Consider the following 144,179-nt stretch of genomic DNA (forward strand, 5'->3'; position numbering starts at 1 on the left):
TAAAACATCCTTCGGGGCCCCCGAAATGCCGGGGCCCCGGGCTGCAGCCCCGGTAAGCCCCTGCTAAAATCCGGCCCAGGCTGTGAATATTAAACTTTTAAAATAATTCTGGCAGCATAACCTCTTGTTTTATTCAGGCTAACAAAATCCTTGTTACTTCATGAAGTTACGTTGGAGTCTCCAGCCTACAATAAGCTCCAAGCTTTCTCGTTCCCACAGCCTTCAGTCACTTTGTGATGTTATTTATTTCTTTCAACAAGCTCACAGAGATATGACCTGTTTTGTTACTCTTAAGATAACCGTTACCAATGGCAACTTAAAAAAAAGAAAATCTTCCACTTAAGAAAAGCTCATTCAGCTGCTTCACTCGTTGAGATTTTTTTTTTTGATTGCTGTTACAACAGCTGATAGTTTACATGTGCAAATTTATCAAATCTAGGCATTTCACTGCTTTTAGTTTTATTCTGCCTCGTCCTCTCGCTGAAGCACAGTGTGTCTTTTTGTTTTTAAACGAAAAACCTCATAGCAAAACACAGATATAAAACTGAACAGAACATATTCTGCCTGTGCGTATGTGATTAATAATCAGAAGAATATCACAGTGACAGTAAGGCAAAGCAGAACGATCCTGTTGGCTTCATCTTCGACATATACTCCTTTTAAAAAATATTTAATACATTCCTAACAAAATGGTTAATAATAATCGTAACGCATTTTCACTCAAAGTATAATGATTGGAATTTTATAATTTTCATTGCATTTCTAGTTTTGTCATTCGTTGCTGTACTTTTACCTTTTTGGAGCACTGCAGCTCATAAGAGCCTGATACCCAAAGACAGTATGGAAAAAGAAAATTAAAAAAAGCAATTGGGTGCCTACAACTGCACTTTTTTTCATGCGAGGGATTAAAACGGAGCAGGTATTTGAGTAACTTGGGACATCACCTCATAGGTTCTTCCACAAAGAAACCAGAGCAGCCAAGACATATAAATCCAGGTCAGGGTGTCTTGGCAGCAAGGCTAACAATGTTTGTCACAACTGCCCTCTTTCCATCTCAAGCTCAAATGAGAGAAGTCAGAGAAATATGGGATTACCATGAGTTATTTATGAAGCTGAAACCCAAGAGCCCTCTTTATGAAATCATCTCCGCTGATTGGGGCGGGTTTTTTTTGTTTCTTTTTTTCTTTTTCTTTCTTTCTTCTCCCCCCGTCCCTCTCAGCATCTGATATGATTTTAAACGGGTTGACATCAAAGTCGCTTGTGTAAAGTATGAGTGGTTTTGCACGCGTTCAATCAAAATACAGATCTTTATCGGCATCACGCTGATCGACGCCAGCGGCCTGTTTTGAAACAGACACTGGGGCTTTCGTACTTGGAATGGATTTTTTTGGGGGGGAGGGAGAGGAATCCGAAAGTCCTCAAGAACCTGGAACCGATGCACTTCTTTAACCTGGTGAAGCAGGTTTATTCTCAGGCAAAACCAACTTTTTGCCTGAGAATTTTTAAATGATACCAAAAATTTTAATTTAGCTTTCAGCAAAAAACACCAAGTATACGTTTAGTTTTACTGAACAAAAGAAGAGCGCGTTGCTTTAACAGTTACATATCCTCAGTTGTAAGCCTACACCGGGCAGAGAAATGCACAAGGACACAATCAATGGCAGCTCATAGTTAATGAACTTTCTGACCTTTAGGAAAATGTACACTGCTTAACCAGATTCTGGGTGATTAATAATTCAGGTACACCCTAAGAGAGATGAAGAGAGGAGCATCCTTCACCCACGTTCGGTCTTCAATATTATTTTGCCCAGACGCGAGGCGTGATATTTTACTTTGGACAACCGGACATAGTAACAGAAAAGCTCATTATGGGGACTTTAATTTGGTGTCGGTTTTAATAAGGAGGCAGAATGAATCTCGGTTGCCTGACGAATGGTGGGATCCAAGCAGAGCAACAACTCGCTTTATAAACGTCCGGGACATTTTAGGCCGTCGCTGGAGACATTTTTGTTGAAGCTGCGGCAGAGGGTGGTGACGAATTACAGCAGTAGCTTGAGCTGCCATTGAGAGCTTCTAAATAGGAGATCATGGGTGCATTATTGATGAGTTTCAGTTTAAGTTTCAGCTCTAGAGGAAATGATAAGATGTAATGCAATGGTCTGCTGTGATCATGTACAGCTTTGTCCTACATACTGTGTTGTCAGAGGCTAAAATGGCAGCCCGCCCCTCCACTATGTGACTTTTTCTTACCTTGCTGTAGACAGAGTTCTGTTTGAACGGTAAAAAAAAAAAAAAAGAAAAAAATTGGTATTTCCAAGTTCCCACCCAGAAAAATGAACTTAAGCATCATTTTAAGTTCTGGTTTGGAAAGTCAGAGGTCCCCAACTAAAAGTCCAACATGGCTGCCATTGAACAGGACTTAGTGTTTATTCCAGTAATGAACTGTTCATCTGGGTTACTAAAGGAGAGTTAAGGTAAAAGGTATGAAACAACCATACAAAATATAAGTCAAATAATTAAGACACATAGATATAGATTTAGGGAGTTTGGTTGATAGCTGAGCAGTTTTAAAACTAAATGGTGCCTTGCCTTATTTAGTTCAGATCCTGGGAACATAGAAGTGGATGGGAGGGGTCGGTTGTTGAAATGTATTTAGGCCCAAGACTACTCAGAGTTTTATAGACCAACAACATCTTTCTAAGGACCAGTGTGAAATGGTTGAATGTCTGAATGGGTTGCTGCTGCCTGATTGGTTCCTTGTACAGAAACCAGTAAACACACATTACCATAATGCAACCTACTGAAAGTAAAAAAACGTGGGCACTGTTTCGCTCTATCCAGTTTTTACAGCAAATCCTCTTTCTTAGATAATATTTTCAAGATGGCACTAGGATGAGTAATGCCAATAGACTTTATTGGGATGTTAAAATTTAGGGCCGACTCCATGACGACAGCTTGGTTTCTCGTATCACTTTGGCCTTTACTATTTTTGGAACCAAAAGCACAACCGTCAGCCTTTTCCGCGTTAAGTTGGAGGAAATTCTATCCCATCCACTTTGATATTATGAACACACTGGCTCGGGGACTATGAGGGACGGCAGACGGGCGGTAAGAGAGGCTTATAAAATTGTGTGACATCAGCATAAGCATAACGGAAGATGTTGTACTCCATAATCAAGGGGCAAATTATAGATAAAGCAGAACGGAGCTTTGAGGAACCCCACATGTGATCTGTGGGTATTCCAGCTTCCTCCCGCACTGAGTAAACATTGGCTTGGCTGATTTGTATGTCTAAGTTACTTTTATGTAAGAATGTGTATAAATGGTCGCCTGCCCTGTGTGTCTCTGTGTTTCCCCGTGACCCGCCTCTCGTCCAGTGAAAGCTAGAGACGGGCAGTAGGCGTACTGAATAGATAAACGGAGGATCTGACAGCATAAATGGTCCTGATATGCAGATCAAGCAAAACTTTACATCTGAGGAAAAGCAGTTAGCTTGTTCAATTCTGATTTTGGCATTGTTGGCAGAATGGACCAAGAAACAGCAGCTTTAACTTATGATGTAAACTGAATATCCTTCCATTAATTCATAGCATGCCACATAATGAAAATGAAACGGACAAGCAACTCATAATAACAGGGACAAAATCTTCTTCCTAGGCCAACTTGGTTATTATTGCTGTGCGTATGGTGTTTTCTGGGCCTGGACATATAATCAATCCCCCCAGGCAATTTCCAACGTGATCACTTTGGATGGATTATTGCTTCGAAGCAAGGCTTTTCCATTGATCCCCTCATCATGTCAATCACCCGCACTGACAACTCCGAACTCTTCAGATTCCACACATCAGCAAGCCCTGTTCCCAGTCAGGCCGCATCAAAAGCAGCATGAGTGAAGATGTTGTTGCGGGATGTGCTGAGGTCGGCTTTCTTTCTTCGTTTTTATGTACACCGTAATGTACTTGAAGGAGCCATCCAATTTCAGTGCTCTGCATCATTCTGCTTTCTGTTGTGCTTCTCTGTCACTTTTTCCTTTTTTTTTCTTTTTCTTTCTGGGTTTATAATGCAAATGCTCCACAGCTGTCACCGCTTTTTCACAAAAATGGCAATGCTGATCTGTCGCATGATATGTGGATTTCTAAGTTTGATCCAAAATCTGCTGTAAGTCGCAACGAGAACTGACTGTGCAACGTTTGCAGACTGCTACCGCTACGTCTAGCTGTTCCTTTTTTATTTATTTTTCTTAAAAGGCTTTTTATTCATTCCTGCAGTTGCATCAGAGGCTGAGATCTCATCTAATGAACAACAGATAGCAGAAGCTGTTTCAAATCAGTGTTGGGAAACTAGGGCTGGCTGGTGAAACACAGAGTGAGTTGTAATATCCTCATTTTCTCCCAGCTGGAGCAGACTAGAAGCATGTAACCGATAGTGTCTGCATGCATATTTTACCACCACAGACCAGGTGTAGCATTTCAGCCCATCGTACAGGAACTGAACTGATTTGGCCAAGGTAGAGCACAAAGAACGAGCATCTCCAGAATGAGGCCGCATGCAGATTTGGTTTGAAATCACTCCGGCAGTTTATGCTGACGACACGTTTACGATATGCTTATCGGTTGTTCTCCTTGCAGAAGCCCCACGGAGTCGTTCAAACAGCCAATACGGTCTCAAAACAGGAAAGGGACTTTAAGAAATGTGACACAATAATAACTTCATATGGTAATGAATTAATTTACAGCTTTTTCCTTTCGGTTTTTTTAAGCTGATCATCATTCATTTCGAGGGCAATTTGATAAATTACCATAAAACTATATTTCCCTATTCTGCTAGTTGTGGCTCCATAAGCGTGAAAAGACAGATATTTATGCTCCAGCAGGCAAACCAATTGATTTTGTCACAGATTCACGACGGTTGTTTGACAATTGAAATTGTTTGCCCTCCGACACGAGGTGTTTCGAATGCATTGTGCCAACAGGAATAAATCTGGTCAGTTCTCCATTTACTCCACTTTGAAGCACGCTTTGTTTTGTTTTTTTTTTTGCTTGTATGTGGTTAGATAGACGCATTCACAACGTTTGCAGCTGAGTGTGAAGGGGGCGATGCGGGTCAGTTTCTTAATTTCTGGTCAGGGGGAGTCTCTGAAGATGATAAAGATTAAAAGTTTTTCAATGCAGCGTCCATTTTGAGCTACTTGAAATGAACTGGAGAATGTCGGTAAGAAGAGGGATGTCTGATCTGCTTTCCAGACTTGTTTCGCCAATGACCCGATCTCAGATAGGCGAAATGTACAGGATGGATCAAAAATTCAACATGTCGGTTGGTTTAATGTTAGTTTTCACTTTCAAAAAGGACGAAAACTGTTCATTGATTGATGGTGAAAATGTCAGTAGACCGAGAAACACTCAACAGACTTTCACAAATCAAACGTTAAACTAGAAATTGAGTTTGGTTTTTATGAAAAAAGAAAAAGTCAAATAATTGTCCTAGGATAAACATAACACCACATTGACAGTGGGCTGTCCATACATTAGGAGCACGGTCAGCCGAGCCGATAAAAAGATGAAATGAGCCGTTGTTAATCATTGAATAACTCAATTGTAAATCTCATAATGGCCTCTGATAATGAGGAAGCTCCTCTCAGTCATATGACTGAGTTGGAGCCCTAATCATTGAATTGTTACAGTAAGTCACGACAGTTTATTGGCATGGAATTCCATAATGGCTCGGATCAATAGGAACCCAGGAGGGATTCCTCACAGCCGGATTTGACGTATCTGAATAAATGCCACTAAGGGAAAGTAGGCGATGTCCTTACCCAGCAATTATATTAGCAAGAGTGTTCTCAACTTGCTTCGATTTTTTATTCATGTATTTGTTTTTTACAAAATGAAGGCACACTGCTTGTGAAGTTATAACTCATGAACAAAAAAAAAAAGGCTCTCATATCTTCTGGTCAGTGAGGCCATCAAAAGTCAATTGTTTGGACAAATAATGCCATGAAACTTCTGCGAACAAAAGACTAAATCAGCCTGGTGCCCTTCTCACCCTTTCCCCCCCTTTGAGATATATCTGCGGCTGGAATAATATAAGGCTTAAGGAAGCAGGTTCTGAGATAAAAGATCCACATCACAATGATGATCTCCATCGATCCGCAACCTTGGGAACACAGAGGAGGTCTGGCATTTGTCACGTCGAAGCTGAACCCAATAGCTGATCCGCAACGCGCTCTGATGAATTGGCCCTGTTCGCCAAGTTTGTTTAATTGATGACATGTTCCCTTTCAGGTGGACCACCGCTATGTTTCATGCATTCATTGATTTTCCAAAAGACCCCCACCTTCTCCTGCACTTATTTTCCTGGCCTTCCTTAGACACCTCAGCGCATGTTACAAACCCGCCACCACCTTGATTGGACCTCGACGGAAGAGGAAAGCAGCGTGCCTCGAGTTGGCGTCTCCACCACTTGTCAAGCTTTTAGAGAGGATTAGACGCTTGCACAGGAACTGAGCAAAAGTTAAATTTATTTCCTTCACAGAAAACACTACAGATGAAACCGATTTGACCTTGTTGACGTACAACATTCCCCAAAGGGGTTGAGGTACCTAAATTGCTGTAATGATGGAAGAAGGAAGGCCTGACTGGCTCTTCAAACATAGATTTTTTTTATTTTTTTAGTCAAATTGTATATATATATATATATTCTTTTTTTTTTTTTACTATTTCACTCAAATAGTTCTGCTGTTGCCATTTTAAAGTAAATCAAAATTGTAAGATTACCCCCCCAGATAAAGGTTTTCACAGTCCTACAAATCATTATCACATTCACCTTGATGGTCTTCAGCCTTTAGGACTATAATTATTAATCTTTAGTTGAATCCCATTTCACAACTTCTCCCTATTTTGCACACCTACTCCCTAACTTTCAATGGAAGTTTCCTAATTACCTTATTGATGAACAGGAGCTAAAACAATCAGACTTTTTGAGGTCATAAAACGATGAAATGTCAACATTCACAAATCTAAGCATTTGGTTTGCTAATAAAATGACAAAAATGTCTGCAATGCCACATTTCACATCAAAAATGTTTTAGGCCTGATCTAATATTTACACTGTAGTTGTTGAGCATTTGAAATTTGGATCTTCAAGCTATGCAGTAAAGGTAAAGTTCAACACTAGTTGTGAGGGTAGGAGTGGGGACGACATCAGGAAAAGGTGTTTGGAAAACAACACGCCAAAATACCAAGAGGTGCTGGAAAAAAGAGTTTTGAATTTAAGGTAAAAACAGTGAGTGAGATCCTACTCGTAGCGTTAGACGACGCTCCTGACATTTTCATGTAGGTAAGTTTGTCCTGGAGTCTTAAGACAAGATTTACCCTGAAAGACCACAAAAGCAACTTCTGCCGTTTCAGCTCCACTCTCAATAAACCGTCGTAGGTGTCTGTGCAAACATCGTTTCATGAACCTCCAAACCGCTGTCATGTTGGCATTTGGAGGTTATTTATGTCAAAACTAATCACTGTTTACACAGAAAAAGGAGGTAGGAGGCTGTGTACCACCCATGATTTTCCTGTGTAAAACACACGCTGAGAACGGACCATGTAAATTGTTTCTGGTTAGAGTAACTATCTAATAGAAAAGAAAGGCAGGATAAAAAAAATAAGAAAATGGTCTCTTGCAGAGCAAATAAAACATAATAGGCAAACATATAACATGTGGGGACATCAGTTTTTACACTTTAGCTGCCTACTGCAGTCATAGTAGCAACGTCGTCTTAGCTGCAAAAATGTGAGGGTAAAATATAACTTCATTTGTTTATTTTGTATTTGACGATTTTTAAAGTGGAAATTACTTGTTGTACTTTGAGAATACAACTCTGAAAGGACAGGTCAGAATATCATGCAATGATGTAAATATAAAAAAAGATGCACCAGTCCTACCTGACTGGCTCCCAGCAGTGCTGACAAGGTTTTCCTCCATGTTTTCTCTCTGGCTGGTGGTCTGAGACGGGTCGGGTACGCCATGCTCCGTAGTCTCCGTGTTGAAGAAGTGAAATGAACAAGCTTTTAATCCTGTGATCTTTTTCAGTTTATTCATCTTGGTTTTCTCACCTGTCGAAAACTTAGGGACAGCCGAGCCACCGATCGCAGGAACAATCCTGTTTCACTTTGGGTGCACGTTGACAACACGCTCCTAGGTAAAACTGCAAACAACACAGGAAGTGCCGAAGCTTCAGAACAACAAAACTGACAAAAATAAGGATGAAATGGTGCTTAAGCTACCTGAAAAACTCCTACCTGCAGGAACAATTTGACAATAAAACCAATCACTCTACTTTTGTCTTAGTGGAGAACCTTCAGTCAGTTCTACGGCCACTCGACTAGGAATATGGTGGAAATGATGACTACTGTAGATAACATGATGGCTTCCTGTAAGTCTGCAGTGACACACTTTTTATCATTTGAGTTATTGACGATGTTTTCTTTCTTGGCTTCCCGTCTTCCTCCTTCCTAATGGCCTCCAACGTCTCCAGTGCCGTTCAGGACCGCGATCGCTAACTATTAGTGATTGCCTTCAGGAAAACATGTAAAATGTGAAGCGCAACCGCAGGCAGCCTTCTGACGTGCCACACTGAATTGCTTATCACTTGCTATAGTGAACGGTTAATGTTTCAAATGCCAGCTAGGCTAAAGTGTACTACGCCTCGGCAACTCTTAACAACCCATACAGGAAAGAGTTTGAAATGGTAACCACACAATGCTTCTTCTTTTTTTTTTTTTTTCTCTCCAGGGAATCTGGAGTGCATAACTTTGTCATCTTGAAAGCCTCGCATGAAAACTTACACTTGCCAGAGCAGCAGAGCGAGCAGCCAGTCGAGCGCTAGCCGGGGCAGATTTTGACCATCAAAGGGGGAAATTCCGGCCTTAATGGGGTTTTAGAATTTCCGGTGTATCTTTACCGTCCACAGAAAACACTGATTACCAGAGGACTGTTATCATACAGACACACACACACACACACACACACACGCACACGCCTACACCTTTCACACTCTCTTAACTTTTAGTTTGCACTTCAGATGGATGCCCATGCTTTAGACAAGCGAAAGTGGGAGATGTGTGTGGGAGGGAATTTGACAGCCGAATGACCAAGAGTCCAAATTTGTGGCGTCCGTCATTAAGGCAACTCGGACTTTGAGCAAATATAAAGGGAAGCCAGCGGAGCACCTCGGCGCGTTGCGGATTGACTTCACGGCCGAGACGTGGAAGTGAAAGAACAAGAAACGCCGAAGCAACAAAAGCAGAAGAGCGGTGCAAAACGAAGGTAAAGAAGAAAAAAACAAAAAAAAAAACAAAACAAGGCACACTTTTGGATTTAAAGCACCTATCTCCAATCCCACAGCCTTGAGAATGGGATTGGATTACTGTCGGTTAGATTTACTCCCGAGGCTCTTCACCACTACATCATCGCAGGGCCCCCTGCCTCTGGATCAATGGGGATATTTACTGCGCCTGTTTCAGGGAGACTTTCACAGTGGGCAGGGCATTAAACAAACAGCCGACAGGCCCCGTCCCAATGATGGCCTGTCTGTTCACACTGCGCTGTGCCCAAGTGTCACACACGTTCACTTGGAACAGGCAGGCAACACAAACAAGTGCAGCTGAAAGAAGAAAAGGTTGAGAGATACGCTCTGTGAGGAATTAGCGAGAAAGCTAACACTTTCTTTCTTTTTTTTTTTATAAAACGTAAAAAAAAAAAAAAAGGCAGAGAAATGCAAAAGCATGTTTATTCAGATAATTAGCCTTGTAACCTACTCTTAAACTATACTTGTTAAAGTCCTCCTAAATGGACATAGCTCAACTGATCCTTTGTCTGGTTTCTATTAAAAAGTTCTTCACTAGTAAAACAAAATTGCAGGGCTAAATTACATTGTATTCTATTGCCTAATGGAAAAATAATAAAATTCTGAAAGGAAAATCTGGATAACAGTGTTTTTCTATAGAAATAACATTCATACATAGTCACCGCCGGGTCTAACCTCACGTAACCCCATGTTGAGGAGGCAGGCCAACATGGCTGAAATCACCCAAGCAGCTGGACAAGCAAATAAAAAAAAAAAAAAAAAAAAAAAAAAAAAATAAAAAAAAAAAAAAGAGGCATTTGAAAATATCATACAAATGTGAGGAGAATCACCATTTAGTGTCCCAGACAACAGCCTCCTCATACGCGGATGTGCCGGCCGTCTGCGAAATCATTTGCTAAATGCGAGCGCATGAGTGAAAGCATGAGTGGAATGTGTTCTGCTTCCAGACAAATATCAGCAAAAAACAACAAAAAAAAACCATAGTCTCAACAGAGGAAAAACAGTCAGCATGAGATTTCTTCATTACTCGGCTATTTCTCTGACTAAGCTCCCGGTGATCAGCTGACAGTGCGCTGTCAGACAATGGGCCCTACACGCGGGGAGCATCGAGCATTACCGGATCAGCCCCAAAGAGCTCTCCAGGGCTCTCGAGGAGTTAACTCACATCCATCAACATGAAAAGTAATATGTGTGTAAAAGTGAAATGGGAAGAAGGGGGTGGGGGGGATAACAGAAAAATAAACACTCCTGGCTCAGTGGTGAAAGCCCATATAAGCTGGACTTTGATAGACCAGTCATTGCCTGGCAGCAGTAGTTTATGTCCGGGGTGACTGACTGGCTTTTTGCAACAGGAGTCATAAATGGTATTTTATGGAGGGGATATATTTGTCTTTATTTCACATTTTGACTGTATTTTGGCTCTCCATGTTATACATTAGAGTGTCGCTGATTTAACATTTACATGCAGTTGTTTTCAGGTGTGTCCCTGCAGAAGGAATTGGACCGATTCAGTGTGAAGGGCCTGGAGTGTTTCACTCTGACCTCGATGGATGACTCTTCTTGGCAGGAGTGGGCGTAAGGACAAGCTAATTTGACTTTGCATTGTGAGGAATTCAGGATAAGCCCCTTACATTAAAGTCCTCCACGAAGTCGTTAGACACAGATAAGCATTCAAACGCTCTTTTGATCTCAGCGATTGCATGATTGCAGAGCTTTCATCTTTGCAGCTGATGTGGATGCAGTTTGTTTGTGGTGGAGATATTGCTTTATCCTGTCTTTCTAAGAATCTATATATAGACTTTTTTGTGAGAGCAGGAGGATTTGTGTCAAGAGTCTGAAGTTGTGCAGACGTGCGTGTGCGTTATGTGTCATCACGGAGTCCCCTGTAATGTTATTGCGCGGCATTACTCAGACACATCGCTGTCTCACACTTTGGCTCCGGTGCCACAGCTTTGGCAGACGTCTTACCTTGGAAAGGAAAACCGTGTTTAACAAAGTCACAACATGATACTCCAGCCTGATTTGTTTCTATAATGTTCTCCTGTATTAAACCCAACAGCAGTGACTTTTAAAGTCCGGCTTGATTGCAACACGTTTCATTGGGGCTGCTACAAATTCATTTCAATCATGTGCTGTTTCGGATAATGAATGGAAATACTGAGAAAGAAATGGGTTAGGAAGTTAATTTTGCACTCTGTGTGATGTTAGAATTGAGGTTAATAAAACATGTCCAATTTTATTTTATTTTATTTTTTCAGATTTTAAAGAAAGCTAATTTAACAATATCACGAGTAACGTCTCATATTAGCACATTCTTTCACATTTCAGGAAGGTCTGAACAGCTTTCGAATGTGTGCACGTTTTCTCAATCCTGGCAATGAAACGAGCCGATGTTAAAAAGCACTGATGCATAAAAATAAAGTGAAATAAATAGCAATTTGTCTTTTCTTTCTTTTAATCTCCAACTCTTAAAAACTGATCAATAGAAATAATTAAGCTCACTTTCAATAGGCTTTTTTTTTTTATCCTTTTAGAAATGTAAAACATAAAAACATAACTGAATTTATTATCATTCAGTTATTTATTTTTGAACCTTCTTTATTATAATGACGCAGTTAGCGCTGAATTTATAAGAAAATTGAACTGGACTGAATCATGTAATAATATAATCTAATCAAATGACAAAACAAGCTGCTCATTGGTAATAACAGGTATAAAAAATGTATTTCAATTTTGTGATCAGAAATATTTTACATTTTGTGTTTTAATTTCTAATAGGAACAACAAAAAATAAATAAGACGTGTAAAAGAGAAAGAAAAATTCCCAGAGAGATAAAGAGACCGTTCAGACGCACACACACACACACACGCCCACACACCTGTTTTCCTTTTTTATTTGAGGGGAGTAGAGGGGGGGGGGGTTGATTGGGCGATGAGTTTTGCACTCTTGACGAGTTGCAACAGATGCAATAACACAGAACCGACTCAGTCAGCTGGAGCAGTGGTTTGCTGAAAACAATGAAAACAGCACGTGATAGATAGCTCAGTCAAAAGGTTAACGGTAACTCACAGACAAAAACGTCTTGTTTTTAAAAAGTGCATTCACAAACATGACAAATAACTCTCAACTCATGATGTCTATTTTATGTGATACAAAATATGCATACCTGTTTTAGATTTGTCTGTATTTCTATACATAGATATTTCTTCAAAAGGTTCACCTCTTTTTTTTGTTTTCCTTCTTATTTTTATTTTTTTATTTATTTATTTTTTTTTACAAAGGTTAAAAGCAGGGTTGTGGTCATAGCAGCTTTGGATATCTCTTGCCTCCTTGTCATGTGAGAAGATACACATGGTGTCAACAGATATCCAAATAAAACCTACAATTTTATCTCTGTTGGTCAACTCAAGTGACATACTGCCTTTATTAACAGAGATACTCATCAGTGAAGCCTGCCGTTTATAAAAAAAAAAAACAACCAAACAAAACAAAACAAAAAAAACAATAAAATGCTTGGGCTGTTAAATATATTTTTGAATACCCGCTTTTTTTTTTTGTCAATATCATAAATACTAAAGACACGGGACAACATTATAAGACAATGCTGAGAGACTAAATGTAAAGATTAAAATAGTTCAAACATTATTTTTTCAAGTTTTCTAGTTCATGAGAAAAAAAAAACAAAATTTATAAAAACAAAGGTTGTATCAAGCGAGCACGAAAACACTAAACTTCAGTCTCTTCTTCAGTCTCGTCTCGGCCCTTGCGTTCAAAAGAGCTACCGCTAACGGGGCTGCTGGACAAATGTCAGACTGTCGTTAAACAAAACTGTTCCTGTGTGAACTTTGTCCTGTCCGTTAAAAGATGCTTGCCCATTGTCGCTTAGGCAGGATCCTGGTTTTCAAAGGAATTCATAAAAGCAGTCAAACATACCAATAAAAACAAAGAAGTACCATGCATATCTTGCAAGACGACATATTCTCAAACAAGAGACAAAGTTTTCTTTGTATAGACGAAATATCAAGTGAGAAGGGAGTGGGTGAAAGGCAAAGGCCTCTAATCAATACTAAATACCATAATTCCAAAACCAAACGAAAAATAATCTGTACACACAGAAGTATGCATGAGTTTAGACTGGATCAGCAGTTTTTTTTTTTTTTTTTTTTTCCTCAGTAATTTTCTCATCATACTTTAAGTCTTTGCCAAACTGCTACAATACAGACAAGTTTTCAGTTGATCCCAATCTCTTTGTTCTCCTCCATATATCTGGAAAAGGGTCGACTGGCTGGAACCTCCAGGCCAGACTTCTCCATACCCGTGATGGGGGAGCTTCTGCCAGTGTGAACACGGTCCATGCCTCCTCCAGGCATGGCTCCCAAGGAAGTGATTCCCGTCCCGCCGAGTCTGACGGGTAGCTGGGTGATGCCTCCGTTCTGAATCACAGAAATCTCATTGTTCTTCATGGCCAGGCCGTTGGTGATGGCGGCGGCGTACTGGTTCCAGAAGCCCGGGTCGACGTTCATGGCCCGGGCCGCCAGATCCTTCTGAAACATCTCGCTGAACTTCATGGCGTCGCCGCCCAGGAGGGCCATGGGGTTCTCCACCGACAGGCGTCGGCCCCGACGAGCGGGGGCGTTGTTCCACATATGTGTTCCCATGTGAACCTAACGGATGCAACAAAATGAGCAAAACAAGGTCAACCACGGCTGGGCATTTCCTGTACGTCAAAACTCTAAATACCACATGAATAACATGCTGCGGTCTAAAATGAAATAGAAATTGCAAAAAATTTTACATTAAAGAAACTAACCGAGATCAACCCCCCAAAAAATAATGCAACAGTAGTGTCCAACTATCATGCTCAAAGGACAATACTTTTGCATGTTTCTACTCCAGTACAGCTGATTTAGGTGACTGAATCACCTAACAGTCAAGTTGTCACATGCCTATTTATGAGCCATCGATTTTAATAAGGTTTGTTGAACTGTCAAAACACTTAAAATACGTAGGATGCTGACTTTGAGGGCTAACGCCAGCCTCCACTGTCTTACATCAAGCAAAATTACAGAACAGTTTAGTCGCCAGTAACTTTGACTACATGTTGGTGGTTTGATCCTGGAATTAACAACCAACTCTCCTCCAGAGTAATACGATAAACAGTTTCACCAAGAACATTTCCATGAAGCTAACTTTCCTGCAACCAGAATGACCCAGTGTGTCCAGAGTTTGTTCTGGGTCTCACCTTCAGATTGCCCTTTGTGGTGAAGGCCCTTCCACAAATGGAGCAGGCGAAAGGTTTCTCTCCCGTGTGTGTGCGCTCGTGGATTTGAAGCGCGCTGGCCGAGGAAAAATTCTTCCCACACGAATGGCAGTTGTGCTGCTTAGGGGTGCGACGTGGAGGCGGCGGTGCCAACATAGGATTGATGCTGGGGCTCATTGTGGTCGGGGGTGCGGCGGCTGGAACCTGAATGCCCACGGGCAGGTGAGCGCTGTCGCTCAGAGACTTGCCGTGTCCGTTAATTTCCATCTTGATCATATTTGTTGCCGTACTGGCTAAATTAGGAGTACTTAGTCCTGAGAAACAAACCCAAAGGTAGTATTTTAGGTGTTGATTTAATAAATTATAGTAAATATAGTAATTTAGCAAAGTAGGAGGCTGATAATTCTCTCAAACATGCATATTTTCATAAGCCAATATTCTGACAACTGGTATAATGAGAAAATTGACAACATACACATAAAATTTGATCAGGTTTTGCTCAGACTCACCTCGATCTCTGTTTAGAAACAGCATGTTGAAGTGGCTCTCCTCCTTGATGAAGTGCCTGCCAGGTTGAGTGGCAGTCAGGTCAAGGGCCCCGGTCCCTTCAGTAGCAGAATGGGGAGACGGGGTCTCTGATTTTTCTGACTTCACTGTTGGTAGGCCAGCTGCATTGTTCTCCTGGCCCTCCTCTGCTGTCATTGCACTGCTGCTGTTGTTATTATTGAATGTAGCTGGGGACTTGGACCGCTGGCTCTCAGAATGGCTGTGAGCTGGGGACAAATGCTGCATAGAGCCAGAGGACTCTGACAAAGCGGGGCTTCCCAAGCTCTGACCTTCAGCATCCCCCACAGCAGTCAGGGAGTCAGTTGTAAAGCAGTCAGTCTCCCCAGGAAAGCTGCTGCCATTCTGTGCAGTCTTCAGGCCAAATGTGCGACTTATGTTGGCAGTAGAGTCAATCATCTTCATCTGGTTTTCCATTGCAGCAATGCTAGAAATGATAGAAGTTGGAGGTGAGCTCCCAGGTGAATAGGGCTTAGAAGGGTCTACTTCTCCGTCTTTTAAGTCCATGTCATCATCCATAGCCTGCTCCATTTCATCCAGCAGGTCGTCATCGTAGTTACTCATTGCGTCTAGGCTCTTTTCATCAAAGGACACATCCGCGTCCATCTCCTGCAGATTTTCAGGAACAGGGGTGTTGGGAATCTGCCCTCCCATGTGCATGCGGATGTGTTGCTGCAGCACAACAGCGTTGGTGAACTTTTTCTGACATATAGGGCAGGAGTGCTGGACTCGAAGTGGTGGTTTCGACCTGTGCACGCCAAAGTGAGTCTTTAGATTTCCCTTAGTAGTGAATGCTCGTCCACATATCTTGCATTTGAAAGGCCTCTCGCCAGTGTGGATACGGTAGTGCATCTTCAGAGCACTCTGGCAGCTTAGAACACGATGGCAGATGACACACTGGTTGGGATCGGTCATCTTCTTATCAATGTTCTCGACAAGCTGCTGCAACTTTGACGTCTCTGAGGTTTGCATAGAGTCTAGGAGTCCTCCAAAGGGAAACTTTGCCTTAAACTGGTCAGAAAGCATTGGAAGGACGGGATGGGAGACAGAATTTGAAGCGGAGTTGGGACTGCTGATAGGCTCAGTGATTTGGCTACTGCCTGACAATATCGTAGAGGTGACAGTGGTGGGAAGAAGTGCTTGACTTACTGTGGTTGTGGTGGCTGTGCTCTCTCCTGGCCTTATAGGGCAACTTGGTGACAAGAGAATGCCTTCAGGTTTCAGGAGCGGAGGTGCATCACTCCCAATGCTAGGTTTTGGGGAGAGTGAAGTAGTGGTCATGCCAGAATCATTGGCGATACTTGGGGACAAAGATGCACACTCACTTGTGGGCGGTGAAGGCCTCTGAGGGGACCTATTAAGTGGAGTGAGGCTAGGAGAATCTGTAAAACCTCCAATCATACTGGGAAGCGTTGGAGGCAGCTGGAGGCCAATGGATGTGGAGACAGTGGAGAGGACCGGTTTACTGTCGAGCCAGGTGGTTACAGGTTTTTCGGGGGGCAGCGACATGCCGTATGGAATACCGGAGCTTGTGGGCACATTGTCCAGATACTCTGGCACAGGGTAAGGGTTCATTTGAATGTGTGGGTATTTTTCTTTGTGCCTCTGAAAGTGGACTTTAAGATTCCCCTTGGTGGAGAAACGATTGCCACATATATTGCATTTGTAGGGCCTCTCTCCAGTGTGAGAGCGCAGGTGGATCTGCAGGGCGCTGTCACTGCCAAACACCTTGGCACAGAACCGACACTTATGCTTAAAGAAGGGGTCTTCAGAGCTGGGCTTGGTGTCAAACACAGACACATTGGGGGGTTTTCCCTTGCGGTGTTTCATTAGAGCAGAAAGGGGGTCAAGTGCATTGGCTGTGGCTGCTATGCTAGCCAGTGGATTGGGGAAGATGACGCTGCTCGAAGAACTGTGAGGTATCAGTGGTAGACTGGAGGCAGAGTTCAGGAGGCTGCTGTGACTTAGCGAGGGAGGGGTGGTAGAGTTCCTGGGAAGAGCTGAAGTGCTGCTGACGCCACCGCCGCCTCCTGTTATGCTACTACTAGTGCTACTGTTGTTATTTGAGACAGTGGATGAGCAAGTGGGATGTAGGGCTGGCAAGCCAGAACCACTTGGTGGTGGAAACACTGAGTTGTTTGACGATGTGTTTGGAACTGAGGAGTTAGACTGTGAAGTACTGCTCTGCGGTGTTTGAGAGAGAGGCCCTTCTATTGCTGAGGTCAGAGGTGAAGGTCCTTGAGCACTAAGGGTGGCAGGCAACCTGACAGGTAGCTGATGGACAGGGGGTGTGATGAAGTTATGTAAATGAAGTTGGTTTGCAACGGGAGGGACACAGGAAGAGACAGAGCCCTGGTTTCCCGCAGCACTGTTGTGATGGTGGCTGAGAGCAGGTTGTGGGGCAGACTGTCTGTTCATGAGGGCCACTTGACTCCGTATTTGTTCTATAAGCTGCAGCTGATGAATCTGTTGCTGCTGGAGAGCCATAAGCTGGTCCAGGATCATAGGGATAGCCATAGTGGACACCCCACTGCCTGCCGCCGCCGCCGCCGCTGCCCTTACACTCTGCGAAAACTGGGCAACTGCAACCCGAGTACCGTGCAGGGTCTCCAAGGTAACATTGGTGCTTGGCATGGTGTAGCTCGTAATTGCAGAGGGGACAACATCGCTTAGCTGAGGTAGGGAGCCATCTGGCTCGGGTGATGTCACGTCTCTCTCTTCGGAGTCTATATTTTTGTCAGGAGAAAGCTCCAGCTCCATCTGCTCATCCTCCTTTTCCAGGACACCGACCCCGTTTAAAGGATCCGTCTCTGGGATGTCATCGCCCTCTCCGGCAGGACTCTGGTTCCCCTCCCTGGCGTCCTCGCTGTCGTCTTGCTCGCTGTTGCAGCTCGGGATGGGTGAGGGCTCTGAAGGGTACTCCTGGGAAGGGTTCGGCGTGTCCTCATTGTCGTTCACGATGAGCACAAGGGGGTTCTTTGTACAGCTCTTTAAATGTTCACAGAAGTCTGACCACTTGAAGAACTCGGCACAACACTTCTCGCACACGTGGGTTTCTTCACTGCCGCTGCGGCTCTCGTTCCCGCTGTCGGCATCTTCCAGCACATCACCTTGGGCTGCAGGGAGGGGAGAGGGTGGAGAGGAAGGGAGGAGGGGGATGAAAGAAGAATTAATGAATAAATAATCAATAAAGAATTCACACATATTTTGCAGTAGAGAGCAGCAAAAGATTTAACCTTTGATTTTTTTCCCCCCTCTCTTTTAACATAACCAAAATCAATATTCTTTCTCTTTTTCTTTTTTTTTTGCTTTTTACGCTGAACAAATTACCCTAGTCCACCAACTCTCAAGACCCACATTTGTGCATTCACACCCTCTCCATAGAGCCAGCTAATAATTTTCTTTGTGCAATCCATCAAATTATGAGGGCCTATCAATTGTGGATACTGCCGCTTAATGAAATTCCATAGAACCCATTGATTTCCAATATTTCATACAATTCACAGCTGCCTCATCTGTTGGGTACAAATAAGGACTTTGATGGCCCCATTAGGATTCCCCTCTGCTATCAAGCTCAGTCATTTCCACCTGAATTTCAAATGCTCCAGCCTTTCCCTTTAGTCCTTTATAGCACTGCAAAGGTAATCCGCGAGCTCCGGAAAGCACGGCAGTCTGAGCTTTCAGCTTAAATGTTATTACAAATCGGCTCCTATTTTAACTAAAAATGGAAGAACATGAAGGAAATTGGGCATTTCAAATGAGCGCAGCCAAAGGAATTTAAATTCTGCGCAACAAAATGTTCCTCTAAAATATTCAGAATGCTGCAGAGTTCCTTTCAGCTACTCACTTTTTCTTCCCAACACTCGACTCTACAAATTACATACTTGTGCCATGGCAGCAAAGTCACTGATTAGTTACACATGTTTAATCACAGTTGTTGGAAGCCACTTCCTCTTCCACATGCAGTCCTCGAGAGTCAAACAAGCCGGCACAAGCTCTGAACATGGATCCAGTTCACACTTGATCAAAACCGAGGCAAACGTCCTCTTGTGTACGTTTATTTATTTTTTCTTTCTCCTTTAAGTGCAGTTATACAGCATGTCTGTGTCTCTGTGTGTATAATGTGCGCGAATAAGTCAAATTAAGCAAGGCGAAGGGGAGGAATTATCACCATCAGAACCACACCAAGACATCAAAACAACAGAAAGGGATACTTTAGATGGAAACCTAGAGACATATTTTTGCAGGTGAAAGTCCTTTTGATGAAAGAGCAGGACGTGATGGATGTAATCTCCTCCTGTGTGGAGCATAAAGTCCCTCCCAGCTCTACCTGTTGCTCCACTCTCTCAAACATATCTCGAAATAAGTGCACAACACCTTTACAAGTGTGACCAAGATTGAAAAGATTTTAGTTTCTTCAGAAACACACAAAATTGTGGCGTAAAAACGGGAGGAGAAAACACCCATCACTCCTATTAGAGAGACTTTGTTTCAAAACTACAGCTTTACCTGCTGAGCAGCAGATAACTTCACTAAATAAGCAGCTAATTATTCTTTTTTTTTTTCTTTAGCAAAACAGCAACAACAACAACAACAAAAATATTCAGCACAATAAGCAGCTGAAAGCCACCACTAGAGTCAGCAGGTGTTTATTCAAAATATTTTGCTCAGTTTTAGGAATAAAACAGAGCAGATATTATTATCATCGTAGGTAGAAATTGTTATATTGGCAGCAGTAGGAATAGTTTAAAAGAAACATGATGTTATGGCATGCAGTTTTGTTCTAAACAAATCTGAAAATCAAATCTGAAGAGATCGTGACATCACCGTGGTGTTTTTACGCTTTGAGGATCTCATGCAGCCCTTCGGTCTCAGTAAGACGTGTGTTCACTCAGTTATCCTGATCCAAGCTTTTTCATTGTCATTGATACAAACTGAAGCCCACAGATTGTTCAAGCGTCAAATGCAAATCGGCTTAATTTTTTCTTTTCTTTTTTTCTTTGCCATTTTGACCACTGCTACCCTGGATGTGACCTATCCAAGGAAAAATATTAAAATAAAATAAAAAATTTAAAAAAATTACAAATAAAGCAAGGTTCCAATTACAGGGCCTTGTTTGTGTTGAAGTGACAGTCATTTTTTTTTTCTTATTAAGGTAAAAACAAAAACCAGCAGAAGAAAAATAGAAAACTGACACTAAGCCCTCTTTAAATGTGCATGATTATTTTATAATTCCCACCATGTACTGTACTACACAGTACATTTAAGCAAGATTTGAATGTCATAATTTCCCTTAAAAAATAATGTATATATATGTATATGTGCAGTTTTAAAAGAAAAACAAAAAGCGAGAAGAGGTAAAGAAAGGACCCAAGCGCCTGGAAATGCAGTCGACACGTGACAGCGGGTTAAAAAGCTCCTTAACCCGGCAGCGGACAGCACAACTCATTTCCATAATTGAGGGTTGAAAGGTCAACACAAATGAGCAGGCATTGTGTTGAGCTGATTAGTTATTAGAATGGTATTACTGTCAATCTCTTTTATTCATTCATACAATCACAAGTGGGGGCCTTTGTGTGCCTCTGACCTCACACACTCACACACACTGGCACGTTTTCCAAAGACAAAGAGTGCACTCAGACCCAGCGCATATGCATGGAGATCAGCACGTTAAAAAATTAGATACGTATACGCTGAGAATTTTTATTTTTATTTATCGATTTATTTTTTTTGCACAGACTTGACAAACTAAAACTGACTCATGTTAAAGTTGGTCCAAAAACAAAAAGACAAACAAACAGACAAAAAAAGACTTCCACTGTTGTGAATTTACAAGTTCCTACATTAGAAGAAGAATGTATAATTAACAAGATTTAAAAAAAAAAAAAATTAAAAAAAAAAAAAAATTAAAAAGCTCAGCTAAATTAAATGATAAAACTCGGCCGGACGTGTGTGTGTGAGTTCGCCGTTTAAAATTTCAGGGAAACAGGACAAAATAATAACAATGAAAAAAGCGATCAGGAAACAGAGGGGTGCTGCTGAGTGTGTGAGTTCGAACGTTGCAACAATTAGTCAGTGTTAATTACAGCGATGCCATCCGCCGCCATAAACCACCTGAACACTTCCGAACCTCCAGTGGAAACATCACAACGTGTTGGAGGCTCAGGAAAACAAAAAAAACCAAAACAAAACAAAACAAAAAACACTTTGGAGTGCAGCTGTCAGAATTGTTGCATCTTTGCAGCTCGAAGGTGTGTGTCTGCAGACACGTGCGCGCGTGTCTGCGTGCGTGGAAGAGTGTATTGATTTTCTAAGGACTATAGGATGAGAAAGAGTGCGGGGTGGGGGGAGGAAAAAAGAAATCCAATCTGTTGTTCCATTCCTTTAAAAGTCTTCATTTACGCAGATGTAAATATTTAGCTGAACGCAGTCGATGGAGGGATTGTTGGGACTGAATCTGTGTGTCCACTTTTGTTTATTTATTTTATTTTATTTTTTATTTTTTTACTGGAATCACTAATTTGACATAAAACCTCAGAGATTTTTTATGCTAATTCTGTAAAGGACATACAGGAAGGGGATTGACAAAGAGAAAATAAAAAAATAAAAAAATAAAAAACACAAGTGCCGACTATGCTCCCGTTCCTTCGTTTTACAGATTCAATTAATAAGACCCAGAAACGACGGGCGGCGCTTTTCACATCCGAAGTGTGTCTTTTTTTAGAAAGGAAAAAAAAACAAAAAAAACAGGTATTGTCATTAATTCGCCAGCTTGTTTTCTACATAAACCGTCGATGATCAGCATCTGTGCTCTAATTATTCCCACATCATCCATTTCTTTCAAGAATCCGAGGACAACCTCACACTCTGAGAGAGAGAACGAGAGAGAGAGAGAGAGAGATGATTCACTGTGAGTTCGCTCTCCAGCTGGGAGAAAAAAAAAAACAACAACAGAAAAAAGAAAGACCTTAATGCTTCCAACAATGCTGGAATTCTGTGATTATGTTTCTTTCTGGTAAATGTTCTTTTTAAGGCGAAAAAATAAATAAATTCTTCTCCCAGAACTCTAATCATCCAGATAATCGATTTTCAAAAATAAATGTATGCTATAGATTCCACTCAGAAAAGTATGAAAAGCGCTCCGCTTTGAGACGTCCACAATACCACTTCAAACTAATTATGTGAATCTCTCTAGTTGACGTTTTTCTCAGAGTCAAAGCTTGTCCATTAATTATTTTCCTGACATATTTTTTTGTTTTCTATAATGTGTGCGTGTGTGTGTGTGCGTGTGTGCGTGTGTGTGTGTGTGTGCTTTGGCTATTGTACAATTCCTGGAGACTGGTGTCTGCGAGGCAACACCCCGGTGAATCCCCCAGACCTGCTGGAGGCCCGGCCTGCTCCGAGGCCGGATGTGCGCATGCCATCGAGTGGTACAGTCATATCTGCAAAAACAGCCACACACACACACAACACACACACACACACACACACACAGAGGCCTTTTGTCATCCCCCTGCAGATGTGGCGCAGCCAAAACATTAACGATTTGTTTGTGCAAGCGTTCGCAATACAGTATTCAGTGACGGCGCTCCGTCCGGACGGCCGCGCCGCACGGCACGATGGCTCTCCTGCGCCTGGGGGGAGGGGCGGGGGGGGGGGGGGTCAGGAGGTCCTACACGTGAGCACACGTCAATTTATGTTCTTTCTAAACTCAATATTCACGGCAAGCTTCAACTGCTGAGCAAAATTGGTTTGGAGTTTGCTCTTCGTTTGCATTGAAAGTCTGCATCTCTTATAGCGGTTAGGGATAGGGTTTGGTTCTGTGAAGCACAAGAGGAAGGAGAGTTAAGGCAGGAGAGTGTGTGTGTGTGTGTGTGTGGGGGGGGAGATAGTGTACATTTGACCTGACACTGCAGGGCAACCAGACCCACCACACTGTTGGCCATGCAGGACAGGGAGGTGGGGGAGGGGGTGGGAAGAAAATGCAACATCTTCAGCAGGTGATCCGTAAGCCTCCCAAACAAACTCCAGTCAAGTCAAACAGCGCCTTCCGTCTTCCTGCCTCGGCCCTTCCTCTCGAGCCGGATCGCGCTTGCTCGTGCGCCGTTTTCAAGATCCGGGTAGTAATTAAGACACAGCCATCTTTATTTATTTCTTCTTCTTTTTTTTTTTTCTTTTTTTTTTGTTTGAGTGCCTTCTCAAAAAGACATCCTTGGCACATCCACGTGGGTGGTCCGCAGGCCTGCACCCAGTGGTGAGAAGGGATTAAAACAAAAGGCAAACAAAAGCCCCACTGCAGGGGAAGTGGGCAACAACTATGTTGTCACTGTCAGCAGGGGTTTTAGCACTCGCTCCATAATTTCTCTCTCTCTCTCTCTTTCGTTTTTTTTTTTTAACTCTTCAACAAAGCACACAAGAAGAAGGTTCTGACTGAATCATTTATCTCTCTCTGAAGATGTCAGCCTTGAATTAATACAAACACCGGTTTCGGGAATGTTGCGGCTAAATAAATAGAAAGATAAATAAATAAATAAAAGGTAAAAGAGCAACCGAGTTATGCTTGCTCATCCATGCCCTGCATTTTCCCCTGAACTCTCTCACCACTGCGCACAGGTTGAACGTAAAAGTGCAGACGGAGTGACGGTGTGCTGCTGCTGCTGCTTCCCACTCAGACACGAGTGAGCTGTGCTGCCAAGGTCAGCAGCACGCATGTTCTAATTGTACAAAGAGCTTGACATCTAGCGGCAGGATCTGCCCGGCCAGGGGACTACACAAAGGTTAAGTCAGCAAGCTTTGTAAAAGCACTCCTAAGCTGACAACCCCTCCCTCCTTCCTCTCCACCCTGCTAGCACACATACACAACCCCCCCACCCCAACCCCCAACCTCCCAATCACCGAGCCCCCAGGCGAGGAGGTAGGATGGTGGGGGTAAGAGTCCGGAAGGCCTTAAAGATGGCAGCAGACATGATCTCTGGTACTTTATTTCAGTTTTTCATGTTTTTTTTTTTTTTTATTGTTTCTGTTGCAGTGATGCAAGACAATAACCGTGTTTGAGCTGAAGAAAGGGGGAGGCTTTGTCTGAAACACATCAGATCGATTTGAAGGTTTACGGAGAAAACACAACGGTTTTATTCAACTTTTGTTTTTTCTGTTATTTAACAAAATGAACGCCTTGCTTTTTTTTTTTTGATTTGTTTCGTTTTCTTTTTATATGAATATGAATTTCAACTTTGAATTGGAACTTTCGAGCTACTTCGGGGAGCAGGTTTCGAAAGGCCAGCATACGGATCGCCGTGGCGACGGGTGGTAAGAAGGAGTAAGAGCGGAGAAAGCCGGTCACGACGACGGTGTGGCGTTATTAGGTTTGGTTAAGTGACTGTGTGGGGATTTGACACGCCGTGCCAAAAAAAAAAAAGGTCGGGATTGTTTCCATCCCCCCCCCACCCACCTCAACACACACACATGCATACACACACACCCATGAGGACAAGCCAGCCAGTGTGGTGCAACAATGAGAAGAGGACATTCCACGGCCACTTCCAGGCTCAGGCACAATGGCATTGTCGGGATACAGTAAAAAAAATTAAATAAAAAAAATTGCAAGTTGAGTTGAGAAAAATCAAGTAGTAAAGTCTACATTTGCGTCATCTACTCCCGTTTCTAGATCCATCTCCTTGCAGATTTTCAACAGGAACAAGAAGTCCCCCCCCCCTCCTCTTTTTTTTTTTTCCACATTATAAATCCAACAGGAGAGAAACCTGATGGATGTTCTGTATCTCTGCCCAAAATTCAAGGGGCTGAAAGAAGGGAACAGGGAGGAGGGGTAAAACGGGGCGATCTGAGCCCCCAAACACTGACGGTGTTTGTGTTTTTTGTGACTGTGAGCAGCCCATAAATTACCCCCCAAAAAACACAACAAAAAAAACAATGAGCAAATTGGACAAAAGGGCCAGGAGTCATTAATGTGAACCCCCTCTGTCTCCGTACACACACACACACACACACCTCCCTACACAGCCACAATTCAACATGCAAAGACAGCCGCTCCCCCGAGATTACATCACGCATTTCTTTCCTAAAGAAGCCCAGAGAGGTGTGTGTGTGTGCTGGCGTGTGTACGAGCGAAACAAGTGTGTGTGTTTGTCAGTGGAAACGCAGACATTACCAGGTTTTTCTCTATTTTTCAAAAAAAATTCTACCTACAAAGCCGTAACTTTGTGGCAGATTTGCATTTCGACAGTGTAATACGAAAGGCCTGGACCGAAAACGCTGCATCCAATGTCAGCATTTTCTCAAATAGCTGCCACACGTTCCAACATCATTTCAGCACTCCAAAGTTGTTTTTTTTGTTTTGTTTTTTTAAATTGTTAATTTTCTTCTTTTTAATACCCCCCCTCCTCCCACTTGTTTGCACAATTCCTACAGCTGCCTCCAGACTTGACTTTAACTCTAATATAGTGATGCTCTTGCGGCGCAGGCTGAAGGATAAATAATCCCCTCTCTCCATATGGCGAGGACAAGCTCTGTCAAGCGATGTTGTTGAGATTGTGAGCAAGAAAAAAAAAAGGGGGTGGTGGTGGTGGGAGGGGGGGGGACAAATCAAGTGTGGTAAATTTATGTGGATGGGCTGTGAGGGGTGTTTGGGGTTTGGGGGAGGGGGGGTAAACAAAAAACATTTCCATGACAAAAAACAAACAAAAAAAAAAGAAAACAAGGCTTCGACCTGAAACAGACTCCCGCATTTTGACCCCTTCTTACAAAGCATATAAATTTAAAAAAATAAAATAAAATAAACAAAATCAAAACCCCTCCAAAAAACAAAACAAAAAAAACGCTCTTGGAAGGATATTTAACACAAATTATATTTGAGGCCTCACATGAAGGGTGATTCCACATTTTCAAAGACAGACAGGAAGAAATAAAATTGCCAACTCTCCCACCGTGTGTTTGACGAGTGGTAGACCTACCGACATAATCAAGTGGAAAACGACGTAGATGTACGAGTTCATACAGCTCCGGATGATTAAATTTGCCGAATTTATTAGTTTTTTTAAAAAAATAGGGCCTTTTTTATTTTTATTTTTAAGAAGTAAGGCCTCCTGCAAAGAAAAGCCAAGACTGCAAATATGTGAAGCGCCACTGCGTCCAGGTCGCTTTAATGCGCGCGTCTGTTCCGTTAATCCTAAAGGTCATCTGTCAGCCAACAGCCGATCATGATGCAATCTGTGCGACAATCAAAAGGCAAAAACTTTCCCGCAGAATAAAACGAGGAACTCCTGCGTCGCCAAGTGGATTATTGAACTTATATGCAATTATTATTATTATTATTATTATTATTATTATTATTATTATTATTATTATTATTATTATTATTATTATTGTCATAAATAACCTAAACCAGACCCTTAAGAATAACGCAAATTCATCCAGAAATAATAACAGCAATAATACCAAGTGTTTCTACTCTGAGAAAAGTTAAAAGAAAGATCGCGTCTAAGGTCGGAAGCTGACCGGGTCCCACTCACCGTGCTCGGAGATCACCCCGGTCAGTGCGGGATCCTCGTCCGACTTGAGGTGCTGCGGCTTGGCTTGCTTGCGTCGGGACATGCTGCTGCTGCTGCTGCTGCTGCGGCTTCGGCTGCAGGCGCGAGTGCTGGCGGTGCTGCTTGCGCTGATTTGACGCTGATGTGTCCGCGCTGTGCAGATGCATCAGCGAAGATCGGCTTAAAGAATTATTATGTTTTTAAATGATATATATTTATATATATGTAGAAAAAATAAAAGTTTAAAAAAAAAATAAATACAAATAAAAAATAAAAGTTCACAAACAGTCTGCGGCGCTTTGGAAAGTGTGTGTTGTGCTGTTTGTGTGTGTGTGAGAGAGAGAAAGAGGGGGGTTGCAATCTGGGGAAATTAGCCAGTGTTGCCGCTCCTGTCGCCTCTGTCGCTGTGCGTCGGATTGCGCATGTCGGGATAATAATTATGATAGTGAATAATGCCTCGCGATTAATGGCACCGTGTGAAGGTGGGGAGGATTGGCTGGGGTCCAGCGGCCGCGCATTGGATATGGTAATGAGGGACGGACTGAGCAATTAGAGTTTTTTTCTCCTCTTTTTTCCTTCTCCCCCACTCTTCCTCCTCCTCCGTCCGTCCGTCCGTCCGTCCGTTTCCCCCCCCTCCCCACACACACCCCCTGTCACACCTCCAGCAACACAACACAGCAAAATCTCTCCTGTTCTGCCCCGTTCACAGGGAGCTCTCCACAGAGGAGCGCAGGGCTCAGACTCCGCTGTTTCTGGTGCGCATCGCTCAGCCTTGATGGAGCTGGAAAAAAAAAAAAAAAAAAAAAAAAAAAAACGAAAGAAAGAAAGAACTTCTCAAAGTCTCTTCTGGAACAGTCTGTCTTCCAATCTTGGCTCACTTCTTGCACTCTCTCTCTCTCTCTTTTTGTCTGCTCGCACCTCCTCCTGCCCCCCCTCAAAGGAAGCGACTTGACGTGTGGTCTCTCTCTTTAAACTTTTCTCTTGGAGCGCATCTTTGGATGCTTTGGGGTTTTTTTTGGTTTTTTTTTGTGTTTTGTTTTTTTGGAAATTGCAGTTCAAATCATCACCGCTTTAAACAAATTCCGTTGTTGCTTCGTTTTTTGTTTTGACGCAGATCGGTTCTTCCAAAATATATATATATAAATATATATATATATATATATATATAAAGAAAATAAAAGAAACGAAAAACAGTAAACCAACAACAAGAAAAACTTTGATGCGCGTCTTCCGAGAGAACAGCACGGTTTTTCTTTTCTTTTTCTTTTTTTTAAATGTCTTTTTCTCTTTTTGTTTTGGCTCAGCAACACCACACGCTGATGCGGGAGCCTGAACTGAACTGTCCCCCGACAGAAAAGAAGTCTCTTCAGTCTTCTCGATCGCTGTGAAGTTGCTGCTTCGCTCCTCCTGCAGCCGTGCTTCAGCTCCCGGTTGCGCCCCTTTGCAGTCGGCGCGCTCTGCGAAAGTGACCAAAAAAAAAATGTAAGGACAAAACGAAAACAAAACTGTTTCCCAGACGAAAAATGAAAAAAAAAAAAGAAACTTCGGTCACCGCGTCGATTCCCCCCCCTCTCTTTCTCTCTCTCTCTCTCTTCGGGAAGCGAAGCCAACTTTGAAATTATCTTCTGGCTGCCCGCTCGCAGCGTCGCTGCCTCTCGTTGCTGGGCATGGCTCTCTGTGTGTGCGGAGGGGGGGACTGCGCTCTCTCCGTGTGTGTGCGCGAGTGTCAACCCCCAAGCAAGGGTTCAGCCCATTGCTCTCAGCCGCCACTAGGATGTACCACCACGTTGCTGTTCAGTGGCTCGTCCCCTCAGTCCTCCGCCGGCGCGAACCACCCAGAGTCGACCTCCCATCATATCATCATACGGCGGGGGGGCGAGATGCATCGATACCGGATTCAGACGGATTGTAGTGGAAAGTTCTGCGCGTTCTCTTAAATTTTATGACGCATTTACGCAGCTGCGGGAGACACAGCTGGTCTTGTTTGAGGGTTGAAATAAAAGATAAGAATTATACATATCAAATCAAATCTGGTGAATCGACCTGCGTGTGGCCTTCAATTGTGCAGTCAAATATTAAAAGACATCAAGACCGGCATTAAGAAAGAAAAAAAACATAAAAATGATATATATATATATATATATATATATATATTACTTTCATATTACCTTCAGTTACATCCATATGTTTGGACGTTTAATAAAAAGCAAATGAACAAGATATGATTTGATTTGATTCACTTTTACTGCTCTATTTTGAATTTTGCAAACAGTATTCCACATTACTGCAACACAAGAAAAGACAAAATATAGGGTTGTCTCCAGTTTATGGATTTCTTTCACTGACGCAAAAATATTTCTCCTCCTCAGAGCAATCTAATTCCTCTAGAATCCCTTCAAACAATTGATGTTAATGGAAGTTTCTTTTGTGGTAAACTTGTGAGTAAACCTACGTCGAGCAGGACTAGGAGATGCGGCGTTCTCTTTGACTCAAGCAACGTGAAAATGCAGCTTAAAGTGCAAAAGGTGTCTGCTGGTGGATTAATGTGGCAGAAAAGTTGTTACGGTTGATCAAATGTAACCAAGGGATGTTATATTCTTCCCATGGTTGATAACTCAAAGTTCACCGCAGGGTTCTGTTCCTTTATCTGGATTCTGACCACAAAATTTAAGCTAAATTTGGAACAATCACATGACCTGGAAAGATCTGGAATTATTATTATTGCTTTCTATGTCAGGTCAGCCAATTATATGTAACCCAAAAAGACAGCTGGAAGCATGTGGCTGAAAACTGAACAGTGGAAAAGATCACAACAAAGATGCATTTGTCTCCTGGTCATATTTGAGTCTGTCTTTTACTCCCAAACTCCAAAAGTTCCACATTCAGACCCAAACACTGGACTTCCTGAATGTCTTTCCTGTGGCTATTTCAGGTGGTGGTCAGTTCCTTTATTCAGCACAGAAACATGCACTGAAAATGCAACTCTTTAACTTGCATATCTTGTCTAAATTTAGTCTAAACAAATACTTTGAAGGTCAGACTATCAAGCTGAAGAATAGACAATGACAAACAAAGGTATTCCAGAAGATGCCTACGGGTCTACATATCAAGGTCGACCAAATAACTCAATTGTGACTTCTTAAATCAAAATGCATCTCTTTATCATGATTTTGTCCAAATTTTAGCCTCAGAACCTCCAAGATTCCTTCTTAAAATTAGAGCAAAGGCTCCAAACAAAGGACATCTACTGTAAGATGCATAAAGATGTCTAAAAGTAAAAGAAGTTGTTGATGCGATTGACGTAATGGCCTAACCAGCAGTCGACAAGTCCTTATCTTTATACAGCTGTAATCAGCCTATAAAAGCTGAGACGACATCATTATTCCCCCAAAGACAACATTACCTCCCATGTTTATGTTGCTAAAAAGGCGAATAGATGTGTTTTGAAGTCTAAATGTGGCTAAGAAGTTGTAAGCCTTGATAAGCTGGGAGCAGAGTCTAACCTTGTGTATGTCATGAACATGTTAACGTCTGACTTTCACCTTCAAAAGCTGAAGATTTTACAAGAAACATGAAACACTTCCTCCTAGAACTCCCATCAAAACATTTCTGTGGAGTGATTGTTTGAGAAACTCGCTGATCAAACTTAGTCCACACACACTGAGATCGAAACTTATGCTGTGAGCATAGAATAGACAACACTGCCTTGTGTTTAAACACTAAAAAAATGAAATCCGGACATCTTTTCACCTTTTCAGACGGAAGGCAACGTTCTTTTTTTAACGTCTTTTCAACCTAAGGCTTCCCTCCATCCTCTCCGTCCCTCTTGTCCGTTTGACGTCTACTCCCCCGTGTTTGAGACAAATCTGTTGACAACAAGGTCGGCCTGCAGACCAAACTTTACTCCTACTTTCCCCCCCCTCTCCGTCCCGCATCATCCCCTCGGAAGGATATGTCCATGAGGGTGTTATTATCTGGTATTAATAGATGCAGCCCCGGGAAGACAAAATCAGCTATTGATAATTGCAAGGAGTCCACGGCAGCCATACTGTATCGATCGGCATGTCCTCCACTCCCCCTGGTACCGGGAGATAAGGAGACACACTCTTTAGAGCAATATAATTTCTTTTGACCTATCTGCTTGCTACAGACTTATGATGAATAGCCGCAGTGGCCGGAGTCTTTTATCACCAAAGTTACCCCCCTTGATATAATATTGATTCTTTATAACTAGCTCACCGCACAAAAATCAAACTGTCCACTTGGCCATCATCATCATCAATATCATCACAAAGGCAGCAGAATGAAGATCCCCCCCCCCACTACCCATCTCCACCCCGTGCCTCAGAGAGGGAGAGCCCTTACAATCCCCTCCGTATAGGCTTAATCTTTTATTTTGCTCATGATGAAAGGGAACATGGGGGAAAGGAAGGAAGGTGCCATTTAAGTCCAGGTGCCGCTTTAATTCGGGGTGGACATAGGAGGAGGGGCTTAGAGGGGGAGATCCGAAAAGTCCAGGGAAAATCATTAGGACAGGGTCTTATCCTGTTTGGGAGGTAATGAACTCACAGACGCTATAAAAATGATTTCACAGGCTCTGTAAGTTTAGGTGGGAAAATTCCGGAAGTTTTAATAACATCTTCAAACATTAGCTACTTTATATGAGTAAGAATCTTAACCCTCGAATGTTGATTGGAAATTAACTAAAAATGTTGCATCAGTCCACTGTTATTATTACACCGCCGGCAACAGAAACACGTTTTGTTTTGTATTGAATGAATTGATCAAGTTGTAAAAAAGAAAAACTACTAATAAAGTTGTTGTTGAAAAAGTTCGCATTTAGCAACAATGCTAATGGTATTAGAAGGTCGAGGTTTTTAATTACTGTGAACGGACGGCACATGTTCACACAGCTTATATAAAAAAAGAAAACATTCACATTCCACCTTAACAAGGCCACAATATTTTTTGTCAAAGCTGATTTGTCCGACAAAATAACATTACGGTGTTATTTCCAAAAAGGCTCTTATTTTGAAGTGGAAGAGGAAGTGGTTATTGAAGTGTTTTGCTATGTTGACTAAGTGGAGCTGGCAGACAACACTTGCTTAGACGTTGAAGACGCCATCGTCTCTCTGAATGAATTTACCTGCCAGCATTTTGGGAACAAGACAGGATGAGGAAACACTAACAGGCAGGACACAAAAGATCTGTAAGCACTCTAAATAAACACATGGACGGCTAACTATTAGCCGCTAAGCGCAAATAGGTAGCGATTAGCTTAGCCTATTTTTCTTAAGGGGCTGTGAAAAATGTGCAACTATTGCCCCTCCTCCCCCACCATCAGTGATACACTAAATGGCTGTTTCACAATTTTTATAGTGTCTGTGTTACATTTACCAATATTTATCTAGAAGGATAATTCTACATTGAACAGTCAATCTTTAAAAGAGTTGGAGAATTTTAAAACCCGTGTTCCCTGTGTGAAGATGCAAAAAAACCCAAAAAACAATTATATTTCAACCATTACGACGACAACCAGCAGCAGACATTCAACTACCCTGAGATCAGTCTAACCAGAACCGGAGTTCTTTAAACAATTGATTGATTGAGCCCTGTACTAATGAAAACAAATAAAACATTTTTTTTTTATTATTTTGCCTCTAAATATTGGAAAAAGTATGTTGTTTTTATGGACCCAGAGTTATGCCTCTATTTAACCAACGATTCATAACTTTATCAAATATCATGTTTTACATTTGCTGTTTCTGTTGAACATAGGATTATAAAATGATCCAAAAAAATCTTATCAGTTAGAATTTAAGTAATTGTATTAACTAACTGCCTCTTAAAAGTTAGTTAGAATCTTCTTTGTTTAATTTGAACATGTTTATTTCCCCCCAAAATATTATTGAGATCTAATCCAAATAAAAATCGTAAAATATTAACTTTTTTTTTTGTTTTGCTTTCAGCCGGTGTATGAAGGGAAAATCTGTCGCCGCTAATGATGAATTACCATTAGACTCGCGCATTTCCGACGCCGACAGCAGAGGGGAAAGCAAAAACTAAAACCTTGTTTAATGATGCTGTCGGTACCGGATGCGGCTCACTGTTTTGGCTGCCCCACCGAGGCCACTCACTCTTCCAACGAGAGAGTCACCAAACGCTGCTGCTGCTGGAGGAGAAGGGAAGAGGAGGAGGAGGAGGAGGAAGAAGAAGAAGAGGTGCTGAAGAGGGTGCGGGGGCGGTGGGGGGAGTAGGAAGGGAGGGTGGAAGAGAAGAGGAACGCGTAATCTCCCAAACATCCGTTGTTAACCACTTCACCCCCTCTGGATCCGTGCGGCAAGGTAAGAAAAAAGCCTGCGCGGCTTGGCCCTCTCTGCATCGTAAAGTGCACAGGCAGGCGGGTGTAGCAGCTCCTCTCCTCTCCTCTGCTCTCCGGGGCTGAGGCTGAGGCTGAGGCTGTCTTCCACTGCGGATAGAGAGCGGATGGAGGCCGGGCACGGAGCAGGACACCAAGAGGGTAATTTAACTTTTACATTCGTTACTTTTCTTCTTTTTTTTTTTTGTTCTCCCGCTCTCTCTCTTTCTTGTCTCTCTCTCTCTCTCTCTCTCTCTCTGTGTGTCGCTGTGTACAGTCAGGGGAGTTGGCATGGGGGGGGGGGGGGGGGTGTTCAATATTTACCACACGGAGCCATCCATCGCTGGGACATGATATTACACGCGTGTTCCGGGGAGTGGGGAAGCATTTCATATGCCCGCTGAAGTTGCGCAGCATGGGAGAAAAAAAAAAGAAAAAAAAAAGTGAGGATTGCGTAAGCGACCAATCAGGGGTCTTTGCGGCGCCGCAACTGACGCGCTTACAGACACAACCGTGCGCTTGCGCGCACACGCAAACACACGCCGCGCGGGCTACTGTAGCAGCCGACGGCGCACACCCCGGAGCACCATCTGCACCAATCAGACAGCTGGGGACCCCCCCTCCCTCCCTTATTAATATGAACATCTCTGAAGACAAATTTTGTCATCATATAGTTATTAGTTATTAGGCGTTTATCGTCACATTGCTTCTTAACGCCAACTCTGAACTATTTCTAGTAACACATGAACTACTCAGACTTGCAGATTATAATATATATCAGGTCCTATAACTTGTAGGGTTGTCATTTTCTGTTAGGGTCAATTAACATAAATGTGCTTTTATTAAAATTATTTAATAAAAGCACATTTATGTTAGTTCATAAAATGTTTATATTATTTGCATTTTGAAACAAGTCTAGGTGGTTTCGGTGTGTGAAGATATTACAACTGCCCCAGCTGATACACACGCTCGGGTATTAAAATTACTTTAATTGGTTGAAGTATTTACTGAAAAATGTCCAGATATTTTACAGTTATCGTGCACAAACGGACTGACAAATATTTAATGGAAAAACTTGAGAAGTCCTGAGAAAATCAGAAAAATTGATTTGTTACGTGTGTCAGCCTTTAATTTTAAGAGAGTTGGATTTTAGTCAAATGTTGTGGCTCGCTTCGAAATAACATTAGGGGGGCGGGGGGTAACTTTAAAGAACTGTACAGTTTCAGCATTTCATTTGAAGTCAAGGTAGCCCAAGGAGAGTTTGTGGATTTTCATTTTCACACTGATAAACTTTAACAGTTGAACTGTGGGAATGTGCGAGGGAAATTGCAAACTGTAGTGTGTGCTAAGCTATCACTTTAACATGACAGCGTTGGGTTTTGGGTGTAACCCAGCACAATCCTTTGGGTTTTTAACTAAAAAAAAAAAAAAAAAGTAATAAAGTGTTAAAGTTTGTAACTTTCAGTATAAGGAAAGGGGTTATTAATAATAATAATAATAATAATAATAATAATAATAATAATAATAATAATAATAATAATAATAATAATAACAGGCAAAGACATATATTAAAAATGATAAAATAAAAAAAAATTGAACAACCTGACAGTGTTAAAATGTACAACTTTACTGACAAGGAACAGAGTTTATGTTCATGTAGAAAATAATGTCTGAGATCCCTGTACTTTTCAGGTGAAGGGTTAAAAATGCAAAAGCAAAACTTCTTCCTCTGGTATTCAACAAAAGCGTTTTTCATTGTGTTTTTTATTTTTTTATTTTTTTTTTATTCAGGACTCAGATTTTTGTCAAAGTGTCAAAAACTTTGCTTTACAAAATGCTGTATAAATAAAGTTGAGATGACTGATCAGCACTGCTTGGTAGCAAGGTTACCAAAGAAAGTCAAAAATATTGTTGCCAGAAGTAATTTTTGGGTCAAACTAAATGAGTTTGGATCACACTCCATGTTTAATTGCATTTTTACACAGGCTTTATGAACACATTTTTGGTCAAAGTATGATTTTGTTTTTAAATTATGGTAATATATTCTTTATTAGTCTGACCTTTTTTTCATTTTTACCCAATAATAATAACAATAACAATAATAATAATAATAATAATAATAATAATAATAATAATAATAATAATAATGATAATAATATATTTTTTAATAAAAGAAGCAAAGTAGTTTAATTTCTTAATCTTTGGAGTTGTGGTTAAGGACGTCACAAAATCATTCCTCTGGAACATAAATGGCCCAAGAGCCACACTTTGGACCTCTCTGGCATGTAGCTTGTGCTAGCTAACCTTGGTAGCTTCTCCTAATTGAAAAAAAGAAAGAAAAAAAAAATCCCATTTTCATTTTAGAAGAAATGACTCTTACATTACACACATTTCCATTACTAAAAGTATAGTTTTAATTTAAATGGCTTCTATTCCTCTATCTAAACAACAAATCGGGCCACATTTTTTGACTCATTATTTGGGTAAATAATAGAGTAATTAACATTTTGGATAACAAAAAAAAAAAAAAAAAAGAACAAACAAGGCAGTGTGCATCTTTTTATTTCCAGACGGTTTGTAGCTTTGCACTCTGCCACACATCTCTTAGTTTAACTATGTAAGACGGACACAATCTGATACATAATTGTGGACATCATGAATTAGTAATGACTATTGTAGCTGGGGCTCCGCTAAGTGGCAAGTGGCTGTGAGCCTGCACTGAGCGTGGAGTGTTTTCACTCTCCCTCAGATCACAGACTCAGCATCTACTGGGGGCCATTCTGAGAGCCGAACCAGAAATTATATTATTTACCATATCAGGCCCCCTTGCTTATCTCGCCTCGGCCGAGACGCCCGGAGATAAAAAGCGACAGGCGGGGCTGTACCTGAGATGAGTCAAATTTGATCCGACTGGCCCGATCGGGAATAAGCGAAATGAATTGAATCAAGGCATTTCTGCTGCTGCTGTGATTAAATTAGTCGCCGTGGCGTAATTGGACATCGAGTTGGCACTTCAGACGGAGATGACACAACGCTCACTCCTGCCACCGAACGACGATGTGTCAAATTTAGTGAGAGAGGCAGAGCGGTAGACGATGGCTGACACAGCCATGAGTCTGCCGCCTCAGTGGAGGGTTTCTGAAAATGAACCGGATTCACATATGATTTAGGAATGAATGCACAAAAAACCCCCAAAAAAAACCTCTATACAATAAACAGTTGAATTTTGTACCCGAATAATATTTAGCAATTCATTGTACAATCTCTTTTAAATGTGAACAGTCTTAGATGGATTGCTTTAAGATTCACTGGCTGATTACTTTATTAGGAAGTGCAGAAAAATATGTATTGTTTACCTTTCCTTAAGTCTCGATAGTTGGTGTTTATGTTTAGTCAATAATGTGTTTCAATAACACGTCATTACCTTGTGATGTTTTAAAATTTCTCGTCAATCTTTTACATTTTTGACGGAAAAATGTAAAAAAAAATTTTGGAACGCTGGTGAACTTCCCTACCAGCCCTACCACCAGGTCTAGCTAATTATATGTATATATATATATATATATATATATATATATATATATATATATATATATATATATATATATATATATATATATATATATATCATAAAATGTGTTAGAGGTATGCCTTTAATTTCTGTATCAAACCCTACAACTTGTACAGTTTGGTGATTTTAAACCCAAAGTAATCTCCACGAGGCCACAATTCTCCTAAAGTGAAAGCAGAATCAAAGTTGCCTGAGTTGAAACTTGTTGGACGCGCAGTACTGTAGGAACGTCATCACTCTGACATTTTTCAGCTGCAGGCCCTGCATCAAACATCCCTGGTGTGAACCAGACCAGACACTCAGGGTTTTACGGCACCGAGACGTTGGCCATTTCAGCCTCTAATGCCGCTTCCACGAACAATGAGCAGAAAGGAGCTAAAGCCGCAATGATGACACTTAATCTCATTGGAATTCCTCGTCAGGTTTGACCTTGGGAAGATATTAGCCACTCGACAAGTGACTAATAATAAGTGCGTGTGTGTGGGGGTGTGTTTGCTTGAGGGGAGAAGGCGTCTCAATCTACAGTGTTGTGAACGAAACATGGTGGGGGTTTTTTTTTTTTTTTTTACAAGTTTAACTGCACAAAATGTTATTTTATTTTATTTTTTTTTACAAGTTTAACTGCACAAAATGATAGAAAAAAAAATAAAATTCAATAACAACACATTCCTAGGACGGGTTTTAAAACAGCAGCCGTCGCAACGTTTCCACTGCCAGGCCGGAGGAGCTGGAGTTGTGCACCCAGATGTGCTGCTGGAAGTGGAGGTGGAGGAGGAGAAGGAGGCAGCAGCCAGTCGAACCGGTCTGTGGCGCAGGGATGTGTGTGTGTGTGTGTGTGTGTGTGCTACAGTGTCTGCTCAGTAGAGGCCCCTTGAATTTTTAAACAGCATCGGTTTCCTCATACCGTCACTGTTTTGGCACCGTTTGCCATGCTTAATCCTGGCGAGTGCACATCTACCCTGTCTGACAGTGTGGACGTACAGCTGTGTGCTGGTGGCTGTGTGCGCCACGCTGCAACACGACCTCATGCTGACGAGGGCAACTGTAAATGAAAAATATGGAGCAACGGTTTCGCTTCCTTTTCAGTCAGACACTTGCTTATCGACACTGTGTGTGGGTGTGTGTGTGTTTACCTAAGGGGAATTTAAATGCAATTTTGAGAGAAATTTTGATGAAATGAAATTAATTTGACGTCACGTTATGAGTAACTCGCAGTGAAATCTGATGTTTCTCTGGAATTGTTTGTCAAATGAGTGGAAGTGATTCCATCGATAGAGCAGAAAGCCGGGGAGAGCGCCACGGGATATAAATTTCAATGCAGCTTTCGATGGAAATAGATGTTAAAGTTCACAGAAACGGTGTGAAGAGCCTCTGACAATGTAGGGTAAAAAAAAGAAAAAGATTCTCCGCTCTTTAATGACCTTCCAGCTCCCCTCACTGTCCTCCGCAGGGCCTTCTCATCTCCTGCTTTTCATTCTGCAAACTGGGAGACAGTGTTCAAGCTATCCCAGAAAGTGGGGTCTATTCTGACCCCGTTTGAGAATTAAAAGTTAACTGGAGTCAGAAAAAGCAGACCAAAGACAAAAAAAATATATATAGACACAAAAATATTAAAGTCCTGTTAGTTTTCCATGGCATGCTGTTTAAGTAGCCAAGTTAAAATGTGTTTGCATTTCTCTCCTGAGATGTCTTTTGCGGGTGTGTGTGTGTGTGTGTGTTTAGTTCAGCTGTTCATACTAGTTCCAGGAATACAGTCCAACCAATGAAAGGTCTGCTGTAAAAGGCCTGCAAGCTGTAAAACCAGAAATTAGAGTTACAGCTTCACCTGACTGTAAAAACAAAAAAGAAAAACAAAATAGAAAAAACACACACAGCGAAAGTAGGGGACATATGAGAACTATGTTTTTGTTTTGTAATAAATGTATTTTTTTTAATATAAATACTGATTTAATACAGGTTTATTCGCAGGTGTATCATTGTTGACCTGTAAGGATATTTTTCGATGAAGAAGCTATGCGTCTTGTAAAGACAGACATTATTTGAATGTGTTTTAAATGTTTAAATGCAAAAGTTAGGAGTGTTGTACTGTAAAACTCGTAAACAAATGTTATGAGGCATGACCAAATATTTGACAAAAACAAAACATGGTTGGTCTGAAGATCATAACTTTGCTTGAACTGATAAAAATAAAAATATCTAGTCCGACATCTGGATATAAAGGACAATAAATCATCGACTGTGAATAATTCCTTGAACATACTGTACTGTCTGATAAGTAGGATGGATGTATGTGTGACTGAGCTGAAATGATTTTATGTTTAGACGACTTGTTGTGAACGGGCGCTACACGAATCCACAGAACTGGATTCAAACAGTTCTGAGTTTAAGTTTCACATTAATTGGACTTTTAAACTTAAACTTAAAAGCTTAAAACTGATAAACAGGAAAAAACAAAAAAGGAAGTTGGTCTTACAGGCAGAAAATAAATGTATTTAGGGAACAAGTTGGTGTTTCTGAGTGACCAAGCTGATTGAGAAGAACAAATGAAAAACCTTGCTGAGTTTACTGTACTGGATGCTACGGTGTGTTAGCAGGCGTTTAGCTCTTCTCTTCCCCTGCCTTGCTTTTGTCTCCATGGGGGAGAAATATTTGTACTGGGAATCTTTTTCTCTCTCTCTCTCTGTAGCTTCTGTAGTCATCCCTCTTTGTCCCCCAGACTGACTTTATTTATGGCTGCCGGCTAATGAGCTATACGGCCTTTTGTAGCGAGCGACAGCGTGTGTAAACATTTAGATTTTACCCCCTCGACTACAAGGAGCGGTCCGGATGAATTAAACGCCGCAAAGCGAAATGAAATCGCGGAGCAAACCCCAACACCTGATCAAACACAAGGTTACCCACGCTGTGGTTTTGTGTTTTGCCGTGTTAACGCCCCGTGTTGCTATCAGTCTGCCATGTGTTTTGGAGGGCTGCCAGGCGGCGGAGGAGGAAGAGCACCTATTTGGTGGAGAGGTAATTGCTACACAGCATAGCCTCTGATTGCCAGGATCCTTCGCAGGGGGAACATCCTCGGCTCCCCTTTTCGCTCGCTCCGGCGGCCCTGATTACAAATCATCTTATTGATTTGACGAGCGCAAGATGCTTTGCTAATAACTGCTCTCGTGCCATCTGTTAATCTTTTGTTGTGATTAAAAAGGTAATCCCAGTAGCCATTATTCCCGGTGACAAGTGCCGCCCGGGAGAGAACACGCTTCTGTTCTGACAGGGGCCAGAAAGGAGGGAAAGGGGAAGTCGAGTGGGGGGGAGCAGGGGGGAGTCCCAAGGATATCAGTGATCTCTGAACAAAACTGAGAAATCTGGTCAATGCTTAACATGGCATACAAAAGAAAGAAAGAAAGAAAAAAAAAAGAATTACATCCCTGCTAGAAAAAAAACCATTACCCTGTATAATCACGCAAAATGATTTTTCTTAAATATGATAATAAATCACAGGCCGGATCAATAGCCTGCAGACCAACTGCTGTGCCCTGATAAGGCATCAATCAATATTTAGTATTTAGATTTTAATTAATACCTCGGCCCGGGGCTCGTGGACCTCTAACACTGGGAGAATTATGTTCTGTGATAAAAATGGATCAAAATAAAGCACGTGACAAAAAAAAAAAGCAGGCCTGTTAACACTCTAAGCTGTTACTCATTTCTGCCATTGATCAGTCCGTTGTTTAGCTGTGATTGAGGACCCTTTAAAAATCAACCCCGTGTGCGTTTGCGTGCGTACGCATGCGTGTGTGCGTGCGTGTGAGAGACAGAGAGTTTATGCATTGCACAAGGGAGGTATGGATGTGTGCGTTTACATGGCAACAAACCCATCGATCACGGTCGGTACAGGAGCCCGAGTTAAGCTTCAGGAGAACCTGCTGCAGACGGAGCAGGCAGACAATCTCTACCTGACATCATGTGTTGGATTAGAGGTGGAGTGAATGGGGGGGCAGAGGAGAGGGAAATGGAGCTCAGATCCATTTCACGGCGAAACGCAACCCAGACGACATGTGGGCCAGCCGAACTCTCTCAATGCCACATTTTAGTAATCCCAATCTTCATAGTTGTGGTCACCTAATGGTCGCGCGGACCAGTTTACAAAACAGTTTAATAGCCGCTTCCCTGAAATGCTCCCCAGCATACAGGAAAGGATCTACAACTAATTTCACGTTGTGCAAAAATAACGGAAACACTCCGGCTAACGGTGTCGGAGGGATGCATTTAGGGTGGAATGTATCTGTCTGTTGTGCACAAAATAACCCAGGAGAAAAAGTGAAGGATAAACAAATAGAGCAGATGAACTCCAGATTTTCCTGCCCCGAGCTAATTGTTACATGAAGTAGACTTTGCTTCAATATGGAGTCACAGGCGTATTTTTGTCAGCGACGTCACGTCAATGGATGTACAGAACTTCTGAAAATTAGGTTGTTTTTTTTTACCTAGGAAGTGACTAAACTTCAACAGCAACGGAGTTTGATCATTTTACTGTAAAAACTGCAAAAAAGAAAAAAAAAACCTGTAACCAGTACTTTCTTCCAAATCCTCTAATTTTGGGATTGCAGTTGAAGTACCTGAAAACACATTGGAGGAACTGCACCTCAGATACATTTATAATGTGCTATGAAAACTGGAGGAAGTTAAATATCCTACAACAGATCTGGAGGAAAAGCTCCCAAAAAAATCTACTGAAACAGTACATGACATATCAAAATAAAGCAGTGGCAATTGTTTTTTTTGTTCTTCCTTCTGTTAAAAAAAAATTATTGTGATTTAAATTAATTATAGAATTTGTTGATCTTCAGTGACACCATGTAAACCGATTGCACAATACCGAATTTAAGTTGAACTCAGTTTTGTTTCCAGCTCACATACACACGCTCACGTTTAACACAGTGAACCTGGGTGAAAAGCTGCAGGTTGAAGCTTTGTCTTGCTCTACCTCCACGTCATTCATGTCAAGCATGTTTCACACTCCAGTGAATTGAAGCGCAACTGCACACAATCTGAAAAAAAAAATAAAAAAATGATGAAAGAGAATCAACCCTTCTGTTCTCGTACCCGCTGCTGAGAACATGGTAACTTTACTGTGAAAACCACTAAATGTACCGGGACACCATGTACTTTGCTTTGACAGTAAAAAAAAAAAAAAAAAAATCTGTTGTAAATAGGGAAATTTTACAGCTAAATCAGCACAAACAGTTTTCGGCGCGTCCAAAAATAACCGTTTCTTAACATTAGTTGAAAACTTTCAACATGAATTAACAGGAAGTGGTTTCCTTCGTGTTCGACAGATCCACTGAAATTACTGGATCTCGAACGTGTCATGGAGGTAAGACTCAATTTTTAATAATACAACCAATACACAAAATATTTAACGCGAGAACAGTGAACTTTATCTCAAAAACGGCTTTTTAAAAAAAAAAATTTTTTTATGGATTAGTTAATATTACTGTGACTGAATTCATACTATTTTAGAATGTTTCCAGAATACTTATATATAAATCTACAGTAATATTGTGTAAACAAACAGGACATAACTGTACCTTTACTGTAAAAAACAAACTCCACATTGAAAAAAATCACATTCTTACACCTTTAGAGATGCTGTATAATTAGTTTTTTTTTTCTGTTAATACAACATGAATGTTTACATTGTGTGCAAAAAAAGAAAACCCTCAAAGCGTTGAAATGTTATCCAATGGATCCATGAGGAACTCATGACAATTTAGGGTGAAAATGACCTGCACCAAGTATAAAACCGTTGAAAACTTTTTGACATTCAGCTGATAGCTACACAAAATTTCAGGTAGGGTTTGACCAGCGGGATTTGTATCGTTAATAACTCAGTAAGACAATTTGACAAATTGGATTCAGTATTAATCCGCTCAACGGGTGCATTTGACTCATAATCTTCAAACGTGCAACATCCGCCGCACAATTTACCTAAAAAAGCATCGACGTGAGTTGTACAGTCATTTCGTCGCCTGTCGGGAAACGCCGTCCCGCGTCTGGCTTGACCGAGGGTGTAGCGTTGCAAGATTAGTTGAAGACGACCGGGGAAGGCTGCGCGGCCCCCTGTGTTTTTATTTTTCTTTTTGTGTTTTTGGCAGAGGGCCTGGAAGGTCCCCCTGTTCTCCTGGATGTGAGCTGACCAGACGTGTGTGTGTTGCTCGGGGTTTGCGGCTGGATTTAAGTGTCTCAAGGCTGTCTGCTGTCTAACTTGGGTCAACAGGATATTAGGTCACAGCAAGTGGATGGTGTTTCTTTTAAGCCGATTCCTAAGAGACACGTCCGGTGTCGCCCAATGGCACACACACACACACACACACACACCCACACACACACGCACGCATACATACGTGGGATGGCGTCTGCACAAACATGCAACGGATGTCAACTTAATCAACTTTGGTGTCAGCTGAGGCGCTATCACACACAACGCTATCATGTATCGACATAATTTTTTTTTGCTGCAGTACAGTACAATTATTTATTTTTTTATTTTAAGTAAAAAAAAAAATGCTTGAAAATATCAAATGTCTAAAGGAAAATTTGCCACACTCCTCCAGTCAGTACCGGTTTGACTTCGCCAATCGGCGTGCCAAGTGGTAGGACAAGACGAATATGTTTTAACTCAACGGAGAGAAGCCATCAAACTGCAGTTATCAGGGTTTAGCTTAACTGTGTGATAAAGTTCACACACCGTGAGTCTAAACAGGATTTGACAATCCCTATTAATCCCTTCTTACTGTTAGATGGACAGTGTGCCAAGGGGGCCGTGTGTGTATGTTGTGTGTGTGTGTGGGGCTTGCATGGGCCAAGCATAAGCGGAGTGAGTCAGCTGCTGCTGGAATTACTGTAATTAAATTAGCGTATCTGTGACAGCGCTCCGTCTCAAACCACAGATTAAATCTGTTTTTTAAGAGAAAAATAAAAAGCTCAGATGGCTGCAAAGTCGGGTGCTCAGCATCAAACAAGATCCTAAAACTGCTTTTCAACTGAGCATTAAAGTGAACATATGAGAACTTATATCTTAAGTTAAAGATAGGAATCCTCAGCATTAGGCATAAAATAACATACAAAAGAAATCCAAATGCTTGGTATATGAATATATCATTTTTTTGTTAGCAACTTTTCCTAATATGCAGATGATATTCCCATTGTTGTTATAGAGGGCATGGTTTGATCTGGATTCAGTGATATGCTGTGTTTCTGCAAACAGACTGTCTCACTTTGCAGATTACAACATGCTCTTGTAAAATATTCTAATTTGAACATTTTTGAACCTTTATGTTGTCTGTATTAAGTGAATATCCACTCAGATTTTTGCACTGTTTGGTGAATAATCTTCCAGCATTAAGTTGTAAAAACCATAGCTGACTTGCTAACTTGCATTAGAAGCCATAAAAGATAATGTGAATTGAATGAAGCTTCCCTGTACATCAGGTTCAAAAGGTGTACTGTCACAGAATTGCTAAAATACAAAGAAATCCTGCATATTGGTTATGAATAACTTTCTTTTAATGCATCTCTCCACCTCTGTTTTTGACTAATGTCGTCTGTGCCACTAAAATCACACTTCAACTCATATTCAATGTGGGCGATAAATGTCTGCAAACAGGTCAAATATGTTATTCGACTGACTAATTAACTGTAATAATATCAAACCAAATACTGCATCCAATCCATTCTTGCATTGCATACCATTGATATTTTGATCCTAAATTCCAATTTGATGAATTATGCAGCATATTTTTTATTAACCACCCAGTTCTTACGGTGTCATGGTGAACCTGTGGCCGTTTCCTGCAGTCAGTGGGCAACAGGCTGGGCATACCGGTCAGTCACAGCACTTACTGACATGCACATGCATAAACAAAACATACATTTACATTTAAAAGTGACACAACTGCTATCCCCAGTCATCACCACAAGCCTGTTTTCTATGGCGACGTCGCTTCAGTATGAAGAACATCCTGCTTCTGACCTTCTGTCTAACTTTAATCTTCTTATTATCATTATAATCGGCTAACAATCCGACCTTAATGGTTTTCAGGATTACAAAGTTATTTGAAGCTAATTGACATAAGCTTGGGCTTGACATAAGCTCAGAGATCCCTTTTTGTTTGTAAAATGTCTTACATTCGCGCTGCCTGAGATCCGTCACCTTTATCAACACATGTAAAAATAATCACTTCTTTAGCCTCTTTCATTCCTTAGAATAAAGTTGGAAATGGAAATGTATGTTGTGCAAGATTAAGTTGATGTGTAAGTCCAGGAGAGCAATAAAAAGTTCTTTAAGTTTCAATGTTAAACAATAATAAGAGTTTATATCAAATGGGCTAAACGTCGCTGGTGTAAGGTCAGTCCTTTTTGGTTAAAAGTTAGCAAGCTAACTTTTACGACAAGCTGAGCAATGCAAGAGTTCAGCCTATAATGTTTAAGATACAGTCAGTCCGAGTTACTCAGCTGAGAATCCGACTGTATTCCCGTTGAATTTCAATGTTTTTCCAAATTTTTTTTGTCTTAAATTTGAGTCCGCATACATTTTTGACTTGGTTATTGGTTCTTCATGAGGTCCTCAATAGCTGCATTTCCATTAATGACATAATTACACGAGCTGGACTTAGGAAAATAAATGCACTCAATGGAAACGCGGCAATTTTGAAAAGAATCTCATGTGTTTTCGATACGTTTTTTGCGCCAGGATGAGGGGGTTTATCCGGCTGTACCGCCATTAGTGTATTTTGCAAAACTGCAATGGGAACACTTGGGTCACGTGATCAACAATCTGCTACTGCTGGCGGAAAAGACGACAGAAAGTGGTAGGACGATCACGGCTAGCATGTTTTTTTTCCGTTTTTTTTTACTTGTCGCGTGAACAAACCTATTCACTTGATTTTTATTGCGAAATTGTCACAATTGCGAAATGTAGTTTATTCGACATTAGCAGAATATTGACAAGGTTCTGTGCACATTTGTGACGAAAGTGTAGCGAGTGTTGGCATCCAAGCGTTATCAGCGTTTTGGATCTAGTTTGGTAGGAAAATCCAGTGTGAGATTTTAACAAAAATACTTGTTTCAATGGATCCTAGTCAACTCCGTTTGAGTAAAGGTTTAGGGTTCAGAGCAAAGGTAATTGCCAAATCTATTTTAACAGAGAAGATTTCAAATACTTTAGCATTTCTCTTAACAGATACAAATTTATCAAGAAGAAAGAGCTGCCAGCCGAGTCTTTCTGATACCCCACCTCCGCTCTGAAGCCTCAACAGTCTGCGGTCTCTTCCAATTACTGCGTGCACAGAGGCAACCCAGACATGCACACGCCAACACACACTGTGTGAAACTTAATTAATGTAGTTTGTGTTTATAAGGTTCGATTGATAGGATTAGGATTAGCAGAGAGACGATGCAGAGAAATCACCTGGTGGTCAGAATTGTAGTTCTTACTAGACGGAAACTCAAAATGTCATTCCTTGACATACTAAGTGCTACCAAGCTAGCTGTTTTCAATATCAGTAAAGTGTGTAAAACAAAGTCTGCAGGAAAATAGGGACGAATAAGGGCAGGAGGTTCATTGGAATTAAGTATATAGGCTGGAGAGATAGATCAGGTTCTACTTTAACGTCATCTCTAGAATCCTTCAGGTTTTGCTTTAAATAATTGGAAAATCCAGTTTTACAGTGACATTTGTCTCACATTTACAACATTGCCTCTGCTCCTAATGCTGATAATTAATGACCACTCAGGAAAAGCAAACTAAGAAATATTTTAACTTACTGGCAAAACTTTGCAGGAGTTTAGAAATCAAAATCCTGATACAGTTAAGTGTTGGAGTCAGAGTCCGTACGTGGTGACAAACCAAAATAAGAAAAAATAAAAAACCTCCCCCTCCTTCCACCCCGACAGAAACAGAGAACGAGTAAACTTTTCAAGACTGTTGCATCAAGCTGATGTAATTTCCTGTTTGGGTTGTAACATTCTTATCAGTCAACTTAAACCAAATCTGTTTCCTTGGGATTTCTGGACTGTTCTTCTCTCTACGTGGACTTGTGGCGTGTCGTCTGTCTCAAACAAAACCCAAAGGAGGTCGGCGAAGACATTTTATATAAATCCCAATAAAATTTATACAACCGTAAGCACAAGCAGGATACACAAAAGTGACACTAAAGCCTCGACTTTCATTGTAACATTTTAAACTGTACATGGAATATGGGGTGTGAAACAATTTTGCAGGCATTAATGGTTTATAGAATGAGGTAAACGTGGTTTCTTTGTGCGTTAATGTTGCTTGTGATATCAGGCTGCATTTTCCTCATGTTTTTATCCCTCTTGAGTAATTAGTGATTATTCTGGAAATGTATTTGTGATTTGGTTTGGATTGTTCTTGTGAAGTTCGGAGTTACACAGAGTGAAACGTCCAGGGAAATCACGCAAAGTAGATCTTTAATTACCAGCAGGAAAAAAAAAAAAAATGCTTTCTGTAATAAAAAAAAAAGACACCCAAAACTTTTCTTTTTCCACATCATTTGCTTTAGGTCAACATGTTTAAACTTGAATCTTGTTACAATTTGACTGGATTGAAAAAATTCAAAAAATTAAAGCTTAAAAGTCAAACGAATTTCCGTTCTGCATTGTGCGCAACCTCACAAAGCGCACGCACAAGATTTTAACCGTATAATTTCTTTTTCAAGCTCTGCATGCGTAGAATAAAGAATAACAGCAATGTAAAAGCAATCAGGTGAAAAGATTGAAGTAAAGCTAAAGAGGAGAGCAGTGATGGTGGAGGACTGGGGGGCGACGGGGACGGGTGGGGGTGTTGATGGACAGTTGTGGAGACAGGGTTGTTAGTTTATGTAGGCTGCAGGCTGAGTCGACTGGAAAATTTTGATCACTTTAATTTACTATATCCAGCGCTGCTTCTCTCCCTGTCCAGCACTTTTATCAAGTCCTGTAAGGCCGTATTGATTTTTTTATTTTCTGCCCAGGATAAGAAGACAGAGAGTTAGGGAGCTCTGGTGAATGGAGAACTTTCCTCAGATTGCTGCTATTCTCCAGCTTATTGCATCCTGTCGTTTGTAGTTTCAGATGATGTCCAGTACGCCACGGCTGCTCCAGCCAATAAACTAGGTGACTAACAATGGGAGAGGGCCAGGAATGAAGAGAGGGAGACAGGCCAGCCGGCCGGCCAGCCACACCACGCACAGATAACACACAAGGTCGGAGGAGGACATTTTACAGCCAGAAGTTGCCGTGCTGAAAAACGGCAGGGGGTGGGAGGAGCCGCTTTCACGTGGTTGTGTTGAAATAACTGCACTTTGTGACAAAATACTGTTTTCATTCTATTTTTTATATTTTTTAAATATATTTCTAGTAATCAGAGAATTTAGGACTTTTTTTATGCTTTAACTTTTTACCTAAAACTAATTATTTTTTTCATCTTAAAGAAAAAAAAATTGGAAATCAACCTGGAAGTTTTGCGGTGCGAGTTCAGGTTTGGTTACTTTCCTCTTCCTTCCCCCGCTAGTCTAACAACGGTGGATTGTGAATTTTGGGAATGCACTTTAACATTTATTTTTGCACATTCTTGTTAATGCTTCACGTGTGCCTCCCTGACTAAAACGAATAATCACCTTTCCCCCTAAAAAAAAAAAAAAAAATGCTATTAAAAAGTAGAGGTAACATTTGTTTTTTCCCCCCATCACAGTGAAATGGGAGAACGGTTTTCTCGCTACATTATCGTCCTTTTCATAATGTGGATATCAGACAAATTGTTGCGTAAAGTCTTTCATTTGTTGTATTTATTTTTGCTCTCTTACAGCAGGAAATTTGCATTTGTGAGTGTCGGTATGAGATATGTTTGTGTGTGTGGGTGGAGAGGAACGAGTGACAATATGATTAAAGATGTCTCCAAAACCCTAATTAAAATTGAAAACCCCTGCAAATGCAAAGCAACATGCAGGTATTTCATTAATAGCAACTATCTCCGTGAGGGGCAGTTTTTTTTTTAATGCCTTCCCTCATTGCTACCAAATAGCTCTCCCTCTTCCGTTTTATTTCCTCACACCTCTACATCTGCTGCTGTCTTTGTCACACCACACAAGTTTGCCCTTCTCTTCCACTCCACCCCTTCATGCCTCCTTGCTCGATGTCAGGCATAAAGCCAAAATAAAATTAAAACAGAGGTATCAACAGTGTGTCCCTCTCTTTAATGGCAAATCACTTCTGATGGGAGGAAGGGATTCCAAGTGTTGAAGTTTTTACCTGATAGCGCAAATGGGATAGGAAAAAAATAAATAAATGAAAATTGTAATTTTATTTCGTAGCACTTGGTGACAAAGATGCGACTCTTTACATGATTTGTTATTTAAAGAAAAGAAATTCTAAAAATTTGGTCTACCAAGGTCTCCGTAGAAACCCTGGGAAAAGAGTGTAGAAAGATTTAGGGTAAATTTCACTGAAGGAGCAGAAGCTCACAAGAAATTCAACTATTTAAAATAGCAACATAGCAGTTCGGTAACTTATGTATTTCTTTAAAGGTATATATATATATATACCTTTATATATATATATATAACCAGAGTCCTAATTCCTACTAATTTTGTCATTTTAGGTAAAAAAAAAAAAAAAAATTGTCACTATAATGAGAGAAAGTATTTTGCTGTAAGGTATTTATTAATATCTTCAAACTTAGAAATTTACATACATTTTCTCAGTATCTGGTAGTTTGGCCTCTGAACTGTATGACTTCTGTCCAACACTGTGGGATTGACGTCAGGGCTTGGTGCTGGCCACGTCAAAACATTGACTTTTTGTAACCACGTTGGCTGTATGCTTCGGGTTATTTATCCATTGGGACCCAGTTGAGCCCCAGCTTTATCATTCTGGTTGATGTCTTTTGATGTTGCTTCACTTTGCTCACGATGCAATTTTGATTAATGAAGTGCAACAACATGATGATGCCACCTCCATACTTCACAGCTGGGATGGTGTTCCCCGGTTTTATTCTTGCAACAATTTTGAGACTCTGTCGCTGTGTGCATCTGCAAACGTCAATCTAGCCTTTCTATTCTTCTGTGGAGTAATGAGTTCCTCCTCGCTGAGTGGTCAGTACAGGACAGGTTTCACTGTGGGCAACGACGCTGTCTTACTAGTTTCAGCCACGAAGCCTTTGGCTTTTGTTTTGGATTCAATATGCAAACTTGTTACACTCTCAGACAGACCCCGTCTCCTTTTCTTAGTGGTTTGATGTTTGGACATTCCCATCATGTCTATATTAAAGCATCTGGAAATTGTTCCCAAGAACGAACCAGACTGGAGCAGCTGCACAGATATCTTGGGTCGATTTCGTTTGACTTTTCCAAATAAAAATTTAAAAAACAAGAATAAAAAAAAGAAAGCGGGATTTTCAAAATAAAAGCTCCTCCGGACTCAATACATACAACGGACATATTTAATTATATTCTTGTGCGGCCTGGTGGTTGGGGACCACTGGTTTAAAATACCTCCACAGGTGTGCCAGCAATTAACTTACATGGGTCGGTTAAATTGTGAAAAGTCTTAAAAGCCAACACATCACTCCTCAAGAAAAAGGTTGGCTACATAAAAACAGCTGTCTCCTCGTCGTTGGTCTTTAAATACCTCTTGCAGCTTGGTGGCGGAAGCAAGAAGAGCGGCTGCACCGTAAAGCGGAAAACCGCGGTTGAGGTCTGACCTGTGTTGTGGCTGCTGTAGCACTTTCACTTCCTACTGTCTGGACACAGACTGCCGGTCATGTGAGCCGTCTTCGGAGGAATTCACAGACAGAAAGTTGCAAATGTCATCAGCAACTCGCGTCTCACGGTTAAATCATCACCTTTCACGAATCGCTTAAAACCTTTAGTCGCGGGTCTGAAAGTTAGAGCGTGGATTGGATACCAGCATCTCATTTGAGGCATTTTTTTTCAACTTTTAACACTCAATTTCAATTTTTTCCCAGTGCGTTGCCTAGTCTTGCAAAGTTAGTGTTCCTTCATTATATATGCAAGACTTCGATCATTTTTTTGGTCACATTCCTGCTCATGTTTCTTTAAAACTTAACTACATTAAAACTAGCATAAATCTATTTTGTGAAATGCACAGCTGCAAATAAAAGCACAGGAAATTCAGCTTTAATAAAAGAAAAATGTCAAATTACATTAAAAAGAGGAACAATATCAAGACCAAATTGTGTGTTTCTAATTTAAAAAAAACCACAAAAATGTCCTGAGAAACATTTTGCCATAGCAGTGTGCATACAGCTACTGCTGGACGTTTACCCAAAGCTCACAGCTATAATAATTTCTACTTGGCTGCCTGCTGAAAAATCCAAAGGAAATTGCTCTGGCCTAAGCTGCCGTTTAGTCATAAGGATATGGTCAATTTGGTGCCCAGCCAAAGCCATGTCCTTGAGTCATTTTACTGTATGTATTATTGTTTGTTTTTTTTGCTCCTTTTTGTTATCCTTTCCCAGAAAACCCGTTGAATCATAGAGCACATAAACATTTCCCAGCTCATGGAGTGAGCGGAAGACACGTGTCTTGAGCGTCTCGTTTCCTTTTCACCGCATACCTCTCTCCGTTTGCTTTATCCTCATTTTCCACTCATACAAACCTAAACCTCTCTGATAATTAGTTTATCATGCAAACTATCGATCCCCCGTCATCAGAGTGTCTGATATTAAGGATATCTCCCTGTACAGTTTGGTTCCATCTGCCAGGAGAGACGGTCTCATGTGCTAAAGACATGTTTTCTTCACTCTGGGATCAATAAGTGCTGTGAGCATGTTTTGCTGTCATTATTGATGCACAATGTATCAAATTATAAAATATATGTAGGAGGAAGATTGAGTCCTCATAGATCAATGAGAAGTATGAGTGTTAATATAGAGTTATCACTCCTCTCCTCTTGAAACCCCACTTTGCTGTTTTTTTTTTTCCTTTATATTTTCCTCTCAAAGCGAACACGGCTCCACGTAAACGTGCTTAGACGTGAACTGGGTGAATTAGGTTTGCTTGTTGCTGTTTCAGTCCAATAACTGCCACTGAAAGGATTCTTTTCACTCCCACGGCCAAAGGTCTCTCATTTTAGGTCCAGGAGAACAGCAGTACCTGGTAGACTTCAAACTGCGTTATCAAGATGGGAGTATTTTCTAGTCATGGGTTTGGGTGTTGTGTCTGCCATAGCAATTTTCAATTGTAACAATTGTTACAGGTTGTTGTTGACGATGAAGCTAGCTTGATGCGCTCAGGGATGTATCCTCTTTACATATAATTTTCCCACTTTCTTACACTTTTAAAACTGATAGATAAGCAACCTGTTGTGTTTTTTTTTTGTGAATCCAGCCCTGGGTTAACGTAGCACAACGAGGTTAAGCTATGAGTTTGCCCCAGTGTATTGAGCTAGCTATTTAGGCCATAAAAATGGAACGTAAAGGAATGTAATGTAACATAACGTAACGTAAGGTAACGTGACAACGCAAGGCAACGTAACGCAACACAATTAACGCAATGTAACGTATCATTTGTTCTCCTTGGTACATCGTTAACTTTACGCTCCAAATTTAATCAAACAAATGTCGGTAAACTACACCTACAATTACAGCAGGTTGACGTCCCTCTGGCCAATAATAAACAATTATTTTGGCCATTATAAAAGTTTTAAAAGCTAGCATTAGCTTCTGCCAAATGCTTGGCAGGTAAAAGGTTAATGTTACATTAAATCAAACAGGTTCTATAAATTATATCATTGGTTAAAAAGAAATTAATAAAACTAATTAGCTCATCTATAGCGACTCTAACATATTTGTTGGTTGAAGTGTGAATGTTCATTACATTTAGCTTTATCTGCTGCTGATAACTAAATTGTACTTTGGTTCAAACAAAAAATTGAATTGATGAACTTATTACAGCTAAAACAAAAAACACAGGATGACAATTGTAAAACCTGAAATTAGAAATACATATTTAACTTCTTAAACTATATTTTCCAATTTTTAAAAAATATTTTTTGGACAAAGGGTTAGTGGGAAACATAGCTAGCAGAAGACAGCAAAATTACTAAGTAGCTTAAAAGCTAATGTTGGCTAAAGTGAACAATTTCACTCTTCGATGTAAAGATTTGTTCTTTAAATATGTAGAGATATTTATAATTATACAGCATAATTTTACATTCCACCACGTTTTTCGTCATCTTGTGAAAGAGTTACATTTATAAAGTCTGGTCATGTTGTTGACGATCCCAAAATGGAAGCATGAATAAGCTCTTTCCCAAAAACACAAATCCAGCATGTTGAAGATATAGCCCAGCTGTATTTATTTCTTTTTTTTTCCTTTTTGCTTATTTATGTGCATATAGTTCAACAAGATTGCTTCCATTTTCATTGAACTATAATTTAAAGCTTCCCCTTTGTGTGTTTTTCAACTCAAAGTAACTTCTTTTTTTTTTTTTTCCATTTTGCCATAAATACAACATTTGTGCCTGGTTACCATCCTGACCACATCCAGCTGACCTCACATATAAACTACACTCATAAACAAATTTTCTATGACGCATGTCAGGCTCGCATATATGAGCGTGTGGGATGAATATATCCCCACTGTAGAGAGCGACAGAGGCGTGCTGTCAGCCGGCTGACCCTTGAAGTATGGCCTGATGAAGGGCAGCGAGGAGGAGGAGGAGGAGGAGGAAGGAAAACTTTGGCCAAGGTCAAGATAGCTAATTTGTTTCCTGGATCCTTGTGCCTTCCCAGAGGCAGACCACACACTGCCCATACAGAGGGGGCTTTAATGTGGTTAAGGGTGACTAACATGAGGTGGAGGTCACCGGCTACTGGGTCTCGTGATGATTAGGACACATAACATGTCCTTTTGTAGTTTTATATTTTTGCTGCGAATGTTAAGACACAGGTGCAGAGAAGAAACAACGAGAGGGGCACTTAACCCAAAAGACTGCATGAGAGTAATTCAATAAAAAATAAACTATTTTCATGAGAATACTAGTAAATACTAAAAAAAACAACAAAAAAAACAAAACCATTCCCATAAATAAATAGGCGTCACTTCCACGAGTCAATACAATAAACTTCACTTTAAGTTTATTAAATTTCTCGTGATAAATGCAAATAAATGACAAAAAAAAAGAAAAAGTCATTTACGTACATAAATGAATGAAGAACACCGAGTCACTTGTGCAGCGCCATAAACTGGATGACAACATGTCTGTTAATTAGGCTTGCTATGACTAGTTTTCTCGAGTCACAACAGACATAAGGCGTGTAAAACGTCTCTAAATGAGACGTTAAGCAATTTTGTTAGATGCTTTGGAGTTACAAATTCAACATGCAGTGTTTCCCTGACTGGAGGTGTGGGCCAGATTGAACGAGTGGCTCGTTTCTTTCAGCTACTTCCCGATTTATGAAGATTACAGAACTTTTCTGTCCCATTTTGAAGAAGTACTATGAGTAATAAAACTTCAGTTGCCTGATGAATTACCAATCAAGTTAGAAAAAGTAAAACAGCAAAATAAAACGGCTTTAATTGATTTACTAAAGGTTTCCTTCTTCAAACATGTTCCCATTTTGTTTCCTACATTAGCTTTCGCTCTTAAGTTTCTGTGAAATTGCAGATTTTTTTTCAGCTGACGCTGGCCTTCTCTCATCATCATCATCATCATCATCATCATCATCATCATCATCATCATCCCTCCTAAAGCATACTGTACCATACGGGAAAACTAGTTGTGCCGGAGCAGCTGTACCGTCTTCTTTTTAACAGTCGAAGTCAAAGAGGAAATGAATGTATTAGCCACCTCAAGGGCACACATGTTTCCTCAGTTGATCCTGTAAAGCGGTAGTTAATCAGCATCTGCGTGGGGACTCGAGAGCCTTCAGTGGGGAAAAGCCAACAGCCGCAGAGGAGAGCGAGAAAGAGAGAGAGAAAAGCATACATTACTGAATTGCCAGACATTGTTATCTTACCGCGTAGTTGTGGAATAAATGCTAATATGTTGACAGTAGGAACGCGGAGAAGCTGGGACATCGGGGCGTCTGACTGCATGGGCGGCTTCCCAAAGAGAAGGTTGGCCGTGTTCGCAGAGGGTGAGCAAATAGATTGACGGCCTCAAAGATACCGAAGAGATCACTTTTTTCTTCTCTATTTAATTAGCACCTGTGAGCTGTTTCCCATTAACACTGGCCACATTAAAAATCCCTCTGTTTTTTCTAATTAAGTAAAGTGGAAACAGATTAGATGGCTTCTTTGAACAAAGGTCAGTGATTGCACTCTGTCTCGCCGTCCCCCCCCCACCAACCCCACCCGTTTGTTTGTTTGTTTGTTTGTTTGGCCGACTTCAGGAGAGGAGAGAGTGCCTCTTCTATCTTGCCAGAAAGTCTCTTCGCGATCGCCTCTCGTTTTACAGAACATGCTTTTCTTCAGTTTCATCTTCATGTCCTCCGTTTTTTTTTCTCTTGTAGAATTTGATCGATAGAAAAAAAGAATAAAGAGAGGTCTTTATTCTTTTTTTTGTTTTTCCCACCTCCCTGTTTTTTCATGATGGCGTCCTGTAAAAAGCAATCTCCACAGGTGGAGGGGAGGAAGGGCGACTTATTTATTGATTATTTTATTTGCGGATATGATTATGAAAGATGGGCACCGTCAGATTAAAGCCGAGCTGATGAAAGATAAAACATCAATCGGTGATCTCTCAGGAGAGGCTGCCAGACATGACATGGTTGTCAAGATGGAGGAATATGGTGACTCACGCCACGCTAATCTTCCCTTTCCTGGCCAGATTGATCTGACTTTCATATCCATTAGCTGGGCTTTCATAGCCGCTTTAATGAATGGGAAGACTATAGACATACTTGGAGAAAAAGGTTGTCTCTTAGAGAGAATGAAAAGAAAGGAAATGCAGAGCTGGTGGCAGTGATATATAGGTAATACCAAGATCTGGTGGGTGTATGGTACCTCTGTAAATCCTAGGCAACATGGAGGAAAGTTTCAATGTTTAGCTTATTTTTCAACAACTTGCTTCACTCTGAAATGCAGAAACTTCAAACAGCTACTTAAAATGAATAAAATGTTTCATTACACTGGATCAATGATTTACTTCTAAAGAAAATGTCAAAAATGTGAATAGATGATTTTTTGTTTTCCTTTTCCAAATATGAGTGTACAATGCTGTTACATTGTTTCTTCATTGCTGTAGTATTATAAATGACATTGTTTTGGGATTTCAAAAAAAATTTCCGACCAGGACGGCCTAAAGAAAGTTTCTAAATGGGAGGTCAGGTAGTGATCACCGCCAGTCTTACGTTGAACAACCAAAACTAAAAGCCATTTTAGAATTTCAGGAGTTATTTTCGGGCTGAAGTTGGAAGTAGAGGCAGATACTCTATAGTGGCACACTGTAAAAAAAACAACAACAAAAAAACAGGCAAAATAATAAAATCAGAAAGTTGTACATGGTTGAAGTTCAGTCTTTGTGTTCATAAAACATGCCGGACATAGAGCTCTTCTTCCCAGTGGCACAGATGTTCCTACCATGGTTATATTTTATTTTTTTATGTAGTAGAACAGACTGTTACTGGAACAACTTCATTGCATCTGTAGTCGTCTACTAAAACAAACCTCAGCAAACGCTAACGTTATATTTGGGGAAGGTCAGACTTATTTCTTGTAGAACGTTTATGTGGGAATGTTTGATTTATATTTGGCTTGTAGCTCAGAGTTGTTTTATTTCTTTTTTTTTATGAGGATGCTTGTGTCTAATGTCTGCGTGCCTTTCTAAGTCTGCCTTTCTAAAACTTGAGCTATCGATGCTTGGGAGGATATTTGACCTGACGCTGCTTTAGCCATGCTCAGGATCATTTTTGAAATGTCAATATTTTTTATTGTGCAATCTGGTTTTGTAAAAGGAAGTTGTATTTCCTGAGTTTCCAGTTAATAAAAAAAAAAAAAAAAAAAAGAGACTAGGAAACAATCAGAATCAGAGTTCCAGCTGGGAATCCAAAATGGCTTCACATACATTAAGTTGAAGGAACAAACTATTTATTTACATTCCTGGTTTTACATTAAATCAGAGGCATACACTGTAAAACTTATTTTACTGAGCATGTTCCTTTTAGCTAGCTAGCTAAGTCGCTGGGTAGCATTGCTGACAAGTTGACCGGTTTCCTTATCAACTTCCTGAAAACCATTCAAGATCGCAGTTCCGCTATAACTTAAAAGCGCTTCCAATGTTTACATACCTGCCGCCTGGTGGCACAGCATAGGTACTGCAAGGTTTGACATTTTCATTTCATAAACATCAGAAAATATTAAGAACGTTATTCGGAGCAGCGTCACAGGCACTCTACTCACCAGCGAGAACCACAGAGGAAGAGCAGATCGTCAGTAAAGATGTAAGATTCTGACCAGAGTCAAACATTAAATGGAGAATTAATCAGGAAAGCAGAAAGCAAAGATGAAACAAAGACAGATCATTACTGAAACTATGAACTTTTGGAGAACTCATTCATAACAGCGACTGGAAAATCACTACATTAGGATAGTTCCACCTTTTGAAACAGCCGTTTACAAATCTTCTAAATCGCTGTATATTTATTCACAATTCTGTGTTCATAATTTGCCAATTGATCATACATTTGCAAGCCAACTCTCTCTGTTATCAACTATCTCCTGGCTTTTTGCTGTAAATGAAGCACTCACAATTAGCCCGCTAACTGTGTTCCTTAAATACATTTCTTTGAAAACCTTCAAAAGCAATTTAGCCACTCAGTATTTAAATACATTTGATAGTTTCCAATGCAACAAGACCTTATTTTACATGCGTCTCTGTAGGATTTTATTTTATTCCTTTTTACCTAATTTGAATTGGCTCAGGGCGAACGCCCGCCACATTTCCTAAACAGGACAAAATCAAAACATCTGAGCTCCGCGCGAGGAGAGGCTGACATGAAGAAGTCAGACGGGAAGGAAAGAACGACAGAATTTAATAAAGTTCAACAAGGCAGAAAGGATTGCCCATTCAGTGAATAGAGATTCTGCTTTCTTTTTCTTTTACAACTTCTGCCTACTTAAACACTTTTACCCCAGCCCACCCCCGTCCTTTCATCCAAGCCCGCTTTCACTGGGAGAGGAACAGCGAGAGGGGACACAGAGGGAGATGCTCGTTCCGTTTTTTATTTGAATGTTGACCGAGGATGGCCACCATCTGGGCAAACTGTCAGACTCTATGACTCTTTTTTTGCGGCCATAAATGTCCAGACGGAGCTTCCCTTTAAAGATAATTCACACATTGCAATTTATGGTCCCTGCTTTCTCTCTCTCCCCCCCTCGCTTTCTTGTTTTTTTTTTTTCTTTTTCTGCCACTGTTTGGGCTTTTATCACTATTCTCTTAAGTTGGCATGAGCAGAAGCACTTTATCATTTGCAGCAAACACAGATTTCTGCCTTTCATCATCATTTCACACCCTTCTCTCTAGTGGTTAGGGTGGCATCTGGGGCTTTTGTTTTTCCTGTGTCTCATCGGAAAGGGGGGGGGGAAAAGTCTTCAGTCCTCTCTGGAATGCAGCATACACTTATCTTTTCATGTTTTTTTTGTGTGTGTGTGTTTTTTTTTTTCTCCCCGCTTTCCTTTCCGGTCACTTTCACTGAGCTCAAACACTAAAGGGGAGTGGTGAAAATGGGCTAAATGACATTGTTTTCAGTGATATTGACGCTCGGCTCAAAGACAAAAACTGCTGGCTGACTGTTGTTATGTCAATAAGCCATCAGTCGCGCCGCTAACAATAAGTTAATGATTCCCCAGCAGTGATACATTTATGAATAGAGAAGTGTCTCCTTCAGCGCAGTGGGGGTGCCCATTAAAACGGAGCATGAACAAAATAATTGTGATTTGCAGATAAAATCCACTTTAGAATGGGATTCCGACTGAGGAATTGTTGAAAGAGCTGTAATTTTCCACTAAAATGTGACACACACTCACAGGAGCCCCGCTAATCTACTTGGGTGTGTGTGTGTGTGTGTGTGTGTGTGACTCATTTGAAGTCTACGGCTGGCATTATGCTCAAATGAAATGATAAGGAGATGCAGTCAGGTGCTGGTTCTTCAAAGTTTAAACCTGTTTTCTTTTTTTTTTTAAATTTCTTTTTTTTACAAATAGAAATGGAACATGTACATGTAAATGTGTTTTTTTTTTTGCCGTTGATGAAAATGGGAAATGGCTGGGGAGAGCAGTGGAAAAATGGAGATATTCAGAAAGTGTCAACCTTTTCCTGTTGAAAAACACTTTGCTCTCCCCTACAGTAAAAAGTTTTAACAGAACTTATTCACTTAGTTCTTGTTGCAGCTCATTTTCCGCTTCATTTTTACTAAATGCTTTCAAAGTTGTAGAACTTTTCATCTGTTTTGGGTACACCGTTCCACCCAAGGTACATACTTCATCTTACCCCACCTGATCATGCTCATGTCTGCTTTTGAAATTTCTATTTGTAGAAGCCATTCTGATGATCTATGTCTTTTGTTTTCTTTTTATTACATGGCTGTTTATTGCCATGTCTGCGGGTTTTTGCTAAGAGTAACCCTACAACACTGAAACATAATTGTGTTGTCGCCCTACTGTGTGGTTTTCATCAACCGCATCATCACTTGTGGAAAAAACCTTTTGATGGAATGTATAAGCTAGTATGGCTGCCACATCTTCACCTAAGAACTATTTTAAAGGACAAAAGCTAAGCAGCCTAGTCACCCTTTAAAAACTAGAAGATGGAACAAAATGGTTTCCCCATAGCCATCTCTGTAACGAAGTACGACGAAGCAAAATCGGTAACCACCCTGCTCCCTAAAGCTTCTAACCAGAATCAAGGTATAGTTTGGCTGGATATAAAAGTTTACCTGCAGGATATACTATGTGACTGAAATGAGTTTTCTTTTGCCCTTTATCACCGCCTCACCTCGTGTAGCCAGTGTTACATGGATAGATTCCTCATCAATCAAAAATTGCAAGGCCAGGAGTTTCGGAAATGATGAAGCAATCAAGAAGATGTTAAGCAGACGGGAAGGTAACACAGAGTATTATTTTCTATTGTCACTTTACATGACAATACCTGGATGTAGTGTACTACCTGGAGTCTTGCTCGGGTAACTGGAATGTGTGGCTCTCCCACCATAGTGGGACGGCCATCACTAGTGTGCCATTCAACATTGGAAGTTAATCCTTTGAGTCCTAAGTTTCAAATCTCCTCCTGGATATTTTTGCTCATTTGAATTGTACAAAGTTCTTTAAATGTCCTGTCAGTGAATATATTTGCCCATTTATCCATAACAACTGGAACTTTCAATATCCAGCAAGTTATTGCTAGACAACCTGCTAGATATCTAGCAATCCGTCAACTACTAAAAGAGCGGGAGTGAAATTACAGTAATGACCCGATATCGGCCGGAAAGCGCAACGTCTCCCCTTTCAGAAAGCATTGAAATTTTTCAGATAGTTCAAAGTGTGGCGGAATTACGGTACTGCAAATTTGGCTGTGTCGTCACCGACATGTTCAGCCTAGAAGTGTTAAGGTAATATCAAGTATGTCATTCTCACTCACTTCTAGAGGTGTTTCTAATTTGAATGTGGGATTTCCCTCTTACGCCACTCACAGATGTTCCTTGTCTTGGTTTGCTTTGCTCTTCTACAGTAAAATAGATGGTATGTGTTGGGCTGTCATTTGCCTTCTTTACTTGGTGTCCATCTTCAGTCTTTGGTACATTTTGTACCCCAAACTGCATTGCATTTGCAGTAAGTGCATGATTTGTTCTTCTCTATTCAAGATCTTTCTGCTCTATAACCCAGTGTAGAGTTTAGCGAAATAACTTAAGATCCCTCCGATCCCCAATGAGTTCAAAAGATGAACAGAACTTGAATCAGGAAGCTGACTGTTCATCAGTTCACCGTTAAATCTGATTGATGGATGCCTCTTATCTCGAACTTTTGCTGCCCAGAAGTCTTTAACTGAGGCATGGAAGCTGCTGCATTTTGCTTTCCTTGAGTAATAAAACGTCTAGACACCAACTAACACAAATTTCCCTAAAGAATTAGTGTCATCAGTGTGAGAGCCATGCCCTGTGCTCTGGGGTGTAGTTTGAAATACTGTCTTTCAAATCAATGCTCACCTCTCTTCTCTCCATTTAATTGAACTTTGTGGCCTCCCGTTAAGACCTTTTGTCCAAGACAACAATCAAGCCCTTAGCAGTAATGAAGGTAAATCAAACTTTTTCTTCAAACTACTGTGCTCCGGTCAGATGTGAAGACATACAGAAAACATTCTTAGGTTTTTCTAGGTTTTCCCCGGCTAGTTAACTCTTTGTAAAGTTGCATTCTTGGACAAAAAAAATAAATAAATAGAAAGGGCGACCGCTCAGGCGAACACCTGAAAGAAAACGTTGACTCCTTAGAAGCAGGAAAGGCAGCAAACAGCGTCAGCATGCAGCAGCAGAGGTATTGTGAGGTGATTTAGATAATGGCAGTTTTTATTTATCTTACTTTCAACAATTGGCACTTTGGAGAAAAGTCAACCCAAAATGTCTCCATCCATCATGCTAACTGTGTTTCCACTGCAGCGTTATTGACACCATAAATTAAAGGAGTCTCACATAGACTACCTGACGGGTCCAAGGCGTCAACAGCAAACTTCTGTCACAGTGGGTGAGTCCGCCCCCCACCAAACCCCCGGTCTTTCTCTACTATTTATTTATTTTTTATTTTTTACATCCACATATCTCAGCTATTTGTGCGTCTTCATTCTAAGAAGTAGCTACAGGGTTTGATTTTTATGCACACTGAAAAGAAGGAGAATGGATCCCATATTTTATGGAGCGTTTTATTCGTCTACACCAGGGGTGGAATGAGAATTTATTTTCCTGAGACCTCGGAATATTAATAAATCACATTTATTTGTCAAACTGAAGCCTTCTTCTTTTTGAAGGGCTATGAAGCTGGACGTAAAGGTGACTGCTTATCCCTCACATCTGATTTTGTATTTAAACATTTGCATAAAAATAACTACAGCGCACGGTACCGTGAAGGAAAAAACGAAGCTGAGAAAAACGGTAATAAGCACTCATTTGTCTTTCGGTTCTGCAGATATAGATCCCATTTTTTACCTTTATGACTAGTGATAATATCCAGGAGTCGTTTTTGTCCAACTTAGTAAAAGGTTTTGACTGTATGAGTGAAATGATTGGACTTTAAGAAGACATACGACCTGTTGCAAATCTTTTTTGACATATGTTTAAAAAAGTAATGAACCACAGTCGGATGAGAGCAGACCTGAAAAGTGGAGATCTTGTTAAAGTCATTAGCGTCATCTTAAGCAGAACAATGTTAAAACATTTTAAACATTCTGTGTTTCAGGAACACCTTTGGGAGACTTGGGGATGAAACAACAACAACAACAAAAAACCCAACAGAAAAACGCCACTTTTATGTGGCGGGCCTGGAATCCTCCCTGGTTGCCATGGCTATGAGAGGGTTCGAGAGCATATTAATCATGAGGATTTAGATTTCCCCCGCTCATTTAAAAAAGACACAGAACCTCTCCTTTATGAAGCTGATAAATCAGCCTCTTCATAAGGGGAGAAAAAAAAAAACAAACAAACAAAAAAACGACTTCAGGAGCTTCCAGTACTCCAGGATTATAGAGTTGAAGGAATTACTTTACGTCTTCATGTACTATGGTAAAAATGTGGAATATAATAATTCTTTTATCCGCTGTATTCCTCTTATTGAGGAACATGGATGTGTGGAACAGGTCTGCCATGCAGCAGGTTTTCTGGCTCATATCATTTCAGAGTTAAAAAACAAACAAACAAACAAACAAACAAAAAACACGTCCAAAGATGTTTTCTATTACTCTTAACCTCCATCTCGGTGAGGATGTGACCTGTCCGTTTCGTATCCACACATTTTACCCATGACAGACAGCGCAGCTGATAAAAATGAGATGATGCATAAATAAGTTTCACCCCACCACACCGGGTTTAAGCTGCCATTTTTCCCCTCTTTGTCTTTGGTCAGAGACTGCAGATTGATGACATGGTGACAGAGTGACATTGCATTCTGGGAAGCCAAGGACCGCGACTATAAATCCATGGCGATTCAGCTTTACAATGGCCTACTGTCTAGCCATCAGAGGGGCTGGGAGGCTGTTACTGCAGCTCCCCCGCTGAGCTGCTAGGGCACAACCATTATACGTCGTTCAAGGGGGGGGGGAACGGTGAAGCGAAGGCGTCGGGAACCAAACAGCCCCGGACGCTAATGAATTATGAAAAACTAATAGAATTAAAAGGAGGAAGGGGAAAGAGGGATTTGTTTGACGGAGGCGGTGGGGGGGATTTCCCACACTCTTTACAGGCTGCCGTTCCTTTCACGTAGGTCTGTCAAATCTGCTGTATGAGGAAGCAAATGAAGCAAACAAACTCTGCGAGTTCCTGACGGACCTCAGAGAAGCAGCTGTGTTGTGGGAACGGCTCAGCTTCTACTTTGGGTGCATGATTCTGTCTCAGCTCATTGCTTTACTGTATTTTTGTTGTTGTTGTTGTTTTAAAAAAATAAATAAAATAAAACTAAAACATTTCAGACTAAATGAGAGAAATTTTCAGAAATGATTCTTCAAGTGACCCCTCGCTCGTCAGCGCTGACATGAGAACGTTGTTTTTCTCGTTCTGTTTGCTCGCCAAGCCTGGGCTGGTATGAGATTCTCACACTATGATGACCTTGAGGAAAAGTCCATATGGAAACAAAAATTATACGTGAAAAATGTGAAACATGACTGAAATGAATTTGAAGTAAATAAATAAATAAATGAAATATTTAAAAGAGATAAGCGACAATTATTCCTACCAAGGCAAAAACAAATACTTGAAAATGTCAAGTATTACACTTTCAAAAGTCCTTTTTTTTTTTCTTTTTTGGAAATCAAATAATCACCTACTTAATGTAAATCTCCTGGTGTAGAACATTTTACTTTTTTTTTTCTTCTTCTTCTAAATGGAGCCGCGTTGAGTGGCAGCCTTTTAGTTTCCGCGCCAAGGCCGTGTTTGTCACAACTGGAAATATTTCCCCCGCCCAAAAAAATAGACTTCTAAGCACATTAAAGGTGCATTAAAGGTTCTGTCAGCCAGAGCAGCAGCAGCGTGGAGAACAAAGTGCGAGAGAAGCCAGACTTTCACCATCATCTGACTGAACTGAGTCTGAGTTTAAATAGGAAGAACGGCGGGAACAGAACATTTTTGTGGCTTAGTAGGAGGAAATATTTTTCATCAATAGACAAATGTAATGAAATGCTTTAATACGGTAACGCAAGTCTAAAAAAATGCTTCACTGTGGCCACATCTTCTCACAAAAGAGAAGTAAAAACATTTTGTGGCACTCCTAATAAATTCTAGAAATGACTTTAAGTGAAACATTTTTGTATTTCATCCTTTTCCCTTAATGTCTATGAAGTTTTAATTTTTTTTTTCTGCACTTTGACCCTCTTCAAAATGGGAAAGGCAAGAAAATCTGCCATTTGCATGAGGTGGAAATGTTATGATTGTCGGAACATGAAGCATAATAACAGTGAAAGAAATTCAACTGCATTGTAAACCAGTCCACTGGGTCAATCAGGAAAAAAGTCGGCAAGAAATACATTTCTGATTTTCTGAAAGCGAAAGTTGGTGAAAGTTTTAGCGAGAGAGCAGTCATAAGAGCAAAATACAGTAAACAAACTGGAATGTGAATGAAATGGATTGAAGCTATTTCAGAAGAATTGCTCCAGGGTTGAATCTAAAACGTACTCAATTTAACCACAGGCTTCAATTATTTTAGAAGATCTTGACAGGATGTTGCAAATGTGTTTTATTGTTCATTTTATTTTTAAGGAATGTGTGGAATGCTTTGACATTTTGGTTTCTGGGGGAAAAAAAAAAAAAATTTTACAATTTAATTTTTTGGGGGGCATTTGCAAAATTCATTTTAGATTCATTTTATTGAGGTTAGGTTTTAGCTGCGTATCAACATCCCCCGTTTTAGACGCTGAACCATTTTAAAAACTACAATTCCTCAGGTTGACAAAATAAAATGTTTTATTCTTCAATGCCAAAAAAAAATTTGAAAAAGCTGAATGTCTAAAACAAATAGGGCTTATTTCTGCCATGCAGAGTTTTTTTGTTTTCTGAGACCATAACTAGACTTAAAGTGTATCCTTTCCAGCAATCAAAGACAATTTGACTGAAAAATAAAACAATTGCACATATTTAAGGTATGAATATATGTTTTGAAAAGTGGCATTAAAAATCTGGCCAGATTTTCACGGTCTAAAATTTATTGGATCTATCGGATATTCAAATCCATCCCAAAAGTTGTCATATTTCAATATCCTTGAAATAAATATTTTTTTCTCCAGAGCTTGTAGCCTGTAGCCAGTTTTCTGGAGACGACTGTAATTTATGAGGTCTTCTTCCTCATAAATTACAAATCAACATTCAAAATTTCACCGTTACAGGAAGGTTAAAAATTGAATAAAGTGGATCCAACTGTTGACTGGGCGTTGAATTATCCAACGGACACACTAGATCCTGGCAAACCCGCCCAGACGGGCATCATTTTATAGCAATCATGTTTTTCGGCCCAGACTGTTCCTGATCGTCTCCCGGAGTGGCACCGGTCCCATTCGAGTTCTTCCGAACAATTGAACGTGCTCTGTTTCGGGAAAACGTCGGGCATACGTTCTCCGAGTGTGAAAAAAAAAAGAAAAAAGAAAGAAACCCCACAAACACGTCGCCGCTGCACAGTGACCGCAGGAGTCGAAGGAGCGGCCTCCGCGCTCGGGCTGGCCGGTGTGGTCTGTGTGAAGCCATTCCTAAACTAACTTGACTAAAATACTGTAAGAAGCAGTAAATTCCAGCCAGGCTAAAGCCAACCGACATGTTTCCCCTCATGAATGAAATGCTCACAGTCATCATCAAGTGGAAAATATTTGACTCTTATTTGATCACCACAGAGAGGCTCTTGGTAAATTTGGCCCAGTAATGGGAGCCATGCCTCCTTCCCCTCACTGTAGTGACGGAAAGCAGCTCCACTGTACCGACCCCTGCCTTCCTACCCCTCCGCCCCCCACTTTGTGTTCTCAGGCCTGCAGCACTTGTCATCTCCCCAGTGGCAGCTTAGATCCTCCAATTTTAGGTTAATTAATCAAAAATGATTTCTTTTCTCATTAGCCATGCAGTTGGTTCGCAATCTGCGAAATCGATGTTTTACAGATGTTTCCCTGGGTTTTGTTTTTCAAGCCGGTGCTGATTTTTATTGGTTATAGATTTAAGAGGGTGCTGAGGGATTGAAAGTTAACTCAGCCACACAAAACCACACACATATGCAGCCACAGCCACAACAAGTGCCCATTATTAATAGTCGCATGCTCACAGCAACACAAGCTTCAATAAAGTAGATAAAAAAATAAAAAACACGGAAAGAAATCACAAGTTTTGGCTCAATAACTCATCTATAACTTTTCTTCGGAGCATTAATTTTTCACCTTATGGATCACGGTGCTGTTTCACCTTGGCTCGGGTTCTCCTTAAACCCGTTTGGTTGTTGCCAAACCCATGGAGGTTGGAGCCCCCACCACCACACACACACACACACACACGCGCCTACACTCTCTCTGGGTAGCGCTCTTTAATCACGTAACGGCTTCTTGTTCTAGTTCCTGCTGGTTGTAAACAAATGTAATGTTGCATTTCCTGTCGTCTAGACATAACAACAAACCTGGCACGGGGAAAACAGTGGAGCGACTTGTGGTTGTTAAGGAGTGGCTGGCACGAGTCGCCAAGCCAAGCCGGGGCATGTGAGGTGTAAACGAAGACGCAACGGAGACGGAAACGAGCGGAGGTGTCGGGGCGTCGCATGGCGAGCCTCTCTGATGTTCTGGATCACTGGGTAAGGTCAGATTTCTAACGTCGAGGTATTTTCATGTTTTATTTTGAAATTCGGACTGAATTTCTACTCTCCTCTTTATCTCCAGTTTGTAGAGCCGATTTTTCGTGGATTCACAGCCACGGCGTTACAGATGGGAGGAGTATTAATATTCATACCCCTTGAGCTTTTATGCAATGTTTTTTTTATTTTTTTTATGCAAAAACGCAAGCCGTGAATTTAGCGTCACTTTTTTTTTTTAAACCATCTTCATGACTAAAATTTCAAGTTGACTCAAGTAACAAGGCAGTTCAAAGTGTTTTTCTGTATTATTATTCATAATACAGCAGCCAATTATGAATAAAGAAATAAACCTTGAGTTTTGTCAAACGCCATCATCAAAATCATCAAGCTCGTACACTTCAGTCATTTTGATTAATGATCCAGTTATTATGACTCAAAATCAATTCTTAACAGGTGGGCTTTTAGCCTTGATTTAAAGGATCTCGGTGTTTCGGCTGTTTTGCAGTTTTCTGGAAGTTTGTTCCAGACTTAAGGTGCAAAGAAGCTGAATGCTGCTCCTCCATGTTTGGTTTCAAAACCAGGAGATGTGATTCGTCTAGAAGGTTGATGCAACAACAGCAGATCTCTAATGCATCTTGGTGCTAAGCTGCTCAGTGACTTATAAACAAGCAAAAGTATTTTAAAGACTATTCTCTGAGCAACAGGGAGGCAGTTTTAGGTGTAAAATTAACGCAAAGTAATCAATTACCTTCAGAAAAGTTTTAATTGTTTTTTTTTTCAAATACAAATACGAGTCAATTTGCTTGTTGGAAAACACTAGAGATGTAGATGAACGAAAGGTCAGAGAGAAGGTTGTGGAGAAATTTAAAGCAAAGTAAAGTTATGAAACAGTGCTGTATGATTTGTTCAAATTCCTCATCTTAAAATTATAGATAAAAAAAAATAAAAATAACCTAGGCAATGTGAAACAACTAAACAGGCAGACAGGGCAAAGAGATCAATAAGAGAAGGAGCCGAGAGCCTCATGACAACTATTAGCCACACACTCCATAAACTGTCCTCAAGAAAAAATGGCAACACTAAAAGACAGCTGTAAAAAAATAAAAATCCCATTTGGAGACGAACATGTGGAGGAGGATGCAATGGTACATCAAAAAATGCTTAAATAAATAACACCCCTGAACAATCCATACACATGGCGAAACATGGTGGTGGCACAGTCATGCTGTGGGAATTATTTTATTTTATTTTTTTTCTGCAGGGACAACGAGACAAATTCCATGAGAACAGGCCCAAACCTACAAAGAGTTAAAGTGATTAGATCCAAGCTAATTCGAATGTCAGGATGACCCAGTTGAAGCCCAGGGCTAAACTCAGCTGAGAACCAATGAAGTTATCTGAAATATTACATTTACAAACGGTTTCCATCCAATCTGACGACGTTCGGACTGTTTTGTGAAGAAAAGGTGAACAAAAAAACCAAAACGTAGGCCTCTTGACGCGCAAAGCTGGTAGTGACATAACTCCAGAGATATTTAGCTTTAATGCTGATGAAAGAGAGTTCTATCTTTAAAAAACATGCTCTTGCTTTTTCAAAAACAAAAAGAACAGAAAAAAAAAACAACTCCCTGTGAAACACGTAGAAGTTTGTGGCTGGAATATGAGAACAATGTGTAAAGGTTTACGGGGTATGAAGACTATAGATTTTTAATCGCTCCTTCAATTAAGTGTTTCCAAGTGTTAAAAATGTTTCTTCTCTCAAAATTTCTGGACCCACCAACATGCCCACTGTGCCATCTGGGACGCAGTTGTTCTGTCTTTTCGCAGCATATGGCAGCTCCGTGTGTGTGTGTGCGTGTGGGTGATCATTCTGTGCGCTGCATTTCTACTTGTGTGCGCTGCTCCCCGCCCACCGTTCCACTCAACTACACAGGAAAAAGAAGATGAAGCAGAGGAGCAAAGGAGCCCAAACAGAAATTATTATTGATTTAATCACATAATCAGCTCCAAACACTTCAGGCCAAGATAGCAAATCCATAATAGCCTCCCCACATAACCACCCTTACAAATTTACCATCAAAGCCCTCAGCGCGCAAACTGCAAACACAGGAACCGGGGGTCACCTTCAGTCGCCGGCAAAATATTGACTCTCCTAATGCTTGTATATGTTTTTGATTTAGGCGTTATCAATCACTGATAAAGGCCTCGCGTCTCCAAAACATAACTCCTGTGGCGGCGGAGGATTACGCCGTCACTTTTCTTGTCATAATATGAGACTATCTGGTCAGAAAAGACGAGATGCGCGGGGGAAAAAAATAAAATAAATCAATGCAGCTCGGCGGCGGACATTTCCCACTGCGGACGGTCGGGTCGTGTGTTAACACGAGTTACAGGAGCTCCACTCGTCAGATGGAAGATCTGGTTTTGTGAAGAGATTTAATGGGGAGGTAAGAGGGATTTTTGATATTTGTTGGTTTAAAAACTTTCTATTTTCCACTTTAGACAAAGTGTTGTGTTGCCTTTGTGTCTTTAACAATGAAGAAGAACATCTCAATTCATTCCAACGGAACAAAAATCCCCAATTGTGTTCGAATTAATGAATTTGGACCTAAGGCTGAGCATAGCAACTAAATTCTTTGTTTCAGTTTCTTTGTGTATTGTTTGATTTTTTTCTTACTTTCAACCAAAACATAATAAATTAGTTGTTAGAAACACAAAAAACACAGTTGGAGTGACATTAATCAAATGAATAACAGCCTTATGAAACAAAAGTCCTGTTTTTTTTTTTTTTCCCAATTTGTCTTCAAAAGTAAAGTAAAAATTTGAAAGTGAGGTTTTTTTTCTTTTTACCTTGAATGCTGCTTTAGAAATTCCCAAAACTGCAGCCCACATACTTAACCAAAAATATTTCACAGTGTTTACATGTCTGCCCATTTTCACTGTTTTTACAGCAGCTTCAGGTTAATTCGCCCCACTTCGTTCCCCAATTCAGTGCCCACGTGTCGCCATTCCCTACCACACTCTTCCCCCACACATTACTATTCCATGTCAGTTCATGGTTAAGATATTTGGGTAAATACTAGAGAGAAGTAAGCAGTTCTCATTTAGAAATGAACTTTATTCACTTTCCTGTCAATTAACTATCAAATAAAGGCCATTAGAGCCAATAAAACCTTTAAAAAAAGAAAAAAGAAATGAACTTTGTTGTATATCCTATTGTGAAGCCACCCTATATTCATTGATTGTAGATTTGATCCGTTTTAACTCTTACAAAACAGCCTGTGATCGCCAGAATTTGACTTGTTGATGTTACAGAATCAATAATTTTGAGTTGCTGCCAGATGTCTGATAAAGTCGACGCGTAACAGAAAGTTTACATGTTTTAATCATTCCCGTTGCATTTTGCGCAATTGGTCAACAAACGAGAGGTATTGTCTTTACACACAAAGGAAAAAAAAATTCCCCATTCTGCAATTTGTGTGAAACTATTGGTGGTTTTTGAGGTTGTTCATTAAGACACTTGCCCAGAGCGACATTTGAGTAGGGCAGGCACAAGCACCAGATAAAATTATATCATCAGACGAATCTCTTAGCAAGTTTCCTGGAAGACCGTCTCATTTTATGTGGAGATTAACTGCATTTGACCTCCGCCGCATAACTTCCTGAGTTCCACTGGTTGTCGGTGCGGCGGAAGGAGGCGTTCGCCCAGCGCGCCATTCATCCAAGTATCGCCACTGCCTCCAGGAGAATTCAATTATGAAAGTAGAATTTAGAATGTATGCGCTGATGACCTCGTTGCTAAATTTTTAAGGACAAAAGAAAAAAAAAATTACATTCTGGAAATGATTAACATTAAGAAATAGTCAATACTTGCCTTAAATATTTGCTGTAGTGTTTGGCTCCATCACCCCCTCCTTTGTTGACATCCAACAATAAATCTGATTTAGATCTTGACGCTCTCTCAACATTCACATCTTAAAGCATCTATCCATCCGCTTGCCTATCGTTGTCCGTCCACCCTGCGGCTATGGAAGCCTAATTGTTTACCAAAGGGTTGCGGCTCATTTGCTCCTGGAGATTGGGCCTAATTAACACTAACTTGTCTGAACACCGAGAAGCGTTGTCCACTCCACTTTAATCTAATCTGTACTCTTTCAAAAAATAATGAGATCGTTTACACCTCATTAACGAACAATGTAATGTCCGCGCATTAATCATAATGATTGCTTATCATTTCACTTTGCAATATTATCTCCTCTAATGAAACTGTTCACACAACTGCCAAGAGGGCCTTAATTGGTCGTGTGAAATCACAGAGCGCCCAGCAGCTTGCTGCAACGTGTGTGAAGTTCTAATTTGCATGGAAGGAAGAGGGAGGGGATACGGGAGGTGGGCACGAGACGGGATGGCATCACTTTGGAATGCACATAACGGCGCATGAAAGGGCAGGATAAGGGGTTTTTGATTTCTAGTAGAAGGAAAGTGATGTGGTCCTTAACAAAAAATAAAAAAAAATAAAAAATAAAAAAGGTATCACAAGAACTTAAACAGTTCATCCTCCAGCAGGACAAAGACCTTAAACATAACTAGCCAAAGCTGTAAATTAATGGTTTAGATCAAAGAACGATCATGTGCTCGAATGACCCAATCAAAGTTCAGACCTAAATCCAATTAAGAACCTGTGGCACAACTTAAAAAAACAGAATGACTCTAAAACACACTTTGCATCCTGTCTTACTCTGCGTGAGCCATTTTGCAAAAAGGGATGTTTAAAAAATATATATATATATATCTATGTGCAAGACAAGAAGAGACGTACCCCAACACACTTAAAGCTGTAATTGCAACTTAATTTAATGACATATGGGATCAAAGCAAATGAACACCACCCATCCGGTTGTAACTTTACTGCGATCTAATTTTACTTAGTGACATGCATATTAGTTTTATTAAGTGCAGCTTATGTGATATTTTGTAAACCATGGATTTATTCAAGAGATATTGTCAGTCAAAGGCCGCATTTCCTGATTCTTTGCAGTCAAAACATGGAAGTAGTTAAGATTTGCAAAGGAAAAAAAGACAGTCAAAGCTCACTTTTTTGTCGTTTAAACTGTTTTTCCCCTTTTTCTGTTCTACACCATTTGAAGTTTTACATCCTGCTCTTTCTTTTTTTTTTTTTTTTTTTTTTTGAAAAGCCAATTTGCAGCAACATATCCCTTTTTATGTTGTTTTATTTATTTTTTTTCCCCCAACTAATTTGCAGCCATTCAATGATTTGAAAATGTCCAGAAATACAGCAAAGAGTTTGTGACTGGCGTGTGACGAGTTGAGGGGGGGGGGAACAGTTCAAAGGCCGTGCATACTTCCGAGAAGCACAGTAGACTGAACATTTAAAACGACTCCTGGTCATGGATCTTTCTGGCATAAGATCCATGCCAGAGGTGGATGTGATTACTCAGATGATGTGGCGTCCAGAGTGATCCCAGATTTATGCAGCCGCCTTGAAGCCAAAACAAGAAAACCCATCCAATATTCCAGTTTTTGCTTTGCTTCTTCCTCTTTCTCACTGTATATGCAGCCACCTGGTCACCCCCCCAACCCCAACCTCCTGGGAGCTTGATCTCCGGTGGGGTATTCTAATACCAGTTAGAATATATTAACCCACCATAGTGTGTGGACCACCTAAAGAGGCCATGCTTGACTGGGGGAAGGAGAGCTCTGAGACTGCTCTGTGCCACAGCTCCTCGGGCTCAGGAAGGCTTAAGTATGGATGTCATTTACTCTGTCTCCCTGGTCAGAATGGCTAGCTGCTAATTGTGGCCCCTGGTCTGTGAGTTGAGCTTGTGTAGCCTACGAAAAAAAAAAAAAAAAAAAAGGCTTGCCTAAATTGAAATCTTATAGCGTGTCTGAGAGTTGGGGCAACTTCTTACCAGTCCATAAGGTTTTAAGACGTGGTCATAAATCCCTCTGGAGTAATCTCGCCAACCATGCAAACGTTATTTTTCCTGTCCACCGCACCAGAATCTATGAGCCTTTCTTCTTTTTTTCATTACAGTTTTCTTTTGAGCAGATGATTTTTTTACATAAGTGCATAAAAATATTGCAACCTGGCAGACTCCAGGAGCAATAAAGCTAGGATAGGTCAAATAGTTGAATCTTTGTCATAACGATCTGACAGTGCAATTTAAAATTTCAAACTCAACACATTTTTCCTCTTATGGCAATAGATTGAGTTTGTTTCTTCGCCTTTACAAATGAGTTTGGCAGAAATTATTAAAATACGGCACACGTCTATCTTGTGTTCTTCAAGTTTAACAACCAGTTTTAGCCTTAAGGTAAAAATGAATTATTTATGTTTTCATGGTTTTCTTCTGTTCACAGCTCCAACATGAAATAGTTCTGGTTTCGCTAATCATGCAGAATATGCAGCTAAATAATCAGCTGATGTCATCATAGAGCATCAGGAATCTGGTTGATCCCCTTTAGTTAGACCTGAGCAACAAAAGCACTGCAAAGGCATACTGTAACTGTATTCTTTAGTATTGTTACGGCTAATGAATTGGCCAAAAAAAAAATTTTTTGTCTCCGACTAAAAAAGTCACAGACATGAATCCTTGGTTGGGTCCTCCTCAGGTCCCAAACAAAATTGTCAAATGCTGACATCATCCAAGCCCTACTCCCCGACAACAAGAAATGTACATGTTTTACTTTGAAAAGTAAAACATTTTTGACCCACTTAACCAAAAAAAACCAAAAAACTAGCCCCATGGAATACCTTGACAAAGGATTATAAAATATTGTAGATATACGCAACATTTCAAAATTTACAATAACAATCTCTTGGAGCCATGGTTCAATCCCAGAGGAAGTCAGCCATTTTTTATTAAACTGATCATTTTTCGTACATATCTCAGCAAAGTCCTCCTACAGCTTTCCACTTTGAGGCTTCAAAATGAGTCAGTGAAGTGTTCAGGTATTGGAGATCAAGTTATCAAAAGCTTTTTGCAGCATCACAGCATGTGGGTGAGACCAATCTTCCGAATTTCACTTCTCGCCATTAAAGACAAAGGTGTGATAACTTAAAACACATAAGGTATGAGTTTACCAAATGTGATGTGTTTGGTAAAACTCCCATCTCCATCATCAAACTAATCTTAGAATCAGACGGACATAAGCAGAGCAAATATGATATTGTTTGAATCATGGCTTCCTCAATTGAAAGAAAACAAAAACCCTTTCAAACCAACCTGAGTTTGTGTGAAAATGTAATCTCCCATGAAATCTAATTACTAGTTTTGTGGCTTTTGGCAGGAACGACTGACGGAGTGTTTGCAGTAACTAGCAATCAGTCGTTGACGTCTCTGTCGAGGAATCTTAACCATTCAGATGTGGACTTGCAGGGTTACTGTCCCTGCTGAGCAACTCCAGTGTACCTGATGGCTGGATAATTTTCTTTTTGGAGAGCAGAAGTCATGGTTCCATCAATGATCTGAAACATCTAAGAATGAGCGGGGGGCAGGGGAGAGGCAAATACAGAAGACATCTATAAAAGGGGAAATCCTTTTCCACAGCTCAGTCAGCTGTTACAAAGCCCATTCTTTCAGAGGAAATGTGTGACCCATTTATTCATAAAGATGCTAAAGTTTGTCCTAAAGGTTTCTCAGCTCTGAGATTTTGTTCCCACCAAACGTTTAATGGAACGAGAATTGCTCTTGAATTAGGTTTATGTAAAAATAGTGTTATTGACCTCCTGGTTTTGGTTGCTTTGCTCGTTGTTCAAATGTAGCTCTTTGAATCTTGTATATTTTCTGTAAATAAAGATTTGTCAATTTTGTTTTATAACAGTGAACCATACAGAATATAGATTTTAGTCTTGATATTTTAGGAAACTAAATATTAGTAGCTGTGTTTCCATTATAAATGTGCACAAAACTTTCAGAGTGTTCTGCTAATGTTGAAAGAAAAAAAAAAACAATTTTGCAATTATGGTTCATTAAATAAGAGGCACAATCAAAATCACACATGAATGCGTTTTTCTCATGCCATTAAAAACATGCCACGCCATGTTCCTCCGACTACTTCCTGTTGTCTTCTTTGTGGTTTGAGCCAGCAGTAACATCCGGCTGTTGATCATGTGACCTGTGTGATCCAAAACAGTGTTACCGTTGCAGTTTTCTGAAATAAATCAATTTTAATACAGCCCCCAAAAAAGGAAACATTTTTTCCTGGAGGCAAATAAAATCAAGTTTTGTTTTTTTTAAATCAGCGTGTTTAACATTCAGCAAGTTTATTTTCTGAATATCAAATTTTGCAGATACACGGCCAATGGAAGCATGGTTATACTGACCTAACTCATTGCCTTTAATTGGCCTCAAATGTGATCCTGTGATCCACAATGAGCCATTTCAGGATGTAAATCCAAGATGAAAAGACAAGTTTAGGGTGTCATACAAATTTGTTGCCACAGCTATGCCTCGGTATAATCCTCTCCCATCAGCGATTTCCCATCATAACCACTTGTCTCCTCGTCTTCTCCACGTTGTAAAGCGAGCTGTCAGTTCCTCTCTGGATTATTGAAGGCTCTGGTTAACCACCGTATTACTGAGTCAAACGCCTGGGCTGCCATAACCACGTGCTGATATGATTTATTCTCTCCCTCGAGGAACCTCCTAATGAACAGAGATGTATGCTCAGCGTCCCCCCGTGCAAGTAACCCTTGGCGCGCTTGGAGGACACGGCCGTGCTGTAATATGATAAGTACCATGTCGATAGGCTGTATGATATGCTAATCATACTAAAACACGGCGCCTCGGGCTCTCCCCGTGTTTATTTATGAAGGGTTGACCTGAGGGAGAGCGGTAATCGGCTTTTCTCTGAACTCTGCAACCCCGGGAGCCCAGGGAACCGCCAATCACACACATCTGACTCCCATAATTCCCCCATCTCTCTTTTCCTTTTTTTTCCCCCTTTTCCCTTGTTCGTCTCCCCTCCCACACCCCAACCCCACACCTTCAACTTCAGCCGAAACGGTAGATTTATGCAAGCTGCACTGAGTGCACGTTTTCCTGCCCCCATTTGTCCAGGGCACATGTCAAGCGCTAACATCATTTAACTGATTATTAATTGGGACTGACATAAACAAGCTGTCACCGGCCTGAAGACTTCAGTATGTTTGGACCACAGCAAACATGGCAACTTAGTGTAATGTAACTGATACAAATATGGAGCGCTATTAAAAAAAAAAAAAAAAAAGTATTCACAGCCTTGAAATTGTTTGCGTTTGTCTCATCAGAACCCTCGTCAGTTGATTTTATTCACTTTTTTTCTTTACTTTTAAAGCAAAACGGAGCATTTTAGTCAGATGAGAACAAAAAGTTAACTTTTTGTGCCAAATACATGTTACCCTCACCACACCGTTCCCACAAACCTGGTGGTGGAGTTATGATGCTGTGGGCTTCTTTACTGCAAGAACCGTGGCAATGATTTGGATTAAAGCACACAGGAGATTTAATTAGCATATAGAGCTAATTTTATATTTTTAAAGGGGCAGTATTATGTATATTTCAGCCACATAGTATCAATTTATAGCAAAATCAAGAAATTATGTCACTTTCAGCTCTTCTGAAAATGCTGTACATATCAAATAGGTTAAAAGAAATTTGACTTCACAAATTTAATTTGTGGCCCAATTTAATGCCCTGAAATTGGGCCTCTGTCTCTTTAAGAACGTCCTGCTCTTCCCGTCAATCTGCCTTCATCATGTCATCACATCAACATTCCTCTGTTAGTGTTTACAAACATTCATCGGAGCATTGGAGTGAGAAATAGTTCATATAAGGAACTCAGCAGATGTGCAATTCCAGCAGGTGTTTGCTAATTGCTGCTGCTAGTTTGAAGGAGCTGAGTGGAGCAGTCAGACATGAGGGGTGTTCCGGGTACGTTTTTGATGAACAACAAACATTAAAGCATGATTTACATAATACTGTCCCTTTAACATAAGATAAAAGCAAATTTGCTATTTCACTCTTGAGTGAAATTTGCAAAAAAAATAAAAGATAAATAAATAAATGTTGCTTTGACTGAGCAAGAACATTTTTTTTTAAAGAAAAACGTGTCAAATTATTCAGTCTCTAGATGTTCTCAGTTGGTTGAGACATGACACAAAATGCCCGCAGCTTTAGTGTGTCTATGAGGTTTTTAAAAAAAAAAAAAAAAAAAACTTCTTTTAAATTTGGTTTGTCTAGATTAAAATCAGTCAGTTCATGGTACATAAAACACTGAACTTAGTCCACAGCTTCAACCTGATGTAATCACCATTAATTTGTGATGTTATCTTTCAGAAATGTTGAAAGGTATATAGATCATGATGCATTTATCACATTAACATGGCGATTATGCTATTGCCCAGCAGATGTTTTATTCTCCTCTGTTAATAATACTCACAGGAAATGTATTTTACAATAGAGTTCCCAAAACAGCTTCTGTCAGTCAAATATTTTAACATTTTCGGTGTAAGAACAACAAAACATCAACAACAAAAAAAAAAGAACAAGTTTGAATTTTTTTACCGAAAAGCGTTTCCTTTGTAATTGTGGTCACTTCTAAACACCAACATGTTCCTTTCTAATAAAATCCTGACTCTGTTTGGGCTCATTAGCAGATAAACCTATAGTCATGTAATATAATTGACTGAACGCAGCTGCAGGTCCTCTGGTTCTCTTTTCTCCGCCCAGAAATGCTAAAATTGGGGTGTAAAAAACAAAGAAGAAGAAGAAGAAAAAAAGATTATGTTTAAAATGGAAAAGCGTGTGCAGGACCCGGCTGTCAGGGAAAATTTTGGAGCCGTTTATCCTTAAAAAACGTCCAAAGTTTGTCCAGGTCATAAATCTTTCATTCTACCCTTAAAAAACAAAAACAAAAAATGATTAAAAAAAACTTTCAAGTTGCACCCCCTTCATGTAAGAAAAAAGACAATTCTTTATTTAAAAAACAGTAATCAACCAAAGGTGGTTCTACATGGCATTAACTCAGACTGAGGGTAAAAATATGTGCCACACCGTTTCCGTTTTTACTTGTAAACATTGTCCATTTGGTATACTTGCATTACTTTGTGTTTACTGAATTAAAGCTCACTGAAATACAACAAAGTCTGTAGTACTGTAGACATTTATAGAAATCGTGGATCTGAAACACCACAGGAGTGTTTCAAAATCGCTTCAGAAATGTATTATCCCTAAAAAGAGCAACAAAAAACCAACAAAAAACTGCCAAGTTTCTTTCCCTGCAGGTTTCCTGGTCTTCACTTCGGTTTGGCATGCCTTGCTGCTCTTCAGTAAGTGCAAACATTGCCCTGTACAAATATTGTAAGCAAGACAGACAAATGGATCCATAAAGTATGAAGGTTATGGCTGACGGTAATAAAGTTTTATTTTCCTGACACTTGCGTTTCAATAACCTCATTCTTTCATACCGTCTTAGTTTCAAACTATTAGGGGGGGGAAGAAAAAAAAAGTGCAAATAAGTTGCGGGGAGGGGCGTAAATCAGAGAGCGCAGAGCTTTGCATCTGTGAGCTGGGAAACAAAGGTTTGTTTGTGTGCCTCAATCACTCTTGCTCATGAAAGCAGACACTTAGTTGGGGAAAAAAAAATCCTCTCTTGCCTTCTTTCTCTCTCCCTCTCTTACTCTTTTTTTCTTCTTTTTTTTTTCAGGGAAACACTCTAAACCAACATCCTGGGTATAAATTTGCAAAACGCAATACAGGGCTGATTGTGTGTGGAGTGGATGCGAGGTGCATACGAATAGACCCCGGACCCCTTCCTCTCTCCTCCAAACAGTACTACTAGTTCCCTATACTGCACACACACACACACACGCACACACACACACACGCCCACACACACACACACCAAACCCTCCACTTTCTGTTCGTTCTCATGCAGCCGATGGAAATAAAGAGGAGAAAACTCTTGAGGATTTTTTTTTCTGGTTTTCTTGACTCAGTAGTGTTGGATTACTTCATTCTGACGATGCGTTTCAGCTTTAACCACAACAAGGAGCTAAGGCATTGAATAAAAATGTTTACGTTATTTATTTTTTTTTTGTCCCAACACGTTTCAAACCACTAGCTGACGCAAAAATAAATCCGTGGAAGTACTTTTGAAGTCTCCGGTTCGTATAAATCTACAATTTTGCTCGTCATCTCCGACTCTCGACGGCTAATTTAGGGCGATCACAATGGGGTTTTAGGTTTTAGGTACAGTGTGCTCTGCCATGGTAAAAGCTAAGGCTGGAAGACTTTGAATAGAAAGACTGAGAACAAGTGAAGACTTGGCACCGTCTCCAGGTCCGCTCGAACCCCCCCCCCTCCCTCACCCCTTCGAAGCCGAGCCCCTCAGCACCAGGTGTTCCCCTTGCATTCAAATGATACTCTTATTCATACACTGCTCCAACTGCAGTATTACACTCAGAATTTGCAACTGAATGCTGATATAATCCCGCAAATATATGTCTCCATTAAAAAGTAGCCCATTTAAAGGAACAAGGCCGCCTTTGTGAGAAGCTTTATGTATATTTATCAAGGCGTTAAAGGGAACTAGGGGTGAGGGGCTGAGGGAAAAAAAGGGGATGGAGGGGATGGAGGGGCGACGGTGGAGACTTTCCAACTGTTTACATGTTAATTTCAAACTTAACAGCCCTTGTCATGGAACCATTTATACACTGAATGCTAATCAATTTCTTGTCCTTTTTGTTATCTCCGGTTTCTGCAGACACTTGACTCTTGATGGAAAAATGCTAATTTCTGCGAGCGTGGAAAGTTTTCTGGCAAAGTTCTCCTGCGACGTTTCACGTGTTGCGTTTGGCCAACCCGACACGACGGACTCTTACTAAAAGCTCTTCTGTTAAAAAACAAAAAAGAAAATATTTTACACAACATAGATATTCCTACTGTTTTTTAAAAATGTTTATGTTGTAGAATAGTAAAAAAAAAAAAAAAAAAAAAGCATGTGCAGCTAAGAAAAATGAAAATAATTATCAACTTAACTAAATTTGACTTAGTTTTAGTGACGGTAAATGCATGCAAGGATAAACTGACGTAATGGAGAAAATGCTGCTGAATAAAAATCCCAAAAAATAAATAAAAATTTATCGTAATAAAACACAAACTAAATTCAAGTCCGTTTTAAACAATGTGTACAAGAAAGTAGCATCACTGAACTTTCTGCTTTAGCTGCTTGAAGAGCAGGTTCTCAGTGAGTGAAGTGGATCTGAAGTAAAGAAAACACTGTGGTCCGGACTTTGACTGGGCCACTAATTCTGCAATAACGCTTTCTTTCTAGATTATATTTCTTCTTAACACTCATGAAAGCTTGCCAATATCAGACATCAATTCATATAATTGTTCTGTCACATTCTCCCACTTATCGTTCCAACGTTGTTCACTTATTGTGTCATGTTACAGTAAACCATTCGTGAATACCATGGATGCATTTATTTTACAATATTTTAGACACGTTCTCTGAAAAAGGGCACTTTTTTTTTTTATTTTTATGAAACGTTTGGAAAAATTTGGAAATGCTGACCATCCACTTCATTTCCGTTGTTGCATTAAGTCGTCCAAAACTCAACCAGTGCAACCGGTCTGCTGTGTTTCTGGCCGCCTGTTAGAAACCTTTGAGGCTTTTCCCAGCACAGCTGCATTTACAGCGTTCTGGGTCTCTGTTTACTGTTTGGGTGACGTCTGAGGCGAATAGGTTGCACCGACTTTCATTCATAAGTGCCAGAAAAATGGGCTAAATATTCACAGATGCCACTCATTTAGTGGTTTCAACTGATAAAAAAAACAACAACAACAGAGAAGTGTGTTTTGTTTTCCTCCCACTTCCACTCCCTGTATTGTAAACACATTGTAAAGTGAAACAGTCAACAGGTGTAAAAAATAAAAAAAATAAAGGTGTTTTTGTAACCCCATCTAAGCTCAACTAAATAGTCAGTTGGCGAATTGTGATGTGTCACGTTTTTAAAAGGTTTACAATTAGTACAAAACTGTATATTTAGGACGTTTGATATAAAGTTCGGGGAAAGCAAATGAAAGTATGGGAGACAGAGGGCAGACAGAGTTCATATCAAAACTAGTCAAATGAAATGCCATGGCAACTGGTCAAGAGTCCACAGAGAAGGAATGTGCCTAATGAAATGTAACAATAACCCCAGCACCCCCACCCACTCCCCACTCAGCCCTCCTCGTCTCTCTGAGTGAATGACTTGGTTTTATGGTTGGACTTTCAAAGCTCGGCTGCAGCGTTATTTAGACAGGTTTCAGATGTTTGCCTCGTTATGTTTAGGTTCTGCTAAATGGTTTTCAGAGGCAGATTTGATGGAATAAGCAAATGTCATCTTGTGCGTGCTGTCCTCTGAATGCTGTCTTATCCCTCATCTGTTATCTTAGGAAAGGTCATTAATTGTCAAACATAAATGGAAGAAATACAAAATGTAGTTTCAGAGGGGGGGAAAAAAAAGAAAATGCCATCAGAAGCAACCTGGATCGATACCCCCTTTGTGAAATTATTAATTACTGTCATCAACTATATATTTTTTGGAGTAAAGCGGAGTTCAGTTTTTTTTTTTTAATCATACCCGGTATCTGATCTAGGTATTTAATCATATCTAAATCGGTCTAATCAACAAATCATTTATCCTGGCTGACAACATAAAGTTGACTAAAAGACCTCTAGAAGCGACACATCACACCCCGATCTAAAGAAATAAAAGAAAACATCTAAGAAAGAAAGTAACTGAGATCTATCAGTGTGGAAATGGTTACAAAGTCATTTCTAAGCCTTTCTCTAAAAACAGAAAGAAGAAAAACACACAACAGTGGTGGACCTTCTCAGGAGTGAATTACTACAAAAACATAGAAAACTTAATCAATAGGATTTAAAAGAACCCAGAACTACATTTAAACTAGCTCTGTATGCTCTTTACTCTGTTTATAATTTATAACTGTACTGTGTGTGCTTATTTGCACACATTTTATGTTACGAAATGTGTTCCACGGTTCATGAAACATTTTGGGCTTGATGAAGATACTCAACGGACCGGTGCAGAAAACAAAAAAACAAAAAAAGTGACTACATGCTAGAATCACAGCGCTTGTAGTGGCTTGGCATGAGAACTACAGCAGATTCTAACAGTGACCGCTAAGCGGGAAACTTTTTCCCCAATCGACATCCGAAAATACCAGCAGTTTAGCAAGAGCGGCATCATGTAAACAACAAAAAGCCGTGTGATAATCTTGAAACATTTAAGTGTGACAAAAAAAGAAAACAAAGGAAACCTGAAAGAAATCAAGTAGTCACAACCTTGTGAATCCATCATTTGGCTTAAAGGAATAACTCAGCAGTTTTCTGAGAAATCAATCTACCATGAAAATAGTTTGATTCTCAAACAGAAGAAAGTACCAAGGTATGACAACTTAGTTTTTATCCGTCAGGTATGTGGTAATTGTCTTTCCGAGTTACACGACAATGAGCATAACTAGATACTGCCTATAAAAGCTACAAACCTAAATGCGGACCGGTACAGCCGATGTTTATACTTTGCATAACTCAGCCATCATTGGCACTTCTTTCTCTCTGTCTGATTATGATGCTAATATCACCGCTTTCAACAAAGAAACAATCCCAGTGACAGAAACGAGGGAGATAGCACTGTCCTTTACAAAAGAGAGGGAAAGTATGGAGGTATTATTTGCGCTCCGGAGCTGCCAGGCGAGGGTGACGCCTGCGGAGAGGTTGCTTTGGCCCGCTAATGCGATCACCTGAATTATGCGCAGTCCTTTGTGTCCAAATATCATAAATTGAAGCATGAACACCCCCGCAACTCAAACACGGGCCAAAATTATTATTTATGTGGCTGCGGAGATGCACAGAGACAATTAGTCATATTCGTATGGTGAAATTAATTGAGAGAGATGTGGGAGACAAAGACGGAGAACAAAGACAGCTTTTTGTCACTTCTCTCCATCTGACAGCGATAATTAGATATATGAAATTGAAATTCCTCACTGGGGGGTCCTGTTGACAACACTTTTTTTTCCTTCCTGTTTTGTTCCTAACCCCCTTTTCTTTTGTGTTCCTGTTTATGCAAATTTAAACCTTGTGTTTTTCCCCCGACCGCTAAAAGCAGCATCCTCTCCCGCCTTCTGCTTTAATTCACTGTAGACAAAGAGCAGCTTGTCAGACTATTTACTCCCTCCTTACCTGCCACAGTAGAATGTAATGAGGGAAGATCTCCTCCCTCTTTGCGATCAGTGGAATCTAATTGATTTTATATCCTCAAGTTCACGGTCGCCATTGAGGAGGCCTGACGACATTACAAAGTTAGATCCTTCACACTTACACCATTTAGAATCTTTTGTCGATTTTAATTGTATGTTATAGCATTAAGTATTAGTCCAAAAGGAATTTCTTAAAAATATTTTATTTGATTAAAATTTTAATACAGATATCTTCGCTCGATCCATTGGCTTCCAGATTAGGTCAGAGAGTGAACCAAGAAATCTCTTTCCAGTAACCATGTCTACTTTTTTCTGAACAAAGCCAAGGCTGGAGGGGATTTAAAGTCTTTCTTGCAAGTTCTGGGTCTACCTTGGTGTTTTCCTCCCAGTTGGTTGAGGTTTAAAAACCTCCAACAGGTGGCGGACAGGTGATGTCCTCAAAGACAAAGAGCAGCTTCCACGACTGTCTTTTTGATACTGGGAAGCAGCTGCTCTACTTCCCCCAAGTTGATGGTCAGATCTCACCCTATCTTGGAGGATCTTTTGCATATTTGCTGCCAGTTATGCAAGGAGAATATAATTTTTACGTTTGTTTTACGTTGGCCTATGATGCACTACAGGAACCTGCCCAGGTTGTTTCCGGCCGTTTGTCTAATGACTTGTGGCGGTGGGCACCGGTTGTCTTTGGCCTTGGGAAAAAAACCAATTTGTGACTCACTCAAATTGTCCTTCCTCTGTTTCTACCACGTCAACTTTAAAAGTAAAATGCTCTCTTGTTGTCTAATGCATCCCAGGCACTAAAGGAGTCAGAAATATTCAATGTTATTAGTCAAAGGTCATGACCGTAGGCCTAACTGAACAATGAGGATCTCATTTTTTAGTCTCAAGTTCTTAGTAATGCCCAGCTGAGGTATAAAATATAAGGAGATTAATTTAGGCAATGTTTAATATTTAGTCCATCTGTAAAGAATTCTCTAATTATGTGTACATTCACAAAAAAAAACTTGCTTCAAATCTCACCTTTCTGTGTGTTCAGCCTCTTAGCAATTTGTCATTTGCAACTGGTTTGTATCATGTGAACAGCCCTCGCAGCACCAGAGAGGAACATGTGATCAAAGAACCTTGTGGTTGGAGTGGAATTATGGGTTATGTCACCTTTCACCACTAAACTGGAAGCGGCCTCCCAATAGCGTTTTTTTTGTTGTTTGTTTGTTTTTTGTACATGAGAAACTACCGCCATCATGTTTCTCACAACTGAGGAAATGACACAGTAGCACCATACAGACATATTGTAAAGTTAATACCATAAAAAAAAAAAATAATAGATAAATAAATAAAAGAAGCCAAAGTTCTCTTTTTAAATCATGCTTATAAATGAAGATCACCCACCTCAAAATATTTTTTTTCCCAAATGTGTCCTTTCTAAAAACATTAAAAAAAGGACTCCCGGGTTAAGACATAATGACTAATCCAGGAGAGGAAAAACAAGAGAGGAGTTAAAAAAAAAAAAAAAAAAAACTGAGGATGGAGTGCAGTTGTTAGAAGGGGAAGGAAGGCAGGATGAAGATATGAATTGAACCGGAAAGAGCCTTGTGTCTAATGCTTGCCACATTCGCTCTTGAATGAAGGTCTAATTACCCATCGGTATTTGGTGCCAGCGTTCCCAGGTCCCAGCAGCCCCTGGGCCCGCGCAGGCAATGAGCGTCCAGAGCCAGCTGCCTCTCAAACACTTGCAGGTACACAGGCCCGGGCTAATAGTCCTACCACAAGGGAGCCAGATGAAAGAGCAGGAAACTGCTGCCAGAAGCCCTGAAAGGATTTATGTAAAGACAGAAGGGGAGATGTGGGCATGTGTTTGTGGCTGACCCCACCAAAACTTTCTTACCTGTTTACGGTTGACGAGGTAAATCTTTACAGCCTGTTGTTCAGGCGTAATGTGAAACGGCAGAAACAAAATCGTGTGTTATGATAAATATTTCACCCGAAGTGTACAACCTAATATAGACAGTTTACGTATCCTAATTATGTCATGCTCCCAGTCAGCATGGAGCGGTCCAAAGCAGGAAATTTCCCCCTCTGAGCTGCCCCTGTACTCCTTTGTTCTGTTGCACGGTGGAGGTGTTATTTTCCAGTGTTGCACGGTGGAGGTGTTATTTTCCAGGGCTCCTTGAACAATTCCGCGTTGGAAAAGGAATTCTGAAGTGGATTAAATTCCAACATTAGACAACAACTTTATTTTGGGAAGCAATTGTTTCTAAATTTTTTTTATGAGTACTTAAGTTCTGGGTTCAGTCAACTTTTCTCATGTTCAGTGTTTAAAATGGCAGAGCAGGTATGTCTTTCTGGGTTATGCTAATAATTGCATCAACTCAGGAAGTCCTGAAGTTAATCATGGTCGAGGAGGTTTCTGTGTCCGAGCAAGAATATTAGTTCATTTACAGACAGCGCTAATGCTAAAGTTAATGCGATTAAGCAAGCAAGTGGAGCAACTTAGCTCTGAGACAGTTGATGCCAGATCAGCACCTCTTAGCTTTGTCAGGAAAAGTTTTCATGGCCCTGTGTTACAACAGGTTTGAAAAGTTGTAGGAAAAACAAACTAAATAAGCAGAATTATTGTAACAATTAGTAAGAATTTGGCAAATTTATGTATTATACGCAGTGGTGGGAAGTAAAGTACAAGTAGTTCTCTACTGTACTAAGTGCAATTTTCATGTATCTGTACTTTATTTAAGTAGATTTAATTGTGGAAACCTTCGACTTTTACTCCACTACATCTTACAGTATCTGTATTTTCTACTTCACTACATTTCTACAAAACCGCCGCGTTACTCGTTACATGCAAGTCGCATTGCACTTTTTTTCGTTAAAATGTGAACTTCAGGGACTTTAAGGTGGCGCTGTAAAATCCAAGCAATAACATGACTTACTAAATATGTGTCTGTTGTCACCCATCGGCTTCTCCTTTCATTCGCGCAGCACTCCAAAACATGCGTAGTGGTTTCCTCTGAGCGGGAGAAGATGTCTGTCTAATGGTCAGAAATATAATCCAGCTGCGTAATTCATAAGAAATCCGATGGCGACAGGCAAACCCAGCAGCGCTGTGCTTTCACAGACTTTGCTTTTGGGGACTACGTCACTTTTATCGTCACTTTGAAAGGAAGCTTAAAGAAAGGTAAGCTCTGTGGACGTGATGCTAACGAAGCTAGCAGTACAGGGATAAATATGTTCCATTTGTGATGAAAAAACGTTCTCACTCACTGCGCTGAATTATTGTGCGGAGGTGTTGACTGACATGTCGCATGTATGGGACAACGCTGCGACCAAACTCTGCTAGATAGTGATGTGGCATTCATGAACGATCCGATTCTTATGGAAAGATCTTTACTAAGACCGATAGCACTGAAGCCTCACTGAAAGCCGTTCTTTGCTCTGGTACGCTGCAGTAGCTTTTATTATTTTATTTAATTAAAATATATAGAGATTTATTTAATTGGCAAATAAATAAAACAAGAAATTAAGAGCACACAGAGCATGCTCATTGTTCTTTGATTTTTTTTTGTCACCTGCCATGGTGGCAGACATTGCGGCGGGAGGGAGGTTGAGAACGGTCACGGTGCAAGAATTTCTCCTCAATGTAGATCCCTTCAGTTTATACAGTTGGTATTCCAGGTTTTGAACTTGTTGAAATGAGTTGCAAGTCGGAAAATCTGTAGTTTCCCAATTGTTGTGGTGCAAACTATGATTGGAAATACATATAATAAAAATGTTTCCCATCCCAATAAATGTATGTTTTTAATGTGGCAGCTATATTGAATCTTAAACTTGAGCAATCTGTGAAACCTTTGACTCTGAATCGGTGCACCTGCTTCAAGGGTTGTTTATTTCTGATTGTGAATTGGAACACAATCAGAAATACTGTGAAACAGAATCGGATTCTGTTTCTACAAACAGAATTCGACAATAGCCAGTTTGTTTAGCGCTGATGAACAAATTGTCAAGCTGGTGATACTTTTAGCATCAGTTGCTAAAAGTTAACATCCTGTTGTGGTTTTCTCACAGTGCTGACAAATTGTGGGCAGCTTGACTACTATTGTTTTTCTCTAGCTTAAAGTGGGGGAGGCTGCTTCCATGCTTCTTTAACCGAATGTAAGCTAGCATCAGTAGGGCAACTCAAGAACTGCTTCCTTTCTTACTTCAAAATAAGGGTCTGAAACATAAATATGATAAAGTCTCACACTTAAAGAGTACCTCTTCATAGCCAAGGCTTATAATAATTTATACTTACTTAATGACAAGTATTGTGAAAGAAAATGATCTCAAACAACTTAGCATCTTCCAACAGCTGGCTCTCAGTCATTAGGTTCTTCAGCTAATATTTGAAGATTAATGAAAACAAAGTCAAGTCGCAAAGTCTCCATTTCTCCATACAGTCTCCACATATATACCTTTTCCAAAACCTATCGCAGAATTATTTTTTTTTTAAATATGTTATTGGTAGAACTTTTTGATTTCCTTTTAGATAGTAGGTATAAATGGATCAGGAAATACCCGCTTCCAAAAACCTGTGGACAGGGCTGGAGAAAAGTCACGTCTGGGTCCATGTTTAAAATAAATGATAAACACGCCCTTCTTCTTTTGTGCTGGTATGGTTGACGGTCTCTAATGTCTAAGAAAACGAAAAGTGAGTAATTGTCTGTCTGAGGGATTTGATTTCCATGAAAGAGCCAAGCTGGGTGGGACGGGAATATCGCCAATTGTGACGACTGAGGATCTATCCTGAGGAACAGGAATTCCCACAAGCTGAATAAACATGCCGCTTGACGTGACGGGTGGGGGGGAGGCAGGGTGCTTGGTACTGCTTCTCTCATCTTTTAACATGGACATTCTCTATCTCTTCTTATATCTTGTCCTTTCTGTGAAAGTAATCATTCAATATCCCATCTGCACACTGGATGGGGATCCTGCGTTGAAAATATGCAGTTTTAGAGACAAAATGAGCCAAAAACTGTGGACAAAAAGACAGACAGGAGGTAATAAAGTGTAGATGGGTGGAGTCAGGGTGTATACTTTTAGACTGTTTTGCTTGATGGAATGTGACACTGTAGGATAACTCAGGAAGGACAAAAATAATATGAAATCTCAAGCAACCTCCATAAGGTGCATCCACATGTGTTCAGAGTAAATCGCATACAGCATTTCTGTCAATCGGAATATGCCACATCTCCTTTGATATCTGATCATGTTGATTTTGAACCTCAACAGTGACTTGACATCACTGTTGCCGAGATGTGATCGCCGTGAATCGGCTCTTTGTGCGTGGCTTAAGTCATAAACAGGAAAGAAAGACCATCGCTGTGCCAGAAGGGTAGCTCGCTACAACGCTCCAGTGGCAGAAAATGAAAAGCTGTAATTCCTCCTGTGAAGTGAAGTCTGACTTGTCTGAGGAAAGCACTTCCTATCCTTTTGTTCAGCTCTCAAAGGGAATTATAGTGGCGCGAGTTAGATATGGCTGTTAATAAGACCAGCGAGCCCTGACCAGATGAACGTCAAAGTGATTTAGACCATGGGAGTTGTGTTAAACTCACAAAACCAGATTGCTGAAACCCGGATGGTCAGATTTTGGGGCAAAGTGAAGCGGCGTACTCTCGTCTGACTTATTGTGAAGGTAAAATGTAGAGTAGAACAATGAAACGCATTTGTCTTTAAAGCAATCCGGTAATATTGTTAGTTGTTGCCATCAGCTCTCAAATTGGTAAGCAAATAAGAAGCTGTTGGAGGGAGCTGGTGGTGTGTGAGGGGCGGGGGGCTGTTTCTTGGAGATCAATGAGCTAATAAAACAAATCAATGGCATGAAACCACAGAAAAAAGTGAAGTCATTAATTTGCAGAGACAGGATGATCCCACCAACCACCATGCATTGATTAGAAATGAGGTCTGTGGAGAACCTTGAGGGGGTATCATATTAGTGGAGGGAAACAATGGGCAGGGCGGGGTGGTAGTGGTGGAGGTGGAGGTGGTGGTGGGGGTTCATTTCTCTGAGGGCTTGCTTCTGAACTGATGCAGGAGAATAGGTTAACCGGTGGATCAATGGCCTCTTCGGAATAACTCCAAGAAGTCACCGGCTGTGCGTTTCCTCTCTGAGGCTCTGTCAACGCAACGCCTGCAGGTGGGATGTTTTCGCCTTGCCTGTATGAACATTTTCGTCGATGATGATCTTTCCTTTGTTCGAACTAAAGGTAGTGGAGCATGATTATGCTATTGAATGCATCACACACCACAAAGAGGTCTCTGAATAAGGTCAAAGGTGAGCGATAAAGTTACTTTGGATGTTACTCTGAGGCGGTGCATTCATAACTAAGCCGGAAGTCTAAGAAGTGTACGCATAACCACAGATTTCCCAGATCCATCGTCTCCATCTTGCTTCTTGAGTGCTATCTGTGTGTGACTTGTAAACAGGTGGTTGTAAATGAACAGTGTTTAAATTGCGTACGGCTTCTCCGTTTGACCTCCGATGTCAGGAAAGCAGCCGAGCTGCAGCTCCTTCCATTGTTTTTTCCCGTAGGTCGGGGTCTGTCTGATGTGCAGACACAGCATCGCTTTTCTGCAGCTGTTTGGCTGCAAGAGAGAAAAGAAAAGCAGGTGATGTGAGATTGACGACTTAAATACTTCATCAATCAATGCTGCGGCCAATGTGTTGTTTGGTGATTGGTGGAGAATTCAGGCAATCCATCTTTCCCACCAGGAACTGGCATTCAAGATTCTCCTCAGGTTCTCCTAGTATTGCTTTTATTTCTTTATTTCCAGGGTTAACCTGGGCTGGAGATATTTATGCGAGGTGTGTATGTAGGGTGGAGGGATACAGGGGTCCGCACAGTTCACCTGTTATTACAGGCTACATGTGAGCTGTAGCAAAATGTGCAAGAAAAGCACTCGAGTGCTATTAGGATCAAACATGCTAATGCTAGGAAACTTCAAGGATTTTTTTTAGACATTTATTCTGGAGCACAAGAAAGGCTACGAACTCCAGCTGTACCTTGAGATTTGGTCCTAGGAGATAATTTTGTAGAAGTACAAGATTTCCATGTCTGGAGAAAGTCCATTTGTTACTCCAAAGTAACAAATGGGGGCTTTGGGAGACATTGTTTTCAAAAACTATTGCTTTATAATAGGGATGGACATTTATCATGATAAAACCTCCAATGAATGACGTTTTTAAAAATTCCAAACTGTCAGTTTTGTTGGGGTTGTTGTTTTCACAATTTTCTTTGCTGTTTGTTCATTGAATGGATCAATACATTTCAAAATATGGTTAAATGCAGTTAAGGTGTGCTGCTTATTGACATGAATCGCATTTCTGTATGTGCCTGTTGTCCTAAGGAAGGGAATTAAAAATGAGAATGTTTTTCAAGAGCAATATTTGTGTTTGTGGCGCCGTGATTGCTGTGCCATCTAGTCACAGTCATACAGTTACCTCTAAATAGACCTTATTGTCAAATTTATCATTATCACAATCACTCCACAAAGAATTGTGATAAAACCTTCAGTCAATATCGCCCAGTCCAACTTTGCCACCTAGATAAAGCTGATTTTTCAATGCCTTCTTTTTATTTAATCTTTTTTTCAAAGGGGTTCTCCTCCCTTTAACTGTTTTATGTTTTCTCATGGTTTAACCACCAGCTTTAATTAGATGAATTAGGGCTGTCAGAATAAATTATCCAGTACATGCCCCAGTCTTCAGATTTTTTATTAGAAAAATGTTAAAACATTTATGTGATTTTATTTCTGCTTCAAAATTTGCTACTTTGTGTTGGCGTATCCTGAAAAAGAAGGTCATGCCCTTAAATACATTTAGGTTATGCAATGATTCAAAGCATACCAGCAAGTCCACATCTAAATGATAGATATATCTTCTTGGAGTGGCCTAGTCAAAGTCCTGAAGAAAACCCAACTAAAATGTTGTGGATGGACTTTTAAAAAAAACCCTCTATACCCAAATCATCTTTAAAAATTGCAGTTTGTATTATTTTTACATGATATGAACATTTGCTTAATGATTTGAATAATTAAGTGTAACAACAACAAAATAAATCAAAAACAGGAAATCTTTGAGAGGGCAAATACTTTTTGCATGACAAATGTCAATGAAAACAACATTTTATGCACAACTTTGTCACATATAACAAATATTTTTTTATAAAACACAATTTATTTGTTTTCAGATTCCATAATAAAATAACCACTTAGCATACCTGGCTCTATTTAGCTACATCAGTGCTGGGTTAAGACAAACAGTCACTGCTAAATCTAACAACACCTTGTAAACATGGCACAGAGAGAGAGAGAGAGAGAGAGAGAGAGAACACACAGGGGAATGATACTGGAGGAAAGAAAAAAAAGAGATTGGAGTAGGAGTGGGTTGAAGAGGTGGCACCCCCCAACCCCCATTTTGTGTGTAAACCTCCTGGATTTTGTCACTGAGCTGCGTTTTCATGCTAAGCTCTGAGCTTGAACCGAAATCCCCTCTCTTATCCTCAAAATCCAAGATGAAATACTGTCAGATGTTCTGTGATCCGGGGTATTTGCTGGGGAGACTGACAAGGGCAAGAGCGGAGAGGCATGAACGACTGAGGGTGAACGGCATGAAGGTGTGTGTCGGTGCTTGTGGAGGGAGGAAGAACGGGGACGCAGAGAGGGAAGGAGACTTGATGCAATGATTTGTCACAAGATGCGTGCTTTAGTGACTGGTGTTACTTTCTATGCGCAGTGACCAATGACAGCAGAAAAAAAAAAAAAAAAAGGGAATTAACTACACCTGACCAAGCGAAATCTAAGAGAGTTATTTAAAGGGAAACTTATTTTTAAAATGATATTCTGTTAAATGCTAAAGGCACTCAATATCTTCTGTACTGTAAGTTTCTCAACATCTTAAAAGAGTTGGTCCCAGAGAGTAAACCTCCATACTAAAGTGGACTTTTGTACTTTTGAAACAACTCCCAATCTGAAAAACAGCGCAGTCATTTATCTAGAGGTGATTTCATTGTCACATTTGCTGTCAGCAGTTATTTACACAGAAGTCGTGCCTTTTTTTCCACATAAAAACTGAGATATAAGCGGTAAGCCACCAATGGCGGCATGGGAAGCACATGCTGGTAATGGAATACGTAAAGCACTTCTGGTCAGAGCTGCTGTCTGAAAAGGTGCAATATTGTTTTTCTTTCATTTTTCAACAGCCATTCTCAATGAAAATGTCTCACATCAGATCCAGGGGCATCCGACCTAATTTTACGTTCCTGTGCTCATCCAAAATATAGCTTTTATTTTGAAAGAGACTGCCGTCGTTCTCTCCGAGTAGCTGCATTAGCTTCACTAGACATTAGCGCCTCATGCTAAGGCGACGTTAGCATGAGGCGCTAATGTTGCCTTATGCCAAAAAAAGAGGGTGATACAGAACAGTACAGTTTGCAATACATGTTGCTGCAGCTCTACATTGAACTGCATATTTTCACTCATAGCAAGGTGAGCATCCATATTCACAGTACTTCATAGGACTATGTGGAATTTGTTTGGTTGGTGTTTTGAATTGTCAATGCAGCTCTTTACATATCAATATGGTGTTCAAAATGAATAAAATCAGTTTGGCAATGCTAAATTATGGATGCTGCATGGCTCAGTTGTAGGGCAGGAACACTGTAAGTTACATTTCTCAACAGTCCGTGGTTCAATTCGTGGCCCTGGATCATTTTTTTTTATCATCTAGCTGCTGTTGAATAAAGGCTACAAGGGGAAAAAAACCCTTAAAGTAATACATAACACAATGCCTCTCTTTACTGCCAGCTAATACCAATAATTTTCCTACTCGGAGTTTATTTTTAAGTATATTTTTAGAAAATCTTAGCTAATCTCTGTCCTTAACAATCGTGACCCTAATGTGAAAAGAAAACCTGCCTACCTCATGTTCCATTCTCAGCACGTGTTTCCCACAGGAAGATCATTGGTGATGCACCGCCTCCAACCTCTAATTCCTGTGTAAATAACCACTGGCTTCTGTGTAAATAACCATACATCGCTAACATGACTGTGGTTGAAAGGTTCATAAAGTAGTTCCCGCTCAAACTGGTGTGGCATTGTGAAAGACGGAGTTGTTAGCCTCATTCTCTGAGACCGACTCATATGAATTTAGATGCCAAGAAAGTTATCCACCACAGGGAAGATATTAGCTGCTTATAAACCTTTAACAAAACATCATTTCAGAAATGCAGAACTATTTGTGTGTTGTATCAAAATTTGATTAGCAAAAACCGCACATGGCAACAGATAGTATCTGTATGTGTCCTATACAAATGTTTGGGAAATAAAAAAGTTAAATTTTGCAAATGGGGGCTGGGGGGGGGTTGTTCGTTCCTCATCTCTGAATAGCTCTAAGGCACAGGCAGGAAATGAAGTTGTGGCATTTTGTTTTGCATCAGTGCCCCTCTTTATTAGAGAGGAACAGAATCGGCATAGAATAATAATTGGAAAATAGTAACCTTGTTTTCATTATAATTAGCGAGATCACAGAATGCCATAATCCAATTATTTTACTTAAAAGCAAGTTTCCTCATCCGTCCCTCCGCTCGCCGGCGCGCTGCGGGACGTGTGGGCCGCCAAACCCCACACGGACCTCCTGTCGCCTCAAAAGGGCAAACTCATGTCTCCCCCCTCTCTCTCTGCCCCCTCACATGTAAACACCAGCATGCTTGAGCGTGCTCAGATGGGCTGAACATACACACGAGCGTCGTTTAAAAAAAAGGGCCGCCACGTAAACACACATGTGCGCGCAACCTCTGCGACATACAAATAATTGAGCGAGATTTGCTGGTACATTAAGTTTAATGTGTTTGACATGCGGGGGTGGGGGTGAGGGTGGAGGTGGGTGGGTGGGGTGGGAGGGCTGAAAGCATGACGTGGAGTGGCCGGGCGGCGGCTTGCTTCAATCAGGCCACTGCAGGGGCTTCGTTTTACTGCCCCGATGCAAAACGAAAGCCGTCAAAGGTAATTAGCGCCGCTGCAAATGGACGCAGGTCATGGCTCTCAGCGGATTGGTCCTCGGAGGGGTCAGCAGGGGTCAAACCTCCAGTATGGAATGATATAAACAATCATCCACGGGCCATGAACCAATCAATCCCTTTTAACACTAGCCACTTCCTGGTTGGTTGCTTTTAAAGGTTAAAGGTCAGTGAAGGCAAAAAAAAGAAAAGATGACTTAGCCAGTGGGTTTAGGTAGAGAACTGCACATCCTGAATTCTACGTTCTGCTTTCCGTAGGTGGGGGATCGATACTCTAATTTATTTTAATCTATTTTCAGAGAGAATTAAGCGTTTTATTCCTTTACTTTCCTTTAATTCTGTCTCATTTTAATACCGCAAAGGCTTACACGATTGATGCTCAGTTAAGATTCTTTCGCAGAACCCCACGAATTCAAAGGAGGAACTTTGATTCCTCATAAACATTCTGTTTTTGTTGTTGCATGTAAAAATAAGTGTGTGTTTGAATGCACGCTGAATCAGACCACTTCAACATCAACACAAAGTTTGGCAATTAGCTGCCCAGAAAGAAAGAAAGAAAGAAAGAAAAGAAGGGAGAAAGAAGGAAGGAAAGAAAGGACAAAAAGACAGAGAGAGAGTGGGGAAGTGGAAGGAGGGAGGAGTGTAGGGGGGGGAGATGGAAACCGACGCTTGAGGAATTGAATTACCGGAGCCTTTTCTCATTATCATTTAGCCGTCTTTTATGGCCCACCAGTAAGAGATGATGTTCCCATGACCCCCGCGCAACACACAGACATATTATTCAATCCTGCCTCGATGAAATTCCTGCAAATAAAACCTTTGTGCCGGGCAACAGCTAATTATTTGACAGATTGGCCCCCTTCTGGCTCAAGTTACAGTGTGGAGTGGCCATGTTTTAGCACACCCCTCCAACACACCACCAGCACTCACCAAATTTCCCCCTACCCTAGGCCAGAGAGGGGCCACTTTGAGAAAATCCCAGAGGGCCTCATTCTTTTCAGGAGATTATATATTTCACCCCCCACCACACACACACACACACGCCTCCTTCCCCTTCTCCCCCCTTCTCTTCCGAACTATCTATCCATCCGAAATCAGGGGAGCGTGCGTGTGTATGCGCAGTGACTGGAGTCATTTCATAGGGTGTCTTTAAGCAGAAATATTTAATCTTCCCAGGAAAATAAAGTTCGGCGGTGAAAGGAGAGCTCCAAAAAAGAAAACACACCAAGCAAGGTCAAATATGTGTTTTGTTACTCTGTATTTACGGCGCTTTGAAGAGTTACTGCACCTATGAATCTAGCGTAGGTTTTGTAATTCCAAATTAGAGAGTGGGAAACATTAAGGGATTACAGTTTTGGGTGGGCATACGCGCTTGGCTTTGATTCAGTGCACTAATAACAAGAGTTTGTCATTAGTGCTCGGACATGGACCACCAAGATAAATGCCAACACATGTTTAAATTATCTGGAGAGTAATGGCATTTTCCTTCAGCCCTCTTTCCCTCCCCTGAAGATCCCCCCGTTGACTCGACGACGCTGACATTTTCAGTTATCAGCGCAGGTTTAATCTGTTGCTTACTTAGTACCCATGGGGATTGTATAATTCAAGACGCTAGGAGAGGTTACGCAACCACCACACACACACACACACGCACATACACACATATAAAAAAACAAAAAAACAAATGGGTTATTTCTATAGTTGGACATTTCTTTTTGTTAGGATTGAAGTTGAGTAGTTTTAACTGAATACTGGGTCAGAGGTCAGGACCTCAAACTAGACGGAGTCTCAACATTTTTCATAGGTGGGCATTTTGTAACACAATGACCTGATCAAGTCATTGAATTTTTTCTGTAGGATTAAACAGAAGATCATTTGAAAAATAATGCTGTGTAATAACTGGGCATTATGTTACTTCCCAATGAGCAAGCAACATGATTTTCATGTTTGAAGCTCTATGCAGGCCTAATTTAGACAAACGTCAATGAGATCTCAATCTGTTGCTCTGATTTAGATACTTTTATTTCTAAGTTTAGACAAAGCCTGTCTGCCTGGTCTTTCACATATCTCAGCTCAGACTGAAAATGTAAAAAAATTGTGACATCTGTCAAAACCAAACTCTCCAGAAATACCACAAGTCTAGACTGAAACTCAAAGACAGCTTTACCTGATTTAGTATTATGAAGAAAATTTGTAAACACTAGGCTAGATGTGAAACAAAAACCTCCTGATTTTCTCATAGTGGCACTATGCATTTGTAAAAACCATGACACTTTTGGCAGGAGCCAAGAGAACTAAAAGAGGGAAGCATAGCCACCGTTTGAGGTCTCTCTACTGCCAGGCTTCTAAAAATATGTATTTCTGGAGGTAAATAAGGAAATGGTTTCATAGAATGAAACAAGAAAAAAAATGGAAGTTGGATTTGGGTTTATTTGAAAGGTTTGAGGACAGAGTTTCATGTAGAACATAAACTTTACAAGAGACAGTTTCCCTAGAGAAACTGAAATGTTATCTGATGTTGAAAGAATGAGCGAATCCAATCTGGGCAGAAGCTAATGGGAGATTTTCATTGTGTGATTTCATGATATTCCATGATTTACACACAAACCAAGATTAGCATGTGTAGCATTGTTAGCTTGTTTGACCTTTAAACTGTGTAGAGGTCTTCCAATTGCTGCTGAAACTGTGAAACATGGATTATTACAGAACTAGCTAATATTGTACGGCTTTAGTTTAGCTTATCCAATTCATAGCACATTCTGTACCTTTATATTGCCATTTTGCTTTACACAAACCATTTGGTACCCATGTCCAATTACATTGTACTTTATTTTCTGTTAAGTGTTTTCATAAATTATGGAGTTAAGTGATCATAAAAAAATAGAGCAAGTCTCACAGTTAATTTCATCCAATTGTATTTTATGGTTTAAAAATGTTATTTTACATCCTGTTCCCACTTATTTTTGTTTTGATCCCCTCTTGGGGCGAGATTACTCAAATTAAACACCCCATTCAGCTGAACGTTTTTATGATTTAATAATCGGTTCAAGGTCTGCCACTCCGTTTGTAACAAAAAGCAAAATCAGTGTGACATGTCCAATAACAGATGGCACCATTTTGTGCCAGAAAAAGGTGGTAATAGGACCAAAGATGCAAAACAACCAGCGCACCTTTAACAAAAATATCAACACCCATAATGTAGTCAAGCATGCTACTTGTGCGTACCATCATTCCTCGTCTTTCCGTCCTTTAAAGTAACCCTCTAGAGCAAGCCGCTTTTAGCTAGCTAATTATCTGGGCTCACTGCAAGCTAAACAGTTGAAACATTTTCTCCCCCCACACTCTCAGCTTCCACCAATTGGTGTCATTACTTTCTTGCTGGGGATCCTGTTGTGGGCCCGGGATGCCGGTCTGCTGTGTTCGCCTGGCATGAACCCAAGCGAGAGGAGCCTGGAGTATTCATTGCTCAACCTGGGTGAAGGTCACAGAGTCCAGCCTTCTCGCTCTTCTTCTCCCCAGCGAGTAAACATATGGTCACGGAGCACCTTGAACATGTTTGGGTGACCAGAAACTACTTAGCCCGAGTGGCTGCAGCAAAGGGAAAGGGGTGTTAAAGAAGTTTTTGAGGCCGGCCTACTAAAGAGACAATGAGGAGAAGAAGGGAAATGGGGAGCCAGCAACCCGCCTAACAAAAAAAGCCCCCAAAAACACATTTGCTCGTTTAAACTAAGTGAAGTCATTCTCTTTGAGAACGTCGGTACTCCTCAGACTCCATCACTCGTCTCCCTTTCTTTTTGTTGTTCGGGCCGATATAAGATCATAAGGTGGAATATCATTGCCCTGTTTTTTTTTTTTTTGTTTTTTTTTTTGTGCGTGTGTGTTTTTGAAACAGCCAAACCTCGTCTAATCGCTTCCACGTTTCCTCAGTGTTAAGCTCATTAGTGGGTGACCTAAAGGCATGTATGAAAAGACGGCACCCCCACCCCTCCTCCCAAAAATAAAACAACAAAAAACAAACAAACAAAAAAAAACCTTGGATAATGGATGCTTGCTGTTTCGAGACTGTAAAAATAAACAGGTCTGCGGTTTATATAATGAATATCAGTCTAGAGTGCGAGTTTATCACAATCTCCCAGCTAATAACCTGCGATGTGCACACACACTCCTATAAATACAGTGTTTGAGCAACGCCTCTGGTCAGGGCCGTGTGTCATGGCGTGTGTGTGTGTATTTATCTCCAGCCTGGCCGAGGAAGCGGCAGGGGAGTGTTGAAAATGTTGAATCGCTATCAGACTTTGTGAATGAAGAGAAGGTGGGGTGTGTTAGTGGTGGCAGGGAGGAGGAGATGGGGTGGGGGTGGAGGGGTCAGCGTGTCTGTGGTGCCTGAACGTCCGGCCCAGGTGGCGACTGGAGGACCGACTTCATTAGGCCTGAAGAGGAAACAAAGGAAGATGCATCGTAAAAAAGTGCCATCCCTCATCTGCGAGGCCACCGCCTGACACATTAGGAATCTGTATGCTCAATTAACCACTGGCAGGCTCATTTTTCCTCCCTCCCTCTCTCCTTTTCTCTCCCTCTTTCTCGCTCCCTCCCTGCCCCTCGCTCCCGATCAAACGGAGCAGGCGAGAGCGATCGCGAAACGAGACTTTTATCCGCGGGCGAGTTTATGAAGTGTGCTCATATTTTAGCGCCGCACGGTTTTGTCGTTCAAAAACCTCACGGCCTCATCTCGTGGGTGAAAGCGGAAATTGTCGTTTCCTGTGACTAAGCATATTTTATTTGCTGCTATAATAAAAAAAAAAAAAAAAAAAAATCAATTTTAATTTCCATATGAATTCCACAACGACCTCCGTCTTTTGTTACAGGGGGAAGATGGAAATCGGACGTCCGTGGGGAGAAGAAATTGCATGCCAACAGCACATCGTTGGTGGAGTCCTTTTTTTTTTTTTTTTTATGGGAGGCGTGTTTTAAGGAGCTCTGTTTCGTCCTCATGTGGTAGGCAATCTACTTAGGACGGCTGTAATTTCTCTACTGCAAACACGACACACAAGAGTAGCACAGGGAAAACTTTTCCTAGCAGGTTTACAATTGTATTAACCTCAAAGAAAGAAAGAAAGAAACTTAAAATAAATGTTTTCTTTAAAAAAAAAAGTCTTTTCTTTTCTATTTTTTTACACAATCAACAGTGAGACACTCAAGTCTTGCAAAACGTAAATATAGCTGGGTTAGATGCTTTGAATTTATACTGTTTCCAGGACATCACAACACTTTCTAATAGTGACCTTTGACTTTGGCTGAAACAATGAGGGCCCATTTCTCTTTGCTTGCATTCAAAACATGAGTGACAACAGAGCGTCTGCCCTTGAAATAGGGCAGACATTAGCTGTGTGCTGTCAGAGCAATAATTAGAGGGTTCAAAACAACTGGAACTGCAATTAATATGGCAGAACGAGGACTCAAGTTTATCCTTGTAAAAGTAAGCAAGATACTAACTGAAGAAAAGAAATGTGAGCCTTACGGTTTCACTTGTAACACGTGAAATGTTGTGTTAAAAAAGTGGAAGCTTAAGAATTTGTGTATTGATTTGTAAGCTTGGATTCAGCAACATGTCAGTTTAAAGTTTATTGCGCCATACAAACATAATGCAGCAACCAGTTATGGAACAAGCAAGAAACATTGTATTTTGTCTAAATGCCATCAAAATCATCAAGCAGATGTACATCTAATGTGTTTAGTATTGTTTCAGTTATTAATCAAAAGGAAACTCTAAACAGGTGGAGGTTTCAGCCTGGATTTGACTCAGTGTTCCAGCAGTTTTGCAGTTTTCTGGAAGCGTGTTACAAATTAGAGGAGCATAAAAATTTCAATCTGTATATAAAGCTCTGGAAGAAAAGAAAAGAAAAGAAAAGAGAGACCACTGTATTGAACCCCGATGAAAACCTCCTGGTCATTCCACCAAATAGTGATTTCTGAACTTTTCTTGAGTTAAAACATTATTATTGTTGTTTCTAAACGAAGATGAACTTGTTTTCTTTGCATTACTTGAGGTCTGAGAGCACAGCATCACTTTTATTATGCTGACCATTTCTCATTTTCTGAAAATAAATCCAAACTTTTTGCTTGGAATATCAGAAACGTGTTGTCAAAGAACAATATTCACTTCACCCAAACATATACATATGAAGAGTAAAATCAGAGAAACTGATCATTTTAAGTGGTGTCTTAATTTTTTCCAGAGCTGTATGTTTGCTTGTTTTTTTTGTTTTTTTTTTTAAACTTACTTCCCAGCATTTACATATGAGCAGATGTCTTCAGCAGTTTTGCTTCAGTCAAACCTGCCTCTTTGTATCATTTGTTCTGTTAAATACGTTTGCATGTGAGTGTATGTTCAGGAGGAAGCATCAAACATACATTCTGTTACACCTCAGTGAAACTGAATGGCAATTAAAGAGTCTTCATCTTCCCAAGAGCCTATTGTGTTAAAGGGAAAAAAAAGACAAATGGTACCTGGCTGAGGCCACTCTTGGGTGTGTGTGTGCGTGTGTGTGTGTGTGTGTGTGTGTGTGTGGGGTCTGTCACCGTGATACGCATCAGCCTTTGATTAACGAGTTGAGATGAACAGTCTTTAAAATTCACAGAGGTCACGACTTAGGAGGCATCCATATGACACTTCACTGCACTTCACAAGACCAAGAGTATTTTTTCCCCTCATCTGACCCATTATACAGCTCTCTCTCTTTCTCTCTCTCCCTCATGTTGCCTCTTTCTGCCTCTCTTTTAAAGGTCCGTCCCAGGGATGAAAAATGGCACGCAGCTGGCTGAGTACTTCCTTCCCCTTGTTGGGGTCAGCAGTTCACCGTGCTGATAGAGACCCTCACACCTTCTTTATTAGGAGCTCCTCTACACTCAGACAAGTTGTTATTCTGCATCACTGGACAGCCGTCAGCGCTGCCTTTGTCTAGGTTATCTCTCGTTACATGACTTCATCTTTGCATGAAGAGGAGTCTAAGAAAACCTTTTCTTTTTCAAATTAATGACACTGTTAACCTTCGCTCCATCAGAAAGATTTTGTAACTCGGGGAATAAATATTTACTTGAAATCTGAACAAGAACAGGAACATCTGGATGTGTGAGTTTAAGAAACGGCAATATCTGCTTTATAGATTTGTTTCTCCCCATCAAAGGAAACTTAGAATCAATTTTACTACCCAGAAAGCTTTGAGTTGTAGATGGGAAATGGTGGCCAACTTTGACTTCCAACTAAATGGAGGAACCCTTTTAAAACAGTTTCCAAGCAGTATCTAGACATCTTCTCCATGTGTCTGAGTGATTTGTGTAGGGAAAAAATGAATTGAGGTCAATGTTGTCCCACCTGTATTATACCTCTGAGCTGCCAGGTTAGCCAGTCGAGGTTGAAATCATTTAAGAGAAATTAAGTCGCGTTTCCAATTTCAGTTCTGTGTTATGAATATAATAAAAAAAAAGTTTTTTTTCATTTAATTGTCTTTTGAAATTGGCTAAACTCTCATGTTCTAAGCCTTTTTTTAAAAAATAAAAAATGTTTTACTTATTTTTGACACAATATTAAGACACTTGTAGATGTCCAACATCAGGTTTCAAGACGCCATTGCAATGTCCAAGTTATATTGGCTTAGGACGTTCCATGTATTGTAAATATTTGCCAGTCATCATTCACAGATAGATGAAACTGAGTGACATTCAACTCGTAATCTTTAGTGTTTTGCATGATATCAAACCATCTGCAGCTGTAACAACTTCACATCTTGAAGGCTTTCTATGATTTTTAGAAGTGTGATTTTGTTTGTTTTGAACAATTATCCACAAGAGCTTGCAGTCTCCACCAATTCATTCCAAATCAGGATCTTTTTGGTTGAGGTCAAAAACCGTCTGGTTCTTTCACACCAAAATCTATCGCCTGAGTCTTTGTGGATCTTTGTTTGTGTACTGGCGCGCAGTCCCTGTCTGTTCAAACACGACAGCGCACCAGTTCAGAAAGCAAGATCCGTGAAATGGCCAAAATATATTTGCCAGGCAGAAGCAACAAGAGTTTGTTTCACTGCCAAGTTGTGCCTCAGGATCCACTAAGACTCACCAAGACTGTGACTTCATGTCTGAGCTGACAAATCCTTTCCACTTCCCTATGATACTACTAAAAGCTGACTATGGAACGATTTGTAGGCAGGAAATTTCACAGCTGGACTGGCTGCTTAGGTGGCATTTCATCACAATACACCAGGCTGTATAAATAGTCTAGTAGGATTAGGACAGTGATACTAAAGGTGTCCAAAGTTTGTAGTTTCTTGTGGTGGACTGCAGTCCTTCCTCCGTTCACCGGTAAATAAGGTAATATGATTCATGGGAGTCAGAGTCTGAATTTGCAAAATAAAAATCGCAACCTCAACTTGAATAATATTTTCCAGTGAGAACCGTACCACCAAACTTACTTGCAAAACATGGTGGAAAAAGTAAGTGAAACTTTAGTTTCGGTGTGTTCACGCAGGTGCATCATGATGAGGAATAGACGGTGTTAGGTTTTTGGTCGATATACGGTATGTCGATATGCTAACTCATTTGGCCGACAACCGATACCAAATTTCTTCCTATACTTACTGAAACTATATGGCTTTCTCTACTGTGGAATTCAAATTCTGCATTATCTTTGACAGCTTAGCCTGCTACCAAATGCTACAAAAAAAAAAGAGGTTGAAAATGATGCAACACTTTCAACTTGCGTTGTGTTTAATGTCAAATTTATTCATGACATTTGACGTGCTGTGCTGCAGTCCTCATTGTCACTGGTTTTTTATATAAAAAAAAACCAAACACATTTTATATCTGTGAGTTATTTTGACGGAACGGCCGATGTCCGATATTAAATTTTACAGCCAATATCGGCCGATGATACACACGTCTACACAAAAATGCTCTCGACTTCAAACTCATTTAGACACATTTTAATCCAAACAATTTTGGTGGGTTCGGATATATTTAGAACCTATAAATACTTCTGTAATGAAGTATTTATCTTTTTTTTGCTAAATACTATTTCTCTGAAGGAATGAGGGGCAAATCCCAGTTTACCAAAAATCTTTCTGGCTATTCGAACAAACACATTTTCCTGCTCATCATTTTATCACTTAGTTGTATCTTTTCGACATAATGAAAGTTTCTTACAAAGTTGCAGCCTTCAATTAATGTTCAAAATTGTACATAGTCAATTTTTGAATCGTTTGTCAGTCTGACAAACGATTCAGAATTACATCTAACAGACTTAACATGGGTCCTGACTATGCGATGGTTGGTAATGTGTTGACAATTAAGGCAGACTGCCTTGCTACTTTTGGTCCGACAAACTGTTAATCGACATTTCTAGGACGAGATTAATTAAAGCTTCTGCTTTATAAACCCGTGGCTGTCCCCTGTGTTGGCTGTGTCGAGCAGAATGAACTGACAACAGAGGGCCCAAGTGGTCAAATTTTAAGTGGACTCAAAAAAAAAAGAGAAAGGTGCTAATCATAATGCTGAGCTGGCCTTGTTGAACAACTAATTACCTCCATTATGAAGATGTAGAGGCCTGTTTGGAAGTGTGTAGATGTGTTACAATGCACAAGCCAGCCTGCTCCGATTAAGAGGGGGGATTAGCCGTCCATCCTGAGGAAAGGAGGCAACTCGGGGGTACGGGGATAGAAGAAGAGGGAGGGAAGAGCGGGTGGTGACGAGAGCTCCCCCCCCTCCTGGAGACGAGCCCTGACCTTCTCATTTCATCCTCATTAGTATCTCATGTCAACAGAGCAGCCACTCCTTAATCATCTGCTATCATCCCAGACCTGCACACACACGCATACACAAAGAAACAGACAAACAGAAAGTTGTCCTTACAGTTACTTTCAGACGCAGGAACTGAAAGGTCCCACCTGGGGTGTTGTTCAGTCTGAAAACTGTAAGTGTTTTCAATCAAAGTCCTGCCTCTGTCAAGACAAACTTTTAATTTATTATGTTTATATTTTGTCTTGTTTATCATGGCGTTGCACAGAAACGTGTGCGTCGCACTGGGGGATGTGGCAGCGGACAGCGGGGTCCAGCGGCATGGCACAGAGCGACCCTGTCTGTCTGCCTCGGCCCCGGTGCCACGGAGGGCCCCAGCAAGGTCGAGGGGGGGCCAGAGCTTGGGGTGCCAGCACAAATGAGCTCCATTCATTTCCCCACTTCGGCATATGGTGGCCCATTGTCCTCGGCCACAGAGGCAGAAATGATGCAATTTGTTGGCATGTCCTGTCATTTTCACAAACTGTCCAACCCACAGAGGCCCCGGCCAGCAGAAGACAAGCAAGGGCAGCTTGTTGTTTTACACAATACACACACACACACACGCACGCAGGCGTGTGTGTGTGTCTGTGTGTCCTGATTTCAATCCAAAGATAAAAGCAAGAGCACAAAAACACGATGGACATATGTAGTGATTAGTAGAAATATTTCTTATTTTTACTAGAAAAAAAAAACAACAAAAAAACAAAATTGACCAGTTTTAAGCTTCCACATGTGTGTCAATCCTTGTTGTGCTCCGTGTCCCAACAATAGCTTATCCTTATTTACCGAATACTCTAATCTGATCCAAGACACGATAACCTTGATATTTGCTTCGCGGTAAGCAGATGAGCTTCGATAAACCAGCTCAAGTGCAAAAACAAGAAAATATTCAGCAATGAAATTAAAGTAAAAAAACAGATCTATGAGTAAGAGTGAACCGCAGCAGCTCCACTGTGGCCTGTTCCTGGTTTCACTATGCCAGGCATGAAGCTGCTGTCAGACAAGAGAGGGGAAGGAGTCTCGTTCAACTTCCTCAAAAAAAAGTGAACTTTTGACACGACGCGCACAATTCAGAGCGAGCAGCAGCAGTAAAACAGAAAGAAGCGTCTAGACATGCCTACATTTAGCTCAGTCAGAGGAAAACATATGATCGCACGCTCATGCACCAAAAATGATAGCGGTTTATCAGATGGACAGGGTCAAATGTCGCTACCTCACCCTGACATTTGTGAGTGTGTGTAAGAACGGCACATCCCAGTGGTGCCAGCCTGCTCTGGCTTTATGGGTTGAAGGATGTTTTTCTTATTGTTTGCTCTGTGTGTAACTCTCTCCCGAGGGCCAGATTCATGACTTTTACTGGACCGGGCTGATTCCTTTTATTTTTATTCTTTTGATTTTAGGTAAACCAACAAAACACCGGGTCTCTTATAGTGCTTTGAAAAGACATCCATACCACTTACACGCTGTTGCAGTTTTTCCATGTTTTTGCATAAGAATACTATGGAGTAGATATATCTAATATCACATAAGTAGCACCCAACTCTGCTTTTTGATTGAACTTATTCTTTTAGTGGGTAGACAAAAGAGACAACAATGAATTTGTTCAGATTGTATTTGGTAGAACCAACTTTCTATCTCATCCCACAGTGATCAAGTTTGATTGTCTCCATAGTGAATTAGACTGATGTGTCGTCTTTCTACTTTTACAGACACCAGTCAATTCTACGTCTTATTCATATTACTAAAGTCAATCAATGCCATAAAGGCCTCGATGGCTTATTCAGATCGGACTGAGAAGATCATACTACTTATCTTTAAGTTTCTATTTGAACCATTTATTTTCTTTACTCTAAACTAGTGGTATCTAAAGTTTTAAATCCTCAATTCAATATCCAACAGCTTAATAAAACTAAGAGCAAAAAAAAAAAAAATCTGTTAATAGGGGACTTTCGAACTTATGCTTTGAAGGGGCCGTGTTATGTATTTGGGATACATTGCTCCATTTTATAGCACATATAATTGTGCTATGTTCAGTTGTTGTGAAAATGCTGTATTAAAATCACTTAAAATAACTTTATTTCCCGTCTGATGCCTTGAAATTAGCGTCTGCCTCTTTAAGAAGCTTCTAAACTTTCCAGCACTGCCTTCAGGACATCTTAACAGTCCTTCTCCACGATGTCGCTTACAACGGTTCAGTGATAAGCTCTAAAGACTCAAAGTTCCACCAGGTGTTTTTCTAGTGCTGCTGCCGCTAGTTTGAAGGAGCTAAGTGAGGGAGGATTCCTCAAACATGCATGAGTAAGTCAAAGCTACACTTTGGGTATGCTTTTGATGAAGGAGTAACGCTATAACATGACAAAGGTCAAAAAAGTTGATTTAGCATAATACCCCTTTTTTAATAAAAGAAAGGTGTGATGTTTTTAAAGTTTTTGGATTAGACATTGTTAGCCTCTACTGCTCCTCCGATTTTATAAGATAGCTTTTAGTTGCTTGTAGTCTACCATGTTAAGTTAACATCCATATGGATTTCCACCATACTCTTTGGCCAATTGGTTAAAATGGGTTTTATTTGTAGATATTAGAGTAAAGGAGACTGAATGCAAATGATTAGAATTATGCAGTACCTACTATCAAACATTTCTGAAAAATCACAAACAACAAATCTAAAGCGATAAATGCTTTTTCAAGTTTTCCTGAACTCGAAACTTCCAAATACTTACGATTTTAGCCCAAGTGACATAATTCACTTTTGTTTATATGTCACATTAAATTGATGCCCATACTGTCAGATAATCCATCTTTGTCCCCCCACACAAACATTTAACCAGGCTAGCTGTGGCTCTTGTAATTCCCAAATCATACATCCCTGACCTCAATCCTGGCCACACTTCTCTCCAGTTTCCTCGTCCCCCTCTCCCCCCTCCGTTCTTTCATCCAGTGGCAACCACCATCCCTCTTCATTCTTACCCTTAACCCCATTTGTACTCTCCACCCCCGCCTTGTCCTCCAAACCTGTCATGGACCGGTTTCCCATGTCCATCACTGGGTGATGGATGAGGTGGAAGGTCATAACCCCACTCTCCAGAGTTTGACGATCCCATCAGCCGTCCAGACACCTCCAAATCATAGCGAAGCGTGTTATGGAAATTATACACTCTGGAAAAACAACCAGGGAAATGTTGCCTTTGCGTCGCCACTGGCCTTAGTAAATATAGGGAGTTGTCACTGGTGACAGAAAGAAAATATTTACAGAGAGAAATATTTAAAATGGATCTGGCGATATACCTTGGCTGTATGCTGGTATGGGTTTGCTATGTTTGGCAAGTCATTCTGCATTGTTTTGGCCACAATTACAGCCCTCGATAAATAAATATGTTATACCTTCAGACAAAATATAATACTTAATACAACAGTTCCATTACCATTGATTTTATGAAACACTGACTTCCTTTAAATCTCAACTAAAAACCCACTTGTTTAGAGTTGTATTCGAAGCGTAATCAATTGCAAATTTATTGACGGAATCTGACTTAATGTTGTGTTTTTATTGTTGATTCTATGTTGCATTGTGTTTTTGTGTTTGATTTGATGTAAAGCACTTTGAAATGCCTTGCTGCTGAAATGTGCTATACAAATAAAGTTTGATTGATTGATTGATTGATTATGATGTAGCAAGAAAAACGGTTGTCATGTTGGCTAGTTTTACACACCATACCTTGCAAAATCCACACTTGTAGAACTTTGACATAAAAAAAAGAAATAGATTCACGCATGTACAAAATATCTAAAAATTGTTGAATGAAAATTTCCACCCGCCTTTGTCGAAACTTTCTAAAGTTCATCTTTTAGTTCAGTGAAAGCTGCAGTTCTGTCTCGATCAGTTTTACACGTCGAAAGACTAAAGTTTCTGCCTATTTGTGGAATATCTCATAGCTAATCAGAGTGTCTATACAGAGCATCGTTCAAGTCTTGCCACCAACTCTTAATTGGATTTTGGTCTAATCTTCAGTCAATTCAAGTCAAGTCATTATGTGATCTGTAAGTATTTATTAAACCTTGTGGTCAATTAAAAAGGCCCCAGAACAGGAAAGGTTTGTTGAAGTCGACTCACCAATCATACAACTCTCAATGGGAGATAGTTGTAAACGTATAAGCTGAAACCATTATGCGCAATTGCGGCATGAGTGTGACGTAGTACAAAGCAAAGACCGAAGTTATAGTCGCACAGTCAGGTGAGAATAGAACAGATTGCATCCTCCTACAGTGTCCGTCAGACCTAAGAAACATGTTGATGAGAAGAATCTGATGTCAAAAATATTCAAACGATGTCACATAACTTTGGTTGTATTTAAAGCAATGAAAGCACTTGGACAGCACTTCTGCATGAGGATAGTGATACAGAGTTTAGCATATGTCTTTCACTGAATGTTGCAAGTTGTAGTCCAGATATCTTTGGGTTCAGCAAGCCCATCTGTATGATTTGAAAGTGAAAGGTGATCTGTAATTGGGGGTTTGGAAAATGTATGTTAATGGAAAAGTTATCTGTAATTGACTTTCAAAACAATCCACTCTAACCCAAATGTTCTTTGATCTAATTTCATGGTTCTCAAGCATTAGTACCACTGCGCTATGGGTTGCCTAAGTAGAATCTTTAGTTCTACTTGGAAATTATAAGTCCGGTATAAATCCAGTATCAATTATTTCCTAGTCGGATTTTATGTCTATCAACCAAAAAGATGAATTATTTGTTTAATCCAAAGGTTTGAGAACTCCCTGGTTAAACTGCAGTGGAAGACAGTGAAACAGGAACAAACACTGGTGGTCACATATGCGGCTCTGCGTTCACCTCTAAACTGAGAACTTGGATTCGGAATGACATCGGTGGGTGCCTTCAACCATGTGTGTGAAAGATTTGATCATAAAAGTATTTAGAAAAAAACTGATTGTTGTTTAGTTGGCTCAAAATCAAAGTTTTAAGTGTATGGAAAAGGATTTTGTTTTTCAAAAGTAAAATATAATAATATCACTTTCCAGGAATACTTTCTAAAGAACTACATATTCCATTCAACCAAGGCTATATAAGTGACAAGACAGGCGCTTCAGTTGGTGAGAAAGGCAGACAAGTCTGTCCTCAGTTTTCCAGCAAAGGAGAATATGTCAGCCAAAGTAGGCAGGATTTTGTCCCACTCATATCAATCTGTCACGACAAGATTTATATCTCAGAAACACGCAAGAAAAATAAACAATACACAACAGTGTCAAGCTTCGCCACTGGCAGAAGCATAGATCAATGTTATTTCCCGCTTTTGCAAAAATACCTAATTCCCCTTATTTAATCAAGCGTCTCCTCGCTCTGGACGCTCCGGCTGATTTATTGCGCCCGCCGTCTTTATGAGTACCTGCTTCATTTTCCTGTCTATGCTGTGACATCTAAAGTGATAGGAATTTTATGCTTTTGATAACAATATGAGTTTCGCTTTGGCCCGGAATTCATGGCCGTGTCAGCGGCCGATAAATAACAACCACAGCGAGGTGAAAACATTCACGGGCTTCTGAGACAAAACATCCACCCAACGGGATTTATCTGGAGATGGAAGCAGGGAAGACGGAGCTCTAAGTGGGAAGGGAGACACGGCACAAGACGCGACGGGAAAAACGCCGCGATCACAGTTAAAGGTCATGCAGACAGCATGTGGAGTGTGATAGGTTCTAGATTTGTCTCTTCAGGATTTGTAACTAGACTGGGATCATAATGCCTCTACCACTGAACATAAATAAAATGATTTGCTACATTTGTGAACAAAAAAAAAAAAGAGAAAAAAATATATAGTAGTCATCTTTAAAAAATTCTACATTGCCCTTCTTTTTCAAAACATGTTGGTGAACTACATTGACCTTTAACACTGGAAAATATGACTCCTAATGCTAGATTATACTAAATACACACAGAGGATTAAACAGAAAATGAAATGTAAACTACAGCTCTCCAAACTTTGTTACCAAAACCAAAATTAGCTTCTGTGGCATTTTTAAGATGGTTTCCACTCTGTATATTAATGCATATTAAGGTCCACCTGTGGAGAAAGTTAAGAGACCACTTAAAATGATCAGTTTCTATGATTTTACTCTGTATAGGTATATGTTTGACTAAAATGAACATTGTTCTGTTATTCTAAGAACTACTGACATGTCTCTGAAGTTTGGAGCAAATATTTAGTATTTGCAGAAAATGAGAAATGGTTGACAACTGGATCTCTTACAGTTTATCAAGTGAGCCAATCAAACTTAACTTCTAGTGCCTTTTTTTAAGTCCAGCGCTCTTAGTCCTACAGTGCAACTGTAATCGTACAGTTCCTCCGTCCTGAAACGTTTGGCTGCGTTCCTGCTCTCACACACCTGAATCAAATGAGAACATGATGACCAGGCCTTTGTAGAACTTACTCACATACCAGGTGAGTTATTCAGCCTGTCGATTCAGGTGTGTTGGAGCAGGTATGCACCCAGAACCGGTGGCTCTCAAGGATGTTGTAGGCCCATTTCTGAGTCTTTATAGGGATGAATCCTATGGGCTGTAACAGCCAAATTTTTCAATTTTTGTGGATAAATCAAGACCGGGAAAACTTGAATAGCCATAAAAAGATGCCTACAGAAGTCATATCTTGAGGGCAGATGGTTTTAGTTAGGCTCAGTGCTCAGATGGTGAGTTCATAGTCATGCAACTTGCAGCTTGAAAACTGTAGTTTTACAACAGCTTTGCCTTTACAACAATAGGTGATGCTCCTTAGTTTTCACAACATAACTGTGGCTCTTTGTTTGCCTGATTAGAAATGAAGCAGCCTGTTTTTAAGTCAATCCGACCCAACATGCATGGATAAAGTCAATCATTTTCATATGCAGTACATCCTAATCATTCACATATTACAAAGAAGGTCAGTTTCTGCCATCCCAAAATGGCAACTGGAACTTCAAATGCTCTTAAGGTATGCGACAAACCAAAACATTCAAAATGACCACACCGACCATACTATGTGGTTCCAACTTGCTTGTTCCACCTTCTTTGAAACATACTTCCCATTTATCACTTGCTGTAGGAAAGTGTGAGAAAGTGACGCTCCCAAGCTTCTCATAAGCATTATGAATAAATTACCTTGCGAGTCAAGATTGAAGGCTTGAGATTTATATCAACACTTTCTACATTCCCTTGACACGTTGTCCGTTTCTCTGTTGTTGCCAAACACCTGCTGGTCACCAAGGCAATGACATTAAACTGAGATAGCTCTTTGCGTGTGATGAAGTCTAACAAAGATGACGCACTGTACCCATGACTATGTCTCAGGAATACAGAGTAAAATGTCAAGCATTTCAAAAGAGAGTGGCCATAAAGCGTGGTTATGGAGACTATAACGAATCATTGCCCAGAGCCAAAGGTCTCTTTGTTCTTGGCCCCGTCTGCTCACTAACTAAGAGAATATTATTGGTCTTACTGAAAGAAAGAGGGGAGAGTGTGTTGTGTTGACTGTGCGTCGCTACTCGAGTCCTGTGTGTGTTTGGCACAGGGGCCTCAAAAAGAGTGGCAACGAAAACAAAAGGCAGGGTTAGCACAAGTGCTTGGTGGTATAGGGGATTGAACTGGCGCGGGCTCTTGGCATGGAGACAATGCATGTTGGGACGGCTGTGTCCAACGGGGACAGAAGCTGCTTGGAGCCGCAACAGCATCTCAGTGGGGCCACAGGAGGAAGAAGAGAGGGAAACACGATCAGAAGCAGAGGGGAAAATTGAGACAGATTTTCTTGCAGGTGTTGAGATAATGGACGAACAAATTATGTAATTGGAGCATTTCAGAGAGAATGGAGTGGGGGGGGGCAGGCCCTCGCGTGCCTGGCGGAGGAGGTTTCAGAGATTGTTGTGGAAAAAAAAACAACATTTGAATCACAAAGAGAAATTGGATAACATATACAAACCAGAAAACCAAGACCAAATATTGGAACGGCTCAAGACTTTTTTAGAATTTTCTTGTGCTGTTTTTTTATTATTATTATTTCAGTTCTTTCGTTAATGCTGGTGGACAAACATTTAAGAGGAAAATAAATTAAGAGGATACAGTTTGATCATTTTGAAATTACCCAACAGACCAAACAGATTTTATTTTTTTTTGTCTCTTAGGATTTCTATTATTTTTCCATGTTCGTTAGCAATACTTACCATCCTTTAGGCTGAAGTGTTCAGACGGAATATAAAGAGAATTTCAGTTCACAGCGTATTTGTTGGAATTCACTTCTGTGGTATTAGGGATGTCCAAATCTATTTTTTTTATCCTGAATTCTGATAAAGTTGTTTACAATTAGCCTTTTGTAGATACAAAGTGTCAAATCTTGACTGCAAAACAGTCATGCTACAAGCAATATAAGGTCTATATGAAAGCCAAAAAAAAAGAAAGATGGAAAGATAAAAGATAAAGAAAGATGGAAAAATACCAAATATTGATGCTTCTGACACAAAAGTCGACTCAGTTTTAGACCATGTTTGAGTGGACTGGTGAGTCGAACATGTTTTGCCGGATTAGTAGAGCTAGCCAGGTCAAACACCATTGTTTCACAGAAAAACAAAGTTCTTGTTTGGCTGAACTATCAAGCAACAAAGTTTGGAACAATCTTGAGCTCGATATCTCAGGATGCATGTCACCCTGATCAATCAGCAAAAGAACGACGACGCGCCGTTTTTGAATTGGAGTCCGCCGTAGGTTGTAGTTGGGAATGACAGCGGGGAAAGCGAACAATGTCTTCAGTACGCCTTGGACACAAATTCAAGTTTTGAGCGATTACAGTCAGAAGCAAGAGACAAGATATTTTAATGCTGGTAAAGATGTTGATGCCCTTCTCATTCGTGGAGGATGGTTGTTAAAAGCACTCTCAATTCAATCAAGTTCACTTAATATTCAGTAGATTCTGGCACAGTGCTCACTAATAAACCTAATTTACACAATCATGGTACAATCTCCAGGATTTTTACCACACCTGCATTAATGAAATTCCATTTATATATATATATATATATATATATATATATATATATATATATATATATATATATATATATATATATATATATATATATATATATATATATATATATATATCTTTTAATCACTTTTAATCAGTCTTACAGATTCATTATCCAGCAGGTATTTTCAGAGCTTATAATTCGCACCTTACAGTATTAGTTATGCTTTTTTTTCTCCCCCTTAAAGTTGCAGACCTTTAACTTTGAAACACATTTACACTCGTTCTAATCAACCAGCTCCTCTTTAAATTATTCAGGAACATGGCTGGGTCCTATCCATATGGCGAGAAAGGAGAGAAGATATATTTGGAGCATCACACTTTTAAGAGCGTGAGCCTCAACTCCCCTGGGTCATTTTCTGCTTTGGTCTTAATTGAGAGTGTTCTTGAAAAATCATTACTATATTAATGATTTAACACAAAGTAACTACCTGCTTTTTTCCAGGAGGAAAGGGAGATTTGCCTCCAATCAATACCCATGCACGCTCATTATAAGGGAGGTAAAGTTATAGTAATTAGGCAGACACCAATAACTTTTTAATGATCTTTGTTTTTAATTGCATATTATCGGGTTGCACCGTGTGTGTGTTTATACCCAAATATAAGATAATGGCAAAAGGAGAAGTAGATTAAAGAGGAGCTTGCAAGTTTTTCTTTTTTCTTTTTTTATTTGTTTCAGCAACAACAGCAGCCCAGATTGTCTGCAGAGGAAAGAGAGTATGAATGCAACCAATGCCTCTGCATCTTTCCTAACGTGTGCATCGGTTTTCCAGTAATGTGCCTACACTCGCAGTCTGGGATTTTGAAATATTTGTAAAACAACACTTCCCTTCCTGCCGTCTATAAGAACGGGGAAGCGAAAGCGCAGCGTGGAAAGACAAAACAAAAAGGGCACGAGGAACTTTTAGAGAAATGAAAACTTTAATATGCGAGTTGACTCAAAAGAGAGTCAACGCAATGACGCCAAACGATGCCTTACAGGTAAAGCGAACATCGTCAACAGTAAACTTTCAATTTTAGGTCATAAAAAGACAGACTGGCGGTGGATAGAAGGGGTTTCATGTTGCCCGTATAAAAAGGGTAATAAAAATATTAATGAAAATGCAACCTCAGTGTAGCCATCTGCTAGCTCTTAAAGGGGAAGCAGCGTATTTAAAGCAGCGGAGGGGCGTGTGTCTGATACAAAGTAGAAAGAGAGAGAGAGGCTGAACTGGCAATCCGGTACTGCTCTGCATCTGAGAGAGCCGACATCGACCCCCTCCCCACTGCCGTCCTCACATGGCCCGTTCGCCGTGGCCCGCTCCCCGGAACACGGCGGCAGATTGTCGATTCAATGACTCCCCTGTCAGGTGATAATCTAGGAGCTTTAATGTAATCTCCCACTCACACGTACCATATTTAAATTACAACCGCCGTCGTGAAACAAGCTGCAGATTCAGTTCGCCCGATCGCTCCGCTGCCGCCTCAACAATGTCAACTGTAAAAGAGCGCCAGCTGAAGGCAATTACGCATGTTTTCAGAGCCAATTATGATCGCTCTCGTGGCGGCAGTTATGCCACAAGCAAGGGAGTGTTCGGAAATTTTTAATTTAATGACAATATGCTCATAGCAGGATACGGCGGGCTGCACCCCGCTCCCAGGCCTGCAGTCTAGGAATCCGCAGAGGGGGACCATAAGGCAGGCAGGAGAAGATTATGGCTCCTCTCAAGGGCCACACTGGGAGCACTTGGAGGGCCTCGGCAGTGAAGGGTAGATGGCATCCACTCATCCTTTCTGAGTGAGCACAGCTGCCAGGGCTGAGCACAAGCTGGAAAAGAAAAGACAAGCTGGGGTTTGCTCAACATCCAGTTTGGCCAAAGACGGCAGAGGGAGCGCAATGTCAAGCCTCCCTGTAGCAGCAGTAGGTGTGGGGCAAAAAAAAAAAACAGACTCCTTATGAAATAATGTAGTTCTATCTATAACATAATCAATTGATCTTGTCAATAATTATTTCTGCTGCTGCCAAATCATATGAAATACTCAGAACCTGAATATTATGTTTAATCACGGCAATTTTTAATACGTCACGCATCGTAATTGGACAAAATAAAGATGAACAAAACACCTGCTAAACTTAGCATAGTGTTGCACATTAGAGCAGTAGCAAGCTCTGTTACTCAGTAGGAAGAAGGTTCTGAGATCAAATCCCAGGCATGTTTGCATGTTCTTCTCATGCATGCGTGGATTCTATAGGTACAACGGACTCTAGGCATTCCGGCTTACTCCTAAAGTCCAAAATCATGACTGATAATGTTGGTTAATGTTCCCTCTCAATTGCCCTGAAGTGTAAAGGTGTGAGTGCGTGTGCATGGCTCTTTGGTCTGTATGTCATTGTTACCCTTTTGATGGGTTGGGGGCCTGTCCGGGATGTTCCCTGCCTCTTGTCCAATGACCTTTGGAGATCGACAGCAACTCCCCTGCGATAAGCAGGTATAGACAATGAATGGATGTATGGATGGATGACGTGAACGTACGTTCTAGTATGAACTTTTTTCAGGCAGCGGGGAGCAGCAACAGGTGAGGAGGGGCAGTACAGTGCAACACTTCTTGACTCAAGAGGACTCCCCAGCGACTCAGCGCTTTTTCTATCTTCTCGCTAAAAGGGTTTTAAACTGGTATGAATGGTATGATGTGGATTCGAACAAATGCTTAAAACCTTGGTATAAATAATACCATGAACCAAGCTGTGCCCACTAACCAAAGACAAAAGTTAAAGCAGTGGGTTTACCTCCTATTTCTCCTTTAGTTGGAGGCCTTGCACATTATCCTGAATGCTTCTGTATAATTATGATACATTTGATTGAATTATTTTTGCTTCAAAGCCTCATTAAAATTGGGACCAGCGGGAAGAGGTCAAGGGAGGAATGCCAGATGTCCCTCTTCTAAACGACACTGCTGCTCATTCAACCCAAGGTGTTTCCAGGCCAGAGGCAGAATATGTTCTAGTCTCTCCAACAGGCAGACGGTTCTATTCCTAGTAGGATGTCCTGGAAATCGTTCAAACGGAGGAACACTAGGGAGGCCTCAGAAGGGAAGATGAGGAGAATTTTTTTCCCCCCCCAATCATTTTAATAAAAGTCAAAATAACTTAATGAAATGTTCTATGGCATATTCGGCTTTCTAATTAGCTTATTGTCAAATTTACTACTCAAGCTTGCGAAACAAGCGTGAAATGGACAAGTTTCTATCAAGAGGAAGACAGAATTAACCGTCCGTCAAGCAAAAAAAACCCTAAGAACTCATGTCCAACTAAAGTCAGAAAGTGTGAGGCAGCATTTCTGCTAAACAAATGGAATGATTATAGTGAATGATAATAATAGTGAATAAAAGTGAGTAAAAAACATTCTAAAAGTAAGTTTTTTCTTTTTTTGCAGCATTGTCGTTGGGTATTTTGACAGATGTTATTGCTGTTTGGGGAGGGATGGGAAAGCTCATAGCAATATCATTCAATCTTGGCATTTTCTTTTTTTTTCTTTTTACATGTGTCCCTTTGTCTTGTGTAATGTGTACAGGCAGCAAAAATTTGAAACTAATATCATGGCCAAAAACTTCATAAACTTAACTGGCACCAATGTAAATAAATTCAGATTACTTTTTGTCATTTAATACGAACATTTTTGGATGTGCAGGTTTCTTGTCGTCGAACAGTACTTGTGTCGTTATCACATAATTTACGCCAGAAATGCAATGTTCGAGACTCCACAAAAAAACTTGTGGTAATTCACCATCAACGGAGATAAAGCAGGGTTTCTAACAGCAGCAAACACACATATATGTGCCACATATTTTTCAGCCTTTGTTTAACAGTTTAAGGGAAAAAAATCTGACAGAAATCAGGTTGGATCAGTCAGCTGCCACTAGGAGGCTTTTATGAAACCCAAGCGTCAGTTCTCAGCGGCGGAGGTTGACGGAGGAAGACATTGCCTCCATTCCTGGGAGATTGGTGAATACAACACATATATTAATGTATTAAAGGTGTTGGCAGTGCTGGGTGCAGGAGCAGGAGAGGGAGAGAGAGAGGAAAAAAGAAGCTGATGTAATGTATGGTGCTGACTTGTATAGCATGTCTGGCAGAGAGGGGGGTGTGGGGTGGGGGAGAGGCAGATTATAAGGCCTGTGCTGAGAGATGAGGGATGGCCGGCTTGTAAACAAGTGACAAGCGTCCTGGATGACAATTCCTAATCCATCATAGTGCTGTCAGCGGTGACCGGCGGGGTGACGGACAGGACCCAGGAGAGGGGACAGCTGCTGCACGTCAATCCACATCATAATTTGAAAAGCTTTTTCACATGAGCTAAAACAGAAGGGGAGAAAGGTTGGGTGGGAGGGGGGAACTTCCTACCTGATGCCTTCTCCTTAGTCTGTCACTCCAATCTCCATTCCTTCCTCCTTTTTACTTTTCCATCTGTCTGTACTGTTGCCAGCCTTTAAGGCCAGGTTTGAAGTTGCATCCACCTGCTGAGAGATAAAAAAAAAAAAAAAAAGATGTAATTTCTTGTATTTTCATCTATTTCTGTTTGCTTTAATTCTGTGATCAAAACAGAAGTTATACTGTGTAATGCTGTAAAATATTTACAAATGTAGGAAATGTAAATCTGAGCTTCCATTCCTGACCCTGGAAGCATATCCATGTGAAGGTATGCTGTACATTTTGACGTGCAGCGCATGAACTCTCTCACAGATCATCAGTAGAGAATGTGTTTAATTAATTAACCAACAGCCATGTTCAGACACTCTCCTATTAATAATCGCAAAAACAAACATCAAGCCAGAAAACATAACACTGTAACAGACCAAATGTTCTGTTCTTTGTGTGAGAAATGTTTGTGTGGGTTTTGTTTTTTTGCCGTTTAATCCTGATAGATTAGTGGAGCTGTTGTCAGTCAGCTGCTATGGTAATGGGTCTGTATGTAGCATAAAAAAAATAAAATATTACTTGTGGTTTGGAGTTATTCTTCAATGGCTTTTCTGCGTTACTCTTCCCTTTGCTGCAGCGCACTGCACTAAATTAATGATAGCTACCTGCAGGTTTCATTTTGTTAATTGTTTTTTTTTGTAATAGCTTGGCTGCAGATGATAAGATAGTCGCCTTTTTGCCCTCCATCGTTAAGTACATGCAGAAAATTTCCTGATTTAAAGTATAACATGCAACATGTCTACAGTGTCGGCCACAAAGTGAATATACAGAAAAAGAAGTCCTGAATGTATGCATAAAGAGTTAAGACTGCTACCAGCAGGTGTAAATAATCCCTAAGTAGAGAGTATTAATCTTAGGCAGCTGATTAAGACCATTTCGTCACATCAAGGCCACCATTCTTTCCCCAAAGACCCCATTTCCCTGCCAAACCGGGGTTTCCGATCGAGGGCGGGGCGGGGTGGGGGGTGGGGGGGTGGGGCCTCAATGACAACTTTGATGTGAGCTACACACGGCAAAATGAGAGGCGAGAGCGCGCAGGGCTGCACAAATGCCCGACCTTCCCACTGCATCTGCACAGATCCCACTCTAAATGGTCACATTGATGCTCCTGCTTAGCTCTCTGCTGCGAGCCTTGATGGAGCCAAAACCGGGAGGGGGCTCCGGAGGGCGGGGGGGGGGGGGGGTGGCGGGGGGTGGTGAGTAAAGGGCCACAGCAAACCTGGAATCCTGCCAAAAGACAGGCGCAAATTAATGGAGATAAAGACAGCTCCCATTGCATTTTACACTGTTCTTTTTAATAAGGTCTTCCCAAACTTTGTTCTTGCATTTTCTTTTGTTTGTCATGATTTACGTTCACCCTTTCCTATTCTTATTTGTTGGTTGTATTATTTTTTTTCTCTCTCTCTCTCTCTCTTTCTGATGTTAATTAATATTCAATTACATCCAGGAATGTTTCACATAATCACAGAAAATGTTGGCCTTCAGCCTTATTGGCTGTGTTTGGAAAGACACTTGTGAGTAAATACAAAGTATGTGGGTGTTCAAAGGGGTGGGATGTTTGCTTTGTGCCAGGGGCATTGTCTGTCAAAATGATGAAGGTGAAATTAAAAATCCCTTCAAACTATGCTTTCTTTTATTAGAGCACCCTAATAAAAAAAAATAAAAAAAAAAACACTTGAGGATATGCATTTTACCTTCTCTGACAAACTTTTCTCCTGTCAGGTGCAGCACAAGGACGTGGCAATGATCCAAAACATGTTAAGTGTCTTTCTTTTTCTTTTTTTAATTCCCCAACAATTTTGCAAAATGAAATTAAAAGAAGAATGGGTGAAGTTTTGTTCCTTGTTACAAGTGTGTTTAATCCGCCACCTTCTGGTCACACGTTCTCTTCTCATACCCGTCGCCTTTCCAAAGGGGAAGGGGCCGCCGCTTCTCGGAACAGATGGCGGATCAGCCGCACGCTTGAGGTCACCACCGCTAAGACAAGAGCGCGTAGAATCAGGGGAGCAAAATGGCAGAATGGTCAGTGTCGATTTGAGGAAGAGGGGTAATAGCAGGGAGGGCGGTTGGAGGGGTGGGGGGAATCAATAGCAACATAAAACTGATTTAGTGGGTGTCATAAAACATAAGTAAGTGCTGTGAGATGGAGAAAACCAGGGTCTCAATTTAATCTGGACAAGAGCTCCACTGTACAGATGAAGTTATGTCGAGAGAAGAAGAGATAGAAACGGGATGGGGGGAGTGGGGAGGAGGTAAAAGGAGAAGCAGCCCACAAGATAGGGGAGAGAAAGATGCAATAAAATCTAAAAGACAGACACTTAATTGTCATATTAAAGACTCTCTGCAGTGCTTGGCTGAGTGGAAGGTTAGCAGCCATTCATCATCTGGCTAACAGCCACTTGAATGAAATCACAATTAAAATCTGCTCAATATTGTCCCTGGGTTGTTTTTTTGCGAGCATTAATTTTTTTTCCCCCCATTGATTCTCCGCCCGCCATAAATCAGAAATGTTGCGGCGCATGTAATGGTTTTTATAGAGAAAGGATTATGGCGTTATGAAGCTAATGTAGCAGAACTGGCTCATTTACACACACACAGTCCTCCCAGACCGCTTTTACAGGGGGGACAGAGTTATTACGCTCCGCGCGCAGACTATACAACAAACACAACTCACTGACATTGTTTAAAAGATTCATGTACTGTAGTCGTTTATGATCATAACGGTTATGCCGAGGGATGGTGTTTTTTTTAGACGCGTGCCAGCAGCCAGAGACAAACGCGCAAAGTAAGAGGCACAGTTCACCCAAATGAAAACATGTCGTAAAACATAACAGCTGTCTTAATGCTTCTTTTAATTTTGGTATTAGTTTTAGCACAATTCTCACTGAGAGAGAAAAGAAAACATTTCCTCAGCTTGGAAGCAGATAGTACTCAAAAATGTAAATATTTTCAGTCCTCCTTGTTTTCTAATAAAGTTGGCAGTGGGTAGGTCTCTCTCTGTTTCCAAGACAACTCACTTTAATTTTGTGGCATTTATTGCTGCACCAAGAAATTTCAGTTGTAAAATGACCAAGGCTGCGAAAGTACGAAACACCAGAAGAGTGAAAAACACTAAATTCCAGCTCCGAGATACCAAAATGACCAAATATGCCTCCTTGGAAAATGATTTCATTTCCTTAGCTTTCAAACTTCCTCTGAAATGCTTTAAAAATATCCTGACAACACCTGGGTAGCTTTGGGTGTTCTTTCAAAAGTAACAAGTTGCACTCATGCTACAGTTAGCCTGACCTGCTAGCGGTTAGCGGTTGCTGATCTCAAAAGGATCATATTTCTGGGTTTATGACTGATGGGTCACAGAACCAACAAAGCTGATAATCGACCGATTCCAGTCACAAGCAAGTTTGTCAATGCATCTTTAATTAAAAGTAGAGGTGGGACCTGATTAAAAAAAATAAATAAATAAAAAGTGGTAACACTTAATTTGAAGGCACTGAAAGAGACTGTTATAAAGATGACTAAACACCCATCATGAACAGGAATGACTTCATAAATTTTTAAGGCCGTTGTCACAAAGTATCATTCGGTAAATAATGAAACTTTTAGTGCAAAGTTCCATTAAAACTTGCATCAAAAGCCAGTTAAAAGTGACAACTTTTAATACAAAGTGTCATTTACCAAACAGCACTTCATGACCGTCACAAGCATTCATGAAGACTCCTCCACGATTATGAAAGTTGCTGTCATGTTCATGACAGTCTCATGATAATCTCATGCACACGCCTTCAAAATAAAGTGTCAAAACAAAAGTTATCTAGGTAATTGCAGATTCTGTGATTGATTAATCGCATTATAATTCAAATCTACATACCAACGAAATGGGCAAAATGTTCAAATCAAAACCTTTTAATGCTGCTAAATTATTGAACAACAAGACTCATGAGCTCAACCATACAGATATTAATTGCTTTTAATCCTTTTCTTTAGGTTATTCGACTGCGATATCGGTGCTTTCAAGTGTTTCTGGACCCCCTTATTCATTCCACTTGTCTGATAAAATATTTCTTTTGAAATGTGGATTGTGGATGCCGATGTTAGCGCTGGGGACATCTCGCTCCAGTTGTCATTAAGCCACTATCATCTTTATTGTGAACATAAAATGTATATCACTGTGATCAGATGATTTAATTTCAAATCAAGAAATGGGTGGCTAAAATATATACGACTAAAATAGAAGTCAGCTTGTCTTTTGTGCGCCGATGAGACTTCTCAGACGGCTGTGGCCCAGAAGCTGAGGTATCCCAGCTCTGACTGTCACACTTCAATCTGAGCATGTGCGAAAGGGGAACCTGGTACCCAAGCATCAAATCATCATCACATAAACTGGCCCTGACAGCAGCTAAGAAGGGTGATGGATCATGTGGGTTTGTTGTGCTGAGGAAGTTTGTCCCTTGATAGGACCCCTAACTCAAACCTAGTCCCCAAACAGCACCGACTCTTGCACGCACACGCCGACACACACACACACACACACACAGGTAATTTTCTTGGATCTGGGTCAGCAGCACAACAAGGCCAAATCATAGCGAGAGCCTCTTGCTCCTGCCAAGCGTTTGCCTTTTCACATAATGGGTAAACTGTTGTGTGTACAATAAAAATGGAGATAATGTTTACAAGCAGAAGGACAACCTTCTCCTGGAATTTCAATATGAAGATGAAAAGCTGTAAGTCTGGCTGACAGCTCTCACAGCTGCAGGTGACTACATGTAAAAATGATGAAATGTCTATGAGTGCCGTGGCCTGCGTCGTTCCCTCTACATGCGTCTGATGGAGGCTGGTGACATGGTAAGGACACGACAAGCACATGTACGACAGCTTTACTATGCGCATAAAATACCTGCATAGGGAGAGGAACAGAGTTACACTTTTTTATGTCCTCAATTCTTAACAAAAGTGCATCTAAAGCTTGTAGCGGGTGGCAATATAGGCAGACAAACACAATATTTATTCAAAAGGCCTCCACTGAGGTCTCATCCACGAGGAAATGAGTTTAGGTGTTTCTGCATTACAATTACATGTTTTTTTTTTTTGTTATTTTGGCTTATTTTATTTTGTTATTTTTGGCATCAGATCTGTGTGATTCGTAAACACAGATCAGATGTTTTGAGAGATCATAAACGATTGTTTCTAAATGTTGCTTTCTTGTGTACACGCAAGCCGTGTCTTTTTCTTGAAACGATAACGTTGTAGCTCCGTCTCTCTTTTTAACCACCATGCACCTCACTCTCACAAATGAGCACAATGCTGTCCTGGGTTGTTCAGCGTATAGTATATCTATTTATTTCGAATTCATACAAGATTACACAGCTGTAGTTTGCAGTTTTCCAAGTCTATGAATCAAGAAATTAAAACTAAATACTTGTATAAAAGTTGGTTGGTAAAATGTTTTTTGACCCAGTTAGTTGGGTTGGAGAAAAGACTACAAGGAACCTCATCATTCTTCCCAAAACAACATTTTAATTGCATATATATATATATATATATATATATATATATATATGCTTATCCAACATAAACGAAACCTGGAACAATAAAGGAATTGCTATTCTATTAGCAGTTTTCTTGCTAAATAGCTAGAACAGCTAGTGCTAACTATGCTCAACACTCACACAAGTAGCAGTCATATAAAGTCATTATGGGAAGATAAAGTGCAGTAATAGAAATAGCTGTTCGATGCTATGAAGTTTTTTTTGTTTTGTTTTGTTTTTTCCCAAAATGATTAGCACTACAGGGGGCATCTAAATGAAAAATACTGATCTTCCAGTAGATAGCTGCAAAGATGTAAGAACTGCTATACACAGTAGATGTGTGTGAATGCGTGTGCTTGACCTTACAGCGTATTTCTGTGTTTCTTTGGGATGTTTTGGCAATTTGTCCAGGGTCATTTCTCTTCTATCATCTACTGGAGATCGGCACCAGCAACAGATGTAGAAATGCACTGACTGATGGCTCCTATTTCTCTTAATCAGCCATTGCAGGTTTTTTTATGCATAATATTGATATTATCAAATGTTAACTAGAAGTTTCTACACTGATCAGAGACGTTTAAACTAGAGTTTGAGATTTATGAATCATTTTGCCATCAGGACTAGCCTGCAATTAGAAAAGCTTAAATATAGTCACTTTAACCTGTTGGTTTTGTTCAGAAAGCTCAAAGCGTAACGATGAAAGAAGAATTACTTCTTGTCATACATAAGAAAAGGGTGACAATTACAGACGAGGGTGTGCAGATATTTCTCTGCGTTTTACTAAAGCGTCAAACATTACAAGCAATGCAAAAAAAAAAAGTCCCTATTGTAAACAACATGAACAAATCATTTGATAAAAGCTAGGCATTATCTTTATATCACCGCGAATAATGGTTTTTGAGTGACAAATGGCTACTGGAAACAGATTAGGGCCTTACTGCGTCTTTGGGGAGAAACATGATAGGAGCAAAACAAATGCATTGGAAAACAGGTTGTTGTAATTCAATCTTTAGTTTAGATCTGCGCGCCGAAGCCGAGGCCTCCACTGTCAGCTGCCGCCTGCCACGGAGCGCCACGTCTTCCTGATAAATTCTCGAGGCAGTCGGCAAAACGCTCCCATAACCAGTGACACGAGATGATTTCCCGCCTCTGACAAGCCCCGGTATTGAGTATGATAACACTTACTTTGTCTTCATCCTTGGCTGGAGTATAATATCAATCCGTTTGATGATCCAGCAAAGCGAGTCGAGCACTTGTGTATCAATCTTCATACATCGCTGCCTGGTGTCTAACAAAAAGCCCAGAATGGGATCATTCAATCACCCCTCCGCTGCGCCGCGTTCACATTGCTCGGCTCTCTCTGCAGCTCAAGTGTCTCCTGCCCTGTCAGCATTTGGTCTATTTCTCATCCCCTTATTTTTCCTATCCATTTCTTTCACTTGTTGGGGATAAAGACGCAAATTACGGATGATCATATCAATGCGTGCTTGTCATAACTAAACTTCACGGGTTTTATCGGTCCGTATAGCCTCTTCTCGTCTTTTGATTCCCTCCAATGCCTTTTCTTCTTCTAGACATTTTTTCATGCCACAATAAATTTAAAGACGAATTCACCTTTGGGTAAATTTTTACCATTTTTTTCCCCCGATATTAAATTATGTATCTTTCCTTCAATTAATGTCAAGATTTTCTTTTTGGACCTCAAGTAATAGGTTCGTCATTGGTGGTTCTAGCATGGATGGGGCCTTGGGAAAACGCCTTCTTCTGTTAATCATTTGGTGTAAGGTGCTCCTTTTTTAATGCTGCCCTGGGCAACTGCCCAAATGACAAATATAACAAAAAGAAAAAACACTGGCACAAACTTTCCCCCTGTTAGTTGATAGGTTGCCTACAGTATTACTGAGTAGAGCGATGGGAGGCTAAATGTTTGCTGACTAGGTGTTAGCCTTCAACATAATGTCTTTGATATTTTACCAACTCATTACAAATGACTTCTTTCTACTAACACCATGTGAAAAAATCTGAATCGCATTTTGTTAGATGTTAGCGCTACACTTAGAAGATTCTGTGTTACTGTGTTATTCTGTGTTCCTTCATTGCGTTACTCTAAGGCAAATAGCAAGTAAAAAAATAACCTGGCTTTAAGCTTAAATGTCTGTCTGTTTTCAAAGTTACTTTTAAATTTGAAGCAAGTGCTAACACAAGTTAGCTTCATTAACTGCAAGATAGTAAGCAAAGATTCCCGATAACATGCAGTGGACATGAAAGCAGCTGTCGATCCAAAAGGCCATCGGTTGATGTGATATGGAGAAGCAGAAGGAATGTATTGCACCTGAAACCATGAACTGATGATTCTTTTTGTGGAATTAAACAGTTTCAGGAAACAAAGTTCATCAACTCTGGTTAATTTGTTAATTCCTGGCATGTTTGTTAAATAACATGCCAGATATTACTCTTGGTCCAATCGAAAAGAAATGAAAGTAATCTTCTGAAATATCGATATCAAATATCAGTTTTCAAGGATATGGATCAGTTTTGACGTGTTGTAGTTCTGAATAATGTATGACGAAAACATTTCTATATTTAAGCACCTTGATTCAGTACATTATTTTACAGTCCGGCGTATTCAAGAGAGTGTCTCTTGCTTGCTTGTTGCGAGCAGAGACTTTTTTTTGTCCCCCCCAAACGATGGACTGTCGATCGGGGTGACGCCAGTAGATCCACCCCAACTGTACCAAATATTAAGGACCTACAACTAAATGGGGTCCAGGAATTGTGTGGTATTGTAGGTTATGTGCATCACTTTTTAAGTGGAAACAGATAAAACAGCATACTGAATCACACCGACCCGTGACGTACCGCTCAGTGAAAATGAAACATTGTAAATCTAGAAAGTTTCAACGCTCAAGAGCCTCCACATGGTCAGACGAATGAATCCTAAAGTAGGTCAAGCCACCAGTTCCACTTTCATTTTTAAGCATCTAGCATGCCAAGATGAATCGTGAGCATGGCTTAGCAAGAGGTTTAGTAATGTTATTGGGTAATTGCTACAATACTTCAGTTGCAGCTTTAGCGATTCTGTAGCAATGACGCTAATGTTTGGAAGGCACTTTGTGAGCAGTGGCACTCGCTCTGAGAAAAATGTTCAACACATTGACAATGTATTGCAACCCGACTTCATAAAAAGCTTTGTGTCTGTAGTTAAGCGCTGTCACAGCCTTAATTAAGAAACAAAGTGTCAACGTTAATTCAGAATCGTCACCTGCACTGCTCTGTGGAGTGGATTTGAGGTACAGAATTTCCTCTTACTAAACATCGGTGGCTACTTCCTATTTGGCTGCCCGTCTCCAACTGCTGTGTCTTTGGTTTGGTGCTCAGTGAAAACAACTACGAGGCGGTGCTCGCCCTTTGAAGAATGGCCCAATCAACAGACACTAAGCAATCAACTTTTTACTTGTCAGTTTTGATGTATCCAATCATAGCTCTGGGTTGTTTTTGCGGTGTCTAATGTTCTGTGAAGATGGGCTTTTCGCATGCTTTATCGTCGCAGCATTTTTTGCTCCCATCAAAACAAAAAAATGTGTTCACACTTTTGTGGAATAAAGCCCTCTGAGGAAGAGAGGCGTGGCGGGAGCGGGAGTGGGGTGCAGAAAACAATGAAATTTAACCCGTTTAAAACTGTATCATTTTCCGAGCGTACCTCAGGGCACTTGAGTGTTTATTGGCGGGACCGGGGAAGCAGAGATCACTGGACTGGTAATTGTTTCCTCTAAATCTGCTGAGCTCTGAGGAACACCAGTTTTTCATCAGACAGAGGATGAGAGGGTAAAAGGACAACACGGACGGAGAAAAGCCAAAAAAAAAAAAAAAAAAAAAGCCAACCATGGTGATGGTTTTTATCACTTCATCTCCCAAGTTAGTAAGATCGGTAGCCTTCCTCGCGACATAATTACAACCACAGCCTTTGTCAGCTGTGAATGGATGGAGCTTGCCTTGGTGCCACACCGCATGTAACATCTTTAAATTGACCAGCCGGAAAGGGGGTGAGGGGGAAGGAATTAATTTGAGGGGCTCTTTTGAATTTGATTGAAACCCAAAGAGAATAGAGGTGGTTTAAAAAAAAAAAAAAGCAAAAAAAAAAGCACTTTTGAACTAACTTCATTTGACATTTTTCTATTGAGTCGCCGCTCAGAAACGGGTCTGATATCTCATTCAGCTGTAAAGTGATGGCCTCTCCTCGCAGCCGCCGAAAGACATCTGAAAAGCAAAGTACTGCCACACTGCGCTCCGACCAATTTGTCTCCATCACTCTATTCATACAAACAGCGAATGATTTAGCTAAAACTGTGTAGATTCTTGCAGGGATTTTTTTTTCTTCTCTCATTTCTCCCACCAACACCCCCTCCTTCACTTTATTTTCATTATGCTCGGAACGATGCTGGAGGTTTCGACTCTGTGCGTGCATTTGGCTTTGAAAGTCTCAGATTTAGCGCGGTGGTATTGGCTCATTTTTCATATCCATTGTTGGCTTGTCAGGGTGTCATAGCTGTTCCACGGAGCTGTTAGATCAGTCCAAATGTATAAATCATCCAGGATCTGACACTCTCATTTAATTTGGGGAGGAGGGGGCCCTGCTGCGGCAGCGGGGCCTATTAATGAAAAATCCCTGCCCTGTTTGCTGAATGGGAACATTCAGCCCACTTTATTTTATTCTTCTTTTATTTATTTATATTTTTTTATCAACCTGGATATTCTGTATGATTTCCCACAGTAGGCCGTCGGCTGCCAGCTTGGCACTTAGTCATTTATCATCATATGTCATGTTTGTCAATCTCCTCGGCTCTTTTACTCAATGAGCGCCGATAAAAATCACTTTGCATATTAAAAGAAACGGCGGGCAAACTCGGAGGGCACTAGGTGAGGTAAAACCTCTCATTTCCAGCGTGCGGTGGTGGTTCCAACCCCGGAGCCTGTGTTATTGTTTTCCATCTGTGAAATAAAGTAACAGGTACTTAATGTACCAAAAACAATTTGTACAGCAGTTCTTTTCCCCCACTGAAGGCGTGCATGGCTCGCTGAGGGCTCCCCTTATCTCAGCGAGGCTAATCCATTTTCACACCGCACTCCGGCGCTCTCATTTTACAGCTGAGGAGCTCCCCGGCTCCACGCTGGGCCCGAAATGGGACCCCAGTCACTGCGGCCCCTTGGAGTTTGCGTAGGTAAGTGTGCAGAACAAATGCTGAAAAAGTCTTTAGAAAGTTAAAAGGGACTAGTTTGGCTTTTCCCTCGCCCCTCTCTCTCTCCCACCCGTCTGCCTCCCCCCCCCACCTGATCACCTACGTTTCTTAGTGCATTTCACAGTGTGAGCTTCTGTGCTTGAGCGCCGTCACAGGAGAGTGTCTGTAATTGGAAGTGCATAGAGAAAAAAAAAAAAAAAAAAAAAAGGTGCATGCATGTGAAATTCTCTGTTGCTGTGTGCCTAAAAATCTACTTTGTAAAATTTATGGTTTTCTAAAACTTCCGTCTCTCAGAAAAGGGAAAGAGTAATATTTATGTACTCATCCAAACAAATAAAATCCTTTTTATTGAGATGTCTAATAAAGTGCCAAAATGACTGCCATAATGCCCCTCCTCCACCTGTTTCTACACAGTGTTAGCCACCGACACTAGTGACAGAAAGTCTTTTGATTTTCAAAGACTAAAATACAGTCAACAGTTGTCGGTCACGTGTCAAACTCAAGGCCCAGGGGCCAAATTCGGCCCACCATTGCTTTTTATCTGGCCCTCTAGCCTCTTGAAATGAAAAGAAAATGAAAGAAATCTGTGCTTATATATTATTTCATCAAACCAAGTGGTTTTTATCCGTATACTGCCAAATTAAGTAAATGTGAAAAAATGTTCAATACCATTTATTTCATGAGGTGTTCAGTAAAGGAAGAGATGGCAACTTATTAATACTTTAACAGTTTGCAAATGGGGTTTATCAATGCATTCTGCCACAAAAGACCCTTTGAGGATAAACCACAAAATGAAAATCAATTTGATGCCCCTATTGTTGGTTATACAAAACATAAGTTCATATTTTATTAATACAAGCCTTCTACTTTGAATAAAGTCAGTCAAGGATGTAGCAATTAGCATAACGTCTCCAGCTGAGATAGAGACCCTGCATTTTGCCCCATGACTGCAGGAGATGCACACCAGCCCCACCAAGAGCAGCTCAACATGAAGAAACACAGGGCAAATAACCATTCCCACACACACACACACACACACACGCACGCAGCCACACACACACACACACACACACACACACTCGAAGACAATTTAGAGAGACTATTAACAAAACAGTCATGCTTTCGGACTGTGGGAGAAAGCTGGAGTACCCAGAAAAAAAGAGCCATGTTCGGATACGGAGAACATGCAAACTAGAGGTGCTCATTTTGTTATTGATCCAATATCAATAAATAAAGGGCCAGTATCGCCAATACTGATATTGTTTATTATTTAGCTTTGATGTATCGTCAAACTTCTTGCTTTTAGGTATTTTTGTGGATTTTCCTTCAAATTATTTTTGTTAAAACCTACAGCAGAACTTGGAGAACTTAACTTAAAGTCTTTAGGTGTCTACAAAAATACTTTTAACATAAACAATACAGAAAAAAAAATTGCATTCATTTTTTCTCTTAAATAAAGTGCAAAAAGTATATATGACTCGAGAGCAAATCAAGAACTGTTTTAGGTAGACTTGGGAAACTACAATACTAAAATAAAATAAAAAAATTCAAGATGAAATCTGAAACTAAGATTTGCCACACCAATATCAATCTGATACTGATACAAACCTGGTATTGATATTGTTGCACAGCAGCTTTAACAGTTGGACTAGAAAAATTTAAAGCAGGATTATTGTGATGCAATTACAAAAAGACATGCTGCTGAAGGCATACAGACAAAATATATAAACAGCATTGCTTCTTTTTAAAGTTTAATTGTGTGTGTTCCTTTAAAGCTACAGTTTCTATTGACACCATTTGTGCAAGCTGTATTACGAGCAACACAGGAATCAATGGGACGGATTGTGGTCAAACTGATAGCAACAAAACTTGATGAATCAGTGTTACACATGAGACATCCAATAATTAATGTGTTACGATCAAGAAAGTAAAAAAAAAAAATTAAAAAATGACGAGATTACTCATATCTAAAATGCTGGTTTGACATTTTTTAATCAACGTCCGCTGTGCAAACTGGCATGTCTCTATTACTTGGAAAATTACAATCCTGTTAGTCCTATGGCTTTCACATCAGTTACCATAGAACCAAGGCTGGTCCATCTGCCCGTTACGTGGGCTTCAGGCGAAGGTTGGGGTCACTGGAAACAAAAAAAAACTCAAGGACACGGAAATGGGATAGTGAAATATAGAACGTTTGGTGTGCCTTTCTTAAATTCTTAAAATTGATGATATCCGTACAACTAATACATACTTTTATTCCTTAATTTGTAGTGTGGAATGTTTGAAAAACTCACTCAAACAGAGAACAATACTCGACAACAATACTCAAGACAATTTATACTTGTCTTGTGCGAGGAAGTTAAAATCAGCATATAAAAAAAGCACATCAAACCGATTAAAAAATAGACAGATTAAATTTAGAAAAGATGAGAGAACTGATCCATTTATCACTAAGCGGTGGGGATGCAGGTGCTGCTGGATGGAATTTCTGGGTCGGACTAAATGCTGGAGCTGAGCGCTTCTATCGGCATCCTTATAATCGGAGACTTTAGATGCAGGCCGACATTATCCAATACTCATTTTTTTGGCTGATATCAAACCGATTTCCATTATCAACATCAGATCAAGACAACCATGATCTGATAAAATATCACCTTTTTGTGATTTATTTTCCCATTGTTTTGTTCCGTGCCACCATGACAAACACTGGCACTCCTTGGTAAATTTGGTCCAGGATCGCCATTGCCATTAAGAGTCGTGAACTTTTTGCAACTTTCACGTCTTGCCACGGATTCCCAATCAAATTCAGTTCTGCACTTTCACTGGGACACAAACAGCAGATATAGCCATTGTAGCTATATCTGTGTGTTTAGAGTCTTTGTCCTGCTGAAAGGTGAACTTCTGTCCCAGTCTTGAGATTTTCCTCCAGAATTGCTGTGATTTTACCACCATCAATCTTCCCATCACCCTCTGGCAGCTTTCCTTGCCCTTCCATGATATTGTCACCACCAAAGGTGAAGAGCAAATTTTACCTTAAAGCATTGTCATAGCTGTTTAATAAATGTTAATTGCGATAGATCTAAAAGCTTCAAATGCAACAGAGCCTTCTGTTTTGGCCTCCTTTCTTTCATCGGTTTTCTTCTCTTTGATCTTGTTGAGCCACATAGCGCAGGAAAAACTCTTTTGATTTACTCACGATTCGTGCTCCTAACCCTTTGCTCTCCCATCATGCCAAGTCATTTGAGGCATCTGTGGCCTCTCTAGCCGAGCCTCCAAAGGCCCATCAACCCCCCACTGTGGCCCGCAATGGCGCATGCCCACTTGGCTACGCCGGCTTGGAGGGCAGCCGGGCCAGGACTCCCAGGACTCCCAAACATCCAGAGCAGCTGGAAGTCCCGTCTTCCCATCCCGCTTCTCAGCAAAACAATCAAAACAAAGAGAATCTGTAAGGAATCCATCCACCCAGGAGAGGCAAAAAATTAAAGAAAAAAAAGGGGGACATCAAGAAAATCACAGTTTGACAACAGAGAGCAGCGAATCATCAAGACGTCGGGGTTGCCGGTTAAAACCCCGGACAGCTTGACGGATGTAATGTAACATAATGAAGTGTAGTCCTCACACTGGCGGGAGCAGAGTTCCCCTTTCCTACAAATAAACCTTGGCCGTAACTGCAAAAGAAAACACGGCACGGTGCATTAGAGAGGTCTCTTAAAGTGATCACATCTGAGTCAGACATTTGCAATTGTGCATAAGTGCATGCGCACGTCTGCTGATCTGATTCGCAGCTCAAACCTACTTAGCCTCATCGAGTTAACCCCTCAAACCTAAACAACCGTAATGGAGAGCCAAAAAACTAAATTCCCTCCCCCGTTTTCTTCTCTCCACTTCTCACACACACTTTAGACTGACCACCCCAAAGCTAATGCAGTTGACACAGAGGGTCATCTGCAGTTCACGGGGAGGTGAGAGTTAAAGGAACAGGGCCCGTCTTTTTGCTTGCCAACTTGTCCCAATGAAAACGAGGAAACGGAGATTTAAACTGAAAGGTTAAAGAAAATGTGGTTTGCACAACTGTCTTCTTCTGCTCCCACCAGCCACAGTGTCATTTACACGGTTTAAAAGTCTGGAATATGATCCGTTTGTTTCCCAAATCTGGATTAAATCGAGAAAAAAAAAAAAGAGAGAGAGAAATTGAGTAGGGGAAAAATGTTTTATATTCAAGTTTTCTTACTTTTTTACTTTATTCAGAAATGATAAATTCAGTCCTTTTAGAAAAAAGGGATTTTTACATTAACGTAGATTTATTTCTTCTATTATTTTTGGCTTGTCACATTAAAACTTTATTTATTTTTTATTTTTTTCCCCACCAGGGGGTCTTTTTGTGGGCTCTAGTGTCCCTTATATGACAGTAGGCTGACAGGAAAGGGGGAAGACATGCGAAAATTGTCATCGGGTCCGGGAATCGAACCCGCGACGAGGACTCAAGGCCTCCAAACATGGGTCGCGCTATCCCTTACGCCACCACAGCACGCCCTAAAACTTACATTTTTGTCCATGTAATTGACATAAATAATTGACGTAAATGCACACCTTAAAAAAAAAAAAAAAAAAAAGTATGCCTGCAGAACATATTGAAAATGTGACCCAGGATCACAATAAAAGTTTGGTCCACTTGCCCCAATGCTTGATGCAAACAAGTTATTATTTTAGAGTGAGATTGTATTTATTGATGCAAGACAGCTCAGAACGCTCCTGATAGATTTTAACTTTAAGATGAATGTTAGGTGCGACTCAAATTCACAAATTCATCTGTCTTTTTTTTTTCTTTTTTTTTGGTAGTCGCGTGTGTGTGAGCGGTGACAGGCTATCAGTCAGCAGGCAGTGATGGTGTTTCTTAACCCGAGAGCCGCATTTAGCCGACATCCTGCCGTAGCGGAACTAGGTGACATATTGATGTGGAGGAAATACAACAGGCCGGAAGCTTTAAGACTTCAGGACGGACTTGGAAAAGAGCAAAAGAGAGAGAGAGAGAGAAAAAAAAAAATTTACAAGACAGAAAGGTTTGAGGATTTTTATGAGGAATAAAGCGACTACCTTCATGGTGCTACCTGGAAAGATTTCTGCATCAGCTTTATGAAAATGACAGAGGAGGAAAAAAAGCATCAGAGCACAAAAAAGTGAGAAAGAGAAAATCTTGATTAGTCAGTCTTCTAAAAGGATTCACATCCGTGCAATTTTAACACATTATGTCATTAAAGCCGGACATGTCAGTTTTTTTCATTAGAAACTTATTATTTGGAAAATGGAAGGAAAATTAGAAGTGATTTTCAAGGTTTTCTTTTTAAATAAAAACCTGAAAAGTGTGGTGTGCATTTATATTCAGTCCCCTTAAGGCAATGCTTTATCATTTCCAACTGAAGCTGCAGTTGGAAATTTAACTGAGTTTAATTTAACTTAAGTTTCTCTCCAGGAAGACCTTCCTTTGGGTCTTCCTGGAGAGACTATTTTGTCTCCATTTAGTGGTTGAGTTTCTTCTGTATCATTGCATTAGATGTTTTGTAGGAGTATCAGAGTAAAGAGGACTGAACACAAATGCAAAATGTTCAGATTTTTATTTGTTAATCAATGCGAACACTTGGTATCCTTTACTTTTCCCATCATAATTATGTACTACTTTGTGTTGGTCTGTCACATCCAATCTAAAACAATAATAAATAAAATAAAGGCAGATATTTGTGGCAATAATTTCAGATTTTGGGAAAAAAAAAATAAAAATTATGGGTTTAAACAAGGAACTTTTTACTGTTCATGTTTCCGGAAGGGAAAATGCTACATATTTATCGATTAGCGCGCAGTAAATACCAAATGGTCACCCCACAGCGAGTTTCAATTTAAAACCTGAATGATGATGTAAGCCGAGTGTTTTGGTGACTAAAACGCCATGCATCAAATCAAAGTGCAGGCTGCCACCACGAGCATGGAGACAAACCGCTCTGACGTTTCTAAGTACAGGAGTCTGCGTTCAGTTACTTTGTCACAAATCACTGCAAGGCTTCCTCCCCAATCCTTCATTTCGGGATTACCGGGGAGTTTGCGTGCTGCCAGGACCGTCGGCACACAAGCCTGTCACCTGCTCAGTGGGGGCAATAATTGGTATGAAATATCGATATGGGCAGCTGAAAAGTGAGTGGCCCGAGGATTTCTGTTTTACATTTTGTAAACGGTTCCAAGTTCTAGTACAGTCCTCCGTTCCTGTAACACGACGGCTGAAATGAAGGCACCAGTTTATAACAAAGTGAAACAGCAGAAAGAAAAGATGAGAGAACATGTTCCAATATCCGGTTGTGTGTTCTTTCTACTAACAAACGTACACTGGCCATAGAAGCAGAGCCAAGTAGTGAAATAGACACAAAATACTATGTTGTTGTTTTTTGTTGTTTTTTTTAAACACACTCCTAAGAACGATTGTAAATGGCATAACGAAGAAACATTGTTGTGATGATGTACTGAAGGCAGAATGTCAGGAAGAGCAGGAGCTTCTTAAAGAAACACTTGCCAATCCATTTTAAAAGAAAAATCATTTCTTTCAAATCAGGTTGGATTTAAGTAGAGCATTTTCATAACAGAAGGTAAAAAAGGTTGATTGTGCTATGAAACGATACTGTTCACCTGTAAAATGCATAACACCTCCCCTTCAAACCGATCAAGTTTGTCATGTCACAAGTTGGTGGATTTGAACTTGCATAACAACAAAATTAGCAAAACAGAAAGGAAAACATATGGTGCAACACAGGTGACACGCATTTAAAGTGAGTCAAATAGATTGTACCGAAAGATTCGGGTGGCGGCTTTAAACTTTGAAGATGCACTGAAAATGTCTTTCTGTTCCAGGATATTTCCTGTGATGGCGAGGACAGAAGACACAGGGAGCGAGAGGAAAAGAGAGAGAGGAGGAGAGAGAGAGGGAGCAGTCACACTGAATAGTGACTTACTTCACATCCGCACAAAACAAACAGGCGTAGAAATCAGCACTCGACGGGGATGTGTAAAGCAAATCACACACCACGACATGCCTCTGACAGAGAACAAGAGGAATTTGTTTCGCTCTCACACATGAGACAAAGGCAGGAAGGGTTATAGGAGGAGGAAAAGAACAAGAGAGTGGCACTTACATGAAGTGAGACACACTGAGGAGATGGAGGGTTAAAAATGACATTTGTCGAGAGGTACCAGAGTCTCGCAGTTTGTGATTTATCACAAAAAAAAAAAGAACTGAGTAAAAGATTCAAACCATGACTGATCCTTTAAAAAAAACAAAAGAAAAAAAAACAAAAACAAAGAAGAAACAGAAAAGGGTCAAACAGACACATTCCCACCAGTGGAAGTGAAAAAAAAAAGAAGAAAAAAAACCAGTTGCTTCATTTCACCTGGTTGTTATTTGTGCCTTAATTCAGCAGCTGGTATTAGTCTCTCAAAAAGGCGCGACGCTCCGAGCCACACATATTCTTTTCTATGGGCTTATCAGTCGGGGAGCCAGAGGAGCTGTCCGGTCTCATTCTCTCATCGGAGAGCACATGTCAGGACCTATTTGCCACCGGTTTCTCTGAGAGTGACATCAGTGATGACCTCTTGACCCCCGCTGACGGAGAAATGCTTCTGAAATAGTTTTCCATTACAGAGGCGAGAGAGCAAGGGCGGATATGGGAAAATGAGAAAATAGGAGAACTGGAAAAGGCATTTAGACCTGTGGTTGACCCATCAAGTTTTTTTTTTTTTTGTTTTTTTTAGTTTTCTGTTGAAGGCGTTTATGAAATGAGTATTTGACCCGCAAACAAAGCCTCTGTCATCTCTGTCATGCGACCTCAACCAAGCGCGCGCTCAACCGGCTGTCCACCGAGGGCTGCTGCCGAGGACGAAGCGCGGGTCGTCAAGGCAACACGCTGAGCTCGGTTTCTGTCCTTCTCCCACTCCTGATGATCTGGACCTTCCTGTCAGCCTGGGCGATATGGGAATCAACCTCGAATGTTATCTGTGTTGGAGTTTTGAATTAAGGGACAAATTGTTGTCAGTGAGCTTTCGACATGCCTCTCAACAGGTTGGGAGCGGGTGCTTCATATAGATTTGACCCGAGACGAGTCGATGTCGATGTTTGTTCACCCGAGAGCCCGCTGCTTGAGGATGCCATTGTTGTTTTCCGACAAACTAAATTGTTGGTCCGGTAGACATTTTGAGCTGCGGACAAGAAAGCGACAGTTAAATCTGCAGAATATGTAGAGACAGTGAGAAAGTGTATTTTTAAAATGTTACATGAAAAATATATTTTTACCTTTTTTTTTTTTTCCTACTATGATTATGAAATTGAGCAAGATGTGTATTTATCAAACACTGACCAAAAAAAATAAAATAAAATAAAATAAAGCACATGAATAATATATGGTAAAGCATAGAGTACAGATTTTCATATTTTATTACTATTGTTTCTGTAAAAAGTGCTCCTTAGAAATCCCTTAAATTTGTGATATACAACATTTTGGTTTGTTTTTAGTTGATTTGTAGGCTGTTTTTATCACTGACTATTGGGTATTTTGTCTTGTTTTTATTTAACACTTTAACTATCGTTTCTTTGTTTTCAAGTGTTTCATTTACCAAATGGACTGGATTTATATAAACAATTTTAAATTCCAGCACACATTCATAAGATTTTACAGCATTCAAATCGTTGAACTGGACCGGCAGACCGAAAGTCGTGTTTTATGTTCACCCAAAATATCTTATACCAGAGTTTTAGTATTTAGTGGGTCATTAATAAAACACATGCGGCCAAATTAATGAGGATCTGGAGTGAGAGAAAACAGAGCTCTGTTGGAATGTAGTAATTGTCCAGATTTGAGTCATGCAAAACTTAGGCATTCGCCAAAACCAACTCCTAGATTCAAGCTTCTCTATACGTCATAAAACCAAAACAGTGGGTATTTCTTGACCATCTTGTTGCTCTAAATTGCAGTGAAGTAAACAGCGTAGCACTAACTCATTCACCAATCATGTCCTGGTTGTTTGTCCTTCATGAGACATGAAATTAACCTAAAGAGGTTCATGCTTGTACACACCATCTGACTCGACACACAGTGTTCAGTAAACTCAGGTCTCCTGCTTGACGATGTATGCGGAGTGATGATTTCCAGTCATTTTGACCACTCAAAGCGCTTCACACATTCGCACTCACAAACACACACACAGGAGGAAGCTGGAATCGAACCTACAACCTTCCGATCGCAAGACGACTACGCTACCATACAGCCACAGTCCCCCACGCCCACTCTAGCATTAGCCGACTAATGCTAGCGTCAATCCTCCGTTCTCGTAAGACGTACTCTCACAACACATTTCAGTGCAGATACAGTTAAAAGTCTGTGATCAAAATTTATAACTCATTTCCACAGCCAAAAAAAAGAAAAGCTTCATTTGTTCTGAACTTTGTGAATGTGCTTTCCTCTGTGCAGATGACTGGGGACACCCGAGCACAGCAGGGAAAAAAGGTTGCATGGCTCAAACAGAATACAGACCACACAGCCAATACGGTCTCTATTTTAAGGTAAACATACAAATGAGGAAAAAATACAAATATTGTTGGGGAAAAAACAATATTTGTTAGCTCTAGGAGATAATTATCAAAAGTTGACTTTTTTTTTTTTTTTTTTACATAGCCAACTATGAGTGGGTGGGTGAAAAAAAAAAAAACTATAAAAAATGTTGCTCTGGATCACAACCAGTCACCCACCATGTCAATTGCCTAAAAAGGAAATAAACAAATTAAACAAAGACACGCCCTCACTGAGCCAACACTTTGAAGTTACCTCTTCTGAAACCCTTTGTCACATAGACAACTGGAAATACCAGCTCCCCTTTTAATTTCACATTTAGACTGCAGCATAATGGTCTTTGACTCTACTAAATCCGTAATATGAAGGTCATTAACAGCATCCGTGCTGCTCCACCAGAGACTGATTGACAAATTACCAGCAGTAAACCATTTAAAATGGGAGGTAACATTGAGGCAATAACTCCATTTTTAGATTTGATTTAGGTTTAGTGAGAGCGATGCTTTGAAGGGAGCCTTTCTACCACATCCCTGCAGGCTAGTAGGAAGAGGTTTCAAGTGAGCCAACTGTAGTCAGGTAGCTCTGCTGGCCTTTAGCCGTGCTGATAAATTACAACTTTGAAAGCTCCAATTAGATGATTACTTCAGCGTTCTGGCCCCCACAGCCCTGTAATTTCATTTAAATTACCCATGAACCTTTGTCCACGGAGCATTTTCAACAACCTTTTCGGTCATCTCAACAGTTGGAACAATGATGAGGTCTTTCTAAAAAAAAAATTTTTTTAAGATGAACATTTAGGGGATAAAATCAAGACGACAGACAACATTAAACAGTTGATTGGGATGTGATATCCCAATCGACCAGTGCGCAAGGTATGAGAGAGGCATAGTTTAGACTTTTTGTGTATACAGTGATCGACATGAGGCTGTTTCAGATTGTGACACAGGCTCCTGGAGCATCTTCACAATAAGCCCTCCCAGGAAGCTTGCAGCAGATTATCGTCATGCTCTCCTCCCTTACCCCAGGCACACTGACCTCCTCAGACCTTCTAATATAGAAGCCTCTGTATCCTCATAACAGCAACACCCCAAGGATTCACAAAACAACACACCGCTGGGCGACTATGGGCCCTCCCATGGTCCACCATCTTTCTCGCTGCATGGAGGCTGCACTTCTGATTCTGTTGCCACACGTGGGTCCTAACAGAGCTATGAAATTTATTTATTTATTTGTTTATTTATTTTATATGGGAGCTAAGCTCGTGTTCAAGGTGATCCGAGCGACGAAAAACAAAGTTTTTCCATCACCGGGAGGTGCAAAGTGAAAGTTAAAGGGTGCATTTCCTCACACATTCATAAATTCGTTAGTGCAAACTTTTCAGTGTATCAGTTACATTAAGGCTCATTAACTTCTTTTTTCCTGCTTTATATCAGCTAATTAGCTCAGGGGTGGCCACAAATTAATTACCATCTTCTACAGCCCCGTGCAATTGCATTGTGTTTATTTAGTCTCTCCTATTAACTTTTAATCTTTTCCCACTCGTAAAAACAGGCAATTAACATTTTTTGATAAATAAAAATGATGCCAGCAAAGGGATAATCAGCGACTCTGCATGTCGCCCATGCAAGATTACCCTGTCAGCTAAATTGACCCCTCGAACTATCCTCATTCCACACTCTTTGGTCGTGCTTGCGTGAGTGTGTGAGTTTATGTGTTTGAAGAATCGCATATAGCAATGTCATGACTTTTGTTTTCTTTATGTTCCCCAGAAAAAGGTGCAGTTTTGCAAACAGATGGTAATTGTTTGTTGGGAGTTTTTTTTCCCCCTCTTTTTTTTTTTTTTTTGGTTACTCCGTTGCTGTGTTTGAGTTCACCGTGATATGACACCGGAGAGCTCAATAGAGATTCTGAAGAAAGTCTTCAATGTTCCTCAGCGTATTTCAATAAGCCAACACAATGGCTGCTTCATTAGCTCATTGATTCATTAATGTAGCCATCACTCTTCCTCATATTCACAGAGCACAAACACTGATGATTAAAAAAAACGGTAACAGTAATGATAACTCTGACCACGGTCGAATTCCTGTTAAGGCACCAGGCGGCTATCCGCTTTGATAAAGAGGCCCATTTATACGCCGTTTCCCAGCTCAGGGTCATCCTTCTCCATATTCTGTGTATTGACCCGGGTTGTTCCTTTTATTACAAGCAGGTTTTTTATTGAAGGATGATTACATTGAATGATGTCAAGCGAGGGGCGAGAAGATCGACCAGAATAATGACGTTCCAGAGAGCGAAGAGGCGGCGGGGGTGGGCGGAGGGGGTCGATTGCGACAGTTGCCCCGGTATTTCTGCGCGGCCTCACAAATTGAGTCGCATCCTCGCTCATCCATTATTTAACGCCGATCAGACTCTCTTGGCAGCTATGGATTTGATAATCATTCCCATGTCCATATTAAATATGTGACATAAATATCACAGCAGGAGCTTGTCAATACCGGAGCAGCAGCATAAAACCGGTGAGTGGAAGAGGAACTAATATATAGATACATGAAGGAAAAGGAAATGAGAAGATGTCTCAGGACTACTGTGACAGGGAGCTGTTAAAGATATTGGAATTGGACCTGGAGTTAAAAAAAAAAGGAAAAAAAAGGATAAAATATTCAGAAAAATGGGTACTTTGAGTCAAAGATTTATTCACAAGGGTTTCTGATCAGTTATGTTTATGCCACTGCAAAATTAAACAATGGCTTTTGGAAAATCAAACTAGCTCAAAGTTTGACTCGGGTTTATAAATAAAAACCAGCCAGAGAAAATTAAGCCAACTATATTAGCTAATTTAGAGTACTAAAGTGTGTTTGATCATTTAATTGCGTTATCAAATTTAACATAACCTTGAGTAAAGATGGCTTTAATCCATCATCTTCACTCTTATCTCTTCTATTTGTTAAATATCTGCCGCTACTTATTACACAGAGAGTCCATTTTAGAATTGCCAGCGAACGACTAGCAACACCAAAACTGAAAGCGCTGACATTTATTCATATGAAAATGCTTCTGTGTGGGAAAAGAGGCGTGTGTGAGAGGAGTTAAAAAAAAAAAAAAGGATGATGGGTTGTAAGTCACCACATAAATAAGGTGCAGAAAGAGATGATAACAAGAACCAGCATCTGCCAGGCAGACAGGCAGTACGTTTCCTCTCTCCACTGTGGACTCTTCGTCTCCTCTGATTTTCTCCAGCTGCTGGCCGTGAATACTTGGCCTATGCACTCGAGATTAAAGCGCAACACATGTTTCTCTGCAGGCTAGACTATACATCACCAAAGACAAGGGCTATTCCATATTGTCTCGGAGCAAAGAAGGACAGCGGAAAGAAGATGTTTGGATGTAAGGTGTTGAAGATATCAGACGTCTGTCATTAGAGTCCTCTGGTCATCATGCTGAAATTATGCATGTATGTGTCATGTAGAAACATCGCAGTTCAACACCAACAAACTGTTCTTCAGAGTGCGTTAAAAAAGTCAAACTACTTATCGTATCTACCTGCAAATCCTTTGGAGTACTGAGTCGAACTCTATGACCATTAAATGTGATCCACAACAGCAAAAGGTTTGGTGCTAAAAATGTAGTACAGCTGTCGGCGCTCAACTAAATTTGAGTGTGTGGGCGACCTTTCTACCACCTCACACATTCGTGTTTAACACAAGGGCAGAAAGGGAAGAAAATTTGAAAGTTTCCTTTAAAACTTGTGAAAGTTTCTTTTCACAAGACCTCCACTGCAGTGTTACCTCTAAAATGTAGAAGAAAAAAAAATGCAAGCACACAAACTTACAAAAACAGCATATTGTTCTTTGATTGAATCCAAAAAAGCCAGAATTTAATCATTTGTGGCTTTATAATAATTTTTATCGGCAGTATTTACATTTGTAAAGGGTTAAAGTCAGACATCAGGTATACTGTTGAAACACTTTAACGTTGTTTCAAGTATTTTAATACAAATATGTATCAAACAATTTTAATAAATCCACTCAGTTGAACACTAGCTGGTTTTCATTCTGAACATTAGGGCCAAGTTGAGTATAAAATGGTACAAACTCCGTCAGGCATTAACAATCGTTTATGGGAAAAAATAATCTCAGAGATCCAAGACAAAGAATGAAGACAAATCTGCATACACAAGCATACATGACAAAAAGGTTTTCCACAAACCACAACCCAGCAAATACGCAGATCTTCAACTGTTGTGTTTTGTCAATACCACCCATCTTTGCATTGTTTTGCTGTATTTTAGACGAGTGAGTAGGTCAGTCTGCTTCTTTCTGTCGAGGCACTTAACAAAAAGCAGCACAAATTTATCCACATTTTTCATGAGAAATTCACTTGAAAACTAGGTTTCAATTCCCAAAATATGAAGCCAAAAATATGTATGTATTTTTTCCCCACAAAATTGTGAACTTCAGCAGAGCCTGTCATCTGTTTCGGATTTAATCATAACAGCAGAAAGTGTCTGTGCATGAACCATGATGATTTATTTTCAGTCTACTTGTAAAACCGACCTCAACCCCAAATCTGCTCCTCAACACTTTAGCAATTATGTTTCATTACTTTACATGTCTTGCCACGTAATTTCAAGTCTTTCCATTTAATCGCAGTTAATTGTGTTGACTATAAATCATTTCTCATATACTAACATCAACCCAGTCAGCTACACAAAGAGAGAACGGCACACAGCTGCATTAAGAAGAGACTGTGCCTTGATGTTTATAGCGGAAAATTTCATACACAACTTTCAGATGTTTTGTTTCAGAACAAATCAAGCTTAAAATGACAGCTGACAAAGGACGGATCCACGCAGAAAAACAAAGAAAGCTAACAGCTCTCAACAGCTGAAAATCTGTCTCATGAAAAATAAGCTATCCTCCATGTCAAGACAGGCTCTTTGCTTTAATGGGAGAACCCGCCGTCTTTGGTGCTTCAGTGCTAAGGTAAGTATCAGTGAAGCAGGGAAAACAAATTCAATAATAATTAACTTGGGTCATCTACTCATCTGCTATGGCTCATAAACCTTAGAGAAAATTTCCACAAGAACTTTCCCAAAGCCTTTAACTCTGCCAAGTGCAAGTGAGAGATGCTTTACACCAGCCAAGTTGAGCTCATTGTTTCAGTCCCTCACCAGGTGAGCACTATTTGTCAAATCAGCTTAATCTTTGTGTGGAAAATGTTATAGCAGTTATTAACAAGAAGAAGAAAAAAAAAAAATCACAAGAAGTGGTTTGTTTCATTCCCATCACTGTTCCTGGTTAGATCCAAGCTCACTTGTTTTTTTTTTTTGTTTTTTTTTACCTTCTAAATAAAGAATTTTGCACCAGTTTAGATAAATAAAAGTATTGTTAATTTTAGTTGCTCAAAATGTAAAACAGAATTGAATTTAATAGTCTATACTTTGGAGAAGATTTTAAAATACTGGATTCTCTTATTCAGTCAAGTTGGTCAGATCTGATTTAAAAGACGTCAAAACGTGAATGGAAGGGCAGGATAATGACCCCTAACCTTGTTAACGATCAAAATGTGTTGTGCCGTTTTATTCAATACCATGTTCTTCTAAAACATGCAGGACGCCAGCACTCGAGGACTGGTGTTTGACACCTTTAGATCAAAACACATTAATGTGTTAGAATGAACCAGTCAAAGTCCGGACGCAAACTCAGTTGAGAATTGTGGAGAAAGTGAACAGTGGAGGATCAGAAATAACCCGAGACAGAGACAGTCCAGAGTACAAAGTTCATGGAGCGCGGGCATGGTGTGGAAATAATCTCATTTTGAATGTGAACAAAAAGGAGATGATTGTGTAGTTACAAGATTTATTGCGTCTCTCAGACCAATACAGTATTTTTGAATAATTTTCCTTCCGTGTCACATTTATATTTCTCTGCTAGCCTACCACATAAAATATATTGGCGTTTGTGAATACTGTAAATTCTGGAAATGCATATGAAGCTTGAAGACTTGTTAAGCATGGCATATTACTTCTTGAAGAATGCATATTTCCTATTACAAATGATCATTTAACTGTGAGTCTGAACACTGTTTAGACCAGTCGACACTTGGGGAAAAAAAAAAAAAAATCTTTCAAAGTAACTCGGATTGAAGTGTAACATGTTTTGTTCTCAACAATGAGTAATACCAAATGAATACGGGGCGTGCTGTGGTGGCGCAGGGGGTTAGCATGCCTCACGTTTGGAGGCCTTAGTCCTTGACACGGACGTCACGGGTTCGACTCTCGGTCCCGACGACCTTTGCCGCATGTCTTCCCCCCTCTCCTTCACCCTCTATCATGTCTGCATACCGTCGCAAAAAATACGAGCCACTAGCGCCACAAAAACTCTTTGGAGGAAAAAAAAAAGGAAAAAAAAAACAACAACAAATGAATAAAAGCTATTGATATTGTTTTTCAGGATTTTCTAACCTTGTATTGCTGCTA

At 40.4% G+C, this 144,179-nt stretch overlaps 1 protein-coding gene and 1 long non-coding RNA gene across 3 annotated transcripts; one reads left to right on the forward strand and one right to left on the reverse strand.

Moving 5' to 3' along the window:
• Window positions 1-11,974: 11,974 nt before the first annotated feature.
• On the reverse strand, window positions 11,975-28,458 carry sall3a (spalt-like transcription factor 3a). Of its 2 annotated transcripts, XM_044118229.1 has the most exons (4): window positions 26,709-28,458; window positions 15,129-18,299; window positions 14,602-14,933; window positions 11,975-14,023 (listed from the first exon to the last, which is right to left on the reverse strand). In XM_044118229.1, exons 1-4 carry the CDS (start codon window positions 26,788-26,790, stop codon window positions 13,589-13,591), a joined length of 4,020 nt encoding a protein of 1,339 aa, XP_043974164.1. In that variant the 5' UTR covers window positions 26,791-28,458; the 3' UTR covers window positions 11,975-13,588. The 2 variants fall into 2 exon arrangements, with proteins under 2 accessions (XP_043974164.1, XP_043974163.1); XM_044118228.1 differs by lacking the exon at window positions 26,709-28,458 and having other exon boundaries at window positions 15,129-22,816.
• Window positions 28,459-31,824: 3,366 nt separating this feature from the next.
• On the forward strand, window positions 31,825-100,464 carry LOC122830694. Its single transcript, XR_006370582.1, has 4 exons — window positions 31,825-31,935; window positions 32,696-33,246; window positions 66,491-66,675; window positions 98,863-100,464. It is a non-coding gene; the product is annotated as an uncharacterized LOC122830694 (long non-coding RNA).
• The last annotated feature ends 43,715 nt before the right edge of the window (window positions 100,465-144,179 follow it).

Source organism: Gambusia affinis, linkage group LG05, assembly GCF_019740435.1.
Source record: "Gambusia affinis linkage group LG05, SWU_Gaff_1.0, whole genome shotgun sequence".
Lineage (NCBI taxonomy): Eukaryota > Metazoa > Chordata > Actinopteri > Cyprinodontiformes > Poeciliidae > Gambusia > Gambusia affinis.

Excerpts from the sequence above, each read along its gene's own strand:
- sall3a (XM_044118228.1), bottom strand. The coding sequence starts at position 18,387 with ATGTGTGAATTCTTTATTGATTATTTATTCATTAATTCTTCTTTCATC. Across the intron at positions 14,934-15,128 it reads GTTTCTAAACAGAGATCGAG|GACTAAGTACTCCTAATTTA; the intron begins GTGAGTCTGAGC and ends TTTGTTTCTCAG. Across the intron at positions 14,024-14,601 it reads CCACAAAGGGCAATCTGAAG|GTTCACATGGGAACACATAT; the intron begins GTGAGACCCAGA and ends TGCATCCGTTAG.